Below are 108618 nucleotides of genomic sequence, written 5' to 3' on the forward strand. Positions count from 1 at the left end.
GCTGGGAGGGGAAAAGAGGGCCTCCAGCTTCTGCACAACCTCTTCCTTCCTTAGTCACAAAACTGTTCAACTAGGGCCATCCTGTGCAGCCCAAAGTGGTGCTGATACCAGCCCACTAACACACGCACTTATGCAATGCTGCAATTATACACCAGGCTACCAGTCTGTACTGAGCTGGATAGCTGCATAGTGCAATTTTCAGCCATCAACACCAGCCATACTGCAGGCTATACATTGTACTCTGTGCCAAGAGACAGCTGAGCTGGCAGGCCTTGCACGCATTCTGAACTCTATCAGATCATTCAATTTGAATATTTTTCAAGCAGGACTTTTTTTCTAACTTTATAAACTGAAGTTTTATTTTAAATGGGCCGGTAGGTCCAGCAGGATAGGGAGAGCGAACTGATCTCAATCCTACCACCCATCGAGTTTGGGGGGGGGGGGGGGGGGGGTGGTGTGGTCAGTGGATAATAAGCAGGAGCAAAACAGCTAGCTGATTCTTCCCTTTCCTTCCCAGGCCCAAGGACTTTCCAATAGGGCTCATATATAATCGCTATGCAGTTCGTTATCAGCACTGAACCACTGCTGGTCAGACTCTTTATTGTCTTCTCCAGATGATGCACGATTTCTAACACAATTACTCATATTAAAAAAAAACTACTGGCACTAGATGAACCTTTTTATTACACCAGGATACATAGGTTTACCATTCTTGCTTAAATACTATATACTAAATACTATACATTATCACTATTTACTATTGTATTGCAGAATTCTGAAACAAGCAGCTGAAAAAAAATATTCACCATCCTACAAATTGTTCTACAAAATAGGTTACTAGTATTTACACTGGTAAAGTGCTACTTGTAGTAAATACAATGCACACCATTTCCATAGTCGCCTTATGCAACAACACACGAGGCAAGCGTAACACTAAACAAGCAGGATATAATACTGCAAAACAGCCAGCGATGAGGAAAGCACTGGAGTTTATGGCCACTCTGTGACACAACTAAATGCTTTCATTCAAGATGACGGTATTCCTTAATTTAACACATTTACTGTGCACAAAAGCAAAATCCATACAGTACCTCCTTTCTCATTCTTAAATCTTTTCCACAGTAGTCTCGACCCTAACGTGAATTCAGTCGACAAGACATCATGCTAATTTTGTTTGGCTGCTTGTGTATTGAAATATATAAATATCAGGAAAAAGCTGGGCTGTTGTGCAAATGTTTGATTTTTTTTAAAAGAGAGTGCTATATATATATATAATGTTGCACTACAACAAAAGAGAAACACAGTAAAATATCCTCCACAGACTGTAGGAACAAATCAAGCTGGTTTGAAGTGTAGAGGAAAATCCCTGCTGACTACTCCCGACCCAGGTTGCCGTTGTGATCTATCTACCCACCCACCACCACCTACTTATGAGAGAGTTTGGTAGCAGCCTCACCTCTGGGTCAGAAGATTGTAGTTTCTTACCACAGGTTTCAGCTTGTAATCAAAACAGACGCTCTGGCCCAGTACTAAGGGAGTGCTGCATTGTTGGAGGTACGTCCTTGTGAACAGACATTGAAATGATGCCCTGTCCAGTTGTTGCAATAGTTCAGGAGCTAAAAGATCTCACGACTATACTGGGAGCAGGGATTTCTCATTGGTGCTCTGGCAAATGTCCCTCCATCAACAAATACCACCACATAGATTAAATGGTCATTCATAGCTCTGCTGTTTCTAGGATCTTGTTATATGCAATATACATAACAGGCACTGCAATGCAAAGTAATTCTTTATATTTGATGCATCTCAAGATATTTCTGATCAGTGCATTATAAATTTCACACAAGGAAAACAGTCTTGTGGGCTTTCAACAAATTGGTCTTGGCTTAGGGCAACACGAAGTCGGCAACTCCAGGGTAACCTACAAAGGGTTGATGACCCTGCCTAGACCTGAAAACGGGGTTGATATCTGAGTTACAACAAAGGCTCCAACAGTTGTAGCCTTCAAGCAGATTGTTCACTTAGGCGCTTGTAACATTTTCACTTGCAGTTTCTGAAAAGTAGCCAGAGTTGCAGCCCCTGGACAACAGGCCCGTTTCTCACATCTAGGAAATTCACTGCAGCCTGCTACTACAGCAGGGAGGTGTTCTGGTGGCTACAGGTTACAGTTCAATATATAAAAAAAGACTGTGGGATTACTGTGGGAAGGAGGAGCTCCACTTCCCTGGCATTCAGTAGCTCAACAGTGACATTTCTGAAATGGGCTTTGTGTCCAAAGACTGTAGGGCAGTGATGAGAACCAGCAGCACCCAAAGACACAAGCATTGCCCCGAGAGGTGCGGGAGGGGCTCAATGATGGCTAGCAGCATTTGGGGCATCACCAGTCCTTCATGGCACTAATCAATCAGCACCAGGCATTCAGTGGCTGGCATTAACAGCAACTCCACCAGTGTTAATTAGTGGTGTGGAAGCCTGTTGTCAAACAGACAGAATTGGTCCATCTCTAGCATCAACAGAATTCCCACCAGGCAATACTGAGCACTGATGAGAAACACCACAGATTAGGCCTTATCCAGAAACCATACAAACAAAACCGCACTTCGAATATTGTTTCATTTCTGGTTGTTCAAGCGGTTTTATTTATAGGACTTTATTGGTTTGGGGGGGGGGGGGGGGGAAGAGATAAAGAGGCAAATTTCAGGGAGGAGTTAAGAATTAGAAAAAATATAATGCAGGAGGAAATGTTTTCCCAACTCCACAAAAAGCTGGGGTCTTAACACTGGAACACATCCTTCCTATTGTACAGAAACAGGAAGTGGTCAACAGCCCCCACCTCAGATTGTCTCAATGAAAGGTCATTACGAACATACGAATTAAGAGCAGGAGTAGGCAGCTCGGCCCCTTGAGCCTGCTCTGCCATTTGATAAGATCATGGCTGATCTGATTGTGACCTCAATCCTACTTTCCAGTCTACCTACCATAACCTTTGACTCCCTTGTTAATCAGGAATCTATCTAACTCAGCCTTAAAAATATTCAATGACCCTGTCTCCAACGCTCTCTGAGCGATTTTCCCTTCCCAACCCAAATCAGAATGAAACCAGCTTGGCCTCTCCTTAAGGTGCGTGGAGGGAGTCGCAAATGAATGGATATTGTTGCTTAAACGTGCAATGCTTTCAATGAAATTATCCCTCGGACAGTTGTTCCTTCTCACTTATCCCAGGTATCTGCGAGTCATCCTTTTTGAGAACTTTAGTCAAGATAGTGTCATAGTAAGGACCAAAGACCAACTTGTTATAGTTTACAAGGTGAAGAAATTTGATGGTTATTTCTTCCAACTCGCTTCCAATGGGACCAAGTCCTCCAGGGACTGCAACTAATTTCGGATTGCTTGACACAAGGTGCATCTTCAGGAAAGTCTGGATGCGTAAATCTGGCAAAAGAAATAACTAATTGAAAATGGCATATTTACAATAACGACGAATGATACTAGAGTTAATGGTGGAAGCCCCTTGGAAAAGGGATATTAGTCAAAATAGAGCAATCAGATAGTTATGTTGCCAATAACAAGGTACTTAATAAAGTCACAAACATCTATATGGAGACAGGGAAAGGCACAAAATTTTTAAAATACATTTTTACACCACTGCTGATGCTGGATACTACAATTTCGAAATTAGATGTACCTTCTGATTAAAAGCAGGATTATATGAAAGTGTTAATTTTTTACTATCACCAAATACGATGGAACACAATCTTAAAATTACCTCTTAAATAGTTCTAGAATTGGTTTAAAAAAAAACTTACAAGTCCGCAGTCCCCAATTAGAAGTCTCCAATTTGATAGTGCACACTCACATGACCTAAGAACGTGGAACTCGCTATCACATGGAGCGACTGAGGCAAATAGCATAGATGCATTTAAGGGGAAGCTAGATAAGTACATGAGGGAGAAAGGAATAGAAGGATATGTCGATGAAGTAAATAGAGTGGGAGGAGGCTCATGAGGAGCATAAACACCGGCCGAATGGCCTGTTTCTGTGCTGTTACTTCTACGTAATGTACTGAGGCATACCGGGCTGGAAGATCTCATGTTTGACCCTCCAGCTGATCTCCGCCATGGTGGCGAGGTCAACTTGAATAGGGAAAGGGAAAAACCAGTCAGCATTCCCACTCCTTCAAGTATTTATCCAATTCCTTTTTGAAAGTTACCACTGACTCTGTTTCCACCACCCTTTCAGCCAGTGCATTCCAGACCGTAACAACTTGCAGAATAAGAAAATTTCTCCTCATCTCCCCTCTGGTTCTTTTGCCAATTACCTTAAATCTGTATCTTCTGGTTACCGACCCTCCTGCCAGTAGAAACAGTTTCTCCCTAACTACTCTATCAAGAAACCCTCATATTGAACACCTCTATTAACTCTCTCCTTAACCTTCTCTGCTCTAAAGCAAACAACCCCAGTTTCTCTAGTCTCACCACATAATTGAAGTCCTTCATCCCTGGTACCATTCTGGTAAATCTCTTCTGCACCCTCTCCAAGGTCTTGACATCCTTCCGAAAGTGTGGTGCCCAGAATTGGACACAATATTCCAGCTGAGGCCTGACTAGTGATTTATAAAAATTTAATACAACTTGCTTGCTTTTGTACCCCATGCCTCTATTTATAAAACCCAGGATCCCGTATGCTTTTGAACAACTTTCTCAATTTGTCCTGCCACTTTCAAAGATTTGTATACGTAAACTCCCAGGTCTCTCTGTTCCTGCACCCCCTTTAAAACTGTACCATTTAGTTTATTAGGTGTATTCCATTAAAAAGGAAACTACTAGTAGTTTTGTGATGCCATGGATAAATAAAGAGGTTAGAATCCAATTAAAATTGAAGAAAAGGATCCATGAGAATTATAAGAATAATAATGAAAAATCTAAAGGAAAATAAGAAAGGAGGGGCTAGAGTGGGATAAGGAAAACTAAGAGGGAGTATCAGGAAAAAATTCAAAAAACATCAAAAGGAACAGTAAAGTATTTTACAAGTTTATAAGTAAAAAAGAATTGTTAAAAGAAAGATGGGACCCCTGAGAGGAGAGGACTGTTAATCTGTAGATGATGATCAAAAAATTCCAGAGGTGTTTAATAAGTATTTTGCATCGGTCTTTACTGAAGAGGACGATATTGGAGAGGAGATGAATCCCAATGTGGTTGAGAGAGATGAGAGACATTATGATAGATGAAAGGAAATTTTTAGGTAAGTTAGTTAGGCTAAAAGAAGACAAAGCACCAAGGCCACGAGATGCATCAAGGATCCCGAGGGAGGAAACTGCAGAGACCCTAGAAGTTTTATTTCAGGGCTGCCTTGAGTGTGAATGCGTGCCAGAGGACTGGAGAGTGGCCAATGTTTAAACCCACATTTAAAAAGGGAGGCAGTGGTAATTCCAGGTCAACTAAATTTAGCTGTGGTAGGGAAAATTTAATTTAATAGACTCTAATTAAGGATGAAATTATCAGGTATCTGCATAAAGCAAAAATAGTTTGAAGTAGCCAGCAGAAATTTTAAAAAGGGACAATATTCTGAAGCTTTGCTCAAATTTAATCCAAGGCGGGCAAGCAGAGACTCTGCAGGAGTCTTTGCTCTGGAGATTAAATGGTTGGGTAGAGTACGCGAGAGAATGGATTAGAGTGAACGGGTTTGATGGACCAAATGGCCTTTTCCCATTTCATGCTTTTTTTGCTCTTAATAATGATTATTCAATTTGAGAAGTAAAGGAGTAAAAATTTAATTTAAAAATAAAATCTGCCAGGTGCTTTGACCTTTTGAACAGGACAAGACTGAATTCCTGCCATTACCACCATCACTATAATTAGAATATAAGGCAAAAATCATAAAACATGAATACATTACAATTTCTGGTGGTACTTTCATTCTTTTTAAGAACTAAACAAAAGTGTAATTTCACTTCATGGGTGTGTATGGGGACATTCCCATCAAAAAGTTACTTTTCCCACTGCAAGATCAACTTTCCCCTCACTATCCTCTTCAATCGGGAGTACGATACACCAACATCGACACACTTAATTAGGGCCAGAAGGTCTTCACACCGACCAACAATCCTGGCAAAACTGGCAAAGTGATCACGGGGGAAGCCCCTAGTACAAGCTTGGCCGCCTAATTAAGAATTCAATGTTCTATAGACAGCTACCAAATATTAATTCACTTTGTTAAATGTTACTTCAATATTTTCCCCAAATTTCCATCTATTCTAATCGTCACTGCTCCCTGGCTGGTCCATTTCGTTCTCCGGGGCCCAGCTGGTCCATTTCGCTCTCCGGGGCCCAGCTGGTCCATTTCGCTCTCCGGGGCCCAGCTGGTCCATTTCGCTCTCCGGGGCCCAGCTGGTCCATTTCGCTCTCCGGGGCCCAGCTGGTCCATTTGGATCTCCGGGGCCCAGCTGGTCCATTTGGATCTCCGGGGCCCAGCTGGTCCATTTGGATCTCCGGGGCCCAGCTGGTCCATTTGGATCTCCGGGGCCCAGCTGGTCCATTTGGATCTCCGGGGCCCAGCTGGTCCATTTGGATCTCCGGGGCCCAGCTGGTCCATTTGGATCTCCGGGGCCCAGCTGGTCCATTTGGATCTCCGGGGCCCAGCTGGTCCATTTGGATCTCCGGGGCCCAGCTGGTCCATTTGGATCTCCGGGGCCCAGCTGGTCCATTTGGATCTCCGGGGCCCAGCTGGTCCATTTGGATCTCCGGGGCCCAGCTGGTCCATTTGGATCTCCGGGGCCCAGCTGGTCCATTTGGATCTCCGGGGCCCAGCTGGTCCATTTGGATCTCCGGGGCCCAGCTGGTCCATTTGGATCTCCGGGGCCCAGCTGGTCCATTTGGATCTCCGGGGCCCAGCTGGTCCATTTGGATCTCCGGGGCCCAGCTGGTCCATTTGGATCTCCGGGGCCCAGCTGGTCCATTTGGATCTCCGGGGCCCAGCTGGTCCATTTGGTTCCTACTGTTTGGAGACCGTGTCAGCATTTGTGGTTGGCTGGCAGCTTTAACAAAGACACCGCGGTCTATGATCATTGCTAAAACATCAATCAGTTTGGACAGAGAAATGTACAAGATTGTGTTCCAACTGTAAAACGTTTACTATATTTTAAGGTATAATCTTACCTATTAATTTGCGAACAGAGTTATCCGAACTAGATATTGCCTGGATTTGACCTTTTAACACTGTCTCTTTCTCAGTAGTTAGTGGTGAAAAACCATGTTGAGATAAGCAGTTATTTACTTCCACACAGATCTGCTCACTCATACTGACCATAGCCTCAGCAAGATGAAAGGAACTGTAAATGCAGTAAAAATTTGTAACAAAGCATTCATATTAATTTCCCAATGTCTTCTGTTCTTTTTTACATAAGAATAAACCGCAAAACGATGGTTTTAGTTTATTCAGAGAAGATAAACATTCCCAACACTAGTTACAGCTCCTGTCGGGCCAAATGAATGTGGTTTCCACTCTTAATAGGGCCAAATTTAATTCTCATCGATAGTGTGAGTTTGTGGTTTTAGAAATAACTAGCTGATCGCTCATGGTCGCGAGGGGGAGGGGGTCGCGAGGGGTAAGAGAAAGAGAGAGAGAAGGGGTGGAGAGGGGGAAGATTGAGAGAGAGAGAGAGAGAGAGAGAGAGGGTGGAGAGGGGGAAGAGAGAGAGAGGGTGGAGAGGGGGAAGAGAGAGAGAGAGAGAGAAAGTGGAGAGGGGGAAGAGAGAGAGAGAGGGGGGTGGAGAGGGGGAAGAGAGAGAGAGAGAAGGGGTGGAGAGGGGGAAGATTGAGAGAGAGAGAGAGAGAGAGAGGGTGGAGAGGGGGAAGAGAGAGAGAGAGAGAGAGAGAGGGTGGAGAGGGGGAAGAGAGAGAGAGAGTGGAGAGGGGGGAGAGAGAGAGTGGAGAGGGGGGAGAGAGAGAGAGAGAGAGAGAGAGAGGGGGGGGTGGAGAGGGGGAAGAGAGAGAGAGAGAAGGGGTGGAGAGGGGGAAGATTGAGAGAGAGAGAGAGAGAGAGAGAGGGTGGAGAGGGGGAAGAGAGAGAGAGGGTGGAGAGGGGGAAGAGAGAGAGAGAGAGAGAGAGAGAGTGGAGAGGGGGAAGAGAGAGAGAGAGAGGGGGTGGAGAGGGGGGAGAGAGAGAGAGAGAGAGAAGGGGTGGAGAGGGGGAAGATTGAGAGAGTGAGAGAGAGAGAGAGAGAGAGAGAGAGAAGGGGTGGAGAGGGGGGAAGATTGAGAGAGAGAGAGGGAGAGAGGGGGTGGAGAGAGAGAGAGAGAGAGAGAGAGAGGGGGTGGAGAGGGGGAAGAGAGAGAGAGAGAGAGGGGGTGGAGAGGGGGAAGAGAGAGAGAGAGAGAGAGAGATAGAGAGAGGGGGTGGAGAGGGGGAAGAGAGAGAGAGAGAGAGGGGGTGGAGAGGGGGGAGAGAGAGAGAGAGAGAGAGAGAGAGGGGGGGTGGAGAGGGGGAAGAGAGCGAGAGAGAGAGAGAGATAGAGAGAGGGGGTGGAGAGGGGGAAGAGAGAGAGAGAGAGAGAGAGAGACAGGGGGTGGAGAGGGAGAGACAGGGGGTAGAGAGGGAAGAAGATATTGAAAAGCTAATTGTAATGCTGGGTTTTATGGCAAGAGGTACAGAATATAAAACAAGATATAATGAATCTATATTAAACCTTAGGAAGACTGTTGGAGTGCTGTGTGAAGACTTGGGCTCCACACTACAGGAAGGATATTGAGACAATAGAGAGGGTGCAGCCCAGATTCACTGGGATGCTGCTTGGTATGAAAAAATAAAAAATATGAAGATAGGCATAAAAAATTGAGGCTGTTTTAGTTAGAACGGAGGAGATTATGGGATGATTTGATAGAGGTGTTTAAAATTATGAAGGGATGGGACAGAGTAGGTAGTTAATCAGAGAGAGCCAGCATGGATTTGTGAAAGGTAGGTCGTGCCTGACAAACCTGATTGAATTTTTTGAAGAGATGACTAAAGTAGTGGACAGGGGAATGTCAATGGATGTTATTTATATGGACTTCCAGAAGGCATTTGATAAGGTCCCACATAAGAGACTGTTAGCTAAGATAGAAGCCCATGGAATCGAGGGAAAAGTACGGACTTGGTTAGGAAGTTGGCTGAGCGAAAGGCGACAGAGAGTAGGGATAATGGGTAGGTACTCACATTGGCAGGATGTGACTAGTGGAGTCCCACAGGGATCTGTCTTGGGGCCTCAATTATTCACAATATTTATTAACGACTTAGATGAAGGCATAGAAAGTCTCATATCTAAGTTTGCCGATGACACAAAGATTGGTGGCATTGTAAGCAGTGTAGATGAAAACATAAAATTACAAAGCGATATTGATAGATTAGGTGAATGGGCAAAACTGTGGCAAATGGAATTCAATGTAGGCAAATGTGAGGTCATCCACTTTGGATCAAAAAAGGATAGAACAGGGTACTTTCTAAATGGTAAAAAGTTAAAAACAGTGGATGTCCAAAGGGACCCAGGGGTTCAGGTACATAGATCATTGAAGTGTCATGAACACGTGCAGAAAATAATCAAGAAGGCAAATGGACTGTTGGCCTTTATATCTAGAGGACTAGAGTACAAGGGGGCAGAAGTTATGCTGCAGCTATACAAAACCCTGGTTAGACCGCACCTGGAGTACTGTGAGCAGTTCTGGGCACCGCACCTTCGGAAGGACATATTGGCCTTGGACGGAGTGCAGCGTAGGTTTACTAGAATGATACCTGGACTTCAAGGGTTAAGTTACGAGGAGAGATTACACAAATTGGGGTTGTATTCTCCGGAGTTTCGAAGGTTAAGGGGTGATCTGATCGAAGTTTATAAGATATTAAGGGGAACAGATAGGGTGGATAGAGAGAAACTATTTCCGCTGGTTGGGGATTTTAGGAGTAGGGGTCACAGTCTAAAAATTAGAGCCAGACCTTTCAGGAGCGAGATTAGAAAACATTTCTACACACAAAGGGTTGTAGAAGTTTGGAACTCTCTTCCGCAAACGGCAATTGATACTAGCTCAATTGCTAAATTTAAATGTGAGATAGATAGCTTTTTGGCAACCAAAGGTATTAAGGGATATGGGCCAAAGGCAGGTATATGGAGTGAGATCACAGATCAGCCATTATCTTATCAAATGGCGGAGCAGGCACGAGGGGCTGAATGGCCTACTCCTGTTCCTATGTTCCTAACAGAGTATTTCCAGTGGTTGAGGGGTCTAGAACATGGAGAGATAGATACAGAATTATAGCTAAAAGATATAGGACAGAGCAGGAAAAAAACTTTTTTTTTTACACACAGAGGGTTGTGAGGCAGTGGAACACATTACTAGAATTAGTGATCGAAGCAGAGATCGTGTCAACATTTAAGAATAGGTTAGACAGGTGGTTAAAGGAAAGGTGAATAAAGGGATATGGGAACTGAAAGGGCACATGGGTATAGGACTACTGCTCATCTGGAGGATAAACACCAACATTGATGAGTTGGGTCGAACAGCCTGTTTCCATGTTGCAATCTCTGTGCAATTCTTTTAAATTAAGATTTATGCAACACACTGACATTACTATTTTAAAATAATTTAGAGGCAAAATCTAAATCAGTATAGTAATGAGTAGCTGTTTGCAGCACATAATAAATCACTTACAGAGAATGCATGCCTGTCAATAAGACTTTAATAATCCTCTTCAGCCTGTCCAGAAATCCCGATAACCCTGATATGGCCGCACCCGTCATGTTGTATATAACCAGCAGGACGGCTGCTATGATGATCAGCTGATTCAGTTCCATTTGCATCTCCTCGAAACGGGATTGATCCATCAGCACAGTCTAAAAAGGGGACATGATGTGGAGATGCCGGTGATGGACTGGGGTTGACAATTGTAAACAATTTTACAACACCAAGTTATAGTCCAACAAATTTATTTTTAATTCCACAAGCTTTCGGAGGCTTCCTCCTTCGTCAGGTGAACGTCAGTGTGAACGTCACTGATGTTCACCTGACGAAGGAGGAAGCCTCCGAAAGCTTGTGGAATTAAAAATAAATTTGTTGGACTATAACTTGGTGTTGTAAAATTGTTTACAATTAAAAAGGGGACAACAGCATTGCACGTCACCTGTGCAGGACAAGTATAAGCACAGCATCCGTTTTATATAAAGTTTAATCCAAGGAGACGTTTACCCTCATTTCTTTTCTCCATCCCTTATTCTCAGATTTTAAATGTTCTCCCCCTTTTAAAACTCCTGCCGTACACCAACTTTTGGCAGAGGAGATGGGGCAGGCTCCCTACTGCCAAGGTTGCTGCCAATGTCACTTGTTCTGGCCACTAAGGATGCATTTACAACAAATGGGTAGCATCAGTGAAAAGAAGTTCACACATTGCACCAACACTAAACTGATTAGTGTAAATCTGGAGTGAAGGACTGAACAGACTCCAGAGTGAAGCAGAACAAGACTCCATCCTCCCACCACCCCCCGCCCCCGCTCCCACCCCCCCACCCTGTGCTCCAGACAGACTCTCTACTTCACCCCAGATTTAGGTAGCATTTACACAAATATTTTTGCTGTGCAGTGATGCTACAGCTGTAGTGCACATTCACGCTAGGAGATGCACAACAGTGACCCGGGTGACACTCAAACACTCCCTCCCCTTCCTGTGGGATACCGCCAAGATTGTTTGGGGAACTGCAGGTGCAACCCCACGTTCCTCGACTTTCTGGCCCACTCACAGTGGAACATGTTGACTTACCAACCGTTCTCATTCACTTAATCCTTCAAAAATTCAGCTATTTTGCTTATCGTCTCCGAGCTGTAAAAACTTTCCGAGGTCAAACACTTTCAAACCAGGTGCAAGCAAAGAAGTCCCAGTTTGGATTTTTTTATATTAACTTTTAGGATGTGGGGTGTCATTGGCAAGGCAGTCGCCATTTTCGAACTTGTACAGTGAGGCTGCCGACTGTACTCAGTGAAAAGGAGGCAACCCCACTAAATTCTTCATCAGAAAAATTACAAACACTGGAATAGGCAATAGTCTCGCTCAATACAACAAAGGCATACAGAAACATTTCCTGGGTTGAATATTTGGAATAAAATTATAAACATTTAATAAAGGAGTTTACAATTCTGCTACAAATAAATGAGAGTCAGCACGGATTTGTTAAAGGAAAATCACATTTGACTAACTTGATTGAGTTCTTTGATGAAGTAACGGAGAGGGGTGATGAGGGTAGTGCAGTTGATGTTGTGTATATGGACTTTCAAAAAGCATTTGATAAAGTACCACATAATAGACTTGTTAGCAAAATTAAAGCCCATGGGATTAAAGGGACAGTGGCAGTATGGATACAAAATTGGCTAAGGGACAGAAAGCAGAGAGTAGTGGTGAACGCTTGTTTTTCAGACTAGAGGGAAGTATACAGTGGTATTCCACAGGGATCGGTATTAGGACCACTGCTTTTTTTTATATATATTGTGGCCTGGACTTGGGTAAAGAGGGTGTAATTTCAAAGTTTGCAGATGACATGAAACTCAGAAATGTAGTAAACAATGTGGAGGATAGTAACAGACTTCAGGAGGACATAGACAGACTGGTGAAATGGGCAGACACATGGCAAATATAATTTAACGCAGAGAAATGTGAAATGATACATTTTGGTAGGAAGAATTAGGAGAGGCAATATAAACTAAATGGTACAATTTTAAAGGGGGTGCAGGAACAGAGACTTGCGAGTGCACATACACAAATCTTTGAAGGTGGCAGGACAAGTTGAGAAGGCTGTTAAAGAAAGAATATGGGATTCTGGGCTTTATAATAGAGGCATAGAGTACAAAAGCAAGGATGTTATGCTAAACCATTATAAGACACTGGTTAGGTTTGAGTGTTCAATTCTAGGCACCACACTTTAGGAAGGATGTCAAGGCCTTAGAAAGGGTGCAGAGGACATTTACTGAATGGTACCAGGGATGAGGGACTTCAGTTATGTGGAGAGACTGGAGAAGCTGGGGTTGTTCTCCTTAGAACAGAGAAGGTTAAGAGGAGATTTGATGGAGGTGTTCAAAATCATGAACGGTTTTGATAGAGTAAATAAGGAGAAACTGTTTCCAGTTGCAGAAGGGATCGGTAACCAGAGGACACAGATTTAAGGTGATCGGCAAAAGAGTCAGAGGTGACATGAGGAAACATTTTTTTTTTTACGCAGCGAGTTGTTATGATCTGGAATGCGCTGCCTGAAAGGGTGGTGGAAGCAGAATCAATAGTAACTTTCAAAAGGGAATTGGATAAATACTTGAAGGGAAAAAAATTATAGGGCAATAAGGAAAGAGCTGGGGAATGGGACTAATTGGATAGCTCTTTCAAAGAGCCGGCACAGGCACGACGGGCCGAATGGCCTCCTCCTGTGCTATACCTACTATGATACTATGAAATAGTGCACAAAGGATTAAAGTGTCTGGTTTCCTTTTTATGGGGTAGCCGATTATTGTGATAGGGTACCAGCAATGTGGTTATACTTCAATGCCCCACAAAGTCACAGAAAACCTACCCTTGGAGAGACAAACATCTATGCCAGCATGACTCCATAATGTACACACTTCAGTTTCACATAGGAGTACAGTCCAGTTTGAATTTAAGACTCTGCATTCACAATGAAACAGAGATCCAACTATTTAACAGACAATGCATAAAAGGCGTGAAGAGTGGCACTAACCTCTGGGAAAAGTCTGTTAACGTGATCCAATTTCAGCAATGTAACATATGCATGGTTTAACACTGTAGTAGGGCACAAGGTAGAAATCTCTGGGGCAGCAGCCGCCACAGCTCCTCCAGGCACAGAAATATTCGAGTCAGAGCTCAGGACATCGCTAGCTGCCTCTTGCAGCCATTTTGTAGTGATATCCAGTGAACCTGCGATTCAAAATCAAATCAAATCATTAGAAAAATAGGAGCAGCAAAAAAAAAAAATTGTATTGTGAGTTCTGCAAGTTAAGTGCAATATCTCCCAATTTCACACTGTCGCAAGTCTATGTAGTAGTCTTTTCCAGACTGTAGAAATGTAAATATTTACCAGGGTCTTTAAAGGCTTTCTTATTTGTTGGGGAGAGGGGGGAGGGAAGGACTTTGGCAGTGGGTCAAGGGATTCTCATATATATCGTAATCTGAATCTTAGAAGTCGCTAAAACAGATTATCTGGTCGTTATCACATTGCCATTTGTGGGACCTTGCTGCACACAAATTGGCTGCCGCGTTTCCTACATTACAACAATGACTGCACTTCAATAGTACTTCATTGGCTGCAAAGCGCTTTGAGGAGTCCTGAGGTCATGAAAGGCGCTATATAAATGTAAAGTCTTTCTTTATAAGTCAGGAGATGCACTGCTTCATAAGGTCAGGAACATCATATGGTGTAAAGTTCAAGTGAGTGTCTCTTTAAGGCTACAAAATCTAACTGCCGTTAAGTAAACAACGATGAGTTCAAACAAATGTTAATTAAGAGACTGTAGCAATCCTGGATCTGCTATTGTGCATTCTTTTTCTTTGAAGTGTGATACAGAAAATTGTGTAGGACACTCAAAGACTTTATCACACCCATCCTTCCTTTACAGATTCTGACTGAGTTTCTATTATTGCCCAGTCACCTTATTACCAGTGCCAATTATGTGGAGAGCTGGCTAGGAGAAATTCCCAAGCAACACAACGGAATGAACTGAAGATACAGTTATTAACTAAAAAGATAGCTAGAGCCCAGTATTAACCAATATCAATTTACCTCCCCATGTTCTCTGGTCATTTTCTCCAATGACATGATCAGTATTCATGCTTAATTATGGTTTTTTTAAAAACATGTGAAATTAATTCCTTTTAATAACTTAATTTTTAGTAAGGAGTACAGGTGACAGGAGTGCCTTCAAGATCACCAATCACACCATGTAATAAGGCATGGCTGTGAAACAAGAATCTTAACTCTTACCATGTTGTTTGTCAAAGAATTCCTGGAAACTCTTACGCTCATATTCAACAGACTGTTTCATTAAGTGTGGTCGAATACTGCTGATAGCAAAATTCACCATGTCAAGCTTCATTAAATCCAGGACAGTAAAAATCTCCCTGAAAATAGACAATACAGGTTTAGAACAAGTCACACTTTATTTTTCTGAATGCGACTTTAACCTGGGGGTGGTGGGGGGGGGGGGGGGGGGGTGGTGAGTGCTGGGAGCAGCAATTTGGGCATGACGCTATCTTGACATAGCGCTCCCACAATATGGGTACGGTAGCATAGTGGTTATGTTACTGGACTAATAATCCAGAGGCCTGGGCTAATAATTCGGAGTCATGAGTTCAAATCCTGCCACGGCAGCTGGGGAATTTAAATTCAATTAATTAAATATAATCTGGAATTAAAATACTAGTATCAGTAACGGTGGCCATGAAACCACTGGATTGTCGTAAAAACCCATCTGGTTCACTAATGCCCTTTAGGGAAGGAAACCTGCCGTCCTTACCCGGTCTGGCCTATATGTGACTCCAGACCCACAGCAATGTGGTTGATTCTTAATTGCCCTCTGAAATGGCCTAGCAAGTCACTCAGTTGTAAAATCTCGCTAAAAAAAGTTACAATAAGAATAAAACCGGACGGACCACCCGGCATTGGACCACTAGGCACCGGACACAACAACGGCAAACCAAGCCCAGTCGACCCTCACTAACATCTGGGGACTTGTGCCAAAATTGGGAGAGCTGTCCCACAGACTAGTCAAGCAACAGCCTGACATTTTTTTTTTTATTCGTTCACGGGATGTGGACGTCGCTGGCAAAGCCAGCATTTATTGCCCATCCCTAATTGCCCTCGAGAAGGTGGTGGTGAGCCGCCTTCTTGAACCGCTGCAGTCCGTGTGGTGACGGTTCTCCCACAGTGCTGTTAGGAAGGGAGTTCCAGGATTTTGACCCAGCGACAATGAAGGAACGGCGATATATTTCCATAGCCATACTCACAGAATCATACCTTTCAGCCAATGTCCTAGACTCTTCTATCACCATCCCTGGGTATGTCCTGTCCAACCGACAGGACAGACCTAACAGAGGTGGCGGTACAGTGATATACAGTCAGGAGGGAGTAGCCCTGGGAGTCCTCAACATTGACTCTGAACCCCATGAAATCTCATGGCATCAGATCAAACATGGGCAAGGAAACCTCCTGCTGATTACCACCTACCGCCCTCCCTCAGCTGATGAATCAGTCCTCCTCCACGTTGAACACCACTTGGAGGAAGCACTGAGGGTAGCAAGGGCACAGAATGTACTCTGGGTGGGGGACTTCAATGTCCATCCACGAGTGGCTCGGCAGCACCACTGCTGGCCGAGTTCTAAAGGACATAGCCACTAGACTGGGCCTGCGGCAGGTGGTGAGTGAACCAACATGAGGGAAAAACTTACTTGACCTCGTCCTCACCAATCTACCTGTCGCAAATGTATCTGTCCATGACAGTATTGGTAGGAGTGACCACCGCACAGTCCTCGTGGAGATGAAGTCCCGTCTTTGCACTGAGGACACCGTCCAACGTGTTGTGTGGCACTACCACCGTGCTAAATGGCTTAGATTCAGAACAGATCCAGCAGCTCAAAACTGGGCATCCATGAGGTGCTGTGGGCCAACAGCAGCAGCAGAATTGTATTCCAGCACAATCTGTAACCTCATGGCACGGCATATTCCTCACTCTACCATTACCAACAAGCCAGGGGATCAACCCTGGTTCAATGAGGAGTGTAGACGAGCATGCCAGGAGCAGCACCAGGCGTACCTAAATATGAGGTGCCAACCTGGTGAAGCTACAACGCAGGACGACATGCAAGCTAAACGGCGATTCCACAACCAACGGATCAGATCAAAGCTCTGCAGACCTGCCACATCCAGTCGTGAATGGTGGTGGACAATTAAACTAACGGGAGGAGGAGGCTCTGCAAACATCCTCAATGATGGCGGAGTCCAGCACGTGAGTGCAAAAGACAAGACTGAAGCGTTTGCAACCATCTCCAGCCAGAAGTGCCGAGTGGATGATCCACCTCGGCCTCCTCCCGATATCCCCACCATCACAGAAGCCAGTCTTCAGCCAATTCGATTCACTCCACGTGATATCAAGAAACAGCTGAGTGCACTGGATACAGCAAAGGCTATGGGCCCCGACAACATCCCGGCTGTAGTGCTGAAGACTTGTGCTCCAGAACTAGCTGCACGTCTAGCCAAGCTGTTCCAGTACAGCTACAACATTGGCATCCACCCGACAATGTGGAAAATTGCTCAGGTATGTCCTGTCCACAAAAAGCAGGATAAATCCAATCCGGCCAATTACCGCCCCATCAGTCTACTCTCAATCATCAGCAAAGTGATGGAAGGTGTCGTCGACAGTGCTATCAAGCGGCACTTACTCACCAATAACCTGCTCACCGATGCTCAGGACCACTCTGCTCCAGACCTCATTACAGCCTTGGTCCAAACATGGACAAAAGAGCTGAATTCCAGAGGTGTGGTGAGAGTGACTGCCCTTGACATCAAAGCAGCATTTGACCGAGTGTGGCACCAAGGAGCCCTAGTAGAATTGAAGTCAATGAGAATCAGGGGGAAAACTCTCCAGTGGCTAGAGTCATATCTAGCACAAAGGAAGATGGTAGTCGTTGTTGGAGGCCAATCATCTCAGCACCAGGACATTGCTGCAGGTGTTCCTCAAGGCAGTGTCCTAGGACCAACCATCTTCAGCTGCTTCATCAATGACCTTCCCTCCATCATAAGGTCAGAAATGGGGATGTTCGCAGATGACTGCACAGTGTTCAGTTCCATTCGCAACCCCTCAGATAATGAAGCAGTCCGAGCCCGCATGCAGCAAGACCTGGACAACACCCAGGCTTGGGCTCATAAGTGGCAAGTGACATTCGCACCAGATAAGTGCCAGGCAATGACCACCTCCAACAAGAGAGAGTCTAACCACCTCCCCTTGACATTCAACGGCATTACCATCACCGAATCCCCCACCATCAACATCCTGGGGGTCACCATTGACCAGAAACATAACTGGCCCAGCCGTATAAATACTGTGGCTACAAGAGTAGGTCGGAAGCTGGGTATTCTGCGGCGAGTGACTCACCTCCTGACTCTCCAAAGCCTTTCCACCATCTACAAGGCACAAGTCAGGATTGTGATGGAATACTCTCCACTTGCCTGGATGAGTGCAGCAGTCCAACAACACTCAAGAAGCTCGACACCATCCAGGACAAAGCAGCCCGCTTGATTGGCACCCCATCCACCATCCTAAACATTCACTCCCTTCACCACCGGCGCACTGTGGCTGCAGTGTGCATCATCCACAGGATGCACTGCAGCAACTCGCCAAGGCTTCTTCGACAGCACCTGACAAACCCGCGACCTCTACCACCTAGAAGGACAAGAGCAGCAGGCACATGGGAACAACATCACGTTCCCTTCCAAGTCACACACCATCCCGACTTGGAAATATATCGCCGTTCCTTCATCGTTGCTGGGTCAAAATCCTGGAACTCCCTTCCTAACAGCAATGTGGGAAAACCATCACCACATGGACTGCAGTGGTTCAAGAAGGCGGCTCACCACCACCTTCTCAAGGGCAATTAGGGATGGGCAATAAATGCCGGCCTTGCCAGCGATGTCCACATCCCATGAACGAATAAAAAAAAACTTTCATTCAGCCAGGAAAACAGTGCAAAACCATTATCATAATCAGATGACCAGCCATATGCAAGTAAGTTTTTTTTTAAAAAAACATCTATTTTGGACAAGAGTACAATCATTTAAAAACAATTCTAAGCCGCCTTTTTAGAACGGATAAGACTTATGGATCATTCTGTTAATGGTCATTTGTACTCCGATAATACCAAGGGTTTTACATCTGGGACGTCTGGTCTTTCACACCGCTTGGAAGCAAGACCTCCCGTTCAGTCTGGCAATCACTCGAAGGTGTTCTGCCACTGCTGGAGGGTTTGTTAGGTTTCAAACCTTTAACTTCTAAAGATTATAAACAGCATCAGCCATTCTATTACACCATCTTTTGGTTAATTGGAAGAAAAAGTATCAGAACTTTCTTCCACAGTTAGGCCAGGGAGCAGAGCTGTTATTTTCTGAGTTCATGGCACATCCAACCGGTATAATCATAGATACACAGTGACATTAGAGGCACCTGACCTCTGCCCTATTTGGTAGAATAAAATCGGAGCAACAGATTACTTTAAAAAAAGACGTACAGATATGATTTCCTTGACAGAAGCAGCAAAATGGCAATTAAAAAGTTTTACTTCGAGACCATTTTATTCATACGTTTGGAGTCTTCGGTAACAGAAACCAATCAATAAATCTAAACTTTTTACAACTCTTTTTCCTTCTTCTCAAAACCCATGTCACCATACAAAACATTCTACCCATTAATTTGGATGAGAATTAATAAATTCATCTCTTGGGACAGCTCTAGGACTTGAACCGATAACCACAATGGGAACAGGAGGTTTCCTGCAACAGCACGCCCAACAAGTCACCCGCAGGTGGTTATTTAATTTTATGCAATCAAGGAGGCCCTGTGCGATACCATCTCTAACCAAACAAATGTATGGCCCCCTGACACAGCTGACCGATGTACCAAATACACACACACAAAGATTGAAGTTCGTAAGATTCTTTCTCAAGGGGAGAATCTACTCTTGGCTTCGTCAGAGCTTTTGTGTTTGCGGGGAGGGAGAGAGGGAGGGGGAAGGACAGGGGAAGAAATCACAATGTGTTGGTGCCAAATAACTATTCTGCATAATTTTATTAAAAGCGTCAATTTAGTTTACGTTTTTGCACTTTACCTGATAAAACAAGAGCCCAGAAATTGCTCATGAAATAACGGCGAGGCTAACAGGGCTCACCGTTATTTCAGGGCAAATGGGAGAGCAACTTCCGGCGAGTGCACACGCAGTTGAACGCGGAAATCTGGAAGTTGCTCTACCATTTGCCCTGCTCTTTTGAAAGCTGCGCGGGGAGAAGATCTCGTCGGCTGAATGAAAGGACCAGCTCGAACTTGCTCTCCTGCCCAGCTGGAAATGAACTAATCTCGCCATAAAAAAGGTACGTTGTTTTTTGTTAAAAGTCTAAACTAACTTTTAATGGCGTGGTAAGTCTTAATGCCTGCCAAGCCACCTCCCTGACACCGAATATTAACCTTTAAAAATGTGGAGTATCATTACTTCCAATTTTAATTGTCAGATGTTTATAAATAAAAAACAATTACATTTTTAAAAAACTTTTTCTTTCTGTTTCTTTTGTCTCTGCCTTTTAATTCGATATTTCTTACCCTCTCTTTATTTCACTTTCTCTAACTGATTTTAAAATTGAATTCACTGCTGTAGCTTTCACTTCCTGGTTCTGACTCTGAGCAGCTTGTCAAGGATGCTTCAAGTTGATTGACTGAGAGGAGAGAGAGAGATCCTTTCCCCGCTCTCACAGCTCACAGAAGCCCAGGTAAGGACGCTGCAATTTTTGCAAGTCTCCAATGAAGCTGCCCAGAAGCCCGCAAGTAGTTTGTGGGTGAATTTATAACTCGTTTGCTGCTCAGCGCTATTTCCGGGCCAATATGGCTTTAATGTATGCTTTACAATTTTGTCTTTCCTTAAAAAAATACTTTACTTCCCTTCTTCAAGTTTCGCACTCCTCAGTTGACTAGTCGCATGGCCTAGCTGATCCGAGACCTCTGTTAATATCACCCCAGACTACTATGAAGCCATTAAGTATGACTCACTGACTTTTCATACCTCCCCCGATCGTATATTTAAGAATGAAAACTTATCATTGTGAGGGGGAGTAGAGAAGAGCAAAGAGATAGAAGGGAAGATTTATTAAATTGCCGATTTTAAATTGTGTTCTCACACACTAAAGCAACAAATCCGCCATCAGGTTTCAGACATGTGTTTTTTTTTTTAAAAAGTGTAATCTTGCCTGAACAATGCCACCACATCCGAGATATCTCTGATGATCTTGATCTCATCATCCCTGATAGGGGCGCAGAGTGTTCCCATCATCCCAATGATAAAGTCAGCCAGTTTTGGGATATGCAATGCGCCATTCTCAGCCTCCTGCTTTATGAGTTCCAGATCCAGAACCTCATTGATTTGGTTCCTCAATCTGGTATGACCAGGCAGCAAGAACGACAAGAGACTCTAAGAAGTAATATTGATGAAGTTAGAAGCTAAGTCAGCAAAATCAAAGTCAGAATATTATGCCTTTAATACTTTTCAACATGCATGAAACAAATTGACCAGAATAGTAATGAAAAGACATGTGTACATGCTGTACTCAATTTCAGAGACCTTTTACTGCTAAAAATACTGACATCACCCTTGTAATGTTTGTTGTTTTCCCTCCCAGAAATCCATAATTAAAAATCAATTATATCATGCATTGTTATAAACACAATTTAAAACACAAGCAGTGAATGGAGAGGCAAGAACGAGTTGGAATGGGTTAATAAGAGATAAAAAATTGTGTAAATTTAGAATCACTTTTTATCTATGGTTAGAAGATGTTTAGTGGTGTTTTTGGAGCTGCACCAGTGACACTTCATCAACACCACATAGTAATTGGTGCCAATTTTGAAAACTACTTAATCCATCTTCGCTTCCCATTCCAGTTTTCTCTAAACTATGTCACCCAAGTGTCTGTACAAGAGAGAGCAGATTGTTGGACTTTGTAGGCCATCGTGGCTGTTGCAATCTGGTCTTTGTTTGTCCACACGCAAGTATCACTGGATAGATTAAGACTGCAAAACCTCAAGACATTTTTTCCCTCCCAGTCCAGCGATTTTGAGACCAACTGCTGTTTCATGACCACCCCAGCTGAGGTTGTCTGAACACAGCACGGGAGATATTGGGATTTTCCTTATTTGTATGGATCAGTACCACAGGCATGGTGCACGTACCCACAGATCCTTTTGGGGAGGTGGCTTTCTAATCCAATAAAATGGGTGCTTTATAAATCATGCTATTCATAATAATCTTCTCCACAATCAGACATGTGCAATTGGTAAAAGAACAGTGAGGAACAGTCCAGTGCGTATTGCACTGAAATTTGTCAAAGGCAGTCCAGTGTCTCACCAGGTTACTGGGCAGGTTAGAGAGAGCGTAGGACAAAACAAATAGTCAACCAATCAGCAAATCATCCACCTCTCCGTTATGCACCTTCTAAGTGCATCCCTGTAGCTGGTCACAAAGCAGCATTGACAGAGACCTAGAACCAGATTCCCTGTACAAGAAACAAAGATTGGAAGTGGGCAAATGAAAAGAAAAATATGAAATACAAACTTAATTTTAAAAATCAACATCACAAAAAGAATATTTATAAATTACAAGGAGCTTAGTTGCAGGACACCTTAGAAAACTAAAATACTGCAGAAATCTGAAACAAAGACAGAAAATGCTGGAAACTCTCAAGCTGCATCTGTAAAGAAAGAAATGTAAGGAGTCGTACAACACCAGGTTATAGTCCAACAGCTTTATTTGAAATCACAAGCTTTCCTCCTTCGACAGGTGAGTGAAGGGTTCCATAAAGGCACAGCATATATAGTCAGAGAACAATGCCTGATAATTACAGATAATCTTTCCAACTGCCCGTTATCGTACCTCGGCAGAGAGGTAATCACAGCAATCAAAGGAGTGGATGGTGTTCAGACAGGGGAACATTACATCCAAGACTACTGAATACACAAGCGGTCAAAACACAAAGACAGAAAGAGAGAGAGAGAGAGACACCCGAAAGGCAGAGAGAGAATGACCAGTTGTATTAAAAACAGATAACTTGTTTTTCGCTGGTGGGGCTACATGTAGCGTGACATGAACCCATCTCGTGTGATGGTGGTATCTGTGTCGATGATCTGGCATGTCTTGCAGAGGTTGCCGTGGCAGGGTTGTGTGGTGTCGTGGACGCTGTTCTCCTGAAAGCTGGGTAATTTGCTGCGAACGATGGTCTGTTTGAGGTTAGGTGGCTGTTTGAAGGTGAGTAGTGGAGGCGTGGGGATGGCCTTAGCGAGTTGTTCGTCGTCATCCATGACATGTTGAAGACTGCGAAGAATATGGCGTAGTTTCTCCGCTCCGGGGAAGTACTGGACGACGAAGGGAACTCTGTTGGTTGTGTCCCGTGTTTGTCTTCTGAGGAGGTCTATGTGATTTTTCGCTGTGGCCCGTCGGAACTGTCGATCGACGAGTCGAGCGTCATATCCCGTTCTTACGAGGGCGTCTTTCAGCGTCTGTAGGTGTCCATCGCGTTCCTCGTCGTCTGAGCAGATCCTGTGTATTCGCAGGGCCTGTCCATAGGGGATGGTCTCTTCGACGTGGTTAGGGTGGAAGCTGGAAAAGTGGAGCATCGTGCGGTTGTCCGTGGGCTTGCGGTAGAGTGAGGTGCTGAGGTGCCCATCTTTGATGGAGATTCGTGTGTCCAAGAAAGAAGCCGATTCTGAGGAGTAGTCCATGGTGAGTTTGATGGTGGGATGGAACTTGTTGATGTTATCGTGTAGTCTCTTCAGTGATTCTTCGCCGTGGGTCCATAGGAAGAAAATGTCGTCGATGTATCTGGTGTATAGCGTTGGTTGGAGGTCCTGTGCAGTGAAGAAGTCGTGCTCGAACTTATGCATGAAACTGTTGGCGTATTGGGGTGCGAATTTGGTCCCCATGGCTGTTCCGTGTGTTTGGGTAAAGAACTGGTTATCGAAGGTGAAGACACCTCGGCACCTCACTCTACCATAAGCCCACGGACAACCGCACGATGCTCCACTTTTCCAGCTTCCACCCTAACCACGTCAAAGAGACCATCCCCTATGGACAGGCCCTGCGAATACACAGGATCTGCTCAGACGACGAGGAACGCGATGGACACCTACAGACGCTGAAAGACGCCCTCGTAAGAACGGGATATGACGCTCGACTCGTCGATCGACAGTTCCGACGGGCCGCAGCGAAAAATCGCATAGACCTCCTCAGAAGACAAACACGGGACACAACCAACAGAGTACCCTTCGTCGTCCAGTACTTCCCCAGAGCGGAGAAACTACGCCATGTTCTTCGCAGCCTTCAACACGTCATCAATGACGACGAACACCTCGCTAAGGCCATCCCCACGCCTCCACTACTTGCCTTCAAATAGCCACCTAACCTCAAACAGACCATCGTTCGCAGCAAATTACCCAGCTTTCAGGAGAACAGCGTCCACGACACCACACAACCCTGCCACGGCAACCTCTGCAAGACATGCCAGATCATCGACACAGATACCACCATCACACGAGAGGACACGACCCATCAGGTACATGGTTCATATTCCTGCGACTTGGCCAACGTTGTCTACCTCATACGTTGCAGGAAAGGATGCCCCGGAGCATGGTACATTGGCGAGACCATGCGGACACTGCGACAACGGATGAACGGACACCGCACAACAATCGCCAGACAGGAGGGTTCCCTCCCAGTTGGGGAACACTTCAGCAGTCAAGGACATTCAGCCTCCGATCTTCGGGTAAGCGTTCTCCAAGGCAGCCTTCGAGACACACGACAATGCAAAATCGTCGAGCAGAAATCGATAGCCAAGTTCCGCACCCATGAGGACGGCCTCAACCGGGATCTTGGGTTCATGTCACGCTACATGTAGCCCCACCAGCGAAAAAAAAGTTATCTGTTTTTAATACAACTGGTCATTCTCTCTCTCTCTCTGTCTTTGTGTTCTGACCGCTTGTGTATTCAGTAGTCTTGGATGTAATGTTCCCCTGTCTGAACACCATCCACTCCTTTGATTGCTGTGATTACCTCTCTGCCGAGGTATGATAACGGGCAGTTGGAAAGATTATCTGTAATCACCAGGCATTGTTCTCTGACTATATATGCTGTGCCTTTATGGAACCCTGCACTCACCTGACGAAGGAGGAAAGCTCCGAAAGCTTGTGATTTCAAATAAAGCTGTTGGACTATAACCTGGTGTTGTACGATTCCTTACATTTGTCCACCCCAGTCCATCACCGGCATCTCCACATCATGTAAAGAAAGAAACATGTTGACATTTTAGACGCAGCCCTTTATCAGAGCAGTTCCCAATCAACTTAGCTGAGCCCCGCGACCAAGGACAAAACGATTCAAACCTCAACCTCACATTACTCCTGTGCAGGCATAATCATGGCAAAAATGCATCAATGGATTTCTTCCATTCCAGAGGTTGTCCTATTGTACAACAGCTTCATAAATGTAAACTGTTCAATTCAATTAAATAAATCTCTGCATCAAAAAAAACATAAAGGATGCAAAATTCAAAGCTCAATATAAATTATGTGCTCATTAATAAAGTCCTAACACTATTTCAATGAAAGGCTATTATGATAGGTACAAACTTACAAGGCATTAAGCAATGATGTTAAAGCTATTGCTTTAAGGTTGTATGCAAGTTGCCACTGTCATCCTCTCTTCCTCTGGGTCACTGAGATTTCTGCCTCCCCAATTTGGCAGGGAGGCTGTGAAAGAAAACATGGGGTGAGCCACACATACAGATTAGAGCTGCTGGGCCAATAAGGAGAGTTTAGATTGTCTGTTATTTGCCTACTTCCAGGCAGTAAAATATTTTAAAACATTTGCCAGTCAGAAGCTGATCCATACAGACCAGGAAGGTCTTGCGTTCAATCCCTGTTATTACAGGTATGGTACCGGAGAGGTTATGGTACCGGAGAGGTTATGGTACCGGAGAGGTTATGGTACCAGACAAGCAACCCAGTGGTCGAGAGCTCGAATCCCACTGTGGCAAGTTATGAAACTGAATTCAATAAATCCGGTAATTTAATCTGTGCGGCAGTACCAGAATAAAATGACCATGAAAGCTGTTGGGCGGTTGTAAAAACCCAACTGGTTCACTAACACTTTTAAGGGAAGAAAGCCTGCGATATGATCAGTGATACCACTTCTATGCAACATGGTTGACTCTTAATGCCTCCTGAAATTTGTATCCCTCTCAAGAAAACAGTCCACCACCACCTCCTCAGGACAACAGGGGTAGGCAAATCAATACAGCCTCAACAAAAGTTGACTGGTACTTGCTGTACTAAATACTATTCCCAAATGGTAGATAAACAAGGATTTTCAATATTAAATGTGGGTAAAGCAATCCTGAAATAAGAACTTACCTCTTTAATCTCACCTAGAAGCTTGATAGCATGGTCATAAACTGGTGGATCTTCACTTAGCTGTGCTTGTAAACTGTCCCAGAAAGCTTTCTTCATAATCCCTTCAATTGTCTTCTCAAAACTGTTCAGAAATTATTGGAATTGTAGATTTGTTACAGTCGGTCTCAACTTTATATAGCTGTATAATATATATAGTTAGGTAGTTTACTCACATTCAGATGGTGTTATTCTGTGAATTAAGGTCTATGTTAAAGGATATATTAGCCAAACCAACTAAGAAAGTTCCAATATGCCTGCACCTTTAACAGACTTCTTTTAAAATCGGAACCAAGTTATCTTCCGTTACTAAAACAAGAGTGTCCTTCAATTATTTTGACCACAGGAGGCTTAAAGCATAAAGTTCAGCAATAAGACCACTAATGTCCTAATCCCCCCACCCAAATTATGAACAGAGAGACATTTCTGTACCTATGTATACAGAACCAATTTGCTACACTGCACTATTCTGTAATAGAAAGATCTAAGCATTAGTGCTCAAGAGAACAAGAGGAGAGAACACACCCACGAACTATCCGCAAAACAATGGCGTTCAGTCAAACTGAACATTTTTGGAGACACCAGATCAAAGTACTCAACCCTCAAGAAATATTTCAAGTATTTAAAGGGTGTTTAAATACAAGATGCAGTCCTTTTAGAATATGCATGATGGAACATTTGCCACTTTAGGTGCTGGATACAAGTAAGAAACTACAACTTTTTCAGTGAGATGAAATTCCAAGACTTTGCTTCATACACCATAGAAACTTGCCATCAAGGGAAATCACAGGCATGAACCCAGGTATAACTTCATACATTACTGTAGCCGTGGGTTAAAGAAACGAGCACACAATCCAGGCTGACAGTCCGATGCAGTAACAAGGGAGTACCAAGGCCCCATCTGTCTGCTCAGGTGGACCTTTAAAGATCCATGGAACTTTTCGAAGAGAAGCAGGAGTTCTCCCAATTTCCCAGCCAATATTCCCCCTCAACAAACACTGTCAAAAATAGATCAACTGGTCATTCATCTCATAGCTGTTTGTGATATCTTGCTGTGCACAAAATGTCTGCACATTTGCCTGCAGACTAGTCAGTGTATTTCTAAGTAATTCGCTGGGGGTTATAAGGCTACATACATATATATATCCAGGTTATCCTTTCTTACCACAAAACCATCACCTAAGGATCCTAAGCAGACAAATGCCTAATGGCTTTTGCCATTTGGTTAGCTGGCTGAGGTTTCCCACAGCATATTGAGATAATTCAAATAAATATTTCCCTCACTTAACATACATTTTCAACCATTTAATTTCAGGAAACTTTAACGAAAATTACTAAGGAAAAACAGACTGCCACTATTTACTATTTACAGTGACACCATAAACACATATAAAGAATGCATGTACAATTTCATTATTAATTGTGAACAAAAATCTTCCTTTTTGAGGCCGAGGTTTCACATACACTATGAATGAAGGTGTTTTGCAAAGGCTGACTTTTTCCACAAAAAAGCTAATAAATTGCCCATCTCAAATGTATGCAGATTAGACACTGGTTTCCCTGGGTTATATTGGATACACAAAATGCCCATTATCACTGTGTGAAATTGGTAATGAGTGTAAACCCACATCAATCGTGCATTTGAATATTTATATATTATCTGCCCATTACAGATTGCCAATATTTTTACACAAATCTAGAGCAAACAAATAGATGGGCAAATTGCAGCTATCCCATGGACATTGTTATGTGCAAAGGAAAATGTAGCTGTAAGAGTTATAGATTGTCTTTCTGAAGCATTCAAACTACCACCTACAGACCGCATCCAGCATGCAAGCTCCAGTTACCTGGCCCCCAGTTACTTGGTACCTGATGCAGCATCTTTTCATTTGTGTCCTTGTGCATTGAAACTATATGTTCTCTGCTGTTTGGTTTGAACTTCCTGGGGCTGTAAATTGAAAAATACACCTACCTTATTGACAGAAAAAGGGTTGCACCCTGATTTGGTGTATTTAGAAACTAAAGAGATCAAGAAGACAAATCAAAGAGCACAGGAAATCTAGTCTTGACATACAAGCATCAAGGACAGAATAAGCCAGGTGGCATAAAACAGCAGGGACAACCTGCAGGAAGACCAACAGAGATAAGGAGATCAGGGAATACTTAAGAAACAGTTGGAAGCAGGAATATAGATGGGGAATGTGGAGAGTATTATCAGATCAGAAGGGTGCACTAGCAGAGATAAAGAGCGTGAGGGAGAAGATGGTAGACAAAAAGACAAGCAGGAAGTAAAATTGATAACCTTTGCATTGCCTGCTCTTCACTTTTTATTGGCGTTAACAAAAACATTTTGATTATATTTTTTACTCTATTTGTTTAACCAAGAAATGTGCAGAACATTTTCTATTCCAACATGAAATATTTCTTGAATTCAATGTTTTAAACTGTAATCATTCATGATGGCCCACAAAGAGAATAGTTCAGATTACCCTAACTGTATATAGCCTTAAGAGTGGAGATCAATAATCAGATTTCAACTTTCAGAATGAAGAACCAAAAAAGCACAGCTGGGTCTATGTAATGATTTTAGTCGTTAAGAACAAGCAGCTGATATATTAACACATAGTATCTATAGATTAAAAGGGCTAAACATAAATACTTTTACTCTGCTCAAAGAACCTACCCGCTCTCTGGTAGATCTCGCTGTTTGATTATGAAACTTTCATCAACCACTATCTCGTGGGCTAGAGCCATGTTACAGACACCTTTTTGCGCCTCAATTAGTTCTTCTACAGAGACCAGATTGGGAGAGACAGCTGGAATTCCCCAAAAAAAGTCACAATTATACCATGTTCACTCCAATTTGTTCACATTTCAAGATCATATGTCCTTTACCATCTTAAAAAAAAAAGCAGGACGACAGTCTATTACATAGCCACTGTTATCAGTCTCGGGTAGTGGAAGCAATTCAAGAGGTGTCAAGTCTAAAATGTGACACACAATCTGGTGGCTGAAACAAGAAACTGGATATGTGAATTTAGGAAATAGTACTTTGAACCTTTTGGATGGGAGTTGAGAACTCAGCATCCAGGCTTCTCCACTTTAAACATCTATTTAAATCATGACTACACGGGGCATCTTGGATTTAGTAAGGCAACCATAATTTTCTTCCAACTAGTTGACCTCTGAAGGATTGAGTAGAATAGGCCTATATTCTCTGGAGTTTAGAAGAATGAGAGGTGATCTCGTTGAAACGTATAGAATTCTTAGAGGGCTTGACAGGGTAGATGTTGACTGGCTGTTTCCCCTGTCTGGAGAAACTAGAACTAAGGGTCATGGTCTCAAGATAAGGGGTCAGCCATTTAGGACCAAGATAAGGAAAAATCTCTTCACTCAGAGGGTTGTGAATCTTTGGAATTCCCTACTCCTGAGGGCTGTGGATGCTCAGTCATTGAGTATGTTCAAGACTGAGATCGATAGGTTTTTGGACACTAAGGGAATCAAGGAATATGGGGATAGGGCAGGAAAATGGAGTTGAGGTAGAAGATCAGCCATGATCAGCCAGAATGGCGGAGCAGGTTCGAGGTGCCGTATGACCTACTCCTGCTCCCATTTCTTACGTTCTCCCACTGCATTGCTCACAGAGCATTTTTTAAAAAGTAAAATTACTATTTTATATGCTTTCCACTTATAATATGGTTACAATCAAAACATTCTCATATTCCATTGTTATGATCGGAGGGTTTAGAATATTTATGGAGCAAACATTCTCTTGTTTACAATTTGGAGGAAATTCTTTTAAAATATAGCCCAAGAAAAATCAGTTAACATTTCTCCAATGTTATCACTTTGCTATTCCAATGATAATGTCCCATTATGATAACATAATTACCAGGGTCCAATAGCTACCACGGACCAGTGAAATTTTTCAGTCACACTGTTCGCACAGACTAATATAAGTTGATTAAACTGGTATTCCTCCTTTAGTGGCTCAGAACCATAAACTTGAAGCCATGAATAATCAACCTTATCAAATGCCAACACAAGTGCCAACTTTTCTCCCCTGGACACCTCCGGATCGATCTGAAAAGCCCATTTCCAGGTTAGTGTATACAGACACTTCCAGGTGTGCTCATAACTTGCATCAGCAGAGCAGTTCACAGAGCAAAGAGACCCAAAACAACAGATCTCTATGCAAGGAGGAATGAGTAGCAAGTGCAAGGGAGGAGTTGCTTCATTGTCATTTTTGAGTATTGTATAGATTGCAAGGAGAAGGGGGTGGAATACTTTATGTGAAACACTCCCCATTTCCTTCCCTTCTCTTCTAACTTACAAATATGATACTAGGCTAGACGACAGCAAGTTGCATGAATACAAACTTACATGGAAGAGTGTTTCCACTGTGGGAGATTTCAGTACCCTCGCTTAGTCGATTATGTAGATTCTCGGTTTCAGAATCATCTTGCCTATTGTGACATGTACTCTCAGGGTTTTCCTCCCCATTACCTGCGCGCGGTTTACCCGGCTCCAGGGGCATGTTTGATGTGCTTCAAATGTACTGTGTACAGCTTTTTGTCCTGGAACCTATATAAAAAAAAGAGTGATGATGAGCTCCACTGACCATTACCCTTGCGCCACATTGGGGACCTGCAAGAATTTTATTTTCCACTCAGGAACAAGATGCCTGCTTAGACATCCACAAAAGATTAACTTAAAAAGGGGCGCCAACTTCACTAATCAGGACAGTGAACTATTTCTGCTATGGGTTCACCCACACTATAAAATCTAATTTGCACAGAGGCCCAGTAACACTATGCAAAATATTCAACATTTTAAAAGGATTGTGTAATAATTCATTACTACATAATTTTTAAAAATCTGTCCAGCGCACTTGTGCAAGTAAGTCATAAATCACAGCAGTGAGAGGTTTATTGCCTGTTCCACAGCAGTTATGGATAAAAGCCTATTCCATTTTGAGGAATTACTGTGGTACTTTTCTCCAGTGTGCTACACCAGAGTGACAGAAGCCAGTTCAATCTCATTGACAATATTTACACATTTTACGTAGCATCTTTAATGCAGAAACGTCCCAAGACATTTCGCTGAGGACAGACAGATGTTGAGCAGTAGAAGAGTCAAGAGAAGTGGCCAAAAGCATGGTCCAAGAGGGATTTAGGGAGAGAGTTCCAATATGGCTGAAGGCTCAAACTCATTGCTTTTGAGACACACTGACTAAGAAGGGCAGAGGTTTCCCTAAAGGGATGGACAAAAGATAAAGAACTCATGGATGGAGAGTCGTGCCCCATGCCACTCCGTCAGACCCCTTAGCAGTAGGTTTGGAATAGCAGTGGGAACAGCCAGGGGTCCGGTGACCTGTTCCCTCAGGCAAAGTTAGTATGTAACCTGGGAGGAGAAAAAAAAAATGACATTCTTAAAAAACAAATACTGTGATATTCATTGCTTTGCAGGTGTAACAGAGCAAAGAAAATGGTGTAAGTAGTTTCATATTTTTATTAATTATTCCAATTTGAATTAAAGCTTGGAGCCATAAACATTGCAATAACAAATTACGTTCATCGGGCCCAACTTGTATTTATTATGCTGAGAAAACAAGTATTACTGAATTTTTAATCGAAAAAAATTTACATATATAAAAATCAGGATAATTATGAAATGCAGTTCCCTAAAGCTCAAAAATAGATACAATCCAATGAAAACTGTTGGCTAGGGGCTGCGGTAACCTGAGACGTCGGCTGCTGATACACAGAGGCAGGAACGACTTTTGAACTAAAGTAACCTGGGTTCAGTTACTGGCCTCAGCTGCCTGGAACCAGTTTGAATTAACCAAGTTTTGTGAAAGACAAAGGAAATGTGATAAGACACAAGCCCTTATTTAGGAAAGGAGTAATGAGGTAATGCTACTTAAGACCTTGGGACAGAGCCAATGAGGAGAAGACCCAGGCAAAAGCGAGAAAGCATAAACCAACGAAATAGAGAGACAGCACAGCCTGAAGAGATAAGATTCGGAATAAGAATGAAGGATCTGAGGCATGGAGGCAGAGCGAAGACTCCGGAGACCAACCATCGCAGAAGTGGAAGACCCTACGTCAGGGACGTAGAGACGACATCAAGAGAGAGAACGGAACGCCTGGCCAGCGTCAGCTCTCCTTTTCGGGTATTATCCTTTATATTCTGTGACCACTCGGAGTGTCAGAGAAACCTAGTGGGTGTGCATTTAGATCCTAGTTTGGGTATAAGACTGTATAACCTGGTGTAAACTGCATGCCTACATCTAACCAGACGTATAAGCTATATGTATATGATCTAACGGCGTGAATAAAGTGAATTGAGAGCTAAGAGAGAATTGACTCTTCTCCTCTGTGTACTAAGCCAGTAACCGTGACCGGTGACCTCCGGTCAACAAAACTAAAAAGCCAGGAGAATTATTCTGACATTAATTATCCAATATTTTCCTGGCCAACCTCCCATTCACCACACTTTAGCTCATCCAAAACTCTGCTGCACATCTATCCCACACCAAGTCCCATTCGTCCATCTCTCCTGTCCTCACTGGCCTACGTTGGCTCCCAGGCCACCGTGCCTCAAATTTAAAATTCTCATCCTTGTGTTTAAATCCCTTCATGGCTTTGCTCCTCCCTGTTTCTGTAACCTCCTCCAGCCTTAATTGGCTCCCTTCAGGGATCAACCATGTATTGTGAGACTGGAGGGATCACAGGCTCCCTTCAGGAGTCAAGCACTTAGTGTGGGACTGGAGGGGTGGCAGGCTTCCTTCTGGAATAAACCACTTAGTGTGGGACTGGAGGGGGATGGCAGGGTACCTTCCCTGAAGGGCATGAGTGAACCGATTGGGTTTTTACCCGAATCTGGAATTTTTGATGGTTATTAACCCGCAAAGTGCCAGATTTGTTGAATTGTGGGAATTGAACCCTGGGGTTCTAGTCCAGTTCCATGACCACCTCAGTCCCATATCCGGCCTGTGAGCGTGTGGGCAACAATTTTCAGTCTGGCGGCTTCAACAGCTCAGAGCCGCCACTGAATTAGAAAAGCAAGGAAGTTAAGCTAAACTTTTATAAATCATTGATAAGGCTCCAACTGGAGTATTGTGTCCAATTCTGAGCACCACACTTTAGGAAGGATGTCAAGGTCTAGAGAGGGTTCAGAGATTTACTAGAATAGTACCAAGGATGCGAGACTTTAGTTATGTGGAAAGACTAGAGAAACTGGGGTTGTTCTCTTTAGAGTAAAGGAGGTTAAGGGGACAATTAATAGAGGTATCCAAAATCATGATGGGTTTTGATAGAATAAATAAAGAGAAACCGTTTCCAGTGGCAGAAGGGTCAGTAACCAGGGGACACAGATTGAAGGTAATTGGCAAAAGAGCCAGAGGGGAGATGAGGAGACTTTTTTTTTTACACAGCGAGTTGTTATGATCTGGAATGTGCTGCCTGAAAGGGTGGTGGAAGCAGATTCAATAATAACGCTCAAAAGGGAATTGGATAAATACTTGAAGGGGGAAAATTTACAGGGCTATGGGGAAAGAGCAGGGGAATGGGGCTAATTGGATAGCTCTTTCAAAGAGCAGGCACAGGCACGATGAGCCGAATGACCTCCTTCTGTGCTATATCATTCTATGATTCTAACCCCCCCAACCCCACCCCCAAAAAAACTGTTTCTCTGACTCGGGTCTATTGTGCACCCCCCCACCCTTCTTCCCACTATTGGCAACCTTCACTTCAGCCACCTAGGCCCCATGCTCTGAAATTCCCTCCCTAAATCCCTCCATCTCTCCACCACCTTCCCCTCCTTTAAAACCTTCCTTAAACCCCACCTCTTTGACCAAGCTTTGGGTCACCCACCTTAATTACCTCCTTCCTCAGCTTGACAACCATTTTTTGATTATGCCTCTGTGTAACACATTTTCTACGTTAAAGGCGCTGTATAGATGCAAGTTGTTGCTGTTGTTGTTGTCACTTTCTCTGTGCTTCCAAAATTTCAGAGGCTTGTTTAAGGGCACTCCTTGACAGCTGAGGCTTCAAAGTTCAGGTGTACACAAGCAAAAGACTAAGGGTTCCTGCTTCCATCAAAACACATCACGAATAGTTGTACCAGCTTATCCACAGAAGCTCCCTTAAAAATATCTTTCCAAATTTGAGTTACGCCCAATTTAAAACCAAAAATGGTATTTACAATAATCAGTGCTGACACATTTCTAACATATCTCTTAATATTTCATCAATATTCTTTAGATCTTCCAATAGCTCATCCAATAAAAGAACTGAAAGATATTTTCTCTACCCTCGAGTGGCTGCTCACTGGTGTGTATAATCAGTGCCAGAAGACCCATTCTCTTTTCTAGTCACAGATTGTGTCATCCTGTAGCCACCAAATGGAGAACTGGAGGGAACAACCTCTTGTCCCACCACTTCCAGAAGGCATTTGACAAGTTTCTGCGCAAGAGATTATTAGCTAAAATAAAAGCGCACGGAATTGGAGGCAACCTTGTGACAAAGGTTGGTAACTGGTTGGGAGGTAAGAGACAGAGAGTAGAGATAAAGGGAATGTACTCTGATTGGCAGGATATGACAAGTGGTGCTCCCCAGGGATCTGTACTGGGGCCTCAGCTTTTCACCATACATATTAATAACTTGGATGAAGGAATACAGAGTTGGATATTCAATTTAGCAGAAGATACCAAGTTAGGAGGCACAGTAGGTTCTGTAGATGGGAGTAGGAAGTTGCAAAGGGACAGAGATAGACTAAATGAGCGGGTAAACCATGGCAGATGGAGCTCAAAGTGGGCAAGTGCGAGGTCATCCACTTTGGAGCCGAGAAAGACAAATTTTCTTAATGGTGAGAGACTAGGAGCTGTGGAGAAGCAAAGAGATTTAAGTGTCCATGTACATAAATCATTAGAAGGTAATGCACAGGTACAAAAAGGCAAATGGAATGTTGGCCTTTATCTGGAATACAAAAGTGAGAAAGTGATGTTTCAGTTGTACAGAGCCTTGGTCAGACCACATTTGGAGTACTGGATTCAGTTTTGGGCACTGGACCTAAAATATATTGGCCTTGGAGGGGCTACTGCGCATTAACCAGAATTATACCAGTGCTTAAAGGGTTAAATTATGAGGATAGGTTGCATAAATCTGGCCTGTATTTCCTTGCGTTTAGAAGGTTGAGGGGCGATCTAATTAAGATGTTTACAATGATAAAAGGGATTCACTAGGGTCGATACGGAGAAACTATTTCCTCTAGTTAGGGAATTCAGGACAAGGGAACATAATCTTAAAATCAGAGCCAGGTCATTTAGGAGTGAAATCAGGAAGCACTTTTTCACACAAAGCGGAGTGGAAATCTGGAACTCTCTCCCCAGAAGGAGAAGCATGCTGGGTCAATTGGAATTTTAAAGATTGAGATCGATAGATTTTTCTACAGCATCAAGGAATACGGAACAAAGGCAGGTAAATGGAATTGAGGTACAGATCAACCATGACCTAACTGAATGTCAGAACAAACTCAAGGGGCTGAATGGTCTCCTCCTGTTCCTATGTTCACTCCATGACTCAGCACAACACACTAACAGGACTAAACGTATACTTATATATTTACATCACTACACTGTATCAGGACCCCACATATACTTACAATTTAAATGCAGATAAAGTGGTCAAACAATGTAAAAAAGTAGAAGAGACCTACAAAAACATTTAACTACAAAAGTGAAATGGGAATTGTGCCTGTAAGACACTTAAAAAAAATTGCAACACCTGTGGTTTTACAAAACTGTCTCAAAAAACATTTTTAAACTTTAATTTTAAAAAAACATTAAACCCAATTTTAAACTCACTAGCTTTGACTGAATGCTCGACATTTATAGAGAGAACATAAACAATACATTCTTCATGTAACCACAAATTAGCTAATTATTACTCTCCAAATAGAATGCAAGATTTGAGGGGTGTGGTGTGAAGCAGAGGGAAAACAAGTGTTGAAAGACTCCAGGCTCCAAGTAACATTAAAATACAAGTTACTCTCCTACAGTAGTAGGTCTCCTTATATCAGGAAGGATATACTTGCCTTAGAGGCGATGCAATGAAGGTTCACTAGATTGATTCCTGGGATGAGAGGGTTGTCCTCTGAGGAGAGATTGAGTAGAATGGGCCTATACTCTCTGGAGTTTAGAAGAATGACAGGTGATCTCATTGAAACATAAGATTCTGAGGGGTTGTTTTCCCTGGCTGGAGAGTCTTGAACCAGGGGGCATAGTCTCAGGATAAGGGATCGGTCATTTAAAACTGAGATGAGGAGGAATTTCTTCACTCAAAGGGTTGTGAATCTTCGGAATTCTCTACCCCAGAGGGCTGTGGATGCTGAGTCATTGAGTATATTCAATGCTGAAGTAGATAAATTTTTGGACTCTAGGGGAAATCAAGGGATATGGGGATCGAGCGGGAAAGTGGAGTTGAGGTTGAAGATCAGCCACGATCTTATTGAATGGCGGAGCAGGTTCGAGGGGCCGTATGGCCTACTCCTATTTCTTATGTACCCAGCTCCTGCCTTCAAATATATCATCAAGGAAGTAAAAACAAGTTTCAATGTGAATGTTTTCATGAGTAGTAATTAATCACTGAGGTTAAGCATCCCTGCATGACCAGATAATCTTGTATCGCTTACTGCTGAGAAACTACACATAAATTTAGCAGTTCTGCATTTTAATTTTAAATTTTCTTTGATCAGTGTAGTCATCAGAGTATAAGATAGTGTAGATGTAATATATTTGGATTTTCAAAAGGTCTTCAATAAGGTACCGCATTGTAGACTCATGCTTAAGGTCAGAGCATGTGGAGTCAGGGGACAGGTAGCAGGATGGATAGCAAGTTGGCTACGAAACAGAAAACAGTGAGTAGGAGTTAAGGGTAGCTACTCAGACTGGCAAAAGGTGGGAAGTAGTTCCACAGGGATTGGTGCTGGAACCACTGTTGTTTACAATTTACATAAACGATTTGGATTCGGGAATCGGAAGTACAATTTCCAAATTTGCGGACGACACCAAATTGGGGGGTGTAGTTAATACAAAGGAATAATGCGTCAAAATGCAAGAGGGCATTAATAAACCTGTAGAATGGGCGTGTAATTGGCAAATGAATTTCAACATAGATAAGTGTGAGGTGGTGCATTTTGGCAGGAAGAATAAGGAGACCACATACTGCTTGGATAATAAGAGTCTAAATGGGATAGAGGAGCAAAGGTACACAAATCACTAAAAGTAGCGACACAGGTTAATAAGGCCATAAAAAAGGCAAATCGAGCACTCGGATTCATTTCTAGAGGGACAGAATTGAAAACCAGAGAAGTTATGTTAAACTTATATAGAACCTTGGTTAGACCACACTTGGAGTATTATGCACAGTTCTGGTCGCCATATCATAAAAAGGATATAGAGGCATTGGAGAAGGTGCAAAAAAGATTCACAAGAATGATACCAGAACTGAGAGGATATCCTTATCAGGAAAGGCTGAACAGGCTAGAATTCTTTTCTCTAGAATATAGAAGGTTGAAGGGTGACCCGATAGAGGTTTTTAAGATAATGATAGAGTTTGATAAGGTAGACATAGAGAAAATGTCTCCACTTGTGGGGAGTCCAAAACTAGAAGTCATAAATATAAAATAGTTGCTAATAAATCCAATCTGGAATTCAGGAGAAACTTCTTTACCCAGAGAGTGGTAAGAATGTGGAACGTGCTATCACATGGAGTAGTTGAGGCAAATAGCACAGATGCATTTAGGGGGAAGCTACGTAAGCACATGAGTGAGAAAGAAATAGAATGGTATCCTGATAGGGTTAGATGAAGGAGGGAGGGAGGAGGCTCATGTGTAGCATAAACCCCGGCACAGACCAGTTGGGCCGAATGGCCTGTTTCTGTGCTGTAGTCTCGATGTAACTAGATAGTCATTAATAGGGAAACCACCAGTTTGAAATTCCTAGCAAAAAACAGTAACAAATGGTTCAACAATTTCTTTCTCTGAGCAGTAAGTTGCTCGTTTCAAGTGCATGGAAAATATTCACTTTCAAACTTGTTGCTAGAGTGCAGATAAATGTAATGAATCAATCGTTATTGACTACATACATCCAAGCAGTACTGTTACATTGTGTAAGGAGTTCCTCTTACAGACATTTATGAAGCATCACTATACTATTCCCCTCAAGTTTAGATCTCATCTTATATGTGGCAGGTTAATCTTTTGCTCAACCTTCACTTAAACACATTACATGTCATGTATATGTTTGACAGCTAGTGGGTGACCCTGATAGATCAGGTCATTAATTGTGTACGCCTGGGGGAAGAATTGATCTTATCTGAAGAGCTGGATTGCCCTGTTAAGATCCTGTAGATTTCTTATCCTTGTGTGGGACATGCTTGTGGTTGTCCAGTGTTGGTTGTAGACCAAATTTTGAGAAACTTCCCCTGATTCAGTCTCATTGAGTACATGATTGTTTCCTCAGGTCAAGCCATGTTCCATAATGCTTCACATTGACTCTGTTGTTGCTCACCCACAACAACAACAACTTGCATTTATATTGTGCCTTTAACGTAGTAAAATGACCCAAGGCATTTCACAGGAGCGATTATAAAACAAAATTTGACACTGAGCCATGTAAGGGGATAGTAGGACAGGTGACCAAGCCCTTGGTCAAAGAGGTAAGTTTTAAGGAGTGAATTAAAGGAGGAGGAGAGGGATAGAGAGGCGGAGAGGTTTAGGGAGGGAATTCCAGAGCTTAGGGCCTAGGCAACCGAAGGCACAGCCGCCAATGGTGGAGCGATTAAAATCGGGGATGCGCAAGAGGCCAGAATTGGAGAGGTGCAGAGATCTCGGAGGGTTATCAGGCTGAAGGAGGTCACAGAGATAGGGAGGGGCGAGGCCATTGGGGGTTTTGATAACAAGGATGACAATATTAAAATCTATTCTACGAGCGATGCAAATTCTTCTTGCTTATAAACATTCAGTTCCTTGGCTTGGTGATCTACAGTAGAGCAAATAAGTGTTAATAGTAGCTTTAAAAAAGGCAAAATCTGACACTAGGCCTTCTCAATCCTACGCATCACCAGAAACAGGTTCCATGTTCTGCAAAGTCCACATTGTCGCTTGATGAACACTGTAGCTCTGCTTTGTAGGCCACAGAGAAATCTCCTTTTCCTTCTCCGGGGCTCTTTACAGAGAAAAGCAATGCAACACCAGTGGAGTTGCTGTGATGGTCAAACCCATGCCAGGGTGTCCTCCCTGCAACAGGCAGTCAAGTCTGATGCAATATATAACCAAGTCAATACAAGGATGGCATTAGTGTTAAGGGTGAAATGCCAAAATTCTGCTCAGAACACACTCTAAAGAGTATCAACCTAAAGAGAGCAGCGAGAAGCTTCTCCTGCTTGTGGAATGATAACTCTCTCACTCTCTCTCTACTTCAGAAACTTAACTGGACCAGCCATATAAATACTGTGGCTACAACAGCAGGACAGAGGCTGGGTATTCCGGCGAGTGACTCACCTCCTGACTCCCCAAAGCCTTTCCACCATCTACAAGGCACAAGTCAGGAGTGTGATGGAATACTTTCCACTTGCCTGGATGAGTGCAGCTCCAACAACACTCAAGAAGCTCGACACAATCCAGGACAAAGCAGCCCGCTTGATTGGCACCCCATCCACCACCCTAAATATTCACTCCCTTCACCATCGGCGCACTGTGGCTGCAGTGTGTACCATCCACAGGATGCACTGCAGCAACTCGCCAAGGCTTCTTCGACAGCACCTCCCAAACCCGCGACCTCTACCACCTAGAAGGACAAGGGCAACAGGCACATGGGAACACCACCACCTGCACGTTCCCCTCCAAGTCACACACCATCCCGACTTGGAAATATATCGCCGTTCCTTCATCGTCGCTGGGTCAAAATCCTGGAACTCCCTTCCTAACAGCACTGTGGGAGAACCTTCACCACACGGACTGCAACGGTTCAAGAAGGCGGCTCTTTCTGCAGGGCAATTAGGAATGGGCAATAAATACTGGCCTCGCCAGCGACACCCACATCCCATGAACAAATAAAAAAAAGTTGACCATCGATCGGTGACTTGCTCACTGGTACCCCATACAATTTCTTCCAAGTCTTTCTGTGGTCCTTGCAACCACAAAGTTCAATACTGATACACATCGGCCCTAGTTTCTGGCTACACCCCTCACTTCACACTAGACCAAGACAAAAAAAAAATTCAGCTGAACCACATGAACACATGGGATGGTTACCTTAGTTAAGTCAGAAGTTTTAAATCTCCCTTTTCCAATTTGATACTCAAATTGACTTAAAACTTAGGTTTCCTTGAATTACAACTAAGTAGGATTTACAAAAAAACGTTATTTGTTAATACAATCTCAAAAAAAAGGCTAGTGGGCAATTAGGAACTGCACAGGTTTAAACCCGTTTAAAATCAAATCAGCGTTGTTACTCCCAATGTGGCAAATACCACCCACAAGAACGAGTTTAAAGTAATCAGGAAGCTTCTCACCTTATATTACAGATCCACCAGTTTGAACACAGAAGCAGGTTTCATTACAATCAAACCATTGCTGACAATACTCAGTGATTATTGAAGTCAGTATCTACACAATTTCAGATGGAAGAGATGCAAATACTGGACCGAGAAAATGATGCACAATGTATCATCTTTGCAGTTTTAGCACGTTCATTTAGGATCTTTCCCAGGACTTGCAATTTGAGATCGACCCCTCTCATATTCTTCCCCCTTTCTTTCCTAAAAAGGTGCTTAACGAGCCGTACCAGAGGACGAGTGCTGGCGGATGCTCCTCACCCGAGTGATCCCTCTTTATGTACAGAGGCTATTTAACTGTGATGACCATCACAACCCAGACTGGTGTTCCCTTTCTCGGGCCACAGACGATGGGGCCACTCGCAGTGCTCGTCAGCTAACCAGGGAACTATGGAAATGTTTACAAAGCGACCCTTGGGGGCTTTTGGACTGCACTGCCCTTTTGACCCAGTGATCCTGTGCCAGAGATAACATTTATTTATATATACACATTATATATAATATAAATGGACACATTTAATAGTTACTCATATCATAGAATCATAGCAATTTAAGGCACAGAAGGAGGCCATTTGGCCCATCGTGTCTATGCTTGCCAAAAAAAAACATCCAGCCTAATCCCACTTTCCAGTTCTTGGTCCGTAGCCTTGTAGGTTGCAGCACCTCAAGTGCATATCCAAATACTTTTAAATGCAATGAGGGTTTCTGCCTCTACCACCCTTTCAGGCAGTGAGTTCCAGACCCCCAAAACCCTCTGGGTGAAAAAATTTCTCCTTAACTCCCCTCTAATCTTTCTACCAATTACTTTAAATCTATGCCCCCTAGTTATTGACCTCTCTGCTAAGGGAAATAAGTCCTTCCTATCCACTCCATCTAGGCCCCTCATAATTTTATACACCTCAATTAAATCTCCCCTCAGCCTCCTCTGTTCCAAAGAAAACAACCCCAGCTTATCCAACCTTTCCTCACGGCTAGAATTCTCCAGTCCTTGCAACATCCTTGTAAATCTCCTCTGTACCCTCTCTAGTGCAATCACATCTTTCCTATAATGTGGTGACCAGAACTGTATGTAGTACTCTAGCTGTGGCCTAACTAGTGTTTTATACAGTTCTAGCATAACTTCCCTGCTCTTATATTCTATGCCTCGGCTAATAAAGGAAAGTATCCTGTATGCCTTCTTAACCACCTTATCTACCTGTCCTGCTATCCTCAGGGATCTGTGGACATGCATGCCAAGGTCCCTCTGTTCCTCCACACTTCTCAGTATCCTACCATTTATTGTGTATTGCCTTATCTTGTTTGCTCTCCCCAAGTGTATTACCTCGTACTTCCCCAGATTGAATTCCATTTGCCACTTTTCTGTCCACCTGACCAGTCCATTGATATCTTCCTTCAGTCTACAACTTTCCTCCTCACTATCAACCACACGGCCAACTTTTGTATCATCTGCAACTTCTTAATCAAGCCCCCTACATTTAAGTCCAAATCATTGATATATACTACAAAGCACAAGCGACCTAGTACTGAGCCCTGCGGAACACTACTGGAAACAGCCTTCCAGTCACAAAAACACCCATCAACCATTGCCCTTTGCTTCCTGCCACTGAGCCAATTCTGGATCCAACTTCCCTTGGATCCCATGAGCTTTTACTCTTCTGAAATCTTTATACTCATGTTTATGTTCTTTATGTGTTAAAAATATATGCTTCTTATATACAACATATATGTGGGCATTGTATGTATTATACTATAAATATTTATTTATATATATGCTCTTTGTTATAAAAATACAAGCTCCCTGTACACAATAAACTATACATATTATATACATTATAAATATTTATTTGTTTTGTGTAATATGTGCTCTTTGCATTGTAAATATGTACAATATACATATATATATACATTATGTGTATTATGTGTTGTTATAAATATATATAGATTCTCCTTACATGCATTAGATACATATATATGTATATTATAAATATATATACGGTTATAAATATATATTTATATATATGTTCCTTATATATTATACACTTGTATTATCCAAGTAATTATAGCATGTATATGTTCCTTATATACATGTGCATTATACATATAATTATCTATATACGTGCTTCTTATATATTATACACTTGTATTATGCATTTTGTTTTTATTTATATATATGCTCTGTATATTATATACATGTATTATACATATAATTATGTGTGCTCCTTATATTTACATATAATTATTGATATATTTGCTCCTTATATACATATTATAATTATTTATTTATATGAATGTGCTCCTTATATATAATTATTTATTTATCTGCTCCTTGTATACACACACATGTTGAATATACATTATGTAGATGCTCTTTATATATTATAATTATGACTCTATCTATCTATCTATCTATCTCTATATCTGCTGGTCTTTGATGTTGAGACTGACTGATGATGTCTATGAAGCCGGTTCCCCCCCGATCCTCACCCGGTGTGTGCTGCGCCGCCTCGCGTCACCGCGTCTCCCTGACAGCGGGGCCTCAGACACAGGCCGCGCCCGTTACTCCATCACACGGCCACCGACCGGCCCGCTCACCCTCCCTCCCTGCCCTTTCCGTTCTCTGTCCTTCCCCGGGAATCCGCTCCGCTTTCAAACCAATTAAAATATATCGGCCGCTGTTCTTATTTATTCCAGAAAAAAAAAGAGAAAAAAAAAGCCCCTAACCGGCCGGCGACCATTTATTTACGGAAATGACGTGTCGGGCGTTTCCGACCGGCCCGCCGGGCGTTGTGGGAATTGTAGTTTTCGTTTTCGCGCACGCAGCTCCGTTACGTCATCAATCAATCATCCAGGAGTCCATCAGAGCCTGGAGCAGCATAGATTCAGGTCGTTGGACTCAGCAAATCTGTGCAGCTGTTTGTTTTTTTTGCACCATTAAGTCTAACACAAATCTGCACTTTTTTTTACACGTGAGGCACCAAGTCTAATACAAATCTACGCTGCTTTTTTTAAAAACTAACACCAAGTTCAGAAAAAAAACTTAACTTAGTAACAGCTCCAAGTCTGCAACAAAAACAGAAAGTGCTGAAAACGTATAGCTGAAAAAGAACGAACTATAGCACATTACACATCCTCAGGCCAGCCCAAAGTTCAACTGCTATTTTGTGAGCAAATACACAATAAAAGCCTAAATGTTGGACTCCCTTACTTTTCATCAAATAATGCAATGGAATCTTTCACTTCTCTGGAGTTTAGAAGAATGAGAGGGGATCTCTTTGAAACATATAAAATTCCTAGAAGGCTTCACTGGGTAGATGCTGAGAGGTTGTTTCCCCTGGCTGGAGAGTCTAGAACTAGGGGTCATAGTCTCAGGATAAAGGGTCGGCCATTTAGGACTGAAATGAAGAAAAATCTCTTCACTCAGGGTTTGGAATTCTCTACCCCAGAGGGCTGTGGATGCTCAGTCATTGAGTATATTCAAGACTGAGATCACTAGATTTTTGGACATTAAGGGAATCAAGGGATATGGGGATAGGGCAGGAAAGTGGAGTTGAGGTAGAAGATCAGCAATGATCTTAAAGAATGGCGGAGCAGGCTTGAGGGACCATATGTCCTACTCCTCCTATTTCATATGTTCTTATATGCCATTTGACTTATTGATAGAAATCTCAACCTTAAAATTAAGAACACAAAGCTTTGGAGTATATGAAAAAAAATCTTCTCTATTTGTAAAGGATTACATGAGATCCTGGTATGTGAGCACCAGTCGTTAATATTGTAGTAGTACGAATGATCGTCGACAGAAACTTCCCTCAAAATTAAAAATTTCATAAGATATTCTGAGAGACAGGATCTACAGGCATTTGGAGAGGCAGGGACTGATTAGGAACAGTCAGCATGGTTTTGTGAGTGGAAAATCATCTCACGAATTTGATTGAGTTTTTTGAAGGGGTAACCAAGAAGATAGATGAGGGCTGTGCAGTAGACGTGGTCTACATGGACTTCAGCAAAGCCTTTGACAAGGTACCGCATGGTAGGTTGTTACATAAGGTTAAATCTCGCGGGATCCAAGGTGAGGTAGCCAATTGGATTGACGACAGAAGACAGAGGGTGGTTGTAGAGGGTTGTTTTTCAAACTGGAGGCCTGTGACCAGCGGTGTGCCTCAGGGATCAGTGCTGGGTCCGCTGTTATTTGTTATTTATATTAATGATTTGGATGAGAATTTAGGAGGCATGATTAGTAAGTTTGCAGATGACACCAGATGAAAGTGGAGTCACAGGTGGATAGGGTGGTGAAGAAGGCATTCAGCATGCTTGGTTTCATTGGTCAGAACATTGAATACAGGAGTTGGGATGTCTTGTTGAAGTTGTACAAGACATTAGTAAGGCCACACTTGGAATACTGTGTACAGTTCTGGTCACCCTATTATAGAAAGGATATTATTAAACTAGAAAGAGTGCAGAAAAGATTTATTAGGATGCTGCCGGGACTTGATGGTTTGACTTATAGGGAGAGGTTAGATAGACTGGGACTTTTTTCCCTGGAGAGTAGGAGGTTGAGGGGTGATCTTATACAAGTCTATAAAATAATGAGGGGCATAGATAAGGTAGATAGTCAAAATCTTTTCCCAAAGGTAGGGGAGTCTATAACGAGGGGGCATAGATTTAAGGTGAGAGGGGAGAGATACAAAAGGGTCCAGAGGGGCAATTTTTTCACTCAAAGGGTGGTGAGTGTCTGGAACGAGCTGCCAGAGGCAGTAGTAGAGGCGGGTACAATTTTGTCTTTTAAAAAGCATTTGGACAGTTACATGGGTAAGATGGGTATAGAGGGATATGGGCCAAGTGCAGGCAATTGGGACTAGCTTAGTGGTATAAACTGGGCGACATGGACATGTTGGGCCGAAGGGCCTGTTTCCATGTTGTAAACTTCTATGATTCTATAATATAAATTAGATATTTATGTCTACACATATCCTATCTACAAAACCTTTCCTATTGTCAACTTTTCTCCACTATAAATTCCTGTGTACTTTTAAAATTGCCTATGTAAAATTGTCATGTAATTACACCCTCCTATCAGTGGTGGCAGTGTAGAGCATCAGCTTATACTGCAGCAAAACTCCAATGAACCAACCGACTCTTATTTCTCTGCTTCCCAAATTGCTGTAAGTTTTGCTCGAACTAAAATAATGGATCAAAGTATAGTATTGTAAAGAAAAGATTTATACAGTGCCTTTTAAAACCTCAGAATATCCCAAAGCAACAACAGCTTGCATTTATATAGCACCTTTAATGTAGTAAAACATCCCAGCTCTTCACAGGAGCGATTATCAAACAAAATTGTGACACCGAGCCACATAAGGAGGTATTAGGACAGGTGACAAAAAGCTTGGTCAAAGAGGTAGGTTTTAAGGAGCATTTTAAAGGAGAGGGGGGTAGAGGCACGGAGAGGTTTAGGGAAGGGAATTCCAGAAGTTGGGGCCTAGGCAACTGAAGGCACAGCTGCCCAAAGGTGGAGCGATTAAAATCGGGGATGCACAAGAGGCCAGAATTATAGTGCCGAGATCTGGGAGGGTTGTAGGGCTGGAGGAGGTTACAGAGATAGGGAGGGGCGAGGCAGTGGAAGGATTTTAAAACAAGGATGAGAATTTTAAAAGCGTAGCGTTCCCGGACCGGGAGCCAATATAGGTCAGTGAGCACAGGGGTGATGGGTGAATGGGACTTGGTGCGAGTTAGGATACGGGAAGCAGAGTTTTAGCTGAGCTCAAGTTTATGGAGGGAGGAAGATGGGAGGCCTGTTAGGAAGGACCGCTTTGGAAGAGTCAAGTCTAGAGGTTTCAAAGAAATGGATGAGGGTTTCAGCAGCAGATAAGCTGAGGCAAGGAAGGAAACGGGCGATGTTACGGAGGTGGAAGTAGACGGCCTTGGTGATGGAGCAAATGTGATCGGAAGTTCATCTCAGGGTCAAATAGGACGCTAAGGTTGAGAATGGTCTGGTTCAGCCTTAGACAGTACAGCCATTGAAATACTTTTAAAGTGTAGTCACTATTGTAATGTAGGAATATGCAGCAGCCTATTTGCACACAGCAAGGTTATGCAAACAAGATAATTGACCAATTAAACTGTTTTAGTGATGTTGGCTGAGGGATAAATATTGGCCAGGACAGCAGGTGAAGTCCTTTGCTCTTCTTAAAATAGTGCCAAGGGATCTTTTACATCTACCCGAAAGCAATAGGGGCCTCGCTTGAACGTCTCCTCAAAGACGGCACTTCCAACAGTGCAGCACTCCCTCTACGCTGCACTGACATGTCAGCCTAGATTCTGTGCTGAAATCTCTGGAGGGGGCTTGACCCCATGACCTTCTGACTCAGGTGAGATTGAACCACTGAGCCAAAGCTGACACTTGTATAAAAATAAAGACAGAGTGTATGGCTTTAAAATGGGGACTGAATTACATCTGTGTACACTGTTGCAATTATTCTCCACCATCTAACACCTCTGTACCTAAAGACCTCACTTGGTCTCGACTCGCCCTTGTGCAATATTGAGGGAGATCAACTACTATATTATTAAAATTCTTGCATTGGGCATGCACGTCCTGCCTACAAACCTTACTGCCTGTTGTCAGAATTTTTGGTTACACTTTTGTGTCAACACCAGTCTAAATTGCTACGTCAACATTTCCCATTCAATTTGGCTGTCAATTGTCAATGTAATTGTAGGCTCTGGCCACTAGACAGCTCTGTGGAACAAGTTTTTGAAGTCTTCCAACTCTGCTGCCATCTTGTATGTGGAAAAAATTGCATTCACCAACATAGGTAAAGCCACAGGAAATTTACTGGATTGTAAAAAGACAAGTTTGTGGTGCCACTAGTAAAAGATGATAAGTCAAATTATTAGTCTAAGAGGCATGAGGGGGTCATTATTTATAATTTAACTGCCATCTCCAATTTTCCATGTATTCTGCCTTCTTGTAGGCACACTTGGCTTTCACACGAGAATGAGAACTTAATGCACAAAATAAATTAGTGCAGGACAGCTAAAGAAGTGAGATGGATCATTAGTGGCTGCTTTATTAAAACTTTTCATGAACAAATTGGTCAGATAGGTTTTAAGGAGCGAGTTAAAAGGAGGAGGGAGAGTTAGGGAGGCAGAGAGGTTTAGGGAGGGAATTCCAGAGCTTTGGGCTTAGGCAGCTGAAGGCACAGCCACCAATGGCCGTGCGATTAAAATCAGGGACGCGCAAGAGGCCAGAATTGGAGGAGCGCAGAGATCTCGGAGGTTTGTAGGGCTGAAGGAGTTTACAGAGATAGGGAGGGGCGAGGCCATGGAGGGATTTGAAAACAAGGATAAGAATTTAAAAGAGTTGCTGGGTTGGGAGCCAATGTAAGTTAGTGAGCACAGGGGTGATGGGTGAACAGGACTTGGTGCGAGTTAGGATACGGGCAGCAGAGTTTAATAACAGCTTCTCACTGAAGTCCAAATACTAAAAGCAGGGAAGGGACGAGCATACATACAGCAACTTCAAAGTATTTTACAGTGAATACTTTGAACAGCAACGACCTAAATAGGAACAAATAGGTAAAGAAATGCAGAGATTACATTAATAGAAATTTGAAAGTTTATTCATTGTAATCTTATATAAAATCTTCAATAAACTTAACAAAATTGTTTTACAATTAACTTATAGTATTACACATCAATGCATCACGTTGCCACTGCAACTCAGCTTCACAGGATTAAAGTTTCCTCAATGGATCAAAGAAATATTGAATAAATATGGCTGGATGGGTCTTGTTGAACTGAGTGAGGACTTTCTTCTTCTCTTTGGTAGACAGCTTTGTGTTTTCATCAATAGTTTTAAGCAACAATAAAAGTTCATCCCTGGTGGTCTTACGCATGTTGCTTTCACAGGCAGCACGAGTAAGTCTTTCGCAGAAAGTGTGTCCTGAAGAGAAGCAAGCAAGAAGTTACAGGAGACGCCACAAAAGGAGGAAAAGAATAAAATCTCTTCTCAACGTTAAATTCAAGGCAGCTTGCCAAAGAAATCGGAATTCTGTATCCAACCAGTACATTTTAAAGTTCTCCTGCAAGGTTTCGATTTGAACCTAAATCTCAAAATTTTAGTGGATTTTAATCGCAGGACTGAAGTGGGCAGAAACTAAGGGTGCCCCATAAGGACTTTTAGATTGGCACTTTATTTCAGATCACAGCATCTGCACGCCAGCTCCCGATGTTTACACAGTAAAACCGGCTCCCTTATCCCAAAAGTGTACGTGCAATAGCACACTATTCCAGTCGGTCACAATCTTAACTAAATCAAAAAATGTCAATGTGAAATTAGAGTATCGAATTTTTGATGTCTGGTGGACAAAATGATACAAGTTTAGTTTGCTCTAACTTTTTTTTTAAAAACACAGCGAGTGGTTAGGGTCTGGAATGCACTGCCCGAGGGGGTGGTGGAGGCAGATTCAATCATGGCCTTTAAAAAGGGAACTGGATCAGTACTTGAAAGGAAAAAAATTGCAGGGCTACAGGGATAGGGCAGGGGAGTGGGACAAGCTGGATTGCTCGTGCATAGAGCCAGCGATGGGCCGAATGGCCTCCTTCTGTGCTGTAACCTTTCCATTATTCTATAGTGCCATGCTAGCATTTCCAGCTCCTGACACACAGACCTCACCATGCTAAAACAGTTGGCCACAGCAAAATAAACTAGAGGCTCACTAATGCCAGTGGTTGGGAAACTAGTTTAAAAATAAAACCTGTAGCTAACTTGATGCCAACTGTAAGATTGTTTTGAAAGTTTAACTTTGCAAGCGTACTTTTAAATTTGGACGGTTATAGACTTAATCAGCAGACAATCTTCCCTCCAATTGTGCAAGAGTTCTGAAGTATAAAGGCTGGTCATTCTACTTTAGAATTAATGTAAAGTAGGCAGCAAATTACATCGAGTCTACAGCACAGAAATGGGCATTTATGCTCCACGATCCTCCTCCCACCCCTCTTCATCTAACCCTTTCAGCATATCCTTCTATTCCTTTCTCCCTCATGTGTTTATCTAGCTTCCCCTTAAATGCATCTGTGCTATTTGCCTCAACTACTCCTTGTGGTAGCGAGTTCCACATCCTAACCACTCTCTGGGTAAAGAAGTTTCTCCTAAATTCCCTATTGGATTTATTGGTGACTATCTTATATTTATGACCCCTAGTTCTGGTCTCCCCCACACTTAACTGGTGTTAGTGCATAAATTCACATCTGCGATTACTATAATGGGCTTCTGTCCCCTCAAAAAGGAAGATTTGGATTGAGGCCATCTCCTATCAACCATCTGGGTGGGAGGTGGGGAGGGGGGAAGCCGGGGAGAAGGAAGAGGGTTGTGTACCCTGAGCTGAATGTATAACCATGAGTTAAACTGAAGTTCAGATAGCTGTACAAAATGCTTGCAGGATCTCCTGCAGAAACAAGACAGAAATTTGCAATTTTCCACTTTTCATTCTTCAGCTCATTTAACAACTTCTGATCAAGCATCAGGACACTTGTAAGCAGAACCCAGGACATGATGAAAATTCCAGTGTACAATTTCAGCACAGTGAATGCAACAGTTCTATCTACATCTTCAACCACCAGCACCCTTAAAGCAGCAAGGTATCAACATCCCATTTTCACTCAAACAATAGACAGATATAAATATTGGGCACAGAGTATCAAAGTTACTGAACCAGTGAGCTGAATGTACATTTGAAGCGGAAACACCTGAACACAGGTATGTCACTTGATATCAGCGCCATTAGTTATGCTAAATCAATTGGAAGATAATTATTTTCTAACTATTTGATTTTAAGAACATCACTGACAGTGATATGTACACATTTTATTATTCTGGATTTGATCACATCCACCATTATTGGCCATGCCTTTCGCTGCCTAGGCCCTAAGCTCTGGAATTCCCTCCCTAAACCTCTCCAACTCTCTCTCCGCCTTTAAGACGCTCCTTAAAACCCAACCTATTTACCTGTCCTAATATGTCCTTATGTGGCTTGGTGTCAAATTTAGTTTGATAATCGTACCTGTGAAGCGCCTTGGGACGTTAAAAGGAGTTATATAAATATAACTTGTTATTTTGTAAAAATACTAACATTACCTTATTTGAATTTTATTAGGATGCACTTGCATTGGTGCCATGCGATTTCCTGTATTAACTGGGCGTTAATGAAAACCAAAGCCAACCTCAATTTAAATGTTGAGAGCAGGAATTTTCCTCCATACTATTCTAAACACTTCAGATTAACTGTGGGAGACGACTGGCTATGTCTGTACCCAGCCTTGTGTACACCTCTCATGGAGGAGAAGACATATAATTTCCAGCCAGGCAATGTAAACGTGGTTCTACCTGGCAGGTACTGGTTGCAGTATAATTGCGAGTTTTAGAGTTGATGGTAGACATGCATTTTTATTACTTCACAGGAGGCAGGGCGAAAGTTACTCATTCCATTTAATTGTCCCCTTACCCGTATCTAGGTCCGGATCGCCACCGCGCTGAATGAGCATCAGCTTTTCACTCACCATTTTGTGCAACGAGCCTGGGACCTGTGGATATTTTAACTGGTTAGTCAAATCGCTGTCAAAATTACTCCACATTGGATGCAACAGTAAAACCTTCCTGCGTCTTTGCTGCACACTGCTGGATTGTTCCTTAAACTTACAAAACGAAACCAAATCATATCATACAGATTCATCCGAATCCAGAACGTTCTGGCAGTTGACACTTGAACTTCCCCGGTGGCTTCTCTGACTCAAGAGGCGAGAGTGCTGCCACGGAGCCACGGCTGACACCACCAGCACCTGTAGACCCATCATCCAGCATTAGATTAATGTCTTTAGGTGCAATGGGGACACGAGTGGGCGGAAGGAAACATTACAGCTGGTTGCACGTTCCATATTTCTATCCAGAAAGTCATTCTTCACTATTCTCCCTCCACCCCTATTGGTTAGAATCTCCTTGGAGATGCACTCCAGCTACCATACAGCCTACTCTTAATTTGAAGTCATTTAATTCAAATTGTTCATTTCAATCAGAAATGTGCCAATGCATGCTTTTTTGCTGTTTTGTCTCAATTTGATTTACCGGATAATTTGAATTTTTGAAGCAAAAACACTTGAAATTAACAGGGATAGAGTGTACATATTAAAGAAACCAATGACAGTTAATTTTTGAATCTCTCCAAATTGCAGCAAAGTTGTCCCTCTCATTTTTGTGTCCGCCTACACAGCTTTGGGTTTTTTGCGTTCCAAGCCTTACAATCCCTCTCCCTTGCACTCAAGTTTGTAACGCACGTACCTTGAACACATCTTTCTGATGATCAAGTAGGAACAAAACCAAGAGATCAGCTTTCCCTTTCGGAAGGTTCTTATTATAAACAATCGCTTTACCAAAAGTTCTCTTCATCACAATTCTATTCTTCACCTTTAAAAAAAATTTTAGATAAAGTTAGAATCATAGAAGTTTACAACATGGAAACAGGCCCTTCGGCCCAACATGTCCATGTCGCCCAGTTTATACCACTAAGCTAGTCCCAATTGCCTGCACTTGGCCCATATCCCTCTATACCCATCTTACCCATGTAACTGTCCAAATGCTTTTTAAAAGACAAAATTGTACCCGCCTCTACTACTGCCTCTGGCAGCTCGTTCCAGACACTCACCACCCTTTGAGTGAAAAAATTGCCCCTCTGGACCCTTTTGTATCTCTCCCCTCTCACCTTAAATCTATGCCCCCTCGTTATAGACTCCCCTACCTTTGGGGAAAGATTTTGACTATCTACCTTATCTATGCCCCTCATTATTTTATAGACTTCTATAAGATCACTCCTAAACCTCCTACTCTCCAGGGAAAAAAGTCCCAGTCTATCTAACCTCTCCCTATAAGTCAAACCATCAAGTCCCGGTAGCATCCTAGTAAATCTTTTCTGCACTCTTTCTAGTTTAATAATATCCTTTCTATAATAGGGTGACCAGAACTATACACAGTATTCCAAGTGTGGCCTAACTAATGTCTTGTACAACTTCAACAAGACATCCCAACTCCTGTATTCAATGTTCTGACCAATGAAACCAAGCAAGCTGAATGCCTTCTTCACCACCCTATCCACCTGTGACTCCACTTTCAAGGAGCTATGAACCTGTACTCCTAGATCTCTTTGTTCTATAACTCTCCCCAACGCCCTACCATTAACGGAGTAGGTCCTGGCCCGATTCGATCTACCAAAATGCATCACCTCACATTTATCTAAATTAAACTCCATCTGCCATTCATCGGCCCACTGGCCCAATTTATCAAGATCCCGTTGCAATCCTAGATAACCTTCTTCACTGTCCACAATGCCACCAATCTTGGTGTCATCTGCAAACTTACTAACCATGCCTCCTAAATTCTCATCCAAATCATTAATATAAATAACAAATAACAGCGGACCCAGCACCGATCCCTGAGGCACACCGCTGGTCACAGGCCTCCAATTTGAAAAACAACCCTCTACAACCACCCTCTGTCTTCTGTCGTCAAGCCAATGTTGTATCCAATTGGCTACCTCACCTTGGATCCCGCGAGATTTAACCTTATGTAACAACCTACCATGCGGTACCTTGTCAAAGGCTTTGCTAAAGTCCATGTAGTCCACGTCTACTGCACAGCCCTCATCTATCTTCTTGGTTACCCCTTCAAAACACTCAATCAAATTCGTGAGACATGATTTTCCTCTCACAAAACCATGCTGACTGTTCCTAATCAGTCCCTGCCTCTCCAAATGCCCGTAGATCCTGTCTCTCAGAATACCCTCTAACAACTTACCCACTACAGATGTCAGGCTCACCGGTCTGTAGTTCCCAGGCTTTTCCCTGCCGCCCTTCTTAAACAAAGGCACAACATTTGCTACCCTCCAATCTTCAGGCACCTCACCTGTAGCGGTGGATGATTCAAATATCTCTGTTAGGGGACCCGCAATTTACTCCCTAACCTCCCATAACGTCCTGGGATACATTTCATCAGGTCCCGGAGATTTATCTACCTTGATGCGCGTTAAGACTTCCAGCACCTATTGAGGACTATACACTTTGACTGCTCACTTCTTTATAGGATCAAGGACTTAAGCTTTGCAAAGCTCACTTCTGCAAGTTTGATGTTAGAGAATAATTGACCAGAGATTAAAGAGCAACAAAAAACATGATTTAAAGTCCAAGCAAAAACTTCAAAATCTGAACAAGCCCATTAAAAGCTAAGTGTTAATCCTGTGGGAAGATCACGCACTCACCTCCTGCTGTAAGGCAAGGGCTGAGGGATGTGCAGCAACAGCCATGAAATACAACAGTCTCCTCAGCTCCTCTCGATTCCTGGAATTCAGAAGCTTTAGACACAGCTGTGTTGCTTCCAGTGCTGGTTCTGACTTGCCATTTACTGCAAAGAGAAAGTAACTGTAAACAGCGCATCGAGTTAAACATGAAACTGCAACACTTTTATTGTAACAAACTTATAAGCCAGCAAGTTTACTGTACAAGATTCTAGGGTTTGAACTCCATCTCTGCTAAATTTACCTCAGCTAGGAAGGCAGCATGGGTACCATAATTTGCCTTAGCATCCCTGGGGCAGGTGCAGAACCTCAGCCACGTTTTCAACTCTTATTTTTGAGGACATAGGAACCGTAGTAGGCCATTCAGCCCCTCAAGCCTGTTCCTGGCTGATCTGCATCTCAACTCCATTTGCCCATCTTGGAGAGAGATCCCTCAATACCCTTGCCTAACAAAAAGTTTCAACAGACACAGTTGGAAGTACACATCCATAGGTATTGGAGAAGGCTGGGGTAGGAATTGGCTATTTATTCTCTTCGCCCCCATCTCCCACCTACAATTGATTACAGACAAGGCTCCTAGAATAAATAGGTGCTTTGGCAAAGTACCAGAGGATACCCAGTGATCTATAGAACCACACTTCAGCAAGGAATCACTGCCAACAGAAATTAAGTGAAAATTGATTTTAAAAAACCCTACAATTTTACCATTTACTACTAATATCTTATGTTCTATAATAAAATCCAGTGTACAAGTTACTCCATTTTTGCTTAGAGTGTCTTGGCTGTACGAATATAGAATTGAAGAGTAAAAACTCAGTTTAAAATCTCAAATCTGGATTTAAAAAAAGACATTTTTTTTAAAAAAGAACAAAATCAGGCATTTCAGATAGACACGTTGTACTAGTATATACAGAAACATTGTACCAGAGAGTGGTGAGAATGTGGAACTCGCTACCACAAGGAGTAGTTGCGAATGGCATCGATGCATTTAAGGGGAAGCTAGATAAACACATGAGGGAAGGGAAGAGAGGAATAGAAGGGCATGCTGATAGGGTTAGATGAAATAGGGTGGGGGAAGCTTATGTGGAGCATAAACACCGGCATGGACCTGTGGGGCCGAATGTTTCTGTGTTGTAGACTCGATGTAACCTGATGTAGGACATACAGAAACATTGTACTAGTACGTACAGAAAGGTCTCCTTCAGATTTTACTCCTTGTTTTAAGCATTTGTTAAGAGCACCCTCTATTGGTTAGATACATTTTATCCTCAGCCAACTGACTGGATTAGACTGCAACATTTAAAAAAAGTGAACAAAGCTTTAGTGTCAGGGAAGTGGCAACATTAATTAGAATGGAGCGATACAAAGCTGCACTACTGACAAACATGGCTTCAGTTACACCAGAACGGGGAACCAAATATTTCCAATCAGGAGAGAAAAATTTTAAAAAGGGAGGACGGATGGCTTTTTTAAAAAAAAAAGACAATTACAGCCATTGAGAAGAAACTTTTTTAAAAAATCAAGTCGGTCTGGGTTGAATTAAGAAAAGAAGGAATCTGATACCATGTTGAGAGTAAAGAACTTGTATTTATACACAATCTTTCATGTTTACAAGTGCTCCCCAAAGCTCTTCACAACCAATAAGTGACTGCTGAAGTAGTTACCATTGTATAGGCCAACAGCGGCCAATTTACACACTAAGGTCTTGCAAGTAGCATTGGAGATAAGTTACTGTTTTAGTGCTGGTTGAGAAATAATATATTGGCCAGGACATCAAGAGAACTCCATTATATATCTTCAAATATTGCCACAGGATCATTTACCTGAACATGCAGATGGGGTTTTATCCCATATCTACCACGTTAGTTACCTCCTCAAACATTTAACTAGGTTTGTTAGATGTGACTTACCCTTTACAAATCTCGCTCGCTCTCCGATCAGTTAATATTTGTCCAAGTGCTCAGTCACTCGGACCCTAATAACCGATTCTTAGTAACTTCCCCACAACAGACGTTAGATTAATAGGTCTATAATTTCCTGGTTCATCTCTCCCAACCTTCTTAAATAATGGGAGTGACATTGGCAATTTTCCAATCCAAGGGCACAATTCCCGAAGAAAGTGTGTTTTGGAAGATCATGAATAGAGGTCCATTGAACAATTCACCAGGCCTCCTTCCCATGCTGTACTGTTTGTTTTTTGTGCTCAAGGTGAGGGTTGGGAATTATTTTCAGTGCAGGCATCAAGTGACAAGTCAGGTATAATGCAGCAATGCAGTGTAAAAACTGCCTCGATGCTACCCCAACCCCCGAGGAGCACCCAATACTGCAGTGTGACATGCTCCCATTGTCCACACCAGTCATTCTGTGGCCTTAGAGCAAGATGATCATTTAGTACCAAATTAAGGACAGTTTTGTGCCACAGGTCCACGCTCACTAGGAAGTAGAGCAAAACTGCTCAAATTCATTTCACATTCGACTCTTTCTCCTGGCTGTAAGGAGACTCCTCCTCAGCTGGATTTAAACCCAGGTCTGAGATAGAAGACCAGTGTCTAATCTACCCGATAACCACTCATTTCTATGGTTTCATACATACTACAAACATTTTCCAAGTTTAATTAGTTTACATGTTTTATGGGTGGGGCAAGCATTTGACTTTGAAGTAATTGGCAAAAGTACCAGGGGGGAGATGAGGAAATTATTATTTTTTTAAAAAACACACAGCAAGTTGTTATGATCATAGAATCATAGAAAGTTACGACACAGAAGGAGGCCATTCGGCCCAACGTGTCTATGCCGGCCGAAAAAGAGCTATCCATCTTAATCCCACTTTCCAGCACTTGGTCTGTAGCCCTGCAGGTTACAGCACTTCAAGTGCACATCCAAGTACTTTTTAAATGAGTTGAGGGTTTCTGCCTCTACCACGCTTTCAGGCACTGAGTTCCAGACCTCTACCATCGTCTGGGTGAAAAGTTTCTCCTCAGCTCCCCTCTGATCCTTCTACCAATTACTTTAAATCTATGCCCCCTGGTCACTGACCCCTCTACTAATGGAAAAAGGTCCTCCCTATCCACTCGATCTAGTCCGATCATAATTTTATAAACCAATTAAATCTCCCCTCAGCCTCCTTTGTTCCAAAGAAAACAACCCCAGCCTATCCAATCTTTTCTCATTGTTAAAATTCTCCAACCCTGGCAACATCCTCGTAAATCTCCTCTGTACCCTCTCTAGTGCAATCACATTTTTTGTGTAATGTGGTGACCAAAACTGTACACAGTACTCAAGCTGTGGCCTAACCAATGTTTTATACAGTTCTAGCATAACCTCCCTGCTCTTATATTCTATGCCTCAGCTAATAAAAGGAAAGTATCCCATATGCCTTTGTCTTATCTACCTGTCCTGCTACCTTCAGGGATCTGTGGATCACTTCCTCTACACCTCTCAGTATCCTCCCATTTATTGTGTACTCCCTTGCCTTGTTTATCCTCCCCAAATGCATTACCTCACACTTCTCTGGATTGAATTCCATTTGCCACTTTTCTGCCAACCTGACCAATCCATTGATATCTTCCTGCAGTTTACAGCTTTCCTCCTCACCATCAACCACACAGACAATTTTTGTATCATCTGCAAACTTCTTGATCAAGCCCCCCCACCCCACCCCCACATTGAAGTGCAAATCATTAATATATACCACAAAAAGCAAGGGACCTAGTACTGAGCCTTGTGGAAACAGCCTTCCAGTCGCAAAAACACCCGTCATTACCCTTTGCTTCCTGCCACTGAGCCGATATTGGATCCAACTAGCTACTTTCCCTTGGATCTCATGGGCTTTTACTTTTTTGACCAGTCTGCCATGTGGGACCTTGTCAAAAGCCTTGCTAAAATCCATGTACACTACATCAAATGCATTATCCTCATCGACCCTCCTTGTTACTGCCTCAAATAATTCAAGTCAGACATGACCTTCCCTTAACAAATCCATGCTGACTGTCCTTTGTTAACCCATGCCTTTCTAAATGACGATTTATGCTGTCCTTCAGAAATGATGGAAGCAGATTCAATAGTAACTTTCGAAAGGGAATTGGATAAATACTTGAAGGGGAAAAAATTTACAGGGCTGTGGGGAAAGAGCAGGTGAGTGGGACTAATTAGATAGCTCTTTCAAAGAGCCGGCACAGGCACGATGGGCCGAATGGTCTCCTTCGGTGCTATATGATTCTGACTCATCCAATGAAATGTGGTAATAATTACAGCATTTCTAACATTAAATTATTCCATTTGCAGGTTCTTGAGAAAATCAATTGTGTTTTTGTTCCCCAGTTGACATTTGAATCCTGTTCAGTACACAAATTACTGGTCACCATTGTGTGTTTCTTTCCATTCCCTCCCAAAAAAAAATTCAATTGAACAGCATTGTTTATTTTATTGTATATTAGCACAGCTGTGCCAACAGCAGCACCCTTTTCTCTTCCCTTTCCAATTGATAGATTAAAAAAAAATCTATGTATTTCTCAAGTTTGTGGAGCAAGTGCTTTGAAAATAAATCTTGAAATACCCCAGCTCATACAGTGCAAAGTAAAACCAGGACAGAGACACATGCATTAGAATCTGCTGACTAATAGCTAATTAGTCAAGAAGAAATAAGAAAGCTTAAAACAAGACCAATAACCAAAGCAGACCTCAAACCTCAAACTTTTCCAAGATTGGATGAAACGTTAAACCAAGGACCCGTCTGCCCTCTCAGGTGGACGTAAAAGATCCCACTGCACTGTTTCGAAGTAGAGCAGTGGAGTTCTCCCCGGTGTTCTAGCCAATATTTATCCCTCAAAGAACATTAAAAAAAGAAAGATGATCTGGTCATTATCACATTGCTGTTTGTGGGACCTTGCTGTGTGCAAATTGGCTGCTGCGTTTCCTACATCACAACAGTGACTATACTTCACAAGTACTTCATCGGCTATAAAGTGGTTTGGGATGTCCTGAGGTTGAGAGAGAGGCGCTATATAAATGCAAGTCTTTCTATTATGCACTGAAGTACAAATTTCATGCAGTACTAGTACATTTATTATTTTAGCTGGGTGGGGGGGGGGTGGTGGTGAGAAAGAGGAGGATGGAGTTGGGTAAAATGCAGCTTTTACAATAATTCAATTTAAAGCTCCAAAGCTAACTACAACCCACAAACAATGCAGCCATTTTTTTTTTAAATACAGAAAAGGCTTTGCATTAAGGTTAATCAATCAGTTACTCACTATAAATGAAAGTTGATTTTATAAATCAGAAAATAATCACATGCAAAAGTTAGTGCTACTATTAATTCAGAACATAAAAAGGGACAAGTACCTATGTGTACCACTAAGTATTTAGACAAACATATTTGACCTTCAAATGTAAACATGAAGATAAGCCAAATTGAGTTCTAGGATTATTTTGAACTGATTACATTTAATGTCAGGCTCTAGTTTCCCTTATTGCAACAGAACAAAGGTAAAACAGGTGACAGTCAGAGCACCGATACAGTGCATTAGATTGGTAGGATATAGATCAAACTAACGTAAGAACATAAGAAATAGGAGCAGGAGTAAGCCGTACAGCCCCTCGAGCCTGCTCCGCCATTCAATCAGATCATGGCTGATCTTTGACCTCAACTCCACTTTCCTGCCTGATCCCCATATCCGTTGATTCCCCTGGAGTCCAAAAGCCTATCCATCTCAGCCTTGAATGTATTGAATGACTCAGCATCCACTGCCCTCTGGGGGGTAAAGAATTCCAAAGATTCACAACCCTGAGCTAAGAAATTCCTCCTCATCTCAGTCTTGAATGGCCAAACCCGTATCCTGCCACTATGCCCCCTAGTTCTAGACTCTAGCCAGGGGAAACAATCTCTCAGCATCTACCCTGTCAAGCCCCCTCATAATCTTGTATGTTTCAATGAGATCACCTCTCATTTTTCTAAACTAGAGAGTATAGACCCATTCTACTCAACCTCTCTTCATAAGACAACCCTCTCATCCCAGGAATTAATCTAGTTGCACCACCTCTAAGGCAAGTATATCCTTTCTTAGATAAGACGACCAAAACTGTGTGCAGTACACCAGGTGAGATCTCACCAATGCCCTGTACAACTCTAGTTAAGATTTCCTTACTCTTGTACTCTAATCCCCTTGCAATAAAGGCCAACATGTCATTTGCCTTCCTAATTGCTTGCTGTACCCACATGTTAACTTTGTGTTTCTTGTATGAGGACACCCAAGTCTCTCTGAACACCAACATTTAATAGTTTCTCACCATTTAAAAAAAATTCAGTTTTTCTATTCTTCCTACCAAAGTGAATACCTCACATTATACTCCATCTGCCACCTTCTTGCCCACTCACTTAACCTGTCTATATCCCTTTGCAGGCACAGTCCTCCTCACAGCTTACTTTCCTACCTAGCTTTGTATCGTCAGCAAACTTGGATACATTACACTCTGTCCCTTCATCTAAGTCATTAATATAGATTAAAAATAGCCGAGGCCCAAGCACTGATCCTTGCGGCACCCCGCTAGTTACAACCTGCCAACCTGAGAATGACCCGTTTATCCCTACTCTGTTTTCTGTCCTTTAACCAATCCTCTATCCATGCTAATATATTACCCCCAGCCCCATGAGAACCTTATCTTGTGTAACAACCTTTTATGTGGCACCTTATCAAATGCCTTTTGAAAATCCAAATATACTACATTCACTGGTTCCCCTTTATCTACCCTGCTAGTTACATCCTCAAAAAACGAATAAATTTGTCAAACATGATTTCTGTTTCATAAAACCATGTTGACTCTGCCTAATCATATGATTTTCTAAGTACCCTGTTACCACTTCCTTAACAATGGATTCCAGCATTTTCTCGACGACCAATGTCAGGCTGACTGGCCTGAAGTTCCCTGTTTTCTCTCTCCCTCCCTTCTTGAATAGCGGGGTCACATTTGCTACCTTCCAATCCACTGGGACCATTCCAGAATCTAGAGAATAGCCAATGCATCCACTACCTCTGCAGCCACCTATTTTAGAACCCTAGGATGTAGGCCATCAGGTCCAGGGGATATGTTGGCTTTTAGTCCCATTAGTTTTTCCAGTACTTTTTCCTCTAGTGATATTAATTGTTTTAAGTTCCTCACTCTCATTTACCCCTTGGTTCCCCACTATTTTTGGCATGCTTTTTGTGTCATGTGTTGCCCTACATGCCAGAGAGGCAGAATGAACAAGCTTTGCCCTCCCCACAACTCCTCCAGCAATTTTCAACACAGCAATGGATACTTGGTAATAGGTCACTGAGCTATGGGCACCAAACCACAAGAGCCTCTCTGATAAGTGTAATGGATGTATTTTGGCCCAAATGCAGAGTTAGTCAACCTTTTGGTTTGGATAGAGCCTCCCCCCTCCCCCAAAAACAAAAAGAAAATAAGTTACTGGAATGGATTGATGTACCAGAGCAGGCAACAGCAGTTCCCTTCCATAACATACTTCCTCTATCACTCATTGTGATCGGGTTGCAGGCAGAGGCGTTTTCAATCTATTTGGCTTGCTCACCAGTGCATTTCTCATCAATGTGACATTTCCCAACATCTGTTACCAGTGCTGGTATACAAGACACTGGGGTAATTAGCAGAGGGTTAGGGTACAAATCTAAAGAGGTTGTACTGCTTCAAGCTGTACAAGGTATTGGCTATATTCCATCTGGAGTACTATGTAGACTAATCATGAGAAAGAACTTGCATTTATGTTGCACCTTTCACAACCTCAGGACGTCCCAAAGTGCTTTACAGCCAGTGAAGCACTTTTGACGTGTAGTCATTGTTTTAATGTACAAAACGCGGCAGCCAATTTGCACACAGCAAGATCCCACAAACAGCAATGTGATAATGACCAGATAATCTTAGTGATGTTGGTTGAAGGATAATTATTGGCCAGGACTCCCCTGCTCTTCTTTGAAGTAGTGCCATGGGATCTTTTACATCCACCTGAGGGGGAAGACGGGGCTTCGGTTTAATATCTCATCCAAAAGACGGCACCTCCAATAGTGCAGCACCCCCTCAATACTGTCAGGCCTAGATTTTGTGCTCAAGTCTCTGGAGTGGGACTTGAATTCACAACCTTCTGACTCAGAGGCAAGAGTGTGCTACCACTGAGCCACGGTATTGCCCTCAAGGGTAAAGAGGCAAGCAACAAAGCTGATCCCTGGTACTAGGAATCTCAATCATGAGGAAACAAATAGGTTGGGCTTATTTTCTTTGGAAAAGAGGAAATATCAAGCTGATCTAATTAAAGCTCATTATGAAGAGAACATAATTGATTGAGGCAAATCATTCACTGCAGTGTAAAGTTCAAATACTAAGGAATCCAATTTAAAAATTAGGAAGTTTATGAGTGAGAAGGGAAGGCTGGTAAATCTTTTTTCACTCAGGTGGTTAAGAGTTGTGGAATAAGTTATAAGGGAAGACCATTGAAACAGCTCGTATAAATGGGTTGAAGACATAATTAGAGGCGTTTTTGGGTGGGAAAATGTGATTGAAGGATATGGTGAAAAGCTGGGCTATTAAAACAGGAATGGCAGATATGAGCCAATGGCTTTGTCCTGTTCCTAAAATATGTATATTCACATAGAAAGACTAAAAAAAAAGTCTTAGTTAATCTTTAAGCGTGCATTTTTCACTAGTGCCAAGCATTTGGGGTCAATGGAAAGCTGTATTTTAGGTCAATCCTATGACGAGCCAGAGGAAACATGAGGAAATCACATTATTGAGGTCACAATTCACTCTACAAGCATGAAACAACAACTTGCATTTATATAGCACCTCTAACATAGTAAAATGTCCCAAGGCACTTCACAATAGAGCAGACAAAAAAGACACCGAGCCACATAAGGAGATATTAGAATGGGTGACCAAAAGCTTGGTCAAAGAGGTAGGTTTTAAGGACCATCTTAAAAGGAGGAGGGGAGGGAAGTAGAGAGGCGGAGAGGTTTAGGGAGGGAATTCCAGAGTTTAGGGCCTAGGCAGCTGAAGGCACGGCCACCAATGACAAGGCGAAGGAAATATAAACTAGTAGCTTTTCAAGCTCATGCAGTGTTGAAAGGAGTCAATTAGAAAGAACATAAAAATTTAGAATTAATTCAATTAATACAAAATCCAATGCATTGTTCTTAGCATGCCCTCAAAGTAGAGTCACTTGTCAAATTTGCTTAGTCCCAAAGCAAATAAAGTAACAGATGCTTAGAACAGAGAAGGTTAAGGGGAGATTTGATAGCGGTGTTCAAGATAATGAATGGTTTTGATAGAGTAAATAAGGAGAAACTGTTTCCAGTGGCAGAAGAGGACACAGAATTAAGGTGATCGGCAAAAGAGCCAGAGGTGACATGAGGAAACTTTTTTTTTACGCTGCGAGTTGTAATGATCTAGAATGTATTGCCTGAAAGGGTGGTGGAAGCAGATTCAATAGTAACTTTCAAAAGGGAATTAGATAAATACTTGAAGGGAAAAAATTTACAGGGCTATTGAGAAAGAGCAGGGGAATGGGACTAATTGGATAGCTCTTTCAAAGAGCCGGCACAGGCACGATGGGCCGAATGGCCGCCTCCTGTGCTGTACCTATGATGTTACATGTGAAATTGTTGGTGACTTAAGCATATATCTCTGCCAAAAGGACTTGATGCTCAAGATTAACAAAATTTTCCCCCTATTAAATTCTGATATGAACAGAAATTTAAAACAATCCTTCCCTTCCTACAAGAAAGGAAGAACAAGGAAAATCAAAACCAGCCATTCCCTCTAAAGGACGTAATTTAAGGAAGTCCAACATCACACTGAAATCAGAAATGTAGTACAAATGCCTTGATCTCCTCTCTGCTAAAAGTGGTTACTTAATTTAATATTTTAAATTCACTTCCTCCATGTCACAAGATAGCTGAACAATGTATTTAAGTGATGTACTGTGGGCATTTTCAACATGACTCTCCTTTGATTGTTTCTTAAAGGAGTGGGAATTTTGTGTGATTAAGAAATATCTGAGATACAAGGGCATTATTTACTTTCATAACGAATAGCTTTCTAAAATTTATCTAATAAGTGCTGAAAACAAGAATCTGATTAAAGCTGTACATAGCAGACCTATCACTAAACACCCTCGTTCCAGCACACTGACTGGTTTTCGACAATTTCCTGGGTAAGGAATTCTCAATGCCAGCAGGACTCAAAAGGGGATTAAAAATAAAACAGTTTCAAGGTATGAAACTTCAATTCCGGCCTCTTGCACAGCCCCGATTTTAAATCGCTCCACCATTGACGGCCGTGCTCTCAGCTGCCTAGGCGCTAAGCTCTGGAATTCCCTTCCAAAACCTTTCCGCCCCTCTACTTTAAGATACTCCTTGAAACCTACCTCTTTGACCAAGGCCTGTCCTAATATCTCCTTATGTGGCTCGGTGTCAAATCTTAGTTTAATAACGCTCCTGTGAAGTGCCTTGGGTCGTTTTACTACATTAAAGGCGCTATATAAATGCAAATTTGTTGTTGTGTACCTTGAAACAGCATTACTGTCAGAACCCCGGAAACGCCTCCCCTTCAAGTAGGAGATATACAAAAACCCAATGGCTCCAAATGCCAACTCTATTTGCTTTGATTGATGGCCTTTCACCAAATCAAATTCTCTTCAGTCAACTCCAGGGACAGTATTTTGTTGCTGCCGTAACAAGCATTCTGCAGAATATCCCAACAAGGGAGTGGAAACATGTAGTGCTTAAGAAACTAGAAATTCCTGTCGGGCTAGGTGTGAGCATCTGATGGTGTATTACTCATGCTTTAGGTGGAGCATCCTATTTTTCAAAATCAAGTCATTCATCATACAATGGGAATATCGCAGGTGGCCATTTGTACCTCTGCAATTTACTCCTAAATCCAGCTTATATATTAAAAGCCAGCTAATACAAGTCCATCTTAATATTCACTGTCTGTAATGCTTCAATGACAGCCATGCAGAACAAGGTGATCCCAAATTCAATCCCCTATCTGCCTTACGTGAGCCGATTGTTAGGGTGCCACCAGTTCCAGTATTTAGATTGGGGGCCCAGGAAAAGATGTACAAGGAAAACAGACCGTTTTTCACACCTGAATATCCCGCAATCCCCACGGGAGGTGGCAAAAACTTCACTTCAATTTTGGTCGTTGTGCTGAAATCACAGGAATAACCAAAAATAATGACCCCCAGATATCTGTCCACTGGGGGAAGATAACCATTAACTACAGGACTGAAAAGCCAGCAATACACATGAGAACAAGATGGTTGACTGCATAGCATTCAGTCATTAGCAGGTGTTTTTGTTCTTATACAAGTGGAAGCTCTTTGCAAAGGAGGTCAAAAGTAGATGGGATGAAGTCCTGCAAAATTATTTGGTCAGTTTTGAAATTAGAGAAGAGATTAGGTACTTCAATTGAGTCATGTCAACTGTCTTGGTTTTCATTTCTCTCCAGACCTCAAGTGAAGATTATAAACATTTCTTTGGAGGGTAGAAAAATCACATTCGTCAGATCTTGGCTCAAAGTACCCACAAGGTTCGTTCATGCACAGGTACGAATGAACAAACTTGCATTTATAAAGCGACTTTCATGACCTCAGGACGTCCCAAAGCGCTTTACAGCCAATGAAGTACTTTTGAACTGTAGTCACTGTTGTAATGTAGGAAATGTGGCAGCCAATTTGCACACAGCAAGGTTCCACAAACAGCAATGAGAAAGTGACCAGATCATCTGTTGTAGTGATGTTGAAGGATAAATATTGGCCAGGACACAGGAGAGCTCCCATGCTTTTCTTCGAAATAGTGCCATGAGATCTTTTACATCCATCCGAGGGGGCAGATGGGGCCTCGGTTTAATGTCTCATCTGAAAGACGGCACCTCCGACACTGCAGCACTCCCTCAGTACCGGCACTGGAATGTGAACCTAGATTTTGTGCTCAAGTCCCTGGAATGGGTGTCTCTTGGATACTTGGTGACTATTTGCAAAGCCTTTCAAAATTACATTAAGCAGCCAGTCTAATTGTTTCAGCCTCCACACACACACACACCCTAAATGCAACGTTACTGTTGTAAAGTACCAGGTTTGCCTAGTTTACAGCTTTCGACGTCACATTACTGCTCAACTCCTAGCCACTGTAGGATTATAATTAGTCACTGCAAACTGCTCCCCATTACTGATGTGTCAGTTAGTGGTGAGTGTTATACATACCAAGGAGCTCAGCAACCCCTGTATGGATATCAAAGAAGTCGTTGGTGAGGAGAGGGTCTTTGGTTTGACTGTAATATTTAGCAATGGCATCAAAAAGCAGCATTTTGCACTGGTCTACATCAGAGGACGGTTGTGGTAGATTCCTGCTGACCTCCACCACCATCAGGTCCGGGAGATACTCAAGTACATCGATTGCAGCCGACAGCCAATCATCTTCCCTAGTCGAGAGTAAAATGCAAGGGTTAAATAGTCTTTGAAGACATTACTTTCCTGGCAAATTTTTTCTCATATAAACTGCAGTACTTTTTCTTTTTTTAAAAAAACAGCACAATATTCATACAAATACAATTAGTTTTTCACCCCTCCTCTCCAGACAGGAACTTCCAATGGCACAAGCAGCTCTCCTGTACCTCATGAGGGGCTATCCTTCATGGATACGTAGGCAGGAAGACTGAACAGGCTACTCACTCTCGTCTTCACCCAAACCCACAACCTCCCGAACCCATGACCTCCACCACCTAGAAGGACATGGGCAACAGATGCATGGAAACACCATCATCTACGAGTTCCCCTCCAAGTCACACACCATCCTGACTTGGAAATATATCACCGTTCCTTCATTGTCGCTGGGTCAAAATCCTGGAACTCCCTTCCTAACAGCACTGTGGGAGAACCGTCACCACACGGACTGCAGCGGTTCAAGAGGCGGCTCACCACCACCTTCTCAAGGGCAATTAGGGATGGACAATAAATGCCGGCCTCGCTAGCGACTCCCATATCCACAGAATGATTTTTAAAAAATCTACATGTGCTTTCCAGGAACACACTAAGCAGGAACCCTTGCTGAATCTTATCCTCTTCAACATAGACAAGAGCTTGAACTTGGGGTTTTGTTGGAGTGGTTCGATACCAGATAATGCGATACATTTACCCCCTCCCTCAAGCCATCACTAAACTAAAACGCAACGGTAGCCAAGGGCAATCGTGAGGGAGTACAAGTTTGCATGTAAGAAAAAGATTTGGTGCAACTAAATCACAAAGCATCCAGTCAATGTGAAGATGTTAATAAGGCCTATTCAGAGGTTAGGAGCATCACAGGAAAACTTGTAAACCAAAGCTAACTTGTAAAGGATGCCCAAAAGTATGCGCAGTTTCAGGTATCCTACCCTTATATTATAGAAATTACAGCACAAAAACAGGCAATTTGGCTCAACAGGTGTTTATGCTCCACACAAGCCTCCTTCCTCCCACCCTAGTTCATCTAACCCTGTCCGCATTTCTTTCTATTCTTTTCTCCCTCATACTTATCTAGCTTCCCTTTAAACGTATCTATGCTATTCACCTCAACTACTCCTTGAGGTAGCGAGTTCCATGTTCTAACCACTCTCTGGGTAAAGAACTTTCTCCTGAATTCCCTATTGGATTTATTAGTGACTATCTTATATTGGTGTCCTTTAGTTTTGGACTTCCCTGCAAGTGGAAACATCTTATCTATGTCTACCCTATCAAACCCCTTCATAATTTTGAAGACTTCTATCAGGTCACCCCTCAGACTTCCCTATTCTGGAGAAAAGAGCCTTAGCCTGTTCAGCCTTTCCTGATAAGTATATCCTCTGAGTTTTGGAATCAACCTTTTAAAACTTTTTTTTTGCACCTTCTCCAGTGCCTCTATATCCTTTTTGTAATATGGAGACCAGAACTGTGCACCAAACTCAAGTGTGGTCTAATCAAGGTTCCATACAAGTCACAGCCATAAAGAAAAGCAAACCAACCACTGGGGTTCATTTCTAGACAGATAAAATTGAAAAGCAGATAAGTTATGTTAAATTTGTATAGAACCTTGGTTGGACCATACTTGGAGTACGGTGCACAGTTCTCAGCTCCATATTATAAAAAGGATATAGAGGCACTGGAGAAGGTGCAAAAAAAGATTTACTATGAGTGCAACGGAGCACCATGTGAGACAACTGAGAGTTTGGTGAGTGCAGGAGTTCAGTGAAGTGGGGAAGGGGATGCTGCTTTGCCTTGCTTTTCCTACAGAGCGGCGGCGGACCTGAGCAGCGGAAGACTGAGATTGGGGAATAAAAGCAGCAGCAGACCTGCAACAAGAGAAAACTACTGTGCGACGTCACAGGTGAGGCAGGAGAGTCCGACAGTATAAAAGGAGAGACCGAGAGCGGGAGGAGAGTCTGAGAGCTGAACGCAGTGTAAATCTAAGGCAAGTCATGGCAGCACAGCTCGCACCCGTAATATGCTCCTCCTGCACTATGTGGGAAGTCATGGACACTACTAGTGTCCTTGGCGACCATGTGTGCAGGAAGTGTGTCCAGCTGCAGCTACTGGCTAAACGCATTACGGAGCTGGAGCTGCGGGTGGATTCACTGTGGAGCATCCATGATGCTGAGACTATCGTGGATAGCACGTACAGTGAGGTGGTCACACCACAGGTGAAGATTACACAGGCAGAAAGGAAATGGGTGACCGCCAGGCAGAGTAAAAGGACTAGGCAGGTAGAGCAGGAGTCACTCAAACAGATATACCGCTTTGGATACTGTTGGGGGAGATGGCTTATCAGGGGAAAGCAGCAAAAGCCAAGTTCATGGCACCACGGGTGGCTCTGCTGCACAGGTGGGGAGGAAGAATAGTGGCAGGGCTATAGTGATAGGGGATGCAATTGTAAGGGGAACAGATAGGCGTTTCTGCAGCCGCAAACGTGACTCCAGGATGGTATGTTGCCTCCCTGGTGCTAGGGTCAAGGATGTCACGGAGCGGCTGCAGGGCATTCTGGAGGGGGAGGGTGAACGGCCAGTAGTCGTGGTCCATATCGGTACCAACGACATAGGTAAAAAAAGGGATGAGGTCCTGCAAGGTGAATTTGAGGAGTTAGGAGATAAATTAAAAAGGTAGTGATCTCAGAATTACTACCAGTGCCACGTGCTAGTGAGTATAGGAACAGGAGAATAGACCGGATGAATGCGTGGCTGCAGGGATGGTGTAGGAGGGAGGGATTTAGATTCCTGGGACATTGGGACCGGTTCTGGGGAAGGTGGGACCTGTACAAGCGGGACAGGTTGCACCCGAGCAGGACCGGGACCAATGTCCTCGCAGGGGTGTTTGCTAGTGCTGTTGGGGAAGGTTTAAACTAGAGTGGCAGGGGGATGGGAACCTGAGCGGGGAATCAGAAGGGAGTAAAGTTGAGAGCAGCAAGAGAGGGGACGACCCAGAGGAAATTTACAATACAAATAGTACAAACAGTTGTTCAAGAACAAATGAAAGGGAAAAGCGTAGAGCAGCAGAAAGAAAGTGTACTTTAGACACTACAGTTAAAGTGAAAACTAGAAGGCGTAAGGTGATTATCCCAGCATCAAAGCTGAAGGTCAGGCTAGGGTGTGTGGCCCAACTCAGAGTTCTATATACAAATGCACGGAGTATAAGGAATAAATTAAATGAACTACAGGTTCAAATTCAAATTGGAGGGTATGACATGATAGCTATTACTGAGACATGGCTGCAGGATGGTCAGGATTGGGAACTAAATATACCAGGTTATAAGGTCTACAGGAGAGATAGGGAAAATGGAAGAGGGGGAGGAGTAGCCGTAATGATTAGAGATGAAATCACTTCAATGATAAAGGGGGATATAACGAGAGGTAAGCAGCCAACAGAGACCTTATGGGTTGAATTGAGAAATAGGAAAGGATCTAAGACTATAGTGGGAGTTGTGTATAGGACCCCTGGCAGCAGCTCTGAAGTGCTAGATTGTATAAATGCAGAGATTAGACAACTGTGTAACAAAGGCATAGTGGTCTTAATGGGGGACTTTAACCTTCACATAGATTTGGAAAAGCAGACTAGCAACTGTCAGAAAGGTAGTGAATTTCTTGAGTGTGTCCGGGATAGTTTTCTACAGCAGTATGTCCTAGAGGCAACAAGGGGGAAAGCCATACTAGATTTAGTAATGAGTAATGAACCAGATTTAGTTAACAGCTTAACTGTGCGTGAACATCTATCCGATAGCGATCATAACATGATCGAGTTCAATGTAGTGTTTGAAAGGGAAAAAAGTGGATCAGCTGCTAAGATTCTAGACTTGGGCAAGGCCGACTTCAATGGGATGAGACAGAGACTGTCCACAGTAAACTAGGCAAATCTGTTAATGGGTAAAACGACTGATGATCAGCGGGAAATGTTTAAAGAAACATTTAACGTGATACAGAATCGGTTTATACCCCTGAGGGGCAAGAACTCCACTTGCCAAAAAAAACAGCCATGGACAACTAAAGAGGTAAGGGACAGGATAAGACATAAGGAAAGAGCATACAAAAAGGCAAAAAATGGCACAGATCCTGGCAAATGGGAAAGATATAAAGATCAAAGTGTCACAAAACAGATAGGAAGAGCTACAAAAAGAGAGTATGAAAAGAAACTCGCAAGGGATATCAAAACCAATACGAAGAACTTTTATAGTTATATTAGGAAAAAGAGGGTGGTCAGGAGCAGTGTTGGCCCCTTAAAAAATGAAAGTGGGGATATTGTCATTGACAATGGGGAAATGGCGGACATGTTGAACAATTACTTTGCGTCAGTATTTACAGTAGAAAGAGAGGAAAGCATGCCAGAAATCCCAAGAAAACTAATATTGAATCGGGGACAGGGACTCAATAAAATTAACATAAGTAAAGCAACAGTAATGAAGAAAATAATAGCACTAAAGAGTGACAAATCCCCAGGACCAGATGGTTTCCATCCCAGGGTTTTAAAGGAAGTAGGTGAGCACATTGAAAGATTATAGTTAAGGCATCTGCAAAGTTCTCTAGATTCAGGAACTGTCCCTTGAGATTGGAAAATTGCACATGTCACTCCACTTTTTAAGGAGAGAGAGGGAAACCAGGGAATTATAGACCAGTTAGCCTAACATCTGTTGTGGGGAAAACGCTGGAGTCTATAATTAAGGATAGGGTGACTGAACACCGAGAATTTTCAGTTAATCAGGGAGAGCCAGCATGGATTTGTGAAAGGTAGTTTGTGCCTGACAAACCTGATTGAATTTTTTGAAGAGGTGACTAAAGTAGTGGACAAGGGAATGTCAATGCATGTTATTTATATGGACTTCCAGAAGGCATTTGATAAGGTCCCACATAAGAGACTGTTAGCTAAGATAGAAGCCCATGGAATCGAGGGAAAATGTACTGACTTGGTTAGGAAGTTGGCTGAGCGAAAATCGACAGAGAGTAGGGATAATGGGTCTCTACTCACATTGGCAGGATGTGACTAGTGGAGTCCCGCAGGGATCTGTCTTGGGGCCTCAATTATTCACAATATTTATTAACGACTTAGATGAAGGCATAGAAAGTCTCATATCTAAGTTTGCCGATGACACAAAGATTGGTGGCATTGTAAGCAGTGTAGATGAAAACATAAAATTACAAAGCGATATTGATAGATTAGGTGAATGGGCAAAACTGTGGCAAATGGAATTCAATGTAGGCAAATGTGAGGTCATCCACTTTGGATCAAAAAAGGATAGAACAGGGTACTTTCTAAATGGTAAAAAGTTAAAAACAGTGATGTCCAGAGGGACTATGGGGTTCAGGTACATAGATCATTGAAGTGTCATGAACAGGTGCAGAAAATAATCAAGAAGGCAAATGGACTGTTGGCCTTTATATCTAGAGGACTAGAGTACAAGGGGGCAGAAGTTATGCTGCAGCTATACAAAACCTTGGTTAGACTGCACCTGGAGTGCTGTGAGCAGTTCTGGGCACTGCACCTTCGGAAGGACATATTGGCCTTGGAGGGAGTGCAGCGTAGGTTTACTAGAATGATACCCGGACTTCAAGGGTTAAGTTACGAGGAGAGATTACACAAATTGGGGTTGTATTCTCCAGAGTTTCAAAGGTTAAGGGGTGATCTGATCGAAGGTTATAAGATATTAAGGGGAACAGATAGGGTGGAGAGAGAGAGAGAGAGAGAGAGAGAAACTATTTCTGCTGGTTGGGGATTCTATAAGTAGGGGGCACAGTCTAAAAATTAGAGCCAGACCTTTCAGGGGTGAGATTAGAAAACATTTCTACACACAAAGGATGGTAGAAGTTTGGAACTCTCTTCCAAATGGCAATTGATACTAGCTCAATTGCTAAATTTAGATCAGAGATAGATAGCTTTTTGGCAACCAAAGGTATTAAGGGATATGGGCCAAAGGCGGGTATATGGAGTTAGGTCACAGATCAGCCATGATCTTATCAAATGGCAGAGCAGGCACAAGGGGCTGAATGGCCTACTCCTGTTCCTATGTTCCTACTATGATACCACTAAAACTGAGAGGTTATACCTATCAGGAAAGATTGAACAGGCTGGGGCTCCTTTCTCTAGAAAAAGAGAAGATTGAAGGGTGACCTGATAGAGGTCTTTAAGATTAAGAAAGGGTTTGATAGGGTAGATGTTCAGAAGATGTTTCTGCTTGTAGGGGAGACTAGAACTAGGGGCCATAAATAGAAGATGCCACTAATGGGGAATTCAGGAGAAACTTCTTTACCTAGAGTGGTTAGAATGTGGAACTCACTACTACAAGGAGTAGTTGAGGCAAATAGCATAGATGCATTTAAAATGAAGCTAGATATGAGGGAGAAAGGAATATAAGGATAGGGGTGGTTCAAGGCTCGTGTGGAGCATGAAAACCGGCACAGACCTGTTGGGCTGAATGGCCTGTTTCTGTGCTGTACACTATGTAATTATATGCAAGTTTAACTCAACTTCAATAAAAACAAAATCGGTGAAAGGAATATGTTTGGAGAAGAGCAGTGCTGGTGATTCTGGGACTTGGGGCTCTAAGTTCCAAAGAAATTCACAGAAGAGATTCACTCATCTTTCGGAGGTGGAGAACATAATCCAGGTCTTTAAAGTAAGAGGCATGAATAATGCAGATGTAAGCAGGCCATTTACTCTGACTGAAGATGAGTACAGAATGAAACGAGCAGAGATTAAAATAAATCCTGTCCTCTTCTCTACCTACTCTTCCCCCACAACAGCCACATGGAATGACTCTCAGGAAGGGTGGCTTGTACAATGCCAGGCTGAGCAATTCCTTTTTTTAAAAAAATTACTGGATAAATATCTGATTCAAAACAATGTAAATTATAGGTGCTCTACCGAATGATTCTCTAACCACTAACATCATAGAAATACATCTAAGAAAAACAACCAAAAGATGTTTAACATAGATTGCATGGTTAAACATTAGGGACTCTCCCTTCAATTGCCTAGGTGAGGGGGGGGGGGGTGGAGGAATTTTGCTGATCCATCGCCAAGAAGGTAAATTGGGTAAATTATACAAGCACAGCAAAAGAAATGGACTTGATGGGTCAGTTCATTCTAGTGCCATACTTCTGTTCTTACAACTACCAGACTCTCTAATGCTCTTTTCAAAATGGCACATGGTTACAAGTCACCAGAGAGGGTGTAAAGTTGAAACAAATAACAGACAGATACGTACTGAGAATCACCAAAAGCCTTTAGGATTTCTCGGTCCAGAAAGTTGCTTGTAATGACATCGGTGTTGTTGCTTGAATTCTGTGGCTTTGGCCGGTGCTCTTTTCTATCCAGTAGAGAATCCAAGATCGGGAGCTCAATCAACTGCAGCAGACGCAGGATTGTTTGTTCCTGCCATACCTCACTAACAACTGCAAAAAGGAAATTAAATTGTTTGTGGTAGTCATCTCAGATTTTACTCAGCCTAAAACAACAAACAAACAGTTTGAGAAATAGCCCCACATTTCACCTAAAGACAGACTTTGCAATAACCTTCCAGGCACACAAATGCTAAATTGGTTCTGATTTATTCAGTGACTACATAAACTTTTATGGCAGACCCAATCATTGCATACAAAAGAAACTTACAAAAGGTCGCTGAGTTAAAGTGGTTGGAGAAGGGTGCAAGTGTTTATAATGCTTTCCAGAGGATTATTTGCTATGTTGTAGCAATATATATTTTTAAAATCTATTTTGTAGCAACACTAACCAGATACTGTATAATCTGAAGAGGAAATGCCAGTAAAGGATTTAAATGCAGTAAAATATTAACATGGAAAGGTTGTTTAATTTGATTAATGATTTGAAAGTTTGGAAAAGTAAGTTTTGCTCATTCCCACCATGGACTGCAGCAGCTCACCACCACCTTCTCAAGGGCAATTAGGGATGGGCAATAAATGCTGGTCTTGCTCGCGACGCCCACATCATGAGAATGAATAAAGAGTCAGTTATGATCAGGTTCAAAATGCCATTTCTTTCTCTTATGGGCTTAATCATTTTCTTTGTATATCTTGTTTATGCAGACATTGAACCATTGGGAAATTATCCTTCATGTTATGCATTGACACCAAAATATGTATAAAAAAAGATTGGTACACACCAGTATTATAGAAAAGGGTTGCTGAAAAAGTTAAATTTTCCTATAGTTGACAAGTATTTCCACAGATTATAAGAAATTATAATCATAAAAAGTTAGATATTTTGTGAAAGTCTCAATAGCAGAAAATAGCTCAAATACAGCATTAATTCAATATCACTGCAGTCAGGTCACAGTAAAATGAATGCTGGGCTCCCAACAGCTCAAGTAGGCAAGTTGTTTAGTGAACAGGCCCAATACGTGATCTGTGATGTTTAAAAAAAAAATCTTCGGGATGTGGGCGATCGCTGGCAAGACCAGCACTTACTGCCCAGACCAGCACTTACTGCCCATCCCTAGTTGTCTTGAGAAGGTGGTGGTGAGCCTCCTTCTTGAACCACTGGTGCTCCCACAGAGCTGGTAGGGAGTTCCAGGAATTTGACTCAGCGACGTCCATGTCAGGATGGTGCGTGACTTGGTGGGGAACTTAGGAGCTGATGTTGTTCCCATGCACCTGCTGCCCTTGTCCTTCCAGGTGGCGGAGGTCGCGGGTTTGGGAGGTGCTGCCGAAGAAGCCTTGGCGACTGTTGAGTTCACCAGTCTTATCTCTGCATTACGATTGGTTTTTGTTCCCAAGGCTGGAGAGGGAGGGGTTAGCAGGACATCTGCTCTTGATCACTGTGACCCCCTGCTGGAAAGCACTCACATATGGATGTCTGACAAGCATAGGATTGGACTCATCTGCAACGTCCTCATGGTCTCTCAGCCCACCAACACTCACCCATGCGAATAGCTGCTTGGGAAAGGTACCAGAGAACCAATGAAACATACCCAACACAAGTCAATGCTCCATTCAAGGGTGGGGGAGGGGAAATTAGGGGAAACATGCAGGTGAAAAGGGATTTCAGAATAAGTTAATAGCTATGCATCTTGACTAAGACAATAGGATCAGGTGATTAAGTAGTTATCTCAAGGAGGCTAGCTGAGAACATGTACAATTCAAGTTAAGCAAGCTGAACAGTTGGTCTACATTGAAAAGTCAACCTGTAATTAACGTTGCGGTCTTATAGAGCTCGTCATTCAACGTGATGAGCAACACTTACCTGTCTGAGGCAGCTGTGTAGTTTCAACGTGAGAAGAATTTACCGGTTTTAAACTCAAGTTATCAAGCAGTTCTTCTAATGAGCTGTCAGCAGGGTTGGTATCTGTAGATGTGGAAAAGTGAGCTGGTTCTTGCCTAGGCGCACAAAAAAAGCATTTTCTTATTGGAAGGATTGTTACAGGTTAAACCAATTACATGACATAGGAACATGAGTAGGCCATTCAGCCCCTCGTGCCTGCTCTGCCATTTGATAAGATCATGGCTAATCTGTGATCTAACTCCAAATACCTGCCTTTGGCCCATATCCCTTAATACCTTTGGTTGCCAAAAATCTAAGTAATTTATGACAATAGAATTACTTCGATTTACCTTGAGTTATTTTTTTATTTCTTCTAAACTAGAAGACATAAGAAATAGGAGCAGAAGGACATATAGCCCCTGGAGCCTGCTCCACCATTCAATAGGATCATGGCTGATCTTTGACCTCAACTTAAGAGTCCAAAAATCTATCGATCTCAGTCTTTAATATACTGAACGACTGGGCATCCACAGCCCTCTAGGGTAGAGGTAAAGCTAATTTTGTTTAAAAAAGACACGTTTTCTCAAGAAAGAGCTTTGAATTATGGAACAGCACACCAATGATCACATTTCCCAACTCCGCAGACCCAGGCCACATTCCGTCATTCAGGTCAAAGACCGGGCAGATAAACTACTCTCGAGCCTCCATACATGGGCAGGAGGAAAGGGTTCCATTCTCAGATTGCCATCCTCAGCGTACGTGAAGGTGCCCAACTTCTATCCTCCTCTTTCTCCCTCCCTGGCATGTGCTGGTTATGTTACTGAACTGGACTAGTAATCCAGAAAACATGAGTTCAAATCTCACCATGGCAGTTTGAGAATTTGAATTCAGTTTTTTTTTAAAATCTGGAAATAAAAAGCTGGTATCAGTAAAAGTGACCATGAAGCTGTCAGATTGTCGCAAAAACCCTACTGGTTCACTAATGTCCTTTAGCAAAGGAAACCTGACTTCCTTACCCGGTCTGGCCTATATGTGGCTCCAGTTCCATATTTCCTGATCTAGCAAACCACTCAGTTGTTTCAAACCACTACAAAAATTTGGGCAACTAGGGACGAGCAATAAATGTTGATCTTGCCAGGAACAACCACATCCCGAGAATGAATCCAAAAAAAAACTGGATAGCCCACATTGTGCCACTGAATAACACAACTCACTTAGTTGGTCAGTTCTAACGCCTTTAGATAAATATCCCGAAACACTTGCACCTACTTTCAGTTTTGAGCTTTGGCAGCAATTACTCATTGTCCGAGGCACATGGAAGTACTACAACATTTCAGCTTTTGCCTTGGAAGTCTCCCAAGGCATGAGGAAAGGAGCAAGAAGCCAGTCATTAGCATTGTCTACTAGTGCCTGGTCAGAGTGGCAATGCTGATGTTCCTTGGAATCCTACTCTTGGATGCACCCCATTCCTGTTTGATCGTAGGGGAAGGATCGAGGCTCCAGTTCAACAAGGGATTCAAACCAATTTCCACGTTCTGCAGAATAGTTCATGTTGTAATATGCAAAACTATTTTAAGAGGCATGCTAAAAATAGCTTCCAAAATTACAAAGTCCAAACCAGTCCTCAGCTGTAGCTGTTGGTAAAGTTCATCGACTTTTTTTTTTAATACTGCAGTGGGCAGTGCGTAGTACTGCGATCAGCTGCAACCTCTACAAGTGAAAGAATGTCACAATCAAGATCTTAAATGACCTTACCTCCTATGCAATCCATTGAATCCAGGACTTGGTGGAACCCTGGGAGAACGGCTCATGCTTGGGTGTTCCTTCACAGCATCAACCCACCTATGCGTTGTGGTAAATCTGTACAAACTGCAGCTACTGTCCTCGAAAGTACACTCTTTCTTATCTTTGCCAAAAAGTTTTGTGCCAACTCCTTCAAACACCTTATTATCCATCAAAGCCTGGCAAAGCCGCACCACTTTTGATCGAGAGATTTCAGCTTCACCAAAATAACTATTCTGCAGAAGGTGACTTAGAGTGACGTCCACAGCATCAGACCCAAGAAAGCAGTCATTGTGATGTTTCAGATTGTGTCTGCGTCGTTTCACCTCCACTTCTGAGTGAAGGGCAATAATTATGTTGCACCAAATACGAGTTGCTCTAAATGGTTTACCGGTAGGCAAATCTGAAAAAGAAAAACAAAACAAAAGTGAAGTTATCAAAAAAAGTTTCTCGAAGCACAATATCTTGTTAACCCAAAGTGTCAGCCATGACTCAGTTGGTCCCACTCCAGAAACTTGAGCACAAAATTTAGGCTGACACTCCCAGTGCAGTATTGTTGGAAGTACCGTCTTTCGGATGAGACATTAAACAGAGGCCTTGTCTGTCCTCTCAGGTGGACAGAAAGTATCCCATGGCACTATTTCAAAGTAGAGAAGAGAAGTCCTCCAGTGTCCTGGGCCAATATTTATCCCTCAACCAACATCATAAAAAAAAAATCTGGTCACTATCTCGTTGCTATTTGTGGGACCTTGCTGTACACAACATTACAACAGTGACTACACTTCAAAAACACTTAATTGGTTTGAAAGCACCTTGGGACGTCCTGCGGTGGTGAAAGGTGCTACATAAATGCACGTCTTTCTTTCTTTTACCCCATGACAAAGTCTGGATGCACACAGTCTTTGGATAACAGTGTTCCCAATCTCACTGTATGCCTTTGGGGAGGCATCTGTCTACTGGAAGCAAAGTAAAAGAGTGACTCAGGCCACTCAAATCCCAGACGCTAGTTTAGTACAGTCATGGGCTCAGGAGTTCATCAGTTTACATATGGTAGCAGAGTGGTGGCCAGGTAGAGTATCTGCAGCTATATTGCATCAAGCACTTTGCTGAGGTATTATATTTCTGACTTCCTCCCGCACCCCCCCCCCACAAAACCACAATACTTTTCTTATGGCTAGACTGTAGTTTCCATGAAGAGACCAAATAAGGGAGCAAGTTCTAGTTTTCATTGCTTTGTAGGGCTAGAGCTAAAAAAGAAAAAGAAAATCAAGCCAATATAAAAAGTATAGGAAGTTGAAGAAAATATAGGCCCAACCATCTTCAGCTGCTTCATCAATGACCTTCCCTCCATCATAAAGGTCAGAAATGGGGATGTTCACTGATGATTGCAGAGTGTTCAGTTCCATTCGCAACCCCTCAAATAATGAAGCAGTCCGAGCCTGCGTGCAGCAAGACCTGGAGAACATCCAGGCTTGGGCTCATAAGTGGCAAGTAACATTCGTGCCAGACAAGTGCCAGGCAATGACCATCTCCAACAAGAGAGAGTCCAACCACCTCCCCTTGACATTCAACAGCATTGCCATCACCGAATCTCCCACCATCAACAACCTGGGGGTCACCACTGACCAGAAACTTAACTGGACCAGCCACATAAATACTGTGGCTACAAGAGCAGGTCAGAGGCTGGGTATTCTGCGGCGAGTGACTCACCTCCTGACTCCCCAAAGCCTTTCCACCATCTACAAGGCACAAGTCAGGAGTGTGATGGAATATTCTCCACTTGCCTGGATGAGTGCAGCTCCAACAACACTCAAGAAGCTCGACACCATCCAGGACAAAGCAGCCCGCTTGGTTGGCACCCCATCCACCACCCTAAACATTCACTCCCTTCACGACCGGCGCACAGTGGCTGCAGTATGTACCATCCACAGGATGCACTGCAGCAACTCGCCAAGGTTTCTTCGACTGCACCTCCCAAACCCACAACCTCTACCACCTAGAAGGACAAGAGCAGCAGGTACACGGGAACAACACCATCTGCACGTTCCCTTCCAAGTCACACACCATTCCGATTTGGAAATATATCGCCGTTCCCTCATAGTCGCTGGGTCAAAATCCTGGAACTCCCTTCCTAACAGCACTGTGGGAGAACCTTCACCACACGGACTGCAGCGGTTCAAGAAGGTGGCTCACTTCTCAAGGGCAATTAGGGATGGGCAATAAATGCCTGCTTCACCAGCGATGCCCACATCCCATGAACGAATAAAAAAAGATTAGGACAGGTAAGTGGGTTATGGAGGAAGACAAGCAGATAAAGGGAAATGGTAAAGGATTTTATAAACACAAAATGCAAAACAGTTAGAGGGTGGGGCTATTAAATATGAAAAAGGAAATCTTATAAGGGATGATGGAATGGCAAAGATACACAACAAATACTTTGCTTGAACTGTTGCAAAAGTGTGTGGTAGTTGGAATGCAAGGAGGTGGTGGATCAATGAGAGGGGGTAGCTGTGGATAAGAAAGTAGTACTGAAGAAAAATATAGATCGAGCTCAAAAATAGAAAAGGCACCAGACTCTAATCACATGCATCCTAGAATGCTTAGGGATGCCAGAGGAACAGGAGTAGGCCATTCAGCCCCTCGAGCCTGTTCCGTCATTCAAATAGATCATGGCTGATTTGTACCTCAACTCCATGTCTCTTGATACAACTTAACTAACAAAAACCTATCGACCTCAGTCTTGAATATTTCAGTTGAACCTCAGCATCCACAGCCCGTTGGGGGGAAAAAAGAAGTTCCAGATTTCCACTACCCTTTATGTGGAAAACCATTTCCTGATTTTACTCGTAAATGGCCTCGGTCTCATTTCAAGATTGCATTCCCTCGTTCTGGATTCCCCAGCTGAGGAAAGAGTTTCTCTTTTTCCATCTTATCAAATCCCTTTATCATTTTAAATGGCAGAGGCTCCAACCACAGTGTTTCAAACATCCCTTAGGTATGGAAATTCTGCCACAGGACTGGGTTGGGGGGTGGGGGGTTGCCACTGAAACACCTCTGTTCAAAAAGGGATAACAAGGTAACTGTAAACCAATCAGAAGTGGGTAAGATTCTACAACAATAACTTGCATTTATATGATGTGGAGATGCCGGTGATGGACTGGGGTTGACAATTGTAAACAATTTTACAACACCAAGTTATAGTCCAGCAATTTTATTTTAAATTCACAAGCTTTCGGAGACTTCCTCCTTCCTCAGGTAAAAAAGATTTACCTGACGAAGGAGGAAGCCTCCGAAAGCTTGTGAATTTAAAATAAAATTGCTGGACTATAACTTGGTGTTGTAAAATTGTTTACAATTGCATTTATATAGCGGCTTTAACGTAAAACGTCCCAAGGCGCTTCACAGGAGCGATTATCAAACAAAATGTGACACTGAGCCACATAAGATGATATTAGGACAGGTGACCAAAAGCTTGGTCAGCACATAATATGGAATAAAATTAACACTCACCTAGAAAAGCATGGGTTAACTGGGGCGAGGCATTATGCAATAGGCAACTATTGACTGACAAATTTGAGTTCTTTGAGAAAATAAGTCTATTGATAAATGAAATGCCATAGATGTGAATGTGGATTTTAAAAATGTGTTTGATAAGGTGTCACGTGAAAGCTTGCTGATAAAATTCCCTAATTGACCCGGAGCTGAGCTTCCGATCCCATATCTACTCCATCACAACGACCACCTACTTCCACCTCCACAACACTGCCCATCTCAGCCCCTGCCTCAGCCCATCTGCTGCTGAAAGCCTCATCTATGCCTTTGTTAGCTCCATACTCGACTATTCCAATGCTTTCCTGGCCGGCCTCTCATCTTCCACCTTCAATATACTTGAGCTCATCCAAAACTCTGGTGCTTGTATCCTAACTCGCAGCAAGTCTCGTTCCCCCATCACCCCTGTGCTCACTGACCTACATTGGCTTCCAGTCCAGCAACACCTTGATTTTAAAATTCTCATGTTGAAATCCCTCCATAGCTTCATTACTTCCGCTCTGAACGCAGTCGTGTCAGCGCTGCGCATGCTCTGAACTCAGTCGTGTCACAACATCCCAAACGCTTCACAGCCAATGAAGTACTTTTGAAGTGTAGTCACTGTTGTAATGTAGGAAACCAGCAGCCAATTTGCACACAAACAGCAATGTGATAAATGACCAGATAATCTGCTTTAAGATGGTGGTTGAGGAATAAATATCGACCAGGACTCCCCTGCACTTCTTCAAAATAGTGGCCATGGGATCTTTTACATCCACCTGAGGGGGCAGACAGGGCCTTGGTTTAACGCCTCATCTGAAAGACGCCACCTCCGACCATACAGCACTCCCTCAGTACCACACTGGAATGTTGGCCTAGATTTTGTGCTCAAGTCTCTGGAGTGGGGCTCGAACTCAAGACCTTCTGACTCAGAGGAGAGAGTGTTACCACTGTGCGACAGCTGACACTATCATGTCAAAATTTCTGGACAAAAATAGGGAAGGTTGTTGACTGTGAAGACAACAAAGTGACTTCAGAAGGACAGACATGTTAATAGGGTGAGCAGATAAATGTCAGATGTAAAGGAACGAGGCAAGACAGTTTGGGAAGAATAAGGGGATGACATACACTAAGTGATAAAATTAGTGAAAGAGGGAGGACAGGTTGATATAGCTATATTAAAAAAAGACTCTAGGTTTTATTAAAGAGACAGAGTACAAAGTCAATGGCAATGCTAAACACATATGAATCATTAGTTAATTCTGTGCCCCATTTTGGGCACCTCACTTTAGGAAGGACATCAAGGCAATGGAGAGGTCCATTATGATCCCAGTGATGAGAGTCCTCAGTTATGAGAAGAAACAAGAGAAACTGGGGCTCTTTTCATTAGAGAAAATAAGATTAAGAAATCTAATTAAAAAGTATTCAAAATTGAGAGGCTTTGATAAAGTAAAAAAAAACAGGATAACTTTTTCCACTGGTTGGTGAGCCAGCACCGAGGGGGACTCCTCACTAAGTGAGCAAGGGGAGGTTGTTTTTTTTAATATATAAAGTGCACAGGGTTGTTAGGACAACCCTGCTGCAGCAGGGCATCTAACGGCGTCTGCCATTAGTTAAACGTGCACAGTCAAGTCTAGGTTTTTAAATTTTGTGTGTGGCAGGTTGCTGAAAGTGAGAGTTGATAACAGCGCAGTGAGTGAAACAGGGCATCTGGGACCAGAATGAGCAGGGCAAACAACTGGGTATCTCCAGAACCAGATTGAAGGATTGCTAAATTAACAGTGCAAGGACAGAGAAGGAAATGCAAATTAGAGTGGATGAATTCAATGTCAAATCAGGTACAGAAAGAGAAATAAAGAGGGAAAGAAAGATTGGATTATAAGAGGAAAAAAAAGGAAGTAATTTTTTTTCAAAATTGACATTTTTAAAATCTCAAACAATTAAAACCTGAAGGAATGAGACTCCACACATGTAATTGTTAATTTTCAGTGTCAGAGGGGTTGACGGGCATTAATTAACACTTATCACGCAGTGAACATAAGAACATAAGAAATAGGAGCAGGAGTAGGCCAATCGGCCCCTCGAGCCTGCTCCGCCATTCAATAAGATCATGGCTGATCTGATCCTAACCTCAAATCTAAATTCGTGTCCAATTTCCTGCCCGCTCCCCGTAACCCCTAATTCCCTTTACTTCTAGGCACGTAGACTGAAATAGACAAGACTTAACTTTCTGTGGCGAGTTTAGTTCATATCTACCGTGCAAATACAGCAACTTTACGCCATTCGATGCATTTCAATGGCGAGGCAGACAGCGAGATGCTGTTTTCGCGAAGTTAACGGCAGAGCGGCGCATCTCGTACAGCAACGTTTGGATATTTGAGTTTGACTGCACATCTGCCCCTTGCCTGAAGTTGCTGTACCATTTACACAAATAATGGCGAGCCCCATTAGCCTCACCGTTATTTTGACAGCAAAATCTGGCCCATTGTTGGAAGCAGAATCTCTAATTGTTTTTGAAATGAATCTTACAACACCAGGTTATAGTCCAACAGTTTTATTTGAAAATCACAAGCTTTCGGAGATTATCTCCTTCGTCAGGTGAGTGAGTGAGTGAATGAGAGGTTCTCAAATTGCATCTCATATTAGGCTGGGAATCAAAGGTGTCGTTGGTGTTCAGACAGGTTAGCCACGGAAAACAGTATGTCCCAGTACACTGAATACACAAAGGAAATATACTGTATACTGAATACACATGGATAACAGTATGTCCCAGTATAAGCAATTTATGAGCTTGTCTAAGCGATTGAAGAACACCTTGTACCTAATGTATTGGAAAGCCCTTTGATCATGCTCTGTCTGAAGAAAGAGATAAATAGCAATGGGCTTTAAGGAAATAAAGACGGTTGTGAAGCCGGTCCACGACTTGGGCAAAAGAAGTTGCAAGGCAGAGGCCCCAGAGAAAAGAACACAAGGCTGCAGGGAGAGGAGACTCTGCCTTGTGCTGTAGGCCAGAATGGGGATGAGTTATTCTGTTAAGTCGACCGCTTGACGTGGGGAATTATTGCGTAGTCGTTATATTATATTCCGCAAAGACAAGTAAAACCAATCAGAACTGTTGCTCTGTACCTTCACCTGATGTGAAACAACACAGCTTAACAATTCATAACAAGTCTCATCTCACCAAGTGTTCACTTGGTTCACATTTGGAGAGATTGAAGAAATACTTGTACAAAAGACACAAATTTCCAGCCCAGATCAGAAGGGATGTTATTCTTACAACCCTAGGTTCCATTACCATAGTTTTAAAACTATGGTAATGGAAGTCAACTTCCAAAAAGAACACAAAGACCACTAATGGGAGCGACTGACACCACTGACTCAGACGATAACTACCGCGGACCCAAGTTTGTAATAAACATTACCAGGCCAATGTATACAGGTTAAAATTACTTCTACTTGGTCATATTCATTTACAGGCAAAGTACACACCAGCCAACAAACACAGAAGCTTTTAAAAGCACAATAATCAAACTTGTTACAGTACAGGGGCTTTTTTTTAGTAAAAAGACTGGTCTATTTATAAAAGGAGTCCAAAATCTTTGCCATTTTTTTTAATAAGTTCATATTAACCTTCTGACGGTTGTTATATGGAGAACAGTTCCTCAAGGAACACCTATTGGCATGCAAGTGAAATAAGGATCTGAAGACCCAGAGAAAGTGTAAATTAAAAGGCCTCTTTTCCTTTCTTCTTAATGGTCAACCAATTAAAATATTAACCAGTTTTAAAACTTGGGTAAACAAAGCATGAACTAAGGTTTCCTTACCATCTAAATGGCCCATTTTCCACACCCAACAGCAATTGAAAATACAACCTGTCTGGGTGATGAATTGAAGAACTTGGGATCAAAGGTTACTGGGGCTTTAGCCCAGATGCATTGCCAACAGCAGCCATTAGCGTTCCAAGGAACTGGTTGGATTTCATTAATGAGAATTCCATGATTTTAAAAGCTATGATATCTACAAAGATAAAACACTCAGATCACAACCATCTTTTGAGATCATCCAGATTCAGAGAAAGATCGGAATTCAAACATTGTATGGATTAGATTAGATTATAATTGTAACAATGTTACTCTGCTGTTAATTGATTAGCTCCAGAAGAGGTCTACCTTGTGTTTTTTTTAAAATTCGTTCATGGGATGTGGGTGTCGCTGGCGAGGCTGGCATTTATTGCCCATCCCTAATTTCCCTGCAGAAGGTGGTGGTGAGCCACCTTCTTAAACCGCTGCAGTCCGTGTGGTGAAGGTTCTCCCACAGTGCTGTTAGGAAGGGAGTTCCAGGATTTTGACCCAGAGACGATGAAGGAACGGTGATATATTTCCAAGTCGGGATGGTGTGTGACTTGGAGGGGAACGTGCAGTTGGTGTTGTTCCCATGTGCCTGCTGCTCTTGTCCTTCTAGGTGGTAGAGATCGCAGGTTTGGGAGGTGCTGTCGAAGAAGCCTTGGCGAGTTGCTGCAGTGCATCCTGTGGATGGTACACACTGCAGCCACTGTGCGCACCGGTGGTGAAGGGAGTGAATGTTTAGGGTGGTGGATGGGGTGCCAATCAAGCGGGCTGCTTTGTCCTGGATGGTGTCGAGCTTCTTGAGTGTTGCCTGGATAAGTGTAGCTCCAACAAGTGCAGAGTATTCCATCACACTCCTGACTTGTGCCTTGTAGATGGGGGAAAGGCTTTGGGGAGTCAGGAGGTGAGTCACTCACTGTGGAATACCCAGCCTCTAACCTACTCTTGTAGCCACAGTATTTATATGGCTGGTCCAGTTAAGTTTCTGGTCAATGGTGACCCCCAGGATGTTGATGGTGGGGGATTCGACGATAGTAATGCTGTTGAATGTCAAGGGGAGGTGGTTAGACTCTCTCTTGTTGGAGATGGTCATTGCCTGGCATTTGGCTGGCGCGAATGTTACTTGCCAGTTATGAGCCCAGCCTGGATGTTGTCCAGGTCTTGCTGCATGCGGGCTCGGACTGCTTCATTATTTGAGGGGTTGCGAATGGAACTGAACACTGTGCAATCATCAGCAAACATCCCCATTTCTGACCTTATGATGGAGGGAAGGTCATTGATGAAGCAGCTGAAGATGGTTGGGCCTCGGACACTGCCCTGAGGAACTCCTGCAGCAATGTCCTGGGGCTGAGATGATTGGCCTCCAACAACCACTACCATCTTCCTTTGTGCTAGGTATGACTCCAGCCACTAGAGAGTTTTGCCCCCAGATTCCCATTGACTTCAATTTTACTAGGGCTCCTTGGTGCCACACTCGGTCAAATGCTGCCTTGATGTCAAGGGCAGTCACTCTCACCTCACCTCTAGAATTCAGCTCTTTTGTCCATGTTTGGACCAAAGCTGTAATGAGGTCTGGAGCAGAGTGGTCCTGGCGGAACCCAAACTGAGCATCGGTGAGCAGGTTATTGGTGAGTAAGTGCCGCTTGATAGCACTGTTGACGACACCTTCCATCACTTTGCTGATGATCGAGAGTAGACTGATGGGGCGGTAATTGGCCGGATTGGATTTGTCCTGCTTTTTGTGGACATGACATGCCTGGGCAATTTTCCACATTGTCGGGTAGATGCCAGTGTTGTTGCTGTACTGGAACAGCTTGGCTAGAGGCGCAGCTAGTTCTGAAGCACAAGTTTTCAGCACTACAGCTGGGATGTTGTCGGGGACTATAGCCTTTGCTGTATCCAGTGCACTCAGCCGTTTCTTGATATCACGTGGAGTGAATCGAATTGGCTGAAGACTGGCTTCTGTGATGGGGGAGGGTGGGGGGGGATATCAGGAGGAGGCAGAGATGGATCATCCACTCGGCACTTCTGGCCTATTTCAGCTGTGACAAGTTTCAAATTAAATACATAATGCCTACACAGTATAGTTAAACCCTGAAATCTATCTGAAGACAATCATGCAATGCAAAACTATTGTTAGTAAGGTGTTGTGTGATCCTGCATTGATTTCCAAAGGGCATATCAATATTTTTCTAAAAAGTGTCACGTGATTGCAGAAAATAGTATTTAGTACCTGCTACATAACATTTTCTAAAAACAAACAATACAGGTTAAATACACCATAAATCTAATTCGGGGGGGAGCTGGATGTCAAACTTTGGTAACAGGTTCACAGTCTGCAGGACGATATAGATGGGTTGGTCAGATGGGCGGAACAGTGGCAAATGGAATTTAACCCGGAAAAGTGCGAGGTGATGCACTTTGGAGGGACTAACAAGGCAAGGGAATACACAATGAATGGGAGGACCCTAGGCAAGACAGAGGGTCAGAGGGATCTTGGTGTGCAAGTTCACAGATCCCTGAAGGCGGCGGAACAGGTAGATAAGGTGGTAAAGAAGGCATATGGGATACTTGCCTTTATTAGCCGAGGCATAGAATATAAGAGCAAGGAGGTTATGATGGAGCTGTATAAAACACTGGTTAGGCCACAGCTGGAGTACTGTGTGCAGTTCTGGTCGCCACACTACAGGAAGGATGTGATCGCTTTGGAGAGGGTGCAGAGGAGATTCACCAGGATGTTACCAGGGCTGGAGCGCTTCAGCTATGAAGAGAGACTGGGAAGATTGGGTTTGTTTTCCTTGGAGCAGAGGAGGCTGAGGGGGGACATGATTGAGGTGTACAAAATTATGAGGGGCACAGATAGGATGGATACTGAGGAGCTTTTTCCCTTCGTTGAGGGTACTATAACAAGGGGACATAGATTCAAGGTAAAAGGCGGGAGGTTTAGAGGGGATTTGAGAAAGAACTTTTTCACCCAGAGGGTGGTTGGAGTCTGGAACTCACTGCCTGAAAGGGTTGTGGAGGCAGGAACCCTCACAACATTCAAGAAGCATTTGGATGAGCACTTGAAATGCCATAGCATACAAGGCTACGGACCAAATGCTGGAATATGGGATTAGAGTAGACAGGGCTGATGGCCGGCGCGGACACGATGGGCCGAAGGGCCTCTATCCGTGCTGTATAACTCTATGACTCTAGGACTAACTGGAGTGTCTTTGATAAACATCAAGGAATTTCACAGCCAAGCTTAGAGAAACCAGTCACCAAGCCAGAAAGGAGATTAGGAGGGATGAGCAAAAGCACTACACTAAATGCACACAAATAAGAAAAAATGCCAGCAGGTTGCAATTGTGACTATTTGCAAAGCACAAACTCCAAAGCCAAGCAAATTCTGCACATATATATATTTTTTAATTTATATGTTAGTGCCTCCTTATATATTAATTTATATTAGGGCCTTATCACATTTTGAGAATATTCCATAGCACTTCACACCAAAAAACGACTTGCATTTATACAGCACCTTTCACAACCTCAGGACGCCCCAAAATGCATTACAACCAATAGAATCACAGAAAGCGGCCATTCGGCCCATCGAGTCTTTGCCGGCTCTATGCAAGAGCAATCCAGCTAGTCCCACTCCCCTGCCCTATCCCCATAGCCCTGCAATTTTTTTCTCTTTCAAGTATTTATCCAGTTCCCTTTTGAAGGCCATGACTGAATCTGTCTCCACCACCCCCTCAGGCAGTGCTTTCCAGATCCTAACCACTCGCTGTGTAAAAAAAATTTTCCTCATGTCACCTTTGGTTCTTCTGTCAATCACCTTAAATCTGTGTCCTCTGGTTCTTGCCCCTTCCATCAATGAAGTACTTTTGAAGTGTGGTCACTGTTGTAATGTACAAAATTAATTATTTTTGAAGTGCAGTATCTGTTATATAGGCAAATGTGTCAATCACAAACAGGAAAATAGGTCACTGGCTGAGACTGAATCTATTGAAGATTTAGGCCACCATTCTATCAATGCTTTAGTGTCTGAAAGCAAAAATACAAATCAAGTCAGATCCCAATTGAATTCCCAAGTGCACTGAAGCCAGGAGAGCCAAGACCACTTCAACAACAACAACTTGCATTTATATAGTGCCTTTAATGTAGTAAAACACCCCAAGGCGCTTCACAGCAGCAGCGTTATCAAACACAGTTTGACACCAAGCCACATAAGGAGATACTAGGACCAAAAGCTTGGTCAAACAGGTAGGTTTTAAGGAGCGTCTTAAAAGGAGGCGGAGAGGTTTAGGGAGGAAATTCCAGAGCTTAGGGCCAAGGCAGCTGAAGGCACGACTGCCAATGGTGGAGCAATGAAAAATCGGGGATGCGCAAGAGGTCAGAATTGGAGGAGCGCAGAGATCTCAGAGGTTGTAGGGCTGGAGGAGGGAGGGGAAAGGCTATGGAGGGATTTGAAAACAAGGATGAGAATTTTAAAACGGATGCTTTGCTAGACGAGAGCCAATGTAGGTCAGCGAGCACAAGGGTGATGGGTGAACAGGATTTGGTGCAAGTTAGGATACGGGCAGAGTTTTGGATGAGCTCAAGTTTACAGAAGGTGCAAGGTGGGAGGCCAGTCAGGAGAGCATTGGAATAGTTTATTAGGTAGAGTCACATCTTGGGCGTCACAGCTCCAGCATAGGTCAAATCCATACTGGACCCCCTGCATCTTTTTAAAAATGTCGTAAATTACTGCTCTCACCTGCTTTATTGCAACATTAAAAAAACAAGAAAACAGACCTGCAAGCAAGAGGGCCATAAGACCCACTCCCAGTACATCTCGGTCGGATGAGGATTGGACTGTACAGATAACAGATTTAGAACTGCTTGTGGTGTAACAGCAACTTTAGCGGGAAACTTGATGGAATGGGTTAGGGTAATTGACCGACAATGAGCAACGCTGGGAAGAGCTTTTTTTTCCCTATTGTGCAATCTAACCCTCTAATTACTGTAGTCCTCAGTAAGTGGATAACACCGGGCCATCGAAACGGAATGCATCAACCAAAAACCAGCGCGTCAAGCAGCATCATAATTTAAGACGAACCACTATTGAAACAAGCAGATCCAGGGCGTGTTTCCTAAACTACTCGTCGTAAGTGAGTCCAGCTCATTGCATTTTTCATAAAACCAGTCATTGCTCCAAAATGTACCCCTTAACTTGACTGATTGTTTTTCATATTATCGGAACCATTCAAAGCTGGAAACCTTTGGATTTTGTTAGTCTCAAGTCCTCCCTTCTCTCGGAAATCCCCATACCACATATACAAACTGGTAATGGTAATAACTAACTACAGCAAATAGGAAAGAAATTATGTAAATCTCTTCTTGAGATCAAATGAGTAACAACCTTGGGTCCTAGGCCATGACAGCTTTGAAACATGATGACAGACACTATGGATCACCCTACATAAAAGGTCTGTGAGAAAGTTAAATATTGCAATTCGATATCCGGAATTCAAAAGGATATTTAACTACGACGATTTAAGCGCCTTGGGACGTTTTACTACGTTAAAGGCGCTATATAAATGCAAGCTGTTGTTACTGGAACTTTGCTGCCCCTCCTGATGCCGCTATCCCACCCCGCCCCCGCCTTTTACTTAATACCATTCGAGGAACCATTAATACGCGTCTGTTTCCAGAGTCTGAGTAGCCAAACCACCTAACAACAAACCCTTGGAAGTGGGTGCAAGTGAGCGGACGCACCACTTGCAGTGACCGGTGAAGTGTTCCTTTTCGGTTGGGCCCCACATTTACTTCATCTCTCTCCGAGCATTGCTCTTCAGTGGGGTGGTAGTCAGACTCACAGTAGCCGGCGGTCCGACGCTGGGAGCAGACGGGCACCGCGGTGGTGGCGGGGCGCGCACGCACACAACTCGAACTCGTGTCATTCACGGAGCAGGACAGAGACTGTCAGAGCACCGACAGTAACCGGCGCACCTCGTACTTTCTAAAACTTCACCTCCGCTTACCTGAATGAGCCATTCTGCAAAACGGACATCGTTAAAAGAGCGCGGCATACACTGATACTGCGAATAATTGGAGATTTCCAAACTGCAGTACGCGTGTGTGTGGGGAAACTACTGCTCCGACCTGGATCCGTGCCCTGTACCTCGGGGAATGTGGTTTGACTCAGATGTAAATACAAGGCGTGGACATACAAATGCAGAGGGGGAGGAATGCAAGCCAGCGGTAGATTGGTATGGAGGGAGGGGGGGGCGGGGGGTCAGTGTGTGTGACATTGGCTTTATGGACAGGAGCGGATTGCACAAGTTATTGCGCGTTGTATTTAAACATTAACCTTGAATCGTTGCATTGCAAAAAGCTTACATTGCACAACATCAAAAAAGGGGACACAAGTACATCAAGATACTTAGTAACAGTGACAAGAGAGCGCCAGGAAACGCAATGCAACAGTCAAGAATGGGAAGAGACCTTCCTTTTCCAGGTATATGGTGGGGGGGGGGGGGTAGGTAATTTGCAAAGTGACACTGTCGGTAATACCTGCTCTGCGCGCCGGGCTGAGAGCCGCGAGACTCAGGTTCAGGCTCATGAGTTTGGCTCTCTCGCGCACGGTTGCCATTGTCCCGGGAATCTCGCGCACGGTTGCCATTGTCCCGGGAATCTCGCGCACGGTTGCCATTGTCCCGGGAATCTCGCGCACGGTTGCCATTGTCCCGGGAACCAATCACCCGTGAAGGAGAATAAAAGTATCAAACAAACCAGAAGCGCCCGCCCCCTCCCGCCTTAATTTAACACGAGGCGCCGCTGCTGATTGGACCCGCGCTAAGATCTGGAATTTGAACTTTGGCAGTGCAGAGAGACAGGCGCCCAATTGCACGGATTAATTCTGTTACCGTCCAGCGGAGGAGGGGGTCCCCGGGGGAGCCTTCTCCTGCACCATTGGGGATCTGGGGTGGGGAGTGTTGCATGGAGCAGTACGGACAAATATGGTCGCAGCGGTGGGCCCACGGGCCGTCGATCTGGTCGGGAGGCAACGATTGCCGTGCCTCTGGCCTGGGGATTCTGCTGCGGGGAGGCAACATCACCATCACCGAAGTAAAGGAGGTGGTGGGGGATCGCCTACTCGTAGCAGACGTAATGTACAAAAACGCTCCACTCCGGCTGATCAACGTGTACGCCCCGGCTCTGAAGAGCGAGCGGCTGGCCATCTTCCAGCAGCTCCCACTGCTGCTGGCAACGTCCAGGCCGGCGTTCTCGGCAGTGACTTCAACTGCATCATTGATGCGGCTGGACGATCCGGCAGAGCCGACAGCAAACTGGGCGCCACGTCCAAACTCCTGATGGAAGTGGTGAAAGACGCCAAGCTGTGCGACGTCTTTAGCAGCCCTGCAGATGGAGTGGCGCGTCAATACACCTGGTCCAGACCAGACGGGTCCGTCCGTTCCAGGATAGACTTCCTGTTTGTGTCCCCGGAGCTCAAGGTCTGATCCACTAAGATCACACCGGTGTTCTTCTCTGACCACTGCCTCCTCCTGGCCAACTGTCACCTACAGGATGATCAGAGAGTGGGCAGGGGGACATGGAAGCTGAACGTGAAACTGTTGACCCCGGGAAACATTGAGGAACTGAAGAGGGATTACAAAGGTTGGAGAACCGTAAAGCCCCTCTTTGATTCCCCAGTGCACTGGTGGGAAGCCATCAAGGTGAACATCAAGAGGTTCTTCATCCTCAAAGGTGTTCAGAAGGCGAGAGAGAGGCAGAGGGAAACGTCCCGACTCCAGAAAAGCATGCAGAATCTTCTGCTGCAGTCGATGGGGATCGATGTCGGGGAGGAACTCAGAGAGGTGAAGGACCAGCAAGCCTCGCTCTTTGCCTTCGAGGCCTCCAAGATCGTCTTCCGGTCCAGAGTCCGCTCCGTGGAGCAGGACGAGACTTGCTCGCATTTCTTCTTCCAAAAGGTGCAGAGAGAGAGCTCTCTGATCAGCAGCCTGAAGGAAGAGGACGGTTCGGTCACGTCCTCGCAGCCCGACATAATGAGGATCTGCAAATCCTTTTATGCCGGACTGTATGACGCGAAGCCCACAGACAGCGCGGCCTCCCAGTCCTTCTTGTCGTCTATCATGGAGGTTCTTGTTGACCGGAGGTCACCGGTTACGGTTATTGGCTTAGTACACAGAGGAGACGGTCAATTCTCTCTTAATTCTCAATTCGCTTTATTAATGTTATTAGATCATGTACATACCGCTTATACCTCTGGTTAGATATAGGCATGCAGTTTACAGCAGGTTATACAGTTTTATACCCAAACTAGGATTTAAACGCACACCCACTAGGTTTCTCTGACTAACAGTCCCTGAGTGGTCACAGAATAGAAAGGATATTATATTACCCGGAAAGGAGATCTGACGCTGGCCAGGCGTTCCGTTCTCTCTCTCTCTCTCTCTCTCTCTCTCGTCGTAGTCTCTACGTCCCTGACGTAGGGTCTCCCACTTCCGCAATGGTTAGTCTCTGGAGTCTCGCACACAAACTGGCACCAAGCCTGCAATTCTTCAGTCTTATTCCCAAGTCTGTCTTTTTGAATGATGCTGTCTTCTCCGGTTGGCTTAAAGTTCCTCGAGTGGTCGGTGTCATCCCCTGATTGGCTCTGTTCCAAGGGGTTAGGTAGCATCACCTCATTACTCCTTTTCTAAATAAGGACTGGTGTCTCATCAGAGCTCCTTTGTCCCTTAGAAGCGGAACTAATTCAAACAGGTTCCGGCCAGCTCAGACCAATGACTGAACTCCAGATCACTTCAGTTCAAAAGTCAGTGTCTTTGTTAGCAATTTGAAATAAACTCAGTAGTTTTCTGCAGCCCTTGGCCAACATTCTAGACGACAGCAAGCGGGAGAGTCTGGATCACCCGCTAACTCTGGACGAACTGACAAAGGCCGTCCGTTCCTTTGAGAAGAGTAAGACTCCCGGAAGCGACAGCTTACCGGTGGAGTTGTACTTGGCTCTGTGGGACTGGATAGGTCCAGACCTGCTGCAAGTGTACGGGGGTATGCTTCTGGAAGGCAGCATATCAGACTCCACGAGGAAAGGCATCATCACCCTCATCTACAAGCAGAAAGGGGAGAGGGAAGAAATCAAAAATTGGCGACCCATCTCACTACTTAACGTGGACTACAAAATTCTGTCCAAGGTCATCGCCAATTGGGTCTAGTCAGCCCTGGAGGTGGTGATCCACCCCGATCAAACCTGCACCGTACCCGGCAGGAAGATCTCTGATAGCCTGGCGCTACTCAGGGATACGATCGCCTACGTACAGGACAGGGGGGTGAACACCTGCCTGATCAGCCTGGACCAGGAGAAGGCCTTTGACAGAATATCCCACACGTACATGATGGACGTGCTCTCCAAAATGGGGTTTGGGGAGGGAATTCGCAATTGGATTCAACTGCTGTACACAAACATCAGTAACGCAGTTTTGTTCGTGTGTTGCATCGAACCCTTTGCCGAGTCCATCAGGAGGGATGCGGGCATAAGAGGCGTGACGATCCCAGGCAGCGGAGGCACTCAGGTCAAGGCCTCCCTGTACATGGACGACGTCGCCGTCTTTTGCTCGGATCAGCTGTCGGTCCAGAGATTGATGAGCATCTGCGACCAGTTCGAACTGGCCTCAGGGGCCAGGGTAAATCGTAGCAAGAGCGAGGCCATGTTCTTTGGGAACTGGACCGACCGATCCTTTGTCCCCTTCACCGTCAGGTCGGATTACCTGAAGGTGCTGGGGATCTGGTTCGGGGGGGCAGGGGCGTGCACCAAAAACTGGAAGGAGCGCATTGCCAAGGTTAAGCAGAAACTGGGACTGTGGGATCGACGATCTAGGAACATAGGAACAGGAGTAGGCCATTCAGCCCCTCGTGCCTGCTCCGCCATTTGATAAGATCATGGCTGATCTGTGATCTAACTCCATGTACCTGCCTTTGGCCCATATCCCTTAATACCTTTGGTTGCCAAAAAGCTATCTATCTAAGATTTAAATTTAGCAATTGAGCTAGTATCAATTGCCGTTTGCGGAAGAGAGTTCCAAACTTCTACAACCCTTTGTGTGTAGAAATGTTTTCTAATCTCGCTCCTGAAAGGTCTGGCTCTAATTTTTAGACTGTGCCCCCTACTCCTAAAATCCCCAACCAGCGGAAATAGTTTCTTTCTATCCACCCTATCTGTTCCCCTTATTATCTCTCTCGATCGTGAGCAAAAACCTGGTCATCAGGTGCGAGGTGCTCTCGGTGTTGCTGTACGTGGCGCAGATCTGGCCCATACCTCGCTCCTGCGCCGCGACAGTCACCTGAGCCATCTTCCACTTTATCTGGAGATCAAAAATGGACCGTGTCCGCAGGGACACGATGTACAAATCTCCAGAGAGAGGGGGGAAAGGCGTGCCCAACGTGGCCCAGATCCTGATGGCCACCTTTGTGTGCGGCTGCATCAAGCTGTGCGTAGACCCTCGGTACGCAAACACAAAGTGTCACTACGTGCTGAGGTTCTACCTGTCCCCGGTGTTGAGAAGGATGGGCCTGGCCACGCTGCCACGGAACGCTCCATCCAGTTGGACCGTTCCACCCCACCTGTCCTTCGTGGAAAAGTTTGTGCAGAAAAACACCTTTGACCACAAGGCGATCAGTAAGTGGTCTGCACGTAACATCCTCTAGACCCTGCGGGAAAAGAAGACGATGGATCCTGTCGGTTGGTTCCCCGAGCTCACTGTCAATGTCATTTGGCAGAACGCCTCATTGCCAGAACTTTCAAACAAGCACCAAGACCTAGCTTGGCTGGTGGTGAGAAGGGCCCTTCCCGTCAGATCCTTCATGCACTCCCGGACTCTCAGCACCACCGCACACTGTCCCCGAGGAGGCTGCGGTGGAGACGAGACCGTCACCCATCTCCTTCTGGAATGTGCCTTTACAAAGAAGGTCTGGAGAGAGACGCAGTGGTATCTGTCCAGGTTCGTCCCGAGCAGTTCCGTAACACAGGATTCTGTGCTCTACGGGCTGTTCCCGGGGACGCACACCGAGACGGACATCAACTGCTGCTGGAAGACCATCAACTCGGTGAAAGACGCCCTTTGGTCTGCCCGAAACTTGCTGGTCTTCCAGTGCAAGGAGCTGTCCTCGACCGAGTGTTGCAGACTGGCACATTCCAAGGTCCAGGACTACGTGCTCAGGGACGCACTGAGGCTGGGTACGGCCGCCGCAAAGGCCCTGTGGGGAAAGGCAACCATTTAGAGCCTTCCCGCCACTGTATACCGAGGGGCTGAAATCAGGGAAAAACCCCCTCGATCAGAATGTAAAACTCAAATCGATGTATTGTACCTGTAATGAATCTGTAATGTACCTGTAATGATTGTGATGCAATGAGGCACCATAGAGTGTCATGAACTGTAATTATGTCCAATGTGTTCATTGAACTGTACTTGATGTAACCTGCAAATTGTATAATCTGTATTGTGTACATTTGGAATGAGATATGACAACTGTGTTGTATGTATTGCTGCAAATTTTATGAATAAAGTATATTTTTGGAAAAAAAAAATCTGTTCTTATCAGTTTAATATCTGATACATCCCCTATCTGGGGACCATATATTAAATTGATTTTTGGAACAGGGAGATGGAATAGGGGTTTGCTCCGTCCACTCCACGCATCGACCCAGTATTGCAGTGTCTCTGGGAACGGTGCACCTCCCTGTGGGGAGATAGTCAAAAGGAAAAACAGCTCTTTCCCAGCGTCTCTGTATGTGTGTATGTATTGTTACTGAGAATAAAGCTGATATATTACACTTAAAAAAAAAATAGGCTTTTAAGTCACCTCACCGACTCCCTGTGGCTTCTGCGGCCTGGATGAGTCGGTGTTTCATATATACGTGGGGTGAGAGGTTGCAGCCCCTCTTCCACTATTTGAGGAGGCTGCTCCTCAACTTCTGTCTGCACTTCAGTCCCATGTTCCTGATCTTTGGCCACAGAGGAGGAAGGGCAAGTCGGAAGACCTCCTCGTGGGTCTGCTCCTGGGCCTGGCCAAGGTGGCCATTCAGATGGTCCAGGTTGGATGCGGCCAATGGGAATGGTCGCTTTGGCTGCCTGCCTCTCTTCCATGGTCTTCTCCATGCCCAGGTGGCCCTGGAGAAGGAGCATGTGGTGTTCGCCGGTATACTTGAGGCCTTCCGTGACCGGTGGGCACCACAGGGACTGGAGTGCATAGTTGACACCAGCAACAATGTTATGGTTTAATTTGCTAATTTTCCTTTTTTGGTATGATTTGGGTATTAATTGTTTGTGCCCCTCTAAAAATGGGGCATGTTTGTTAGATTTCTAATAGTTTGGGTTGATGATGGGCCAAACAGTGAATTAATGCATATAAATGCAGGATAACTAGGTTCCGCTTTGCTTGTGCCAATGTCACGGAAACAAGTGCCCTTTGCCCCCAAGGAAGGCACCACTGAAACAAAACAAGTGACCAAGCAACTAAAAATGTGTGCCAAGAGTATTAGGATAACTTGAATGGCCCGGAATTTCCTCAATTCCATTTACGCCTGTTTCTATGTGGAACTTGCCGAAGGGAACTTACATCCAAATTTCCTGTGGGAACGTAAAACAAGGGCAAATGCAGTGTCACCAATGGAGATAATAGTGAGTTGGCTGCTGCCTTCTGCCATGGCCCCTCATGCTCAGAGCCTCTTGCCTCTGCTGCTCCTCTTCCACTTCCATTATTATGCAGGCTGGGAAGGCCATTCCAGCAGGGGAGTGGTACTAAATGGATAGCACTGTCAAAGAGCTGGCACGGGCACGATGGGCTGAATGGCCTCCTCCTGTGCTGTAAGATTCTATCATTCTAAGTATAGTACAGGTCTCAATTTTAAAAAATCACAGAAAGTTGCACTGAAGCCCCAGAAATCTCAGTTACACCAATAATCAGGTGACTTCAGGCCGTACTGAGCCTAAATATATGGGCATAAATCTACACCAGCGCATTACTGCTGTAAATGCAGAAAATTTGCGTGAGCTGCTCTTTTGCATTGGGGTCAGAGCTATGTAAATGAGCAGCAGAGAGCTTTGGCAGGAAATTCGCATGTACTGATGGTTCGGTGTAAATCAGCTATGCACAAAGTTACTTGCAAAAAAAAGTGTTACGGTGCTTTTATGCCATAGTTAAACCAAAAGTCCCAGGCCAATGTGTAATCCTGAAAAGAATGTCCTTTGAGAGCTAATATGCATTGGTTTCATTGTCAACGGATTCTAAGCATCTATAAATGGTGATTTCAGCTTGTTTCAACTCTTTCAGGGTATGTTATTATCTAATTGCCCTGACTCTCATTATTTCCTGACCTATTGGTCTCCCATGGCCACACATACCTTTTGTTTTAGTCGGCATCTATCCGACAATGTGGAAAATTACCCAGGTATGTCCTGTACACAAAAAGCAGGTCAAATCCAATCTGGCCAATTACCGCCCCATCAGCCTACTCTCAATCATCAGCAAAGTGATGGAAGGTGTCGTCGACAGTGCTATCAAGCAGCACTTACCCACCAATAACCTGCTCACCGATGCTCAGTTTGGGTTCCGCCAGGGCCACTCGGCTCCAGACCTCATTACAGCCTTGGTCCAAACATGGACAAAAGAGCTGAATTCCAGAGGTGAAGTGAGGGTGACTGCCCTTGACATCAAGGCAGCATTTGACCGAGTGTGGCACCAAGGAGCCCTAGTAAAATTGAAGTCAATGGGAATCTGGGGGGAAAACTCTCCTGTGGCTGGAGTCATACCTAACACAAAGGAAGATGGTAGTGGTTGTTGAGGCCAATCATCTCAGCCCCAGGACATTGCTGCAGGAGTTCCTCAAGACAGTGTCCTAGGCCCAACCATCTTCAGCTGCTTCATCAATGACCTTCCCTCCATCATAAGGTCAGAAATGGGGATGTTTGCTGATGATTGCACAGTGTTCAGTTCCATTCGCAACCCCTCAGATAATGAAGCAGTCCGAGCCCACATGCAGCAGGACCTGGACAACATCCAGGCTTGGGCTGATAAGTGGCAAGTAACATTCATGCCACACAAGTGCCAGGCAATGACCATCTCCAACAAGAGAGCGTCTAACCACCTCCCCTTGACATTCAACGACATTACCATCGCTGAATCCCCCACCATCAACATCCTGGGGGTCACCATTGACCAGAAACTTAACTGGACCAGCCACATAAATACTGTGGCTACAAGAGCAGGTCAGAGGCTGGGTATTCTGTGGCGAGTGACTCACCTCCTGACTCCCCAAAGCCTTTCCATCATCTACAAGGCACAATTCAGGAGTATAATCGAAAAATCTTCACTTGCCTGGATGAGTGCAGTTTCAACAACTCCAAGAAGCTCGACACCATCCAGGACAAAGCAGCCCGCTTGATTGGCACCCCATCCACCACCCTAAACATTCACTCCCTTCACCACCGGCGCACTGTGGCTGCAGTGTGTACCATCCACAAGATGCACTGCAGCAACTCGCCAAGGCTTCTTCGACAGCACCTCCCAAACCCGCAACCTCTACCACCTAGAAGGACAAGGGCATCAGGCACATGGGAACAACTCCACCTGCACGTTCCCCTCCAAGTCACACACTATCCCGACTTGGAAATATATCGCGTTCCTTCATCGTCACTGGTCAAAATCCTGGAACTCTCTTCCCAACAGCACTGTGGGAGAACCTTCACCACACGGACTGCAGCGGTTCAAGAAGGCGGCTCACCACCACCTTCTGCAGGGCAATTAGGGATGGGCAATAAATGCTGGCCTCGCATCTGACACACACACACACAAAGCCTGGGAACTACAGACCAGTGAGCCTGACATCTGTAGTGGGTAAGTTGTTAGAGGGTATTCTGAGGGACAGAATCTACAGGCATTTGGAGAGGCAGGGACTAATTAGGAACAGTCAGCATGGTTTTGTGAGAGGAAAATCATGTCTCACGAATTTGATTGAGTTTTTTGAAGGGGTAACCAAGAAGATAGATGAGGGCTGTGCAGTAGACGTGGTCTACATGGACTTCAGCAAAGCATTTGACAAGGTACCGCATGGTAGGTTGTTACATAAGGTTAAATCTCATGGGATCCAAGGTGAGGTAGCCAATTGGATACAAAATTGGCTTGACGACAGAAGACAGAGGGTGGTTGTCGAGGGTTGTTTTTCAAACTGGATGCCTGTGTCCAGCGGTGTGCCTCAGGGATCGGTGCTGGGTCCGCTGTTATTTGTTATTTATATTAATGATTTGGATGAGAATTTAGGAGGCATGGTTAGTAAGTTTGCAGATGACACCAAGATTGGTGGCATTGTGGACAGTGAAGAAGGTTATCTAGAATTGCAACGGGATCTTGATAAATTGGGCCAGTGGGCCGATGAATGGCAGATGGAGTTTAATTTAGATAAATGTGAGGTGATGCATTTTGGTAGATCGAATCGGGCCAGGACCTACTCCGTTAATGGTAGGGCGTTGGGGAGAGTTATAGAACAAAGAGATCTAGGAGTACAGGTTCATAGCTCCTTGAAAGTGGAGTCACAGGTGGATAGGGTGGTGAAGAAGGCATTCAGCATGCTTGGTTTCATTGGTCAGAACATTGAATGCAGGAGTTGGGATGTCTTGTTGAAGTTGTACAGGGCATTGGTGAGGCCACACTTGGAGTACTGTGTACAGTTCTGGTCACCCTATTATAGAAAGGATATTATTAAACTAGAAAGAGTGCAGAAAAGATTTACTAGGATGCTACCGGGACTTGATGGTTTGACTTACAGGGAGAGGTTAGACAGACTGGGACTTTATTCCCTGGAGAGTAGGAGGTTAAGGGGTGATCTTATAGAAGTCTATAAAATAATGAGGGGCATAGATAAGGTCGATAGTCAAAATCTTTTCCCAAAGGTAGGGGAGTCTATAACGAGGGGGCACAGATTTAAGGTGAGAGGGGAGAGATACAAAAGGATCCAGAGGGGCAATTTTTTCACTCAAAGGGTGGTGAGTGTCTGGAACGAGCTGCCAGAGGCAGTAGTAGAGGCGGGTACAATTTTGTCTTTTAAAAAGCATTTGGACAGTTACATGGGGAAGATGGGTATCGAGGGATATGAGCCAAGTGCAGGCAATTGGGACTAGCTTAGTGGTATAAACTGGGCGACATGGACATGTTGGGCCGAAGGGCCTGTTTCCATGTTGTAACTTCTATGATTCTATGATTCTATGATTCTATAATTATAAGTAAAGGTATGCAAACCAAGCTGCTGAGAAATTTGCACAGAGTTCTTGTTTGTTTAATATGGAGTGCACACTTCCGCTTAACACACCATACTTAAGTCTAGAGAGCTGAGGTACAGGTTGGCAAGTGCCATGGCATAGGCACCCCATGGTACGTGCAGGAGTAACCGTATAAAGCTGCAGCTTACTAGCACTGAGCACTAGTAAGTTCCACAGCTTGCTCAGCTAGGAACACTGTCGCCATTCCAGCATTGGCTTGCAGGGTTATCTGGAGCTAAAAGGGAAGACTACCAGCCCCTGTGATAGGTTTATCCCTCTGCTTTCCATTAATAAGAAAGACTGGCTGGTGATCAACAGTGTTCTGGAGTATTGCGGACGTTCATGACTCAGGTATCGAATTACTGAGTCTGCCACGAGGGTTGACTTAGTTCCACTGTGCTATCACTGGGCATGTCACCTTCTAACTATTTCGACCCCAAATATCTCCATTTACCTTGACCCTCCCAGATCATCACTAGTTGGTAATACAAAGGGAAGTAATGCTTCAGTTGTACAGAGCCTTGGTCAGGACCCATCTGGTGTACTGTGTTCAGTTTTGGGCACCACAGCTCAGGAAGGATATATTGGATTTGGAGGGGGTACAGCACAGATTCACCAGAATTATACCAGGGTTTAAAAGGGTTAAATTATGAGGACAAGTTGCATAAATTTGAAGGGTGATCCAATTGAGATGTTTAAAATGGTTAAGGGATTCAATAGAACAGAAAGAGAAACTATTTCCTCTGCTGGGAGAATCCAGAACAAGGGAGCATAATCTTAAGATTAAAGCTAGGCCATTTAGGGGTGAAATCAGGAAGCATTTTTTCATAGAAAGGGTAGTTGAAATCTGGAGCTCTCTTCCCCCCAAAAGGCTGTGGATGCTGGATCAATTGAAATTTTCAAGATTGAGATCAATAGATTTTGTTTGGTATGGGTATCAAGGGATATGGAACAAAGGCAGGTAAATGGAATTGAGGTATAGATCAGCCATGATCTAATTGAATGGCAGAACAAGCTCTACTTCTATACTTATTATGCCCAAGGGCAGCCTAGCCAGTGGCCGGTTCTCAGCTCCTCTGAACCAAATGCTAGGAGATGCACACTCACACGAGACTCTAATCCAGGGTCCCTTCTAGTGCTCCAGGTAAATGTTAAAGATTCCATGGCATTATTCAAAAAAAGTGCAGGAAATTCTCCTGGTATCCTGGCTAACATTCCTCCTTCAACCACTGTCACTTAATAGATTATTTAGTCATTCAGCTCATAGGTGTTGGTGGGTCATTGCTGGTACATGTTGACTTCCTCATTTGCTTGTGTAACACTCACTGCACTCCAAAAAAGGATTTCACTGTGTCACAAACTTTGAGATATTTCAATGTGAAAGGGCACTATATAAATACAAATATTATTTTTAACAGCCCAGAGAAGACACTCCCTCAAATTTTTCTTCTTTGTCATTGGGAAAGTATCTAGTTTCTGTTTCATGAGAATTGATTATTTTCAAAAGATAGTATCTGGTGATGCCCCATTTGGACAAAGGCCTTCATTTGTATGTGGATGATGGAATAACGAGGACGAATGAAAACATCACGTCCACCTCGTTCAGTTGGTCACAATCTTGCTTCTGAGTAAGAAGGTTCTGAGTTCAATCCCCACTCCAATACTCACGTAGGCTTACACTTCAGTGCATTATTGATAGAAGTCCTGAATTGTTGGAGGCCTTGTCTGCCTGTTCAGATGGAAGTTAAAAGATCCTGTGGTATTATTCGAAGAGCAGGAAGAGCTCCTGGCCAAATTCTTCCCTCAACCAACAAAAATTGATTAGTTGGCCATTCATCTCATTGCTCTCTGTGGGACCTCACTGTGCACAAAATGATGGTTGTGTTTGCCTCCATAAAAACAGTCACTGCATTTCAAAGCCGTCCGCTGTATACAAAGCATTTTTTAGACATTTCTGAGAACTAATTAGGTCTCTCTGTCCATTCAAATCCATGGTATACAATTCCCATAAGACAATTCATGGTGTGCTTTTGGAGGTGAATCCTTCCTAAGGATTGATTTTCCCATTATCCTCCACCCCCCCCCCCCCCCCCACTTTAAGGTGGAACTATTCTCATAATAGTACCATTTAATCTTTTTCAGCCTTATGATATATAGCACACTTTCATGTCGTACAATATACAAACTGCATCCAGAAACCTTCTTGCTAAAGCCATTCTAATTTTCATATATCTTGATTTCACATATTAAATTGGCTAAAAGGGTTAAATTATGAGGACAGGTTCCATAGATTAGGCTTGTATTCCCTTGAGTATAGAAGATTAAGGGGTGATCTAATTGCAGTGTTAAGATTAAATGAGTTGATAGGGTAGATGAACTATTTCCTCTGGTGGGGGAGTCTAGAAACACAGGGCATAACCTTAAAACTAGAGCCGGGCCGTCCAGAGGTGCGGTTAGGAAGCACTCCTTCACACAAAGGATAGTGGAAATCTGGAACTCTCTCCCCCAAAAAGCTGTTGAGGCTGGGGGTCAATTGAAAATTTCAAAACTGAGATTAATAAATTTTTGTTCGGCAAGGGTATTAAGGGAAAAGGAATCAAGGTGAGTCGATGGTGTTAAGATACAGATCAGCTACAATTTAATTGAATGGAGGAACAGGCTGAAGGCGCAGAATTGCCTATTCCTTTTCTTATAGTGTTACATAAAAAACATGTCTACAGGTGGTGGTAAGTTTACTGCCCTGCTAGCTCCAGGTGGTACCTGCCCAGCACCCACATACTGATTAATTCTATGTAACCAAAAGACCTGATACTATCCTGTTGTATCATGTATATTGGGGAAATCACTCCAGAATTTCTACAACTTATTCTGGAACATGTTAAGGCCAAATTCAAACCATTTTTTAAACATAGATTCAGAATCTATCTTTAATTTTTTTTTAATGGATTCTTCTCAAGGCATTTGCTCTCCCATCAATTGGGCGAACTTCAAGAAAACAAACAAAATCCATAGGGGTGAAATTCAACTTCGGTGGGGCGCAAAACGGGCGATAGCGGAGCAGCCACCCATTATACGCCCCATCAATTTTCCCGTCCACAATGGGTGTATTATGGGCATCCAATCTGCTACTGCCCTTTTTGCGCTCCCACCAACATTTGTGAGGGGAGTCCAAAACTAGGGGTCATAAATATAAGACAGTCACTAATAAATCCAATAGGGAATTCAGGAGAAACTTCTTTACCCAGAGAGCGGTCAGAATGTGGAACTCGCTGCCGCATGGAATGATTGAGATGAATAGCATAGATGCATTTAGGGGGAAGACAAGTAAATGAGGTATAAAGGAATAGAAGGGTATACAGATAGGGTTAGATGAAGTAGAGTGGGAGGAGGATCCTGTGTAGCATAAACACCGGCATAGACCAGTTGGGCCAAATGGCCTGTTCTATGCTGTACATTCTATGTAATCCATAACCTGATATCTGCACTTGTTTTCACCACCAATGGGAAGTATGATTACTGGTGTTAAATAGCCATGAACAAATTTAAATATTCAAATGCATTTCTCCAATCACCCAACACAAAACAGCTCAGATGAAGACCACGACTACTTCCGGCTGAAGATAAGTCCTTCCACCTGCTCATTGGGAGATAGTCCCTAAGGAGTTTTAATGACGTGATTATGTTTGGCAAATTAACAGTAAATACAAAAAAAAACTTTGGTTGTGTTACAGCTGGGTGATACGTTTCAATGTAACCAGTTATTCCATTTTCAGTGCTGCCATATATTAACATAACAAATTTATGTTGTGGCAACAAATGGTGCTAAGTCAGTGGAGACTCAACAACTAACTTTGTTTGTGATAATGGCACCATGTTTAAATAAAAGAAAGCCTTGAAACATGTTTTCTTATTTCATATATAAAATATTTTTGTATTTATAAAAAAATAACCCCAGGAAAATTCAGGGAGAAAAGAATGCCGCAAAATTCCTCTAGGACCCCTGAAGGCTATAAAACACAATTTCTAGGATAACAATAGCCACGATGTACATTACTCAACATCCCTGCTAATGTTTGCGTACTGCGATATCAGCCTCCTCCGAGAATTTGTCCAGTTCCCTTTCCAATAATTGGGGCAATTATGCACCCACTGCACAAGTTCCAAAGGTCAATGAGCCTTTGGGAAAAGAATCATCCCCTGACATCTAACCTAGTTCTACCTTTACGTAGCTTGTACGTTACGTCCCCAAGTTCTTCCTAACATTTAATTCAAGTAATCTGTCCACATTCTAGTCCCTTCATCATTTTAAATACTTCAATCAAGTCTTCCCGAAGTCTACACTTTTCTAGAATTAAAAAGGCCCAGCTCCCTGAGCCTATCATGATAACCAAGGGTTTTTAAACTAGGTATATTAATCTAGTACTGGTCATGTCTCTGTTAATCTCGGTACTGGTCATGGACCTTTAGAGACTTATGCACCATAACATCCAGATCTCTTTCCCTCTCAACAGGCTTCAATTCAGAGCACAGCATGGTATACACAACTGCCATTAGCCATACCCACATGCATTAAAAAAGGAAAAAGCAGGAACTAAGCGTCACAAAACAGATTTGAAAGTTCTTTATCTGAATGCACGTAGCATTCGTAATAAAATGGACGAGTTAACGGCACAAATAACTACGTATGGCTATGATCTTGTGGCCATTACAGAAACATGGCTGCAGGGTGACAACGACTGGGAATTAAATATGCCAGGGTATTTAACAATCAGGAAGGACAGGCAGGAAGGAAGGGGAGGTGGGGTGGCTATGTTAATAAAGGAAGGAATCACTGTAATACAGAGAAATGATATTGGGACAAAGCATCAAGATAATGAAACAGTTTGGGTGGAGATAAGGAATAATAAGGGAAAAAAACATTAGTGGGCGTAGTATATAGGCCTCCTAATAGTTGCAACTCTGCTGGAAGAAGTATTAATCAGGAGATAGTCGGGGCATGTAATAAGGGAACAGCCATAATTATGGGGGATTTTAATTATCATATTAACTGGACAAATCAAATTGGGCAGAGCAGCCTTGAGGACGAGTTCATTGAGTGCATCAGGGATGGATTTCTTGAGCAGTATGTAACTGATCCTACAAGGGGGCAGGCAACCTTGGACCTGGTCCTGTGTAATGAGTCAGGATTAATTAATAATGTCCTAGTTAAGGATCCCCTTGGAACGAGCGACCACAACATGGTTGAATTCCATATCCAATTAGAGGGTGAGAAGGTTGATTCTCAAACAAGCGTACTGAGCTTGAATAAAGGAGACTATGATGGTATGAGAGCGGAATTGATTAAAGTGGACTGGGAAAATAGATTAAAGGGTAAGACGGTACATGAGCAGTGGTGTTCATTTAGGGAGTTATTTTACAACTTTCAAAATAAATATATTCCACTGAGGAAAAAAGGGTGTAAAAGAAATGACAGCCATCCGTGGCTAAGTAAAGAAATCAAGGATAGTATCCGACTAAAAACAAGGACAAATAAGGTAGCCAAACTTAGTGGGAGGATAGACGATTGGGAATTCTTCAAAAGACAGCAAAAAGTAACTAAAGGATTGATTAAGAAAGGGAAGTTAGATTATGAAAAGAAATTAGCAAAAAATATAAAAACAGATAGCAAGAGTTTCTATAGTTATATAAAAAGAAAAAGGGTGGCTAAGGCAAACATAGGTCCCTTAGAGGATGAGACCGGGAAATTAATGGTGGGAAACATGGAGATGGCAAAAATGCTGAACAAATATTTTGTTTCAGTCTTTACAGTAGAGGACACTAAGAATATCCCAACACTGGACAAACAGGGGACTCTCGGGGGGGAGGAGCTAAATACGATTAAAATCACTCAGGAGATGGTACTCAGTAAAATAATGGGACTCAAGGCGGATAAATCCCCTGGACCTGATGGCTTCCATCCTAGGGTCTTGAGGGAAGTGGCAGTAGGGATTGTGGATGCTTTGGTGATAGTTTTCCAAAATTCCCTGGACTCAGGAGAGGTCCCGGCAGATTGGAAAACTGCTAATGTAACACCGTTATTTAAAAAGGGTAGTAGGCAGAAGGCTGGAAATTATAGGCCAGTTAGCTTAACATCTGTGGTGGGTAAAATTTTGGAGTCTATTATTAAGGAGACAGTAACGGAACATTTAGATAAGCATAATTTAATAGGACAAAGTCAGCATGGCTTTATGAAGGGGAAGTCATGTCTGACAAATTTGCTTGAGTTCTTCGAGGATATAACGTATAGGGTGGATAAAGGGGAACCAGTGGACATAGTGTATTTAGACTTCCAGAAGGCATTCGACAAGGTGCCACATAAAAGATTATTACTTAAGATAAAAAATCACGGGATTGGGGGTAATATTCTGGCATGGGTGGAAGATTGGTTATCGAACAGGAAGCAGAGAGTTGGGATAAATGGTTCATTTTCGGACTGGCAACCAGTAACCAGTGGTGTTCCACAGGGGTCGGTGCTGGGTCCCCAACTCTTTACAATCTATATTAACGATTTGGAGGAGGGGACCGAGTGCAACATATCAAAATTTGCAGATGATACAAAGATGGGAGGGAAAGTAGAGAGTGAGGAGGACATAAAAAACCTGCAAGGGGATATAGACAGGCTGGGTGAGTGGGCGGAGATTTGGCAGATGCAATATAATATTGGAAAATGTGAGGTTATGCACTTTGGCAGGAAAAATCAGAGAGCAAGTTATTTTCTTAATAGCGAGAGACTGGAAAGTACTGCAGTACAAAGGGATCTGGGGGTCCTAGTGCAAGAAAATCAAAAAGTTGGTATGCAGGTGCAGCAGGTGATCAAGAAAGCCAACGGAATGTTGGCTTTTATTGCTAGGGGGATAGAATATAAAAACAAGGAGGTATTGCTGCAGTTATATAAGGTATTGGTGAGACCGCACCTGGAATACTGCATACAGTTTTGGTCTCCATACTTAAGAAAAGACATACTTGCTCTCGAGGCAGTACAAAGAAGGTTCACTCGGTTAATCCCGGGGATGAGGGGGCGGACATATGAGGAGAGGTTGAGTAGATTGGGACTCTACTCATTGGAGTTCAGAAGAATGAGAGGCGATCTTATTGAAACATATAAGATTGTGAAGGGTCTTGATCGGGTGGATGCAGTAAGGATGTTCCC

General features: G+C 43.4%; 2 protein-coding genes and 1 pseudogene across 5 annotated transcripts; 1 reads left to right on the top strand and 2 right to left on the bottom strand.

Annotated features, from left to right (window-relative positions):
* Window positions 1-666: 666 nt before the first annotated feature.
* Window positions 667-43603, bottom strand: LOC137328053 (T-complex protein 11-like protein 1). Of its 3 annotated transcripts, XM_067994164.1 has the most exons (10): window positions 43361-43603; window positions 30639-30839; window positions 28939-29071; window positions 26220-26340; window positions 21011-21231; window positions 14993-15129; window positions 13733-13929; window positions 10674-10855; window positions 7155-7327; window positions 667-3432 (listed from the first exon to the last, which is right to left on the bottom strand). In XM_067994164.1, the coding sequence occupies exons 2-10, from the start codon at window positions 30790-30792 to the stop codon at window positions 3185-3187; spliced, it is 1566 nt and encodes a 521-aa protein (XP_067850265.1). In that variant the 5' UTR covers window positions 30793-30839; window positions 43361-43603; the 3' UTR covers window positions 667-3184. The 3 variants fall into 3 exon arrangements, with proteins under 3 accessions (XP_067850265.1, XP_067850266.1, XP_067850267.1); XM_067994165.1 differs by lacking the exons at window positions 30639-30839; window positions 43361-43603 and adding an exon at window positions 28125-28203 and having other exon boundaries at window positions 28939-29027; XM_067994166.1 differs by lacking the exon at window positions 7155-7327 and having other exon boundaries at window positions 3195-3432.
* A 4879-nt stretch (window positions 43604-48482) lies between these two features.
* Window positions 48483-91872, bottom strand: depdc7a (DEP domain containing 7, paralog a). 2 transcript variants are annotated; one of them, XM_067993554.1, is made up of 9 exons: window positions 91672-91872; window positions 77729-78158; window positions 75956-76089; window positions 73962-74148; window positions 66470-66687; window positions 54181-54323; window positions 52212-52337; window positions 51382-51460; window positions 48483-48821 (listed from the first exon to the last, which is right to left on the bottom strand). In XM_067993554.1, the coding sequence occupies exons 1-9, from the start codon at window positions 91838-91840 to the stop codon at window positions 48613-48615; spliced, it is 1695 nt and encodes a 564-aa protein (XP_067849655.1). In that variant the 5' UTR covers window positions 91841-91872; the 3' UTR covers window positions 48483-48612. The 2 variants fall into 2 exon arrangements, with proteins under 2 accessions (XP_067849655.1, XP_067849656.1); XM_067993555.1 differs by lacking the exon at window positions 91672-91872 and adding an exon at window positions 91140-91305.
* A 4811-nt stretch (window positions 91873-96683) lies between these two features.
* On the top strand, window positions 96684-96856 carry LOC137328320 (U2 spliceosomal RNA; annotated as a pseudogene).
* The last annotated feature ends 11762 nt before the right edge of the window (window positions 96857-108618 follow it).

This window comes from Heptranchias perlo, chromosome 12 (assembly GCF_035084215.1).
Source record: "Heptranchias perlo isolate sHepPer1 chromosome 12, sHepPer1.hap1, whole genome shotgun sequence".
Taxonomy (NCBI): Eukaryota; Metazoa; Chordata; class Chondrichthyes; order Hexanchiformes; family Hexanchidae; genus Heptranchias; species Heptranchias perlo.

What these genes read in the sequence shown, in the direction of transcription:
- LOC137328053 (XM_067994164.1), bottom strand. Translation starts at nt 30,792, where the DNA reads ATGCCCCTGGAGCCGGGTAAACCGCGCGCAGGTAATGGGGAGGAAAAC. An exon ending in ATTCTTTGACAAACAACATG is followed by an intron (nt 13,930 to 14,992) that starts GTAAGAGTTAAG and finishes TTTGAATCGCAG; the next exon opens with GTTCACTGGATATCACTACA. An exon ending in CTCTGTTCGCAAATTAATAG is followed by an intron (nt 3,433 to 7,154) that starts GTAAGATTATAC and finishes TTCTTTTGCCAG; the next exon opens with ATTTACGCATCCAGACTTTC.
- depdc7a (XM_067993554.1), bottom strand. Translation starts at nt 91,840, where the DNA reads ATGGCAACCGTGCGCGAGATTCCCGGGACAATGGCAACCGTGCGCGAG. An exon ending in CAGCCCGGCGCGCAGAGCAG is followed by an intron (nt 78,159 to 91,671) that starts GTATTACCGACA and finishes TTTCTTTTTCAG; the next exon opens with ATTTGCCTACCGGTAAACCA. An exon ending in CCCTTGCCTTACAGCAGGAG is followed by an intron (nt 52,338 to 54,180) that starts GTGAGTGCGTGA and finishes TTTTTTTTAAAG; the next exon opens with GTGAAGAATAGAATTGTGAT.